The sequence below is a fragment of the Lygodium microphyllum genome, chromosome 2, assembly GCF_053477565.2.
Source record: "Lygodium microphyllum isolate KBCC chromosome 2, Lygodium_microphyllum_v1.1.10, whole genome shotgun sequence".
Taxonomy (NCBI): domain Eukaryota; kingdom Viridiplantae; phylum Streptophyta; class Polypodiopsida; order Schizaeales; family Lygodiaceae; genus Lygodium; species Lygodium microphyllum.
In genome coordinates, this window is record NC_141136.1 from 55,285,144 (window position 1) to 55,429,322 (window position 144,179).

The following is a 144,179-nucleotide window of genomic DNA, read 5'->3' on the forward strand; positions in this document are numbered from 1 at the left end:
ATTAGTGTGCCTGCATTTTCATCTCTAATTTTTAGCTTTACCAAACTATAACAAAAATGGAGCTGTAACGTGTTTCATTTGTGTGCATTTTTAAAATGTTGATGTCAATGCAAGCATTTCCAACATGTTTCTCTTCATTTTCAACTTGATTTAGAGACACATTATAGTGCAATTATCACGACACAAGTGGGTTTAGAGTTCTCTCATCATGTTCAATTGGATTTAGAGATGCATTTTAATGGAGTGCCATGAGGTAGCTTGAGGTGTTAAACCTCTAGTTAGTCCATTTTCAACATTTATGGCTACTAGTTGAACAATTATATGGCAAGTCAACCTCCATGGGTAACAATTGCCCAAATTGCAACATTTTTAAATATATAGATTGCCACATTACATGCATCATAGGTAGCAAGTGCCATCACCTCCATCATCTCATCACATACATCATCTTCTCATCTTGCCTCAATCAAGCACCCTCACTAACACACATGAAGTAAAGAGGCTAATTGGATCCAACCTTAAATCAATTTCAAATCAAGTGTTTATTTGTAATCTCATGTTTCTTGTCTCTCTCCTTTTTTTGTATTCATGCTTCTATTGGACACTCCTAGGTAGGAAAAAAAGGTAAGGGGGATGTGAAATGGACTACTTGCTAAAAATGCAAAATGGAAAGACTATCTGCAAGTTGTGATACTAAATGCTGTACATGAGCTATAGCTACAAACCACCTTCAAAACTATTGTTGCCAAATTGCAAGGTGATGGTCCTTCCAAATTGTGACAACAACGAGAAATGAAATGATATATTAATGTCTACAAAAGGCTAAAATGACCTATGAGACGATGCATTACAATTATATGTATGCATGATGCTACAATTGTCTAACAACAATAAATGAAAATACAATAAACTAGTGGTATTATTCTTTAGCAAAGTCAATGGTGAGCAAGCCAAATGAGATAAGCTCGGGTCAAAACAACATATCAATAGAGATGAATAACTTCAATTAAGGAGCTTTGCCCTACCACACAAGGAGCCACTTGCACATCAAAGAAAACTAAAAAAGCCTGTTAATAATGTCCTAAATATCATTATAGGCAACCCTTAAGTAAAGTTGTATTTGTAGCTGGAATTAAACATTTATGAATTGATCCATCCATGATCAAACTTGAGTAAAACATTTGTAGTTGGAATTAAACATTTATGAGTTCATCCATGATCAAAACTTGAGCCTACCATGTTCCTAGTTCCTATAGTGTGATTGCAACATCTCTTTTTTCACCTATTAGCTTCTCTTGATCAAGCCTAATGCAAAATATATATCGATAAAAATTAAGACAAGAACAAATGGATTGAAACTACATTTGTACTATTATATCATGGAGACAAGAACAAATGGATTGACATTGCACATTGTACTATTCTATCATGGAGCTTTTGACAAGATACTTGAAAGTTTCGTAGACATACAAATATTCATGCACCTTTAGCAACATCACAGAAGAGAGTATACCCATTACCTATGGTTGTGCATCTCATTTTAGTACAGAGCTGATGGGTAAATTGAACTGTGCAAGCAATCACTGCTTTAGGGCAAGAGTCAATGTCCTAACAGCAACTCATTTTGAGTGATCAAAGCTAAAAATCAAAGTTTGATAGGATAGTCACACAGTACCTCATAAGAGTGACTTCACCCCTTTTAGATCTTTGAAAAAGGGTTCAGTAAGTAGAGCTAGTGTGTATTAGGTGGACTGTTCTTGAATTAAGAACCAGGAAAAACATGCATGCATCACAAGAACGTAATCAAAGCTTCAAAAGATTCCCATCAAAATTTCCATCTATAGTGGCATTTTCACCTGTGAATTATCTATACAGTTTTTACAATTGAGTCTTCCCCTATCCATCTAAACATGTGAAACAGCTTACATATTCAGTAAATGCCTATTGCTCTCTGATCCAAATAAAGGCACTATAAAAACCCATCTACATTGAACGGTTAGAATTATCTGAACATCAAAAGTAAATGTACTCAATTTCACCTTACGGATTAGAATCCCGTGTGTGCACCTGCATGTGTGAGCAGCGAGTATGTTAGAGCATCATATTTTTATGTGAATATGCTGTGGCCTTTGAAGATGCCATGCAACTATGTGCATGTGATCATCTGCTCGTATATAGATTGGCCACCCTAGAACAAAGGGCCCACATTGGGAAACGACCTCACTATTGACATCCACTTTTGACACATCATCCATCATCTAAACTGCTGCTTAACAACATCCAACTTGCCAGAACAGAAGTGGTGATCAATCAATGATGTCATTCCAGTATATACAAGTAGCCAAGTGTGGAGCATCCTGATGACAATTTTCTATGAGGATTCTTGCCTTTTGGGAGATATGCAAAATCCATTACTGTTTTAAAAACCCAACTAGGCCGACTCGGGATGTCCACTGGGATTTAGTTCAGTCTCATCACCTGCTACTCCATGCAGCTTTCCCTGCTTACTCCTGGACTGAGATCCTCAAAAACTTACTACAATGATGCGACTCCTGGGAAATCTGTACATCACTTTAAACACAATTCAAAAAACAGGATCCTGAATCAAAAGTAAAGGCATTTCCCAGTTTCTTTTTAATTCCGATGTTAAATGAGAACTGGAAGTCCAGAATCTATTCTAAAGACAGCTTCTATCACTGTAAACATCTCACTTTACATTTAATCAATCAGTCATGCAATCATTGTGAAATAATTCAATATGCATCTTCGATATCAATGCTTGGGTTTTTACAAGTATGTGGAGCAGGATAATAGATCTGCAGGGAGCTTTTAGAAAACGCTTCTATCTTCACACAGACAGTAGGCCACAAAACCTGCCTAAATATCAGGTCCCGCTCATCATTCTTGCTAACTCACTGGTAACTCCTAAGTGATATCTCCACCGCACCCAAAAAAAAGAAAGGAAAATTATACATCATACAGACTAAAGCTCATCGTGTAAACTGATGTTATTTATTAGTACAGGTGACTTTGGTTGAAAATGTTCATCTGTGTCCACCTCTTCAATTTCCTGCAGCATTCCATTAAACATCAACTTCAAAATAGAATGACATTTTATAATAATTATTCCACAATGCTTACACATGGGAAACTATATTGAAAAAATGAAGCTTATCATAACCGTGATAAATACCTGAACAACATCCTCTCCACGAACCACCCTTCCAAAAACCAGCAGTTTGTCATCTAAATGAGGTATGGCAGTAGTCGTAATAAAAAGTTCAAAGCCATAGGAATCAGGATGAAATTTGGATGTTGCCAGCATGAATGGTTCATGTTTCAAACTGCAGATAAACCAGAGAAAATGAATGTGGAACTGTTGGATTAACATAAAACCAATAATCCTCAAAGATCCATTTCCTGATCCATGCAAAGGCAAGCAGCACCTGGTTTTTTGATTTACCTTGCCTCAAGTTCATTATTCAGATGACCACCTTGTGTCCAGTCTTCTCTAGTTCCTGCTTTTTCAGGATCGCCTCCTTGGATCATGAAGTGTTTGATCACTCTATGAAAAGACAACCCATTGTAGTACCCATCCTCACTGCACAATTCAACAACAATGCATTCTGAACAACACATTTTAACAATTAAGATTTGCACATATAGAAGAGAATACAGAACATATAATCAGCAAGCAATTGGAAAAAGAAAAGTAACCCATATCTGTACGCATGATTTTGCATTCACTTGCATGCAGCGAGCTAACAGAGGCAAATATCACATATCCATACAAGGTTGTTTCCATACATAGTACAGATTGATCCACATGGTACGATCTGTACAGTACTGTACTGTATGTATTCATACGATTTAGTACGAAAAACCATGGGACTTTTTTGCCACTCTCCCCCAAGCCTACAACTTTCTATCTTTCTTTCTTTTTTTCTTCTCTCTCTCTCCCCCCCAAGACTGACTCTCTCTCTCTCTCTCTCTCTCTCTCTCTCTCTCTCTCTCTCTCTTATTGTGAAGATAATTGAATTAAGTAGTAAATATTTTACATCAGACCATCAGGTCGGCGCTTAGAAATAACGGAAAATAACAGTCATGAAGGAAAGTCTACACAGACTCTAACACAGAAATATCACACTGAAAGCACAGCTGGTGTGGAGCGGACAGTTTCCAGCCAAGGAGTAGCACTATCAGGAAGAACCAGGTCAGCAGACACCATAGAGGTGATTTGTCACAACACTAAACCCCGGATTCAGACCACATGACCATGAATCCCAGATACTAAATCAAAAATGAAAGCATTCCCGAGTATGCTAAATATGCCACAAGGCTGTCCATCTGAGGAAATAGAAATGGCAGGAACAATCTTAACTCAAAGAGGTCATGGAGGTCATCTTCCCCAAAATCCACGAACGAGCTGAAATCCGGTGTCGAGTCAACGAGGACCAGATACGAAGCTGGATGAATTTGTCTTGCCACTTCTTTTTGCTTTCCCGAATGCGCCATACTTTATTTGCCTCATCTGTGACCCATCTCTTGGCCTCTACCATCTGATGATATATCCGATTGGCCAACCTTTTCTCGAAATCATCCGGAATCACAAACATCCAATTGCACCAAGGAGACGAGAGCTGTAATGTAGGCAAAGGATAGTAGCTTCTAATTCTGTCCAGTATGGCCGTCCAAATAACATAATACCCTCTAGGCACCCAAAAGTGCTGGCAAATACGCCGAAATGAATAAAGACAGGCCTGTCCAGGAATGAGACCATCCTGGTCTGACCGCCACCCCAACCCAGCCATGCGGTTAAACTTGTCTCTCTGCATATCTTTGTCTGGCCAATCCAACAACCTGGAAGAGGCCAGTACTTCGCCTAGGAGAGAATTCTCCTCCTTGCAAGAATCCGGGGGGCACCAAACCGAAAAACATTACATCGCCTGCCAAGATGCAATCATCATGCTGATCATAAAGCATTGTGCAACTTTAAGTCTCACATGGAGAGGCCAGTCTTGTGACTTCCAGTACATAAACCAATCATGAATACGAGATGCCATCCAATCCAACAAGGCACAAGGAGCCACCTCCACCCCAATAGGATAACCCAAGTGTCCAGTTATATTCCCCTCGGGAATCACAAAAACATTCCAACCCAAAGCCTGCAAATCATTTTCCGTACAAGAGAGCAAAGTGGATTTTTGAGCATTAATATGGAGTCCTAATGCCATAGCAAAAAGTTTCCACGCCACCATTTCCCAATTAACATTGGAGCAATCAGCCTTAAGAAACATAAAGGAATCATCTGCCAAAGATTGACCCACAAGTTGGGCCCCACTGGGAAGAGACAAACCAACAATCTCACCTTGATTGGCCATCTTATCCAACAAAGAAAGTATCGGGTGAGTAACTAATGCAAACAACAAAGGACTGAGAGGAAAGCCTTGATGGAGAGAGCGGGATAAGGTAATTTCATTAGTGATGCCTCCATTAAGTGCAATACAGGCCACTGCCCCTGAGCAATAGTATCCATAAGAGAAACATACGTGGCCCAAAACCCATGGTGAACATTAGCTGCCTCAAAAAAGACCAGCTTACTTGATCAAATGCCTTTTCAATATCAAGCAGAAGTATGACCACCTGCTGGCCTGAAGCTTTTGCAAAGTCAATCCCTAGTTGAACATTCAAAATGTTATGCATTATATTCTGACCCTTAATGAAACCGTATTGGCAAGGATGAACCAAATGCGGAAATACTTTTTGTAATCTGTTGGCAATGATTTTTGAAAAGATTTTGTATAAAGAGCCCATAACAGAAATGGGTCTCCATTGTTTCAAAGAAGTAGGAAAGGGAACCTTGGGCAATAACAGGATGACTGCAATCTTCCAGTTTGAAGGCATGACACCGGAATTCCAAACTTGCTGACACAGGCAAGTCAACGAGTCCTTAAGTTGCACAACATTGGTTGAAAACAATTGATTAGGAAGGCCATCCCAACCAGGGCTTTTTCTTTTAGGCAAATGGGACACTACCTCTTCCACTTCATCTTTTGAAATATCCGCCTCTATTAAGGCTACCCATTCTGGTTGAACCTCATTACTAACCAGATCACAAATGTATTTGCGAGCAAAGTGAGCAGTGTCTAACAGAATCTCTTGAGTATTCTTCAGACGCACAATATTTTCCCAGGCATATTTCTGATGTAATCAAGCAAAGAACTGGTGAGATTGACAATTGTTATCGTGCAAAGCCTCTGCTCTACACAGCAATTTAAATTTAGCATATTCCTATTCTTGTAAAGATTAAACTTGGCCTTTCAACCATTCAATGCCTGTCAACAAGTCATTTGTAGTATCTCCCAACTGACATAAAGACAACGAACGGGCCAACAAAGATTGCGCATGCAGCAATTCAGTGTATAAAATGGAAGCATGCTGAATACCAAACTATCTGGATAACATACGCACATTATCCCTAAAAACCAGCCATGCTTCCAATCCTTCTGATAGGACCCTGGAACAAAAGGAGTCAATTATTTGCTAAATACATTCCAGAAACTCATTTTGCAAGAGAAAGGATTGATTGAAACGAAGAGGCAAGCGAGCCAGGAGAGCCTTATAGGCATGAACAGATTGATGTGTCATTTTGTCACAAGGACGTGAAAATTTGATGCTTTGCTTATGCTTAATTGACATTTGATTAAAAGATTAATCAAATGTGCAATTAAAAGATGCGCATGTATTGCACATGTGAGGTGCAAGCTACTTTCTCACAATTGAAGACCGAAGGACCCTATGAAAAATATGGGTGTCAAAGGCAAAAGTTGTAACAAGTTGCACTTGTTAGATTCTAGGTGAATTTTGGTGTCAGTTTGCCCCTAGGACCATTAATTGGCCATTAAGTGACAGTGGTGACACTAGGGACTAGGCATTAATTAATGGATTAATGCTTGTCCAAGGGTCAATTAATGCATGGGACCACTTTGGGTTGCAAATGGCCTAACCAATTAACTTTTGGATGGGCAATGTCAATTTTCTGGGCATGGATTAAGGGTTGAATTAATTTTCAGAATTAATTTATTCTGAAAATTAATTAAATGGCTGAAAATTGCTGAAAATTGATTAAGAAAGCTGCCACTTGGCAAAACTTTCCCATGCAAGTGGAGGAAAGGTTAAATAGGTCTGAAGGGAGAGGGGAATCTCGTTTTTTCATTTTGGAGCTGTTGGGAAGAGGTGTTGGACTGTTGCTACCAACTTTTGGGGCCATCTCCCAGCCATTGGAGACCATTTTGGTGATGGAGATTGCATATTCTTGACCTTGGGAAGCTGGCAATTACTGCTGATGCACTTTCTCTTGAAGATCACAGTCTTTGATGCTCCTATTGTTGTTGGTGCATCCGTTTGGGGCCGGTACAGTAGGGCAGCAGCTGATTTTGGTCAGTTCTTCGTGACAAATCTCAAAATTTTCTCTCTCTATAGCATTCTCTCATCTCCTTCAGCCTATGCTCAGCCATTCTCAGCAATTCTCAGCCATTTAGAGGAGATTTCAGCCATTCTGGGTGGACTGATTTGTAATTTCTGCAGTAAACCCTAATTTACAGGCAGAAATTAGGGTTTAGAAGCCACCTTAGGATCCGTGCTAGAGATTGAAGGCTCAAGGGACTGAAATCAGCAGCTGATAATTGAAGATTATCAAGGGATTTCAAGAGCCAGCCCATCCCGAATTTATTTGGGGCAGCATTGGTTAGTAGGAGGAGATTGAAGAATCTCAAGTTGTACTCCTTCCAATTGAACGAAAGCTAAAGAAATACCGCAAGGGGCACCAATTTTGGGGCCAACAGGGTGTCTACTGTCCAAGAATGTTATGGTAAAGTGTGTATTTCATTTTATGTGCATTTATTTATTGCTGTAATTAACTCTTAAATCAGGTTATCACCACCCATTCCAAGAAGGAAGGCTGGTTTCACATTTCCAAGATCAAAGGATGGTGATTAGACAAGACATGCTTTCACTCTATCCACATATCAAGGATTGCAGGAGAAAAGAATCACTTTGACAAACATAGATCCTATCTAGTCTGGCCCATGTGTTTGGATGTTGAAGAGAACGATAAGTATATCCTGAGTGCGAGGGATGCAACCAAGACCACATGTCCTGTTTCAAAGACTCAGCTGCAAAAGCATCCCAAGCCTGACGCTGAGGACCATCCATAACCGAGTGTTGAGAAGTCGCCTAATCCATAGATGTACAAGCATTGCAATCACCCATTACAAAGCCTTGACGAGCCATAGCAAGGCAATGTAAGTCATCCCAAAGCTGACGACATTCACGAGAAGTAGAAGAAGCATACACACCCACTAGCCATAAAACTTCTCCCTCATATTGAATTTCCAAAATCATGAATCTACCTCGATAATCCTGAGAAATCAAAGATGGTTGCAATGAAGATTTGATGGCCAACATTACTCCAGATTTATGTGGAACAACCCACTATAGAAAACAAAGTAATCCTTATATACATAAGATGATCCTACCAAAGCATGTTGTTTATACTCCACGGCACATAGAATATCCCAATTGCCGGCTAACACAACTTTCCACAACCGATACTGTTTTCTACCCGAAGAGATACCTTTAACGTTCCATAACGCAATTCTCATGATGGAATACAAAAAAGAAAACTATTGAATCCCCACCTTCCCTTTCCCTTTAATATCAACTACTTTGGCTGCCTGAAATCTTTCCATCTCACTTCGAATCACATCAATCAAATCTTCCCTTTGCAAACTAGCAATCGAAGTATGAGAAGGAAACTGTTGTTGCTGGGCACGAAAAACATCTCGAGCAGGCATCATTCTCCCTCGCGAATCAAAGTGCAAAGCAGTATCAAAAACCCTTTTTTCATTACCACCAACTGCAGATCGAGGATTCATATAGAATCCCTTACCTCGACATTGAAATGTCTAGGTAATAGTCTGGGGAGTTGAGTGAACAGGAGTAGACCGAGGCTCCTGTCTAGCATTACAGTGAGCCACCGTAACCCACGAGTTATCCTGAGGAGACAAATTCTGACCCCTCGAGGGCGAAGCACGCTGATTTCAAACTTGAGAAGCAGCCTTCTTTCCATCTAGTTGTCCCTGCTGGACAATCTGCTCAGAAGTGGCTTCAGGCTGCTGAGCGTCCTGCTCAAGAAGATGGTCATGCATATCCAAATCACGATCCAAAGACGGTTGCATTACCTCCTGGCTTCTATCACATTTTGAAATGAAATGTCCCGATTCTACACACTTGAAACAGTGTCTAGCAAATGTGCCCCATTTGAGCTCATAGACCAAAGTTTGCAACCCTGGAACCTGAAAATGAACTTTAGTCGGGCGAGGTTTTTCTTGTATCCCAAAGCAAGCATGCCCTATTCCTGTTATGGGAGGCTAACCTAGGCTCCACCAACACCTCTCCAAGAGATCTCAACACAAAGGAAAGAAGTCGCCAAAGATGGGTAGGAAAATCAACCACCTCGACCCAAATTGGACATGCCTGCCTCAGTATCTCCTGAAATTCCGCCATAGGCCTCCAATGAACCATATGGACTGACTGGCCATCCATGAACAACGGGATACATTGCATAATATGAGCCCGCACTTCCGGGGAATGGAAGAGGACCTCAAAAAAACCCCTCGGGCCATCATAGATCTCTTTCACAAGGGATGCTTGGTCTTGCCTTAAAACATCATCCTGACACATATCTACCTTGACAAGCATCGATAGCAACCATGCTGGTCTAGAAACATGCTTGAGCATATCGATAGCAACAATCTGCTGTAGAACCATATTAGCACCCATAACAACGACCACATGTTCCCCTTGTGGTAAAGAACTCACTTTACCCTCATTAGCTTGAGCATATTCCGACATCAGATGATTGGCAGAGGCCAGCATAAACTGAAAAGACTCGTTAGTCTAAGAGCACGAGGCCTAAACATTTTGCTTAGGCAAATTCAGGGCACACAAGTCTGGTTCTTCGACCGATATCTTGTGATGTTTACCCATCTCGTCCCCTTTCATTAACTGCCCAAAATCCTCAGCTAAGGAATCACCGTCTGATTCTGCCAAGTCTTTGTCTTCCCCATTTCCAATATGCTGGTCTAGAAAGGCCATGCCAATACCATTAGATTCCTACAAATTTGCCATTCCCAAGGTTTATGCTGACTGCAAAAATTATCCAACTCTTGCTGTCTTTCACAAAACAAGACAGAACCTGTCTCCTTCAGTAGGCCATTGTACCCTAGGACCTCTGGACCACAGCCCCAATCTATACACTGTTGTTCAGTAAAACACGCCTTTAACAATCTCTGTCACTCACAGTCTGACTTATCCGGATTAGGGCAGGTCGTCACACTCTCGCTGTCAGGCGTAGAACAGAGAATGTCAGAATAGGTCATGTCAATGCTGATTACCAAGAGCTAGGACAGAATTCGCTCGTGCAAGCGAAAGACAGACGTCAGAAGGGACAGGAGACGAATCCACAGGCAGGACGAAATGAGACCCCGCATTGGTCAGAGCAAGGAAAACCAAATAGCACGACACGCTGCTGTTCGTGAAGGCAAGGCTCAAGCAAGGCAGAACAGACCCTACGCTGGTGATGGAAGGAGTTAGGCAGAATGCGAGGTAGGAAGACATGACATGTGATCAGGGGCAGCACATCTGCACGTCCTCTGGTCTACCTTTGCCCATCGCTCTCTCTTTTTTTTTCGTAAAAGGTAATTGTATTAATTATGAAAAAAAGGTACAAGTTTACATGATTACAAGATACAAGATGGCTCTAAGCCATCGTGTGTAAAGTCTCAGTACTAAACAGCAAAAGAGTTACAAAAGTCATGGCAAAGACGCAAAGGAAATTGCCATATGCCAGGAAGTAAGTCCTCCCGAGGGAGTAAGTCAGAGTGGCGAATGAGATCTATCTGCCAATGCAAGAGACCTTTAAGCCTCGCAATATGTCCCGGAACATTAGAGGCCGAATCAAAAAGAAAGGCATTCCGAGTGGCCCAATTGTGCCAGCAGCCCCAGTATCTAAGAAAGTGAAACAAGATCTTCATATGCGACTGTGCCAGTGTGGGGTATTTGGGCCGTACAAAAACCCAATCAAAAGGGCTTAGCGAGAAACCAACCACTGCTCGCCAAACCGCTGACAAGAGCGACCAGATATTCTTAGCGAGAGGGCAAGAAATAAATCAATGACGGGCCGATTCCACAGTAGTGGTGCAAAAGAAACAATTGCCATTAGAGATTCGACGCTTGGAAAGGGCTGAAGCAAGAGGAAGACCACCAATCATCACCCTCCAAAGAAAGACCTTGCATTTGAAAGGTGTCTTGTTCAACCAGCCCTCCATCACAATTGCCTTCCACCATGACTGAGATTTCCGCAATCCCCATACAGTATTAGCTTTAGCAACCAGCCATCGATGATCTTTAATCAGAAGATGATACACCTGGTTAGCTGAGGCCTTTTCCAAATTCAACCGGCCTGCAAGGTCCCAGTCCTGCCAAGGACGATCCAAAGCAAGGGCAAGAAAGGGTTGCCTGCTCTGGAGCACTAACAAAAGCTGTTCCCATAAATCACGGTATCCACGAGGGATTCTGAAAAAGCCTCCTGGCTGTAAGAAACAATATCAGTACATTGCGACTCGCAAGGGTGGCATCTACAACTGAAATCAAGCCCAAACATGCCATGCGGTTAAATTTTGGTCTGAGCTCATGTTTGCCTTCCCAAGAAAGTAATCGCGAGACTGCCAACAATTCCAGCTGAAACGAGTTAGTATGTAAGCAGTCCTCCGCTGGATGCCAACGTGCTTTCTGGAGAACCAATTTCTAGAAGCAGACCAAATGAGCAAGCAGGGAAGAGGAAGGACTAGAAAACTGAGAGTCTGTATTAAGAACATGCCACCAAGAGCTCCGAATTTGTGTATTACCATGCACAAGCCCATGATCCTCAAGAAAATAACGGGCTATAACGACCCATGGGTGATGATCCACGCACATGGCACGAAAAAGAGACCAACGAAGTGCCAGCATATGAGTTTTGGCATCCAAAATAGCTCCACCACCCATGCGTTTCAGGGTACATATATGCGACCAAGAAATCCATGAAATGCCCGCATGCAAAGAATCCTTCTTCCATAACATGAAACAAATGTGCTAAGTAAGAGCATTCAAAGTAGTAGTAGTCCAAGGCAGCAATGGCAAGAAATATGTAAGCATCGGCAACATGATTATCTAAGCCACTTTGAGGCGAACATGGAAGGGCCAAGCCTACGACTTCCAATACACAAACTTAGCTGCCAGTTTCTGAGAAATCCACTCTAGTAGTTGCTTTGGCCGAACATCAACACCCAAAGGGTATCCAAGATGCCTAACAATGGAACCACGGGGAACAACCTGTCCCTGCCAGCCCAATGACTATAAATCTGACTCCGTGCAACTGAGAATGGCTGATTTGAAAGCATTGATATGAAGACCAGAAGCATGACCAAAAAGCGTCCAAACATCTAATGCTTTGCGAAGATTGTCCTTGTCCGCATACAAAATCATAAAGCTGTCATCAGCCAAAGATTGACTAATGAAGTGTTGTCCCAAAGGAAGAGACAATCCATCCAACTGAGAAGAAGCTGCCATATAAGATAACATCGAAAGAACCGGATGAGTCGCAAGGGCAAAGAAGAGAGGACTCAAAGGACAACCCTGTCACACACAGCGTGCAAGGACAAATGGCTCGGTAACACCACCATTTAGCATAACTCGTGAAGAAGCCGCAGCACTAATGGTGTAGATCAAGCGGGACATCCGAGTACCAAAGCCCATAGTAGACATAAGTTCTGCAATAAAAGACCAGTCTAAATAATCAAAAGCCTTTTCCAGATCCAATTGAATCAATACCACTTCCTGATTAGAGTGCCTTGCATAGTCAATAGCCATTTGCACATTTAAGATATTATGCAGAATGTTTCGGCCCTTGATGAAACCATATTGAAGAGGATGCACAATGGCCGGAAGATGCTTGTGGAGTCGATTCGCCATCACTTTGGAAAAGATTTTATACATCGAACCCATCAAAAAAATTGGTCTCCAATGTTTCAACATTGACAGCGAAGGAACTTTTGGAAGCAGTTTGATAAGACCTCTCTCTCTCTCTTTTTTTTTCGTAAAAGGTAATTATATTAATTACGAAAAAAATACAAGATTACTGGATTACAAGATACATGATGACCCAAAGCCATCATGTGAAGAGGTTTTCTCTTTCTCTCTCTCTCTCTTTTTTCTGATTACAAGATACACGAGGGCCCTAGGCCAACGTGTGGGGAAGCCCCGTAGTAATGCACTGAAAAGGTTACACCAATCATGGCAACGACCCAGAGGCAATTGCCATATGCCACGGATGCAAATCCTCCCGAGGGAGCAAGTCGGAGTGTCGGATAATATCTAGCTGCCAATGCAAGAGCCCTTTAAGCCTGGCAATATGTCAGGGTACATTAGAGGCCAAATCAAAGAGAAAAGCATTGCGCGTGGTCCAAATGTGCCAGCATCCCCAATATCTGAAAAAGTGAAATAAGATCTTCTCATGCAACTGTGGCGGTGCGGGATACTTCGGGCGCACAAAAACCCAGTCGAAAGGAGTTAGCGAGGATCCCACCACCGCGCGCCAAATGTGCGACAAGAGTGACCAGATATTCTTGGCGAGCGGGTAGGAGAGAAAACGATGTCGGGCCGATTCCGCCGGTGTCGTACAGAAGAAACAATTGCCATTCGAGATGCGACGCTTGGCAAGGGCCGAGGCCAGAGGAAGACCACCAATCATCACCCGCCAAAGAAAAACCTTGCATTTGAAAGGTGTCTTATTTAGCCATCCCTCCATCAGCGTTTTCTGCCACCATGACAGCGATTTCCGCAGTCCCCAAACAGTGTTAGCTTTCTCGCCCAGCCATTGGTGATCTTGAACAAGAAGATGATACACCTGATTAGTAGAGGCTTTTTCCAGACTCAGGCGGCCTGCAAGGTCCCAGTCCTGCCAAGGGCGATCCACAGTCAAGGCAGGAAAGGGTTGCCGACCCTGAAGCATCGACGAAAGCTGCTCCCATAAATCACGGTATCCACGCGGGATCTTAAAGAGTCGCCGAGCAGTCCGGAATGATACGAGGACATTGCGAGTGGCAAGGGTAGCATCCGCAACCGACGTCACACCTAAACGGGCCATGCGATTAAATCTTGGTCTGAGTTGGTGTTTATCTTCCCATGAAAGGAGTCTCGATACTGCCAACAATTCCAGCTGAAAGGAGTTAGTCTGCAAGCGGTCCCCTATTGGGTGCCAACGGGCCTTTTGGAGCACCACTTTCCAAGAGCCGACCAAGTGCAGTAACAAAGAGGAAGAGGGACTGGAAACACGAGAGTCAGCATTAAGGACATGCCACCAGGAGGCCCGAAGCCGTGTGTTGCCATGGCGGAGGCCGCTGTCCTCAAGAAAATAACGGGCTATGATGGTCCATGGGTGATGATCCACACACATGGCACGAAAAAGGGACCAACGGAGAGCTAACATATGAGTGTGAGCATCCAAAATAGCACCTCCACCCATGCGCTTAGGGGTACATGCATGTGACCATGAAATCCACGAAATGCCTGCCTACAGTGAATCCTTCTTCCATAGCATGAAACGGATGGGATGAGTGAGGGCCTTCAAAGTAGTAGGCGTCCATGGCAACAAAGGCAGGAAATACGTTAGCATTGGAAGCATGATTGTCTGGGCCACTTTGAGGCGGACATGGAATGGCCACGCTTGCGACTTCCAATACATAAACTTCGCCGCCAATTTTTGTGAAATCCACTCCAGCAGGGCTTTTGGCCGTACATCCACCCCCAATGGGTATCCAAGATGCCTGACAATGGAGCCACGGGAAACCACCTGGCCTTGCCAGCCTAAGGACTGCAAATCAGGCTCCGTACAACTGAGAATGGCTGACTTAAGGGCATTGATGCGAAGCCCAGAGGCCTGACCAAAGAGTGTCCAAACATCTAATGCCCTTCGAATGTTGTCCCTGTCCGCCTGCAAAATCATAAAGGTGTCATCAGCCAAAGATTGGCTAATGAAGTGCTGACCCAATGGAAGAGACAGCCCGGCCAGCTGAGCAGAGGCTGCCATGGAGGATAACATTGAAAGGACCGGTGAGTCGCCAGGGCAAAGAAGAGAGGGCTCAAAGGACAACCCTGTCTGACCGAGCGTGCAAGGACAAATGGCTCTGTAACTCCACCATTAAGCATAACTCTGGAGGAAGCCTCAGCACTAATGGTGTAGATCAATCGGGACATTCGGGTACCAAAGCCCATAGCCGACATGAGGTCTGCAATGAAAGACCAGTCCACATAATCAAACGCCTTTTCCAAGTCCAATTGGATCAATACCACTTCCTGACCGGAGTGCCGCGCATAGTCAATAGCCATTTGCACATTTAGGATATTATGCAGAATGTTGCGGCCCTTAATGAAACCATATTGGAGAGGATGCACAATAGCTGGAAGGTGCTTGTGGAGCCGATTCGCCAGCACTTTGGAGTAGATTTTATACATGGAGCCCATCAAAGATATTGGTCTCCAGTGTTGCAACTTTGACGGCGAAGGGACCTTTGGAATTAGTTTGATAAGGCCTTCTTTCCATGAGGAGGGCATGACCCCCGTTTCCCACACCTGCTGAAACATGGCCACCAATGGCTTCACCAACTGCGTGGCCGAGGTCTGAAAGAATTCATTAGTGAGGCCATCCCAGCCAGGACTTTTATCATTCGGCAGGTGCAACAAAACGTCCATAACCTCTTCCTCGCAAATATCCGTCTCCAAAGCGGCTTGCATATCGACCGGAACCTGCTGGCGGACCAGATGATAGAAGGCCGAGCGGGCATGCATAACCTGGCTAGAAGGCGAGGAAGAGGAACCAAGAAGTTCCATAAAATAGTTTCTGCACATAGTGACAATGGTCTGCGGATCCGTGACCATGCGACCTTCCGAATCCTGGAGTCTGGTCATATTTTCGCGAGCCGGAGACGCATGCAAGGCGCGAAAGAACTTATGAGACTGCCAGGCGCTATCTTACATTGTGTCCGTCAAGTTGTGCAGCTTGGCCTGTTGATAAGATTTCAACTGAAATACTTGAATAAGATGGGCCAACCGCCTCTCCAGAGACAGCAGAAAATCATCATCAGGGGAATCCAGGAGCAAGGAACGGACCACAGCCAGTAAGTCTTCTGCTGCATGTCAACGTCGGCGGCAAAGGGAGGCATGATGGATCCCATACTAGCGAGCAACCCACTGCACATTAGAGAGCAGCCGTGCAAATGAAGGCCAGCCCTCAGAGGCGAAGTCCAATAAGAACCTCTCAATCAGCTGCTGCATATAGCCCTGGAAAATTGAATGCTTCAAATAAGAGGAGTTGAAACGTAAAGGGAGCCTATCCAGGAATTGCACAAAAGGTGCAATAGAGTGTGCCCGCATCTCAACCTGGAGGGGGAAATGATCCGACAACGCATATTGCCGCAAGACCTTCATTTCCAGCATCTCGGGAAGAAAATCATCGCCCTGCATGATATACATTCTATCCAGTCGCGACCAGGTAGTTGCATATTGTGCGGAATGAAAAGTAAACCCTGAAAAAGAAGGGTGAAGCCACGACCAAAGATCTTGCTTGAGCACGTGCAAAGCAAAGGAACTCCACACCCGGCTTTCCGGCGTATCCATTACCGAATGCCCTAAAGTGGACTGAGAAGAGTCAACACACATATTGAAATCTCCCATCAAGAACCCCCTTCGGCCGCGTGACATGGAGCCCTGCAAAGTGGACCAAAGATCCCGTCGGGATGCGGGATCATTCAGAGCATAGAGGCCCAACAGCCATAAAATCTCTCCTTCAAATAAGACTTCGATCACCAGAAAGCGGCCCTGCACATCATTTTAAACAAGGACAGGCTGATATTTCTCATGGACAATCATCAGCACGCCCGAATAGTGCGTAGCATGGGTCCCTGCATAAAACAGACGGAATCCATGACAATCCATCACTTTTCCTGCTTCACCGTGACTTTTGTGCTCAACTGCACACAATACATCCCACTGGTTCTCGTGCAAGACGGTCCACATGGCATGTTGCTTATGGCGAGAGCAAATGCCTCGCACATTCCACGTGGCTATCTTCATGTATCCTCAAAGAAGGAAGTCAGGAACGAGGCACCTGCTGCCTCGATTTCACCTTTTCCGCGAGAGCATCCAGGACACCCTCATCCAGAAAATCAGCCAATACTGCAAAAGAATTCTGGCGACCTGCTTTGGAGGTAGAAGGGAAATCCACTGCCTTGGGAGAGGGGCGGGGATAACGCCGATCCCAGGGTGTAATAACATTTCCTTTGGCATCGAACGCCAGCTTGGCAGGTGGGCCTCTGGGGCCGTCGGTATAGGCTCTCCTTGGAGACTGATTGCGGGGGCCCGACGGGGCCATAGGACGCGCCGCCTGCTGTGAAGTGGCCATTTCTTTCCGGCGCGTATACGTGCGCACGGAATCCTGGGAAGCGGGAGGCCCAGGATCCGCCAGGCCTGCATCCAACTTGTTACCTTTTTTAGGACGTGCCTCAATCCAGTCAGTGCGACGGGAATCCACACTCAGGACCTGTTGTTTGCCTTTATCCATGACATGAGGAGACTGAAGGGCTTCCTGGGGCATGGCATCAAGCACCATGTCGTCCTTGGGCAGCACAACCTGCGCATCCTCCGAAGACGATTGCTTTTCAGGGCATTCGGCCATGAAATGCCCCAATTTACCACATGAAAAGCAGTGGCCCGCAAAGTTGCCCCATTTTAAGCGAAAATACAAAGGATGCATGCCCGAACAATTGAGGCGAAGCCACGCGGGCCTTTTCCTGGCCGTGTCCCATAGCATGCATAAACGGTTGCGGTTCATCGCCCTGAGGCTTGGGGGAACCAGCACTGTTCCCACAACTGCCATTGCATCCTTCAACATGGGCCAATAGACCGCCGGACAGTTTTCCACCTCCACCCACACCGGGCATTCGCGTTGAAGCAGACGCTGGAAGTCGGCCATGGGGCACCATGGCACAACATGAACCAAGCGGCGATCAAAGAATAGCGGCAACTTGGACAGGAGCTCAGCGCGATGCGTTTCCGATTTCAGCAGGACCTCATAAAACCCGCGAGGTCCAAGGAAGATCTCCTCAACAGACTCCCCTTGCAATAGATGGTGCAGCCACTGGCGAATATGCGAAAGCACTGGGATCCTGCCAGTGAAGAAAAGTATAACTGCACGGTCATAGAACACCGAGAAGGATCGCAAGACTGATTTGGGGTCCACCGTGGCTTCCAGCACATCATCCGTTCCCGCAACAGAAAAAGATTCGGTATTATGCTGGACATAATCGCCGAGCAGAGTATTGGCGAAGTCCAGCAAATGCTCCCAGTCAATTTCCTGCGAATCCACAGGATCAGAGGCCACTTGCGCATAGGAGCGTTCCGGAGGACTCATTGGCTCATCAGGCGTATGCTTGGAGCGTTTGCCAGCAGGCGGCTGTTCAGAACTCGACGGCAACTCCTCCGTGCATGGCACCATATCTTCCGGCTCCTCTGCATCGGAATCAGGGCCAAGGGCTGCCACCGTCCGGTCAAGAAAATCCGAATCCAGGCCAGCCATACTGCTGTCTTCACACAGAGGGCGAGCTCTCTCTCTCTCTCTCTCTCTCTCGGCAGAGGTGCACGTCTGTCTGCCTCAGTCGTGGCCTGTCCAGAGATAGTGTAGGTGACGCAGAGGGCAGGGCGCAACCCTAATGATGCAGGTTTACCCACCAGCACCCACCGGCAACAGACCGAGTAGGGTGGGCAGACGGGGCAACAGCTAGGGCGTACTAGGTATCTGGATAGGTGGCGTAGCCTGTCGAGGCGACCTGATGTGCAGCAGGTGACCAGGGGCGACGCAACAACCTGGCGGACTCAGTCGGGCCCAGAGCCAGCCGTCGACAGCGCGCAACGAACCGACGAAGAGGCGGGCGGGATGCAGCAAACAGGCGACGGGCATAGATGCAAGCGTCAACGGAGAGGGGGGGCGTAGGTCCAGGAGTCCACGCGGCAGTGGAACAACGACGGCAAGGTTCGACGGCAGGGCTCAACGATAGCGCAGGAGCCAGAAACCCGTCGCTAGGTCACGGGGGCATTCCCTCTCTCTCTCTCTCTCTCTCTCTCTCTCTCTCTCTCTCTCTCTCTCTCTCTCTCTCTCTCTCTCTCTCTCTCTCATAATGAATTGTTATATTATATCATGTCACAAAGGAAGTATAGAAGCCAAGGCAAGGTCACTGAAGAGGTCGCCCGATGCCAAGAAACTAAATCATCTTTGACCAAGATATCAGCATGCTGAATATGACCAAGCTGCCACTGAAGAAGTCCCGTAAGATTCGTGCACAAAATGAGGGGCTTTTCAGTTTTTTAGCTCTCGCACGCATCATGAGGCGCATAACAACTGGTTACTGTCAGCAAGCGTCCCGAGGCAAATTTTGACAAGATTTCAGATTGTAAGGGATAATTCTCTCTCTCTCTCTCTCTGGCAAATTTTGACAAGATTTCAGATTGTAAGATTTCAGAGCCCAAGACCATGAGGGTTTAGTGGCTGAACACTTCACGCATGCCTGTGATATTCTGGCACCAACGCTGGCTCACATCTTTAATAGGGCAGTTTGTGAGGGATTTCCAACCTGTTGGTCAGACCATATTATTGTGCCGCTCTTTAAGAGTGGAGACCCCGCGCTACCTAGTAACTACCGAACTATCATGATTGGACACATGTTGGCCAAGATATATGGCTCTATCGTGGAACAAGCGTTGAGTGAATGGGCCGAGATGCATGGCCTGAGGTCAAAAGGCCAGGCTGGCTTCAGGAGGGGACATACAACTCTAGACCATATCTTTACGTTGAGGGCAATCATTGAAGAAGGCAAGGCATTCAAGAAAAAGATCTATTGCTGTTTTGTGGACTTTCGCAAGGCCTTTGACACAGTGCCACGTGCTAGACTCATGAAAAGAATGCAAAACATTGATGTGCCCGTAGAGATACAGTGGAGTATCTATGCCCTATATGAGACAGTGACAGGCAGAGTACGAACACCTGAGGGCATCTCAGATACAGTCAATAGCACCATTGGGGTGAAACAAGGCTGTCCACTTTCACCGACACTTTTTGGGCTGTATATAGATGAAATTTCAGAATATGTGGATAGGACAGGTGGGGCCGGAGCCAGCCTAGCTGGAGTGCTGATACCATTACTGCTTTATGCCGATGATATTGTACTTATATCTGACTCACCTGAGGGACTAAATAGACACTTGGATGCATTATCAGCTTTTTGCAGAGATGGAGATCTTAAGGTGAACCTTGGGAAAACTAAAGTTATGGTATTTAACACTTCAGCTGCTTGGGTGACAAGAGCTAAGCACCAGTTTACTTTTGACGGAGAGCCAGTGGAGATGGTTAGGCAGTATGTTTATTTGGGGGTCACATTGAAGGGACCACAGTTCTCTTGGAGAGAGACATCAGAGGCTCGTTTGGCAAAAGCATATGCAGCCTTAGGGGCATTGGAGAGGCAATGTGCTCACATACAATTTCATGAGCCGCGCACCAAACTGTGGCTTTTTGACACCTTGGTTACACCCACACTCCTATATGGGGCAGCTATTTGGGGTCCGAGTCTGTTTCACACGAGGAGACAGCCTTTGGGAGACCAGGATGGACCAGAGAAGGAATACTATGATGGATGGGAGCATATGGAAAGACCACTGGTCATGATGATCTCACGCATGATACGAGCGAAGAGCTCGACCCCACATGAGATTATCAGAGCTGAGTTGGGGGCATCACCCATGGTGGCTGAGGCCTTGGTTCAGGCAGTGACTTTCATACATAGACTATGGGAGCTCCCCCAAGATAGATACCCACGGCTAGCCCTGGCCTCTTCTAGACAACTAGCAGCAGACGGTGACAGACACTGTTGGTATGCTCAGATGAGCACATGGATGCGTCTACATGGTCTGCAGATTGACAGACTACCCCCCTTTGACTATAGCCTGGATTGCCCTACACTTGACCTAAGCCGATCAGAGCTAAACCATGTGATCAGAGCAGACATACTGAAGTTAGATACGGAGAAGACCTGGATCCGACCCCCCTCGCCCCATGGCACGAGGATGGCACACTACCAGACCCACTTCCTCCAGGTATCTGAGGATGGTTTCATCACCCGACCCAATTACATGGACACACAGCTGCCTCATGGACTACGCACAGCTATTGGTCAGATCCGCACCTCATCCCACTACCTGAGGATTGAGACAGGCAAATGGGAGGGTATACAGACAGAAGAATGCATATGCCCACTATGCGACAGAGAGCCAGAGACAGAGGAACACTACATCTGCCGATGCACTGTATATTACGACATACGAGGTAGATACCACTGTCTGTTTCGAGAGGGTTTTGGACCCCTGAGACGGATCATGCAGTATGAGGATCAGAGATGCTTGGGATTTTTCCTCTTGGAGCTCCAGAGGCGCAGAGCAACAATTCTACGGAGTAGGAGGCCCCCACAGCTCGGCTCACATAGACAGAGAGCAGTCACTGACTTTTTCATGGATACACGACAGAGTATGGCAGATACCACTACTACTGCCACACAGCCTACAGGAATACATCATCATTGGACCTCATCTTCTGTAGGTGTCCCTTTGGATAGAGCAGTGGCACTTAGCCGGTCTAGGCGCCCACGTCCACCCGGACGAAGGCCTAGACATCCACACCACAGACAAATTAAAGCCATCATTGAGCGCCACAGGAGACAGATGCCAAGACGCCTTAGCTATGCAGAGATACACTTCCCTAGAGAACAGACATATCATTGATGGAGAGTTTTCCTTTCTCTACTCTCACTTTCAGATCACTGACATGTTTCCCTTTATGGGACACTATTTCATTTCATTTCATTTCCTTTTCAGTCTTATAGGCATGTTCTTCATCTTTCTTCTCGTTCTAGATGAGAAACACACCATCATCATTGTATGTACTGTTTTGGTCTCATAGGCCACATTGGCCTTTTAGAGACGTTAATATACTCTCTCTCTCTCTCTCTCTCTCTCTCTCTCTCTCATAATGAATTGTTATATTATATCATGTCACAAAGGAAGTATAGAAGCCAAGGCAAGGTCACTGAAGAGGTCGCCCGATGCCAAGAAACTAAATCATCTTTGACCAAGATATCAGCATGCTGAATATGACCAAGCTGCCACTGAAGAAGTCCCGTAAGATTCGTGCACAAAATGAGGGGCTTTTCAGTTTTTTAGCTCTCGCACGCATCATGAGGCGCATAACAACTGGTTACTGTCAGCAAGCGTCCCGAGGCAAATTTTGACAAGATTTCAGATTGTAAGGGATAATTTCTTCATTTTCTTAAAAATTTTAAGAAGAAATTTGGGTCTTTTGGCCCAACACACTTCCAAGACAAGGAACAGATGTTACAACAGCATTATCATGTTGTGTATGTCAAATTTGGCAGTGAATTTTGGGGATCTTTTATAAAAATTGGAAAGTTTCAGCATTGAATTGTTGTACATTGTCTTTTTGGGCACACATCTCAAGGCGAGTATTGTATCATTGTAGATTGCAGGCTGAGTGCTAATTTGTGCACACAGCATTGTATCATTGTAGATTGCAGGCTGAGTGCTAATTTGTGCAATTTTGGGCACGTTTGTCAAGATTTCTAATAGTTTGATAGTTTGGTACTCTCAATCCAATCTTGTGTGGGGAATTTTGGTACTCAGTAGAGTACATTTTATACTTCAACGTGAGGCATTTGGCTGCAGATTTTTGTGTATCACAAGCAACATGGCATGTCAAGGGCATGATGACCAAAGTAGTATCCTAGGTGTCCTCACTCAAGAGACAAGCTAGATAGCACCAACTACCCTCTTTGGAGCTTTATGGTGCGTAATCTTCTTGTGGTGAAGGATTTGTGGGACTACCACTAGTGATTTGCAACGACCAAGAGGTCTTGCACCTCAAACACATCAACATAATGCTAGAGGACACGTTGCTTACTGCTGCACCCCCTCCTCCTCCTACAAATGATCAGTAGAGGTGGGACTTGAAGAATGCACATGCCTAATCTTTGATTGTCTTGTTAGTAAAGAGACATATTATTCCACATATTTGGCCTCGTAAGAACTCAAAAGCAACTTGGAAGGTGCTAGAACATATGGTTGCAACGCATAATGAAGCTAGGATATCTTATCTCCAAAGAGAGCTACCTAATGCAAATATGGATGAGGCTGACAATATGACTGATCACCTCACACATATACAAGATTTGCACGAACAGCTACTACTGAATGTCGATGAGGTCATTCAAGATGCAAAAATTGAGAATATTACACTAAACTCACTTCCTGAGTCATATCTTGGATTCCACACCTCATTGATGTTGTCTTTGAGAGGGGGCAACAGCTCGCCTTGCATTTGTGGAATTGAAAGGCCTCTTGTTACAAGACGAACAAACTCAAAAGAATGTTGCAATGCATTCAAATGATATAGCCATGCTCTCAAAGTACAAGGGCAAGGAAAAAGTAAGCAGAATATGAAAATTTTTTCAAAGAGAAAGAGGAAATGTCATTATTGCAAAAGGCCAGATCATTATATTGACTAATGCAAGAAGCAATTGGCCAAAGAAAACAAAAAATACTCTAGTTTGATTGACCAAGAGACATCAGCCAGCAAATCTTTTGATGGTGATGCTATAACCAATTTTGTGGAGGAGGATAATGTATTTTAAACATGCAATTTTCATTCTCAGATGGCTAATTCAGCATTTAATATTGTTGAAACGCAACATACGAGGCATTTTGACAATGGGCTGTCCAAGCATATCACTTTCAGGAAGTGTCTCTTTACATCTTTGCATTCAACACTTGCAAGGAAGTGTGTTACATGTGCGAATAGTAGCAATTATAATAGATGTGGCATTGGTTCACCCTTAATCACTGGTACAGATGGTTCAAATTTCATGCTTCTCAATGTTTTCTTTGTGCCATGCATCATAAAGAATCTTTTGACACTATATCTGCTTTCAATAAGTATGGCTTTCAAGTCATCTTTGAAAATGACAAATACATTGTCAAAGACAAAGAGATGGATTATACCCTCAAGTTATTCCGCACCCTATATAAGGGTCTCTTTTTTTTGGATATGTATGACAAACAATCTCATGATGCTTTGTCAATTAGTAAAAAGGCTTTTGGCACAAAATGGGCTTTTTAACTCAAAAGTAAGGTAAATGGCATTATTGATAGGTAGAACGCACATTTAGTAGCAAAAGGCTATGAACAAAAAAAGGGCATAGATTATGAGAAAACCTTTCCTTCTACATCTTGTATGAGTACAGCGAGATGTGTCATTACTATGGCTGCAAATTATGGATGGAAAATACATCAATTGGACATAAAGATAACATTTTTGAATGGAAATCTACATGAGGATGTTTATGTTTCAAAACCTCCAGATTTGTGGTGAAGGGGAAAGAGCACACGGTCTGAAAGTTACATGAGGCTCTTGATGGTCTCAAACAAGCTTCTCGTGCATGGTACTTTGAAATTGATGCTTATTTGGCCAGCAAAGGTTCAAAAATAGTCCAACAGAATGAAGGGGAGACTTACTGGTTATTATTCTTTATATGGATGATATGCTCCTCATTGAACCTAAACAATATAAAATTGCAAATTTCAAAAATGAATTGAAACGTGCATTCGCTATGTCAAATATGGATTGTTTACACCACTATTTGGGGATTCAATTCACCCAAAATCAATATGGCATCATCATGTCACAATCACAATATATGGACAAGTTTTTACATAGGCACACACCTATGAAACCAAGCCTAAAGCTATCTATGCATTATGTTAAAGAGATGTCTAATGTTGTAATTTACAACCAATCTATTGGTTGTGTTATTTATCTTTGCAACACATGACTTGACATTCAGAATGTAGTATCTCATGTGAGTAGGTTTATAAATAGCCCATGGACTGTACATTGGCAAGTTGTTAAGCAAACCTTTAGATATTTACAAGGTACTCAATCACATGCATAGATCGTTGGCTGCTTTATATTTATCATTCGAGAGTTCTATACCTATTCTTTTTGATAGTCAAAGTGTTACTGCAATGCCATGGAATCTTATGTTTCATGATTCCACAAAACACATTGAGGTTACATTACCATCATGTCAGAGAGAGATGCTGTGCAAGGAGATCAACTTGATGTATGTTCCCACACAAAAAAAAGTTGCTGGCATGTTCACCAAGCATTACCACTTGAGAAGTTTGAGGCTTTTCCAAAGTCCTTGAACTTATTATCCTTTGGTGATTGATCATCCTTTGTACTTTATCACATTGGCACTACAAGGGGATGTTAGAATTTGCTAATTTTGGGTAATGCCCAATGTTATTCGTGTAGTGTGATGCTTGCACTTGGGAGCACATAATCACACAAAATAGAAAAGACTTTTAGGGATCTAAGACAGCTTCCATTATTCTTCTACCACGATCATCACTTGCAATCAAAATGATTGACAAAGGGGGTGTCAAGAGAGACAAGCATCCATAAGCACCTCTTCACATCACCCTATTATAAAAGCATACCCTCACAGCCTTAAGGGTGCATTTCTATGTCATTAATACTTGGCACACCAATGATTTGAACCCAGACAAGGCACGAAATCTAATTGCCTTACTGTAGTGCAGAAAGGAAATATCTAGCCTACACATTACAGTGCATCATCCTAGAGTTTATAGGAGTAATAATGTCATGTACAAACTGATTTTGGGTCAACCATACAAACTCATTTTGACCTTCAAGAAGACAAGGCAGAGAACCAACCAAATATCATGTCAACCATGCATGATCATAGAGAATGAATAAAGAAACCATGTATCAATGAGCTCATCCACACAAAACTAAAACAGAGTGGACTGTTCATAGGCTAAGGATCATAAGTGGCCACTTGCCACCCAAACCATCATGTATTCTATACCTTGGAGTAATTTCTGTATAATAAATAGAACCCTGTTTGCTCTAAGATGATCAGCCTAAATTATTATGTAAATATTTGTCCAATCTCTATATGTAACACATATTAGTGATAAGCAATAAAACATAGTGGCAAAGCATGTTACTTCTTCCAAAGCTTACAATTAACCACTTTTTTCCTTGCATTTAGAAAACATCATGTTAGATTTACATCTTCAAACCCTTTCATCTTTAAGGATTAGCACATCAGGACATACCCAGATTGTGGTTAACCATTATGTTTCTCGCAACTCAAAAGTCTGGTCTGCTTAACTAAAAAAACTACCTGTACTTTGCAAACTGTTCCACAGTTCTCAAGGCACCTTGTATAGACAGTTGCACAGTTATAAGCCCCTTTGTGGTGTTCAGAACCTACATATAATTAAATTTTTGGTTTAAGACATGGCTCTATGCATAAAAAACTGTACAGATCTGCCCATAAAACATAAAGCATGAAAAAATATATAATACTTATCTTACCGCATAGCGAGGAGCCTTGTGAAGTTTATGTCCTCTTCCAAGTCCAAAGCTCTCTCTATCCTACAGAAAATAATTTACTATTTATTAGGATTGACCAGTTCTATGCCATCTCAAACCACCTTTCCTATTTCAAGAGCTGAAAAAGGAATTTTTTTTCACAATACAGCAGGTCATGAACAGCAATTATTGTTTAACTAAATTATCTTCAGGTGTTAACATCATAAATGCATCAAGTTTGTTTGGTGCAAATCTTCATACTCCACCATGTGTCCTGATTCCCCTTGATTTCGAAGCCCCAAACTGTAACCATCTAGTCCAAAAGGTTTTCCTAGCAAAGAGAATAAATGTCATGGAGACATGTATTCTGAATGCTTAGCTTTGGCATTATTAGGTTGTGCAAATGTAAAGTACAAGTCAATTAAGTCGTGATGATGGCCTAAGAACCTCAAGTGAGCAAGGGAAAACATTGACAAAAGTTTTATAAAGTTATGGTGGACAAGTACATTAGGTGCATGGTGTCACTTTTGGGTCTAGGCCATTAATTGGGACACTAAAATATCTAGTGGTGACATTGGGGACTAGGCATTAATTAATTAATTAATGCTAGTCCTAGGCCAATTAATGTTTGGAACAATTAAATGTTCCACGAAGGCTAGCACCCTAAATGTGAATGTGCACTAGCCATTCCTTGGGCAAGGATGACTAATTTTCCAAAATTAAATTCTATCAATCAATTAATTCAAAGCTGGGAATTGCATTTAGAAAGCTGCCAAGTGGCAAACTTATCCATGCAAGGCTGAAAGAGGGCTGCGGGGGCTAGTTGAGGGTAGTTCCAACCATTGTTCAAGCACAAAGAGGAAAGCTATTGCTGCATTTTCCATGCATTGGTGATGCACACAGCCATTGATTGTTGAGCTAAAAATCCTAAATGCATTCTAAACTTAAAAAGCTCTTAATAACAGCCCCAAAACTCAAAATTACCAAACTTAAATTAAAAACAAACCCTAATTTGGGAGGATCCATCCATCTATAAATAAACAAGCTGCCCACCACTCCTGACTCCGCCTAATCTCGTTTTTCCAGTTTGTTGGTGCCATCTCTCTGCTGTCCACACCCCGTTTGCGGAGGATATCTCAGTTCGAGTTGTTGCCCACTATGTCCATCATTAAGCACTTGCTGTCCAACCCCTTGCTGCTACTGGCGACTGTTTCCAGCCGGCTGTCATCACCAGAACAGCTGCATTTACTACTACAGATCATGTTCCAGCCTGCATTTATCCTCTCCTTTTTGTTGCCAGCTGCCAACATAATCCGCGATCCCTGCCTGTGCTGTACCAGCGCTGCCATGACTCAGCCAGAACTGCCACATCATTATCTGATCAATGTTTTGCTAACTCTGCCCCCAACTGCTCAATCAGGACTCGGACATCAATCCATCCTCTCCTGAACTGCATTTGCTGCTGGCTGGCATCTCCAAAGACTTTCCCACTCATACTCTCTACCTCATTCCTTTGAGACACCAGAGTTTGAGGTGTAGACCATCTCATGGGCTACATATTGATGCCCTTTGATCCATGATCCGAGCTCCCTAGGCATTTAAACTGTCATTAAATGCAGTTGTTGCCCCTAGTGTCCTAGTCACTAAGTAACACTAGCTAGTGTCCTAGGCACTTAGTGCCACTAGGATTAGGATTTCACTTAGGGTTCCTATGGCACTTGAGTCATTAGGGTTTTATTTTATTATACAAAGACACTTTTTGCCTCATTAGCACACAAGTGTGGCATTATTCATTTTGATCGCCTTCTACGTTGAATTCTCTCTCACTTATTAATGCATTGTCTTTCATCTTGTGATTGAGTTATTGTGCATCAATTAATTCATTCTCTATCAATTGATCGCGCAATTACTTCACACCTGGGCCAATAGTGGTATCATAATGAGGTTACCTTCATCGCTCTCGCCATTGCTCATGATCATTTTCCATGCAACCATTGCCATTGAGCACCACACTTCAATCGACTGCCACCCAAAGCCATTGCCATCACGCCAACCTCTAACAACTTCGATGAGTGGTGATAGATGGTTGGATGCCATTGTTTCGACCATTGTCACCACCACTTGATCTTTGCATGATACATCAAGTGTTGCTTGTCATCAAACGTCCTTGTCAATTGCCTACTTGCAAGCACAATCGCCACTTGTGGATTACAAGTCTACCCCCCTCCATTGTTGCCTTTGTGCCTATTTGTTGCTACCTTCATGCTTTGATAGAATGCCACGTTGTGCCACCCCCATTACAATGTGCTGAACTACTCCTAACAACCCAACAGACTGAATGAGTCTCTCACCTTCCTGCCACCACTAGCACTTGGTCACTACATCACTTCTACCACAAACCTGCACCTGAAGCCACACTCATCACACCAATTTGGACACAACACCTCTTCAATGGCTATACTATTCAATGCCACATAGTAACTAACAAGTTACTGCCTTCAACCAATCGAGTCCACGTCACCAATTGTGCCGCCCAATGCCTAGTCTTCATCACAAACGACAATTCACATCAAGCGCTCGACAGTTTTCAGAATTGATTTATAAAAAATTCAATTTATTTCTTTTATATTCGACCAAAGCACCTATTCACACATGCTGCCCTTTCCAAGAAAAAACTTGCCCAAATTAGGGGCTTCTTTCAAATTCTCTCAATTCATCCCTAATTCATGCTTAAACTTTGTGGTTTTCATCATTCATTAAAAATCTGGGGCCTTTCACCAAAATGGTCCAATTTTACCCAAACTTCACCAAAAAATTTAGAACTTTTCAAGAATTTGAAATTCTTCATCGACATTGAGGCTCAATTCAGTACTTGCGCAAGGTTTGGCATCTTTCAAGTAAACATTTCACAAAAAACGTCCAATTTCTAGATAAATTTGAGGCTTTTTGGCATTCAAGCTCAATTTCACCCCAATTTCTTCGATAATTTTGAGTCTTTTTGTAATTCATCAAATTTCTTCAAAATCGAGGCGCAATTCACCTTGAGGTGCATCATTCAACATTAGTTGGGCAATAATTTTATCCAATTTCTTCAAATTCTCTTCAATTTTCAGGTCAAATTTGGAGCTTCTGCCCAATTCCACCTCCGAAGCACTCGAAATTTGGGGCTTTTGCCTAATTCATTTTCTTTGGCCTTGACATGCTCAAAAATAATATTATTTGGCTGTTGGCCCTTTTTTCCCCCAACATTGAAGACAATTTATCTTATCTTGGCGATTTATTGGGCAAATTTTCATCATATTCTGCTGTTGTTCGCCATATTGAAGCACTTTCAGCCATTAATCTCTGATTTCAGCATATTGCTGATTCCCACCTTTATTGGGTAATATTTTACTTCTGAAATTTTTCTTTTGCATATTTTCCTCTCCTCAACAGGAAAATAACAATAAAAATTTATTGTTCTTCATATTATTTGACTTCATTGAGGTCGGCAGCATCTCTTCTATCAGTGATTTATTATTATTGGGGCATTTATTTTCTCTCTTCACTTGGAAATTATGGCATGACATCACTAAATGCCGTAAGCACATTGCATTGGATTAGAAAAAGAAGTCCGATCTCATTGTCACCAACAAGAAAGTCAATCTCGCGTAGCACAAGGAATATAATTTTTTCATCAAATGTCATTATAATCCTTCTCTACATGATGCTTGTTCTTACATCACTAATGCAGCTTCTACTTGGTGTTTCGATAGTGGTGCTTAGGTTCTAAGCACATCACTTCTTGTCGAAAATTATTCTAATCTATTTCTTATATACCTAAGGGGGGTAAAGTCATGTGCAAACAATGCCTCTTATGCAATTAAAGGCATTGGTACTGGCCACCTCAAGGACACCAAGGATTTAAGTCTTTTCCTCAAGACTATTTCTTCCCTTTGTTAGCTTTATTTATCCTCGTGTGTGAACACACATTATTGTGTGTAAAAGTGCATGTTTAGGTGTGAACACCTTTTACACCACTCACCATTAAACAAGGGTCAAAGGTGTAGGTGGATACCTCATCCTATATATTCAAGCCCTATCACTATAAATCTATCTTTCAATCTCTCTCTCTCTCTCTCTCTCTCTCTCTCTCTCTCTCTCTCTCTCTCTCTCTCTCTCTCTCTCTGTGTGTGTGTGTGTGTGTGGAGTTCCGTCTACCATAGCCTACTAGACACATGCGAACTCCATACCCAATAGTGGTATCACAACAATCCATCTAATTTGTCCCAAAGAAGTAGCAGCATGTGTGCACACCCCATGACTTCTTATTCATAATGCAGCAGCAACAACAACTGAAGAAGAACAAGAAGAAGAAGGAGAAGTCTGCCCAGACTTGAAGAAGAAAAACAAAAAGAAAATGCTTATGTTGCCACCTACGCTAACTGTCCCGCTTGTCTAAGGTCTTGTCTGCATGCCTCCCAAAAGCTTCAACTCTAGATGTGCTACGTGGTGATTGTCCATCCCTACCCATGACTGACACAAGTCACATGTTGGTTGGTGACTGTGTTGCCTGGACACCTAGCTCCTTCCAACCCTACTATGCACACATTTGAATTCACCTCACCCTCCTCAATAGACACATACATCCCCCTACATGCAGCCCATCAGACCTGTCCCCATCACAAGCACAGCCACATCATCAAGGTATCATCTCACTCTACCCATCATCCACCATACTCATGTGCAAAGATAAGGTTTACATTAAATGTTAATTATTTCAGTCTAAAACTTTAATTAGGGACTATTCACATGAAAATTGGGGTTTTTCGATTCCCATTGAGATCTCCCAAAATTTCATGACCAATATTTGGGTCTTTTTATCTTGGAGCCCTCTACCACTAAATTGAGGCCTTAGACAACATGTTGAAGACCACCTGAGCATGCACTTGTCGCATTGGTTTAAAAATCATCCACGAGGCGTTTAGTGCTTGCTAACGCCGTAGCAAGCAATCGACATAAATCACGATATCCTCAACATCAACATCAAGGGGGGATTTTTATCTTGATAAAATTTAATTAGAATTTTACCATTTTAAAAATCATAAAAATTAAAAATTAAAATATAAAAATGTGGTTGAAATTAGATATTGGCCATGCTCATACGTATGCTAAGATTTTTCGTCACATATTAAATAATTATGTGGGATCCTTTGCCCGAATTTTAATCCAAAATGAGTTGTATCTCTTTTTATTTTTTTTCATTCTGATTCACAAAGTAGCTATATTTCAAGGGGAATCATAACCACTTTCCGAGTGACCTTTGAGTTGATCTCAAAAGCTATACCCATGTATTTGACCTTTGGTCATGTTGCTAGTGCCTCTAAGCCATGCTAACTTCTGATCAACCTCTAAACCATACACACACATCTTGAAACCATGTCTTACTTCGGGTCCCTGAGCTTCTTAGGAGACCATGTCATCCTCACATTGCACATCTCTCTTACTTATATATATCTCCTTTTCTAGAATCACTGTACGAGATTAGACACTACCTCTTTGAGGTAAGTTCTTCCCTCTTTCCTTTCATATATTTCCTGTCACAGGTTCAATCACCCATAATCTGAAGGGAGGTTTGTTGGCTTATTTATCCTTGTGTGTGAGCACACATTATTATGTGTAAAAGTGTATTTAGGTGTAAACACCTTTTACAACACTTAGCATTAAATAGCAATCAAAGTTGTAGGTGGATACCTCAACCTATATATTCATACCCTATCACTTATACTTTCATCTTACTATCAATCTATCCTTCAGTTTGTATGTACTTGCAAGAGTTTATATATATATATATATATATATATATGCGCGAGCTCCATACCCAACACACTTATACATTGATCTATGGATTGTAATTGGGATAGTTATTTAGAAGACAATTTGACATATCTTCTTATGAAGGCTATTTCTCCATCAAACTTTCGAACTATTCAGTTATTTCAAACTATTCGTAGGTTGCTATATCCATTAGGATAAACATGTGCAACCATGACCACATATATCACTCTTTCTAGAATTTAGTTATTGTTCCTAAATTAGTATGCCCATTTCATGGAAAGGAGTTTGTAAACCATCTCATGGGCTATGCATTGATGCCCTTTGATCCATGATCTGGGCACCCTAGGCATTTAAACTATCATTAAGTGCAATTGTTGCCCCTAGTGTCCTAAGCATTAGTTGCTAGAAGTATAGCATAAGAACCCTATATAAGCAAGGGTGCGTGAGGGAAGGTAAGGTGTGAATGGACTAGAGGACATGGGAAACCCTAACCCTAGCTCACTTAAAGACTATATAAACATAGCTAAAGGTCACTCTCGGTAGATGAGAGAGTATATTAGTTGCACTTTGAAGCAACTTAATAAGCAATATCTTTTTCTTGTACTTGAGCTCTCTTTTCCCTCTTGTGTACACTCTTTCATGTTGCAACTCTAATATTTCAACATGGTATCAGAGCCATCTCTAATCCATTAGGCTTCCCTTAATCCTATCTCAATTGAGTGTACAAAAAGATTCATTCTTCATGTTATCCTCTCAACCTTCATAGCTAGTTCTAGACCTGCATAAGCTGAGAGGGATACACAATCACTGAGCACTTGTGCATTGTAGCTCCCTATCCGTCGCGCTACAACATCCACCATCGCACCCTCGCTTTCCCCCCCATTCCTTCCGCCCTGTCACCACTCTGGCGCGCTCCACCTCCCCCTCCCGCCAAGTAATCCCCCTGCTATCGGGCCCTCGTGCTGTCCCCCACCTCCCTCGCCTTGCGGTCGGTCCTTTCCTGAAGGCCCCCCCCGCACTGTTCCCATCTTGCACGTGCCATCCCGTGGCGTTCAACACCCCCCCTCCACCGCTAGAAATCACCACATCTGCCCCTTCTCGCCATCGCCCCCCCCACCTACCACACAACCTCTCCTCGTCTCCAAGCTGCATAAGCACAAGATCTTAGATCTGTGCAAAATCAGCTCAGAAATTTGGGGCTTTTCTCGAATCTGGGGATCTCAACACAGAATTGGACAATCTGACTCAGAAATTGCAAAGTCGATGCACATTTGCCCCGGAATATTGAGGCTTTTCACATTTTAGTGAAATTCTTTCAATTTCACTAAAATTAGTGCGCACAGGACTTGGAAAATTTGGGGATTTGTCCAGATTTCATGCGAGCAAGATGCAACAATGATATTTGTCTCAGAAATTGCAGGAATTTGTAACATTTTGTCTCCGACATTTGGGGCTTTTAATGTACATGCACAAATTGGGCTGAAATTTACCCAATTTCTTGACATTGAGGCACATTGGACCCCGTGCAATTTGGGGCTTCAGTGATTTGGTCAAAATTTGTGCAACATTTGGTCATTTCATGTATATGCAAGTTGAATTCCGTGCAATTTGGACATCAACACTTGGTGAAATTTGGCGGTTTTGCTGAAATTGCTTTATTTTGGCAAAATTGGACAGTCCTATGCATGACAGAGGAAATGCAGATGTGCGTTTGACGCTTTTAAGCACAAAATTTTCGGGCTTTTGACCATTGGTGTCAAATTTTATGCCCGTGGGTACATGTACAACAGAAATTGCAGCTGAAATTTTGGGTTTTCTCATGTAACGTGATGCACATGCCCTTGGAACAGCTGTAATCAGTTGGATAATGCTGTAGCACTTGTTTTGGCGCTTCTGAAAATTTAATTACAGATCTGAAATCTATACTTCTGCATGGTCATTTATTGCTGATTGGTACTTGTTTGTACCTTGGTCACTCGGGTGACAGTTTGGGCCTGCATTTACTGGTTTTTTGGTCACATTTGGGCTGAAAACCATGGCTGGCAGCAATGACAGTAGTAATTTGATGCATATAAAGAAGCTTGAAGGAGCACATAATTTTGCAATGTGGCAAAAACAGTACTACAATATCCTATTACAAAAGAAGCAGGCAAAGCCGATTAAAACTAAAGGGGCAAAGCCCGTGGAAATGGATCAGGATGATTGGGATGAGTTGAATGAGCTTGCACGCTCAACCATAGAGCTATCGATTTCCGATGCCTTGCTGTTCAACATTGAAGGTTTGGATTCTGCATATGCTATATGGACTAGATTGGAAGAACTGTATGCACAAATGAGTGCTGCAAGCAAAGTGTATTGGCTGAAAAAACTTATGGACTTGCGTATGAAAGAAGGTACAACAATGTCTACTCACTTGAGTGAGTTTAACTCCATTTTCAGCCAGCTAGTTGCCTTGAAGTTCATGATTGATGAGGAATTTAAGGCTACTTTCTTGTTTTGCACTCTACCAGAGAGTTGGGATACATTTAGGACTGCTATGAGCAATTCTAATGTGATCCTTTTGTATGTTGATGTAGAGAGTGTTCTACTTATGGAAGAGATGAATAGGGAGAACAATGCATCCAGTAAGTCTTCCAGTGCTTTGCATACTAGGGGCAGATCATAGCAAAAGCGCAAATATGATGGCAAGGGACGCAGTAAATCACATGGAAAAGATGTCGAATGCCATTATTGTGGCAAGAAGGGTCACTTTAAACGTGACTACTACAAATGGAAGAAAAAGAAAGAAAAAGGCAAGAAGACAGATAACTGCAAGGAAGAGAAGAAGGACAGTCAGCCTAAGAAAAGCAGTGTAAAAATTGAAGAGGTGAATGTAGTCACTCATGACAATGACAGTGGGAGTGATATACTCTTTGTCTCTTCACATTTTGGTGCACATACTCTACTTGCAAATATAGATGATGACATGCATACCTGGATTCTTAATTTAGGTGCTTCCTTTCATGTCACCCCTCATCTTGAGTGGTTTTCCACATATACAGGGGGTCGACATGGTGTTGTCCATCTTGGGACAACTATGCATGTGAGATTGCAGGTATTGGCAGTGTGCAATTACAGTTTCAGCATGGCTCTGTCTTTACACTTCAACATGTACGGCATGTATCTCAGCTCAAGAAGAGCTTGATTAGCACAGGGCAGCTAGATGATGATGGAAAATGGAAGATCTGTAAGGGATCTAGGGTTATTGCCAGAGGTTGCAAGAGTGATATGTTGTATCCACTTCATGTATCTAGTATGCGTGACCATGTTGTTGCCGTGACAGAGCAACCAAGTGTTTCTTTGTGGCATGGCCGGTTGGGACACATGAGTCAAACAGGAATGAAAGTGCTTTCTCCTTTGGGTTACTTGCCTTGTCTTTGTTATGCTGATTTTGAGCATTGTGATCATTGTATTTATGGCAAACATGCACAGACTTCTCACAAAAAGTCTCTTTCTTTGAAATCTTCTCCTCTAGAGTTAGTACATTCGGATGTATGTCAAATGCCAGAATTATCTTTAGGGGGGAAGAAATATTTTGTCACCTTTGTCGATGATGCTACACGGAAAGTATGGGTTTACCCTATTCGTAGCAAGGATGATGTGCTTGACAAGTTTAAAAAATTCTTGGCAGTGGCTGAAAATCAGACAGATAAGACACTTAAGTGTCTTCGCTCCGACAATGGTGGGGAATATGTGTCCAAAGTCTTTCAGGCATTTTGTGACAGCAAAGGGATAAAGAGAGAGCACACTGCCCCTCATAATCCACCCCAAAATGGAGTTGCAGAGCGTATGAATCGGACCACACAAGATAAGGTCCGTACGATACTGTCTCATGCTGCATTACACCATGGTTTTTGGGCAGAGGCTGTTATGACAGCCGCTCACTTGATTAATCGGTCACCAAACAGGTCTTTGTGGTGGGGGGGGGGGGTTCCCCAAGAAGCGTGGTCGGGCAAGGTACCTTCATATGCTCATCTGAAAGTTTTTGACTACAAGGCTTTTGTGCACATTCGTAAAAAAAAACGCAGCAAACTTGAGCCAAAGTCCTATAAATGCATTTTCCTAGGATATGGTGACCAGGGTGAAATGGGGTATAAATTGTGGGATCCCAAGAAAAGGAAAATAGTACACAACAATGACGTTATCTTCCGAGAAGATCGCATGCACAAACAACCCGAAAAGACTGTGGAGGTCCATAGGGTTGTATTCCAGGAAGAAATACCTTTTGGACAGCAAAATGTGCCCACTGTACAGCAACAAATACCTGCTGTAAATGAACCTGTAAATGCAGGAAATGATGCTGGAAATGATCAGCCAGCTATTGCCCATGAAAATGAACCATTACATGTGCAGGAACAGCTAGGACAGCAAGCTGTTAATGCTGATTTGCAGGCTGAAATGCCAGGACAGCATGCTGAAAATGGAAATTTGCAGGAACAACCAGCAAACAATGACCATTGGGTTAGGAGATCGTCTAGGGCTACTAGACAACCTCATAGATTTGTTCCTGGTGCAATTAATGTGGCTGAGTATGTCATGTTGACAGACTCTGGTGAACTGTCTTGCTTCATGGAAGCAATGGACAGACAGGACAGCAAGAAATGGTATAAAGCCATGCTGTCAGAGATGGAATCTCTTGAAAAAAATGGCACTTGGGACTTGGTGCAGTTGCCTGAAGGGCAAAAAACCCTTCCATGAAAATGGGTTTGCAAAATGAAGGTCACTTCTGGTTCCTCACCAAAGTACAAAGCAAGATTGGTTGCAAAGGGGTATAAGTAGGAGCATGGAATTGACTTTGATGAGATTTTCTCTCCTGTAGTCAAGATGACTACATTGAGAACCATTTTGGGCTTGGTTGTAGTTGAGGATATGGAGCTCATACAGATGGATGTAAAGATTGCGTTATTACATGGTGATCTGCATGAAGACATATATATGCAGCAGCCTGAAGGGTTTGTTGAACAAGGGAAAGAAAAAATTGTACGTAAACTCAAAAGAAGTTTGTATGGGCTGAAACAAGCACCAAGAGAAGGGTATCATAAGTTTGATACATTCATGCAGTCCCAAGGCTTTCATAGAAGTCAAGTGGATCACTGCTTGTACACCAAGAAGGCAACAGATGGCAGCTTGATTATCTTGGTTTTGTATGTTGATGACATGCTGATTGCTGGCAGGGATACTCATGCCTTGGATTCATTGAAGCAAAGTCTTCATGGTAGCTTTGACATGAAGGATCTAGATGATGCAAATCACATTCTTGGCATGCAAATACTCAGAGATAGATCTAAATGCTTACTCTATCTATCTCAGCAGGAGTATATCTCCAAAGTTTTGCAACGTTTCAATATGGAGGGGGGGAAAACAATTGGGATTCCATTGCCTCCATATGTGAAACTCGGTGCAGAGGACAGTCCTATATCTGATGATGAGGAGACTGAAATGGCCAAGATACCATATGCTTCAGCTGTTGGCATTTTGATGTATGCTGTGGTTGCTACACGTCCTGACATTGCTTTTGCAGTGGGAGTAGTTAGCAGATACATGGCAACCCCTGGCAAGAAGCACTGGGAGGGACTGAAAGGTATTATGAGATACCTCAAAGGCACAAAGGAGTTGTGCATCCACTTTGGAAAGCAGAAGGCATTTGTTGTTGGCTTTACGGATGCAAACTATGCTGGTCATGCGGACTGCAGGAAGTCCACTTCTGGGTATCTGTTTACTTTCACAAGAGGAGCAGTCTCTTGAATCTTTAGGCTACAAAAGTGTGTTGCATTGTCTACTACAGAGGTAGAGTATGTAGCTGCCACCACTGAAGCATGCAAGGAGCCTTTATGGCTTTCACGTCTGGTGGGAGAGCTTGGCATCACAGAGTTACCTGTTCTCCATTGTGATAGTCAGAGTGCTATCATGCTAGCACAGAACCCTGTCTTTCATGCAAAGACAAAGCACATACAAGTGAAGTACCACTTCATTAGAGATGTACTTGACAGCAAGAGCATTGACCTTGTCAAAGTGCATACAGATGATAATCCTGCAGACCTTCTCACGAAGGGTCTTCCAGCAGAGCGGTTTGCTCATTGCCGACAGATGATGGGAGTTGGATAGATATATTTATTTCAGCTTTGTACATACTTAGACTTAGCTGATTCTTTTCTCTTCTTAAGGCACATTGCCTTTAGGTGGGAGGTTGTTGGGAATAAAGGGCCATCGTACCTTTTATATGTGCACAGGTGTGAACACACCCTTAGCACATTGTACTTTCATACATATATCTATCTAAAACCTAAAGTGGTACTCTTGTCATCATACCGAAAAACGTGTTCACTCTCTACTCTGCTTACTCGCACTCTCTCTGTCTCTCTCACTACGCGTAAGGTCTGTCTACCTCGATCTCCATGCCTAACCTTGCCCTACAGAGCAGGAGGGCGAGCGATGAGCACCTCATAGCATCCCCCAACTCCTCCCACCTAGTAGGATCACATACCTCCACCTCCACCACCCACAGAGGCATCACAAGCTACCCCACCTAAGATTCCACTATCCCCCACACCCACCCGCTTCTGATGGATCCCCCCCCCCCCCCCGGACCCTATCCCACAGCCTCCCCCTTCCAGGGCCACCCGCCTCCCCCCTCCCCCCACATCCGCCTCCTATCTCCGATCACCCCACAATCCTTCGATCTGCCTCCTCCCCACCATCTCCCCCACCGATCAGTCCCCCTGATCCTCACCCAGTACATGTGATCCCCTCCCACATGGGGTGATGAGCCTCATACGCCTATATCTTCTCCTCAGCAACAGCCTAGTCTCCCCCCCCCCCCCCCACACACAACCACTAGCTCATCTAACCCAACCGCCCGATACACTTTCCCTTGATAGGCGCAGATGTTCCCAAAAGAGTTCTTCCGTAGTGGTCCGTGGTCCTACTCAAGAGTGGCGGAGTGCGGAGAGTTTCCACTGCCTCTAGCCCTATGGTCCGCCCGAGATTCACCACGGGGGAATGAAGTTCACCTTCCAGGTTTGCAACAAAGAACATTCGCATGCCCCATAGCTCTTCTTCTTCATTAGCAGTTTCCACACCGAATAGATGCCTATTCATTCAATCACACACTTCCCTATGAGTTTACATCTAGCATCCTGGAATGTAAATAGCCTCCACTACACTAGGGCATGTGGTTCCAAGAAGTTGATTGTTCAGCAGGAGTTGCAGTCTGCCCTTGCCAAACGGATCGACATCTTACTTCTGCAGGAGCACAAGCTCACCCCGCCTAGGCCCATCGGGTAGGGAAGGTACTTCCAGGCAGCTCACAAACCTACTAGGAGTACTCCATCGGTGCCCACAGAAGGAGTGGAGGCATATGCACCTCTATTGGCCCAAGGCTTACCGCCTCGGAGGAGAGAGCACTCCGGCGAGACCTAGCAGCCACGCAGAGACTACTCCAAGAGGTATGCACACGGGAAGCCCTTGCCGGTCTTGAGGACAAGCGCTAGGAGTTTTCCTTCCGTACCTCAATTGCCTTTTGGGTGCAGAAGGGGGACACGATGTACAGGGAGTTTTTTCTGGTGCATCAGCCTCGCACCTCAGGAGATCAAATTGGTAGCCTCCATGATCAATATGGGAGGATTTGCTCTAGCCCAGATGAGATGATGGAGATTACCACTGACTACTACAGACACCTTTTTCAACAGGAGGCAGTCTCAGCCAGGGGACAGCGTTGTAGATAGAAGATCTGGGACTCCATTCCTTTTCTCGTCACAGAGGAGATGGGACGCTCCCTCCTAGACCTCTTTACAGAGAAGGAAGTAGTGGCGGCTTTCCATGCACAGGATGGGCAGAAATGCCCGGGAAAGGATGGTCTTTCAAAGGCCTTCTTCACTATCTACTGGGAGGTGGTGAAGGACCCCCTACTACTAGCCTTTCATGAGATCTTCAGCTCAGAACGGATGTTAGGGAGTCTATCGGCAAGTCTGGTCAAACTCCTCCCCAAAGGAAGAGACCGGTTGGAGCTATCCCGATGGAGACCGATCACCTTGTTAGGAGTGGCCTATAAGGCACTGGCCAAGATGATCGGTAGGCGACTTCGCCCCATGCTTCCAAATATCATTCATGACACACAGACAGGTTTTGTCCAAGATAGACGCATCCTAAACAATGTTTTCACCTTCTTCGAGGCGACCAAGTGGGCCCAACACAGTGGTCACGGATTGGTTGTACTACTCCTAGGCTTTGAAAAGGCCTATGACAGGGTTGACTGGGACTTCTTAGAGGGCACCATGGTGAGTATAGGCTTTCCCAAAGCATGGATCTGCGAGGTTTCTACACTTTACAGATCGGCCACTAGGAGGGTTCTCATCGGTGGCAGGAGAAGGAAGGAGTTTCGGCTGGAGAGATCCGTCCAGCACGGCTGTCCTCTTGTCTCATATCTATTCTTACTCTTTGTAGAGGCGATGTCCTACTTCCTCTAATCTCATGTGAGCAAGCTACGTGGCCTTCGACTTCCAATGAGAGAGGAGACGGAACTGCTAGATTCAGAGTATGCAAATGATAGCGCACTTTATATAGAGGATGATGAGTTGATGTTGAAGAGAGTGAGACTAGCTCTAGGGGTGTTTTGCAGTGCAACTGGAGCAAAAATCAACTGGGGAAAGTTAGTTGGTTTTCTTACATACCCGGACTCTAGCACGGAGTGGGTCGTCCGCTTGGGATTCAAATGGCTGTGCAAGGGACAGACCGTCCAATACCTAAGGTTCCAGGTGAGACTCGACATTACTCTTGCCCAACAATTTCTTCCGATTCTCGATTCTATCAGGCAGAAGTTGATCTACAGGAGTACTGTCCGCCTTTCCTTAGCCAACCAAGCCCTGGTGGTCAACTAGGTCCTCCTAGCGACGGTTTGGTACATTGCCTCGTGTTGGTGCTTCTCCTCGTCTTGTGTGGTTCAGCCTCGCCGCCTATTCCAAAATTTTCTCTAGGCCGGCTCAGTTGGTTCCACGGATTCTCGGGTCAACGTAGCGTGGACCACCATCATCCGGCATTGGTCTAAGGGAGGGCTTGGGATCATATACCCAGAGTTCCAGAGCCTGGCCCTTTTGGGCAAGCTAGTAGTCTGTGTGCTCACACTAGGAGTGCAGACCTAGAAGGCCCTTTTGCAGAAGGGTCTCTAGGAGTGCAGACCGAGGCTTGGTGGTGATTGGAGGCCATCCTTGAGATGGATCTTCACGATTGCCCAAATCACACCACCCAGATCTTCCTTCCTCCACAGCCTACTTCGTGTGTGGCAAGGCCTCCACAAGGCCTTAATTAAGAGGCCCCCAAGATGCCAAGAGAAGATAGACCTGCCAACAGATGATCTAGAACCCCCAAGTCAGGATTGAGACAGGATACAGATTCGCGAGCGCCCCCACATCCAATGGGCTCGATGGGAGGCTGTGTTGGGATAAAGGCCTGTTTAACCTTCCAATATAGTACACCCACATTATTTAGTTGTACATGTGAATGCATCCTTATGTGCCATAAGTATAAATACATTTTATTATTTGTGTACCAACACATTTTTTCGGTACACTCAAATCTTATCGTACTTCACTCTCCCTGACTCTCTCTCACCAACCATCAAACTCTCACGCACGCTCACTCCTCGAACATCTACTGCACCCAATTGATCTCCAACAACTGGTATCAGAGCACAGAGTGCATGCTTCTCGAGATCTAACGAGATCAGCTGACGGAGCTAACGACCAGCAGACAACTGGAGTTCGTGGCGACCAACGTGTCAAGCAACAAGCGATAGGCGGCCTGCATCTAAGCATGCACGCGACTCAACGGGGCAGTGGTAGGCGAACAGTCTAGGCGGCAGTCAAGGGACCAAGTGGCAGAACTTCATAGCAGGGATGACAGGGGACCAGGCGGCAAGTACGCACGTGGCATCGGGCAGTGACGAGTCGCCAAGGTAGGTCACGCAATGACCAAGCGCCAGCGGAACCAGCACGTGGCTCACAGGCCAACGGACGGGGACCCACCAGTGTGCAAGTGACGATCGGGCGACAAGCGCACGTGGGAAACCAACAACGGGTCAACGGACCCCTGCCCACCCGGTCATTCTGCCATTTTTTTAAATCAAAACTTTATTTTCCTTTCAAATCTCTTTGGAAATTCCTTCTCATGACAGGGGTTCGTGCACTGGAGGCACAGTCCTGAAATCTGTGCGAATCTAGCCCGAAAATTTGGGGCTTTTCTTGGTTTTGATCTTGTCCATGCTTGCCAGTGACACTCAGGTCAAAAATTGCATGTGAAGTGTACAAGATAGAGGATCAGGAGGTGTTGCAGCGGGCATCAGGTTGTCAACGAGGAGCTGAAGTAAGAAGGGAGATTGACTTGGCGATCCCTCAAGAGTGGCTTGACCTCCTAATCCGAGAGCCAGGTAGTAGAATGAGGAGATCGTTGTCTTTCCTTGGAGGAGGATTTGTGTGGTTGGTCTCCAAGGGAAGACCTGGCGTCCGAACCCTTATGTGCTCTGGGAGGAGTTCCAAGAGTGGCGCCTCCGGATATGGGAGAGCAGGCCACTTGATGAGCTAGAGTGGGACCCCCGAGAGTGGTTATGGCCCGCCACTGCACTCGCCAAGAAGCCACTAAGGTTTTTCGAGTACACAACCAGGATTGGTAGACATATACTAATGCAACAAAACACGGATTGGGGACCTTCGCATAGCAGATACTAGGCCAAGCACAGCATCACGGATGCCTTCCGTCTTTGGGAAAGCTAGAGGCCGAGGAGGGTGTCGTATTTCCTTTGGCTTTTGGCACATGGAGGTTTGGCGGTTGGGAGTTGGCTGGCCCAAATGCAGTAGGATGGAGGGTGTAAGCACTTCCCACATCAACACTTGGAAACCCCAAAGCACTGCCTTTGGTCTTGCAAGGCGGCACAGCTCATATGGAGAGGAGCCTGCCGTATTCTCCGTCGTGTGGCACCCAACCTTGGATGCATCTCGTGGGGGGCCTTTTGCTAACAGGCAATCAGCCAGGGCTATCACCTTTTGTATGAGCCCGGAATGCAGGACACAATCTTTATCATTGAGGTTGAGTCTTGCGCAGTGGTCGGTTTGGAGACTTTACCTAGCTGCCAAGTGTTGGAGCCCACAGCAGACCGCTCAAACGTATGGGAGTTCGTAGGGAGTCTTACAGGATGGCACATCTGGAAGGCACGATGTAAGGAGGTTTTTGGCAAGGAGTATCTTTCACTACATGCGACTTTGGCAGAGCTTTGGACTTCCATCATCCACTCCCTCCGCAGTCGGTGGGACCAAGTACATGGCGAGTCTTGAGCTCGTCTTCAGGAGCTCCGTTTTCACTTTTTGCGCATTTGGGGTGGCTAGGACATGTTCTTCATGATGCACGCAAGTAGCCCTAGAAGGTGATATACCCCCCCTCCGTGGCTTCTTGCTCCCATCCCCCCCAAACCACCTTAAGAGACTTGTATACATTATGTATTTGTGATTTGCATCAGCTCCAGCTAGTCTATTGAGCATGAGCACCCCATTGTAATCAGCCTTCTGAGTAAAATATTTAGCCACTTTTTACTTGCAAAAAAAAGTTATGGACCTGCAGACCTTGGAGGAGTTGGTGTGGCCAAAGAAAAGCATTTCAACTCATGGTCTCTTCTAGAGACTTCTTTCCCATCTTAGGCACAACATCTCATCACTTCAAACCTTGACATTGGCCACGCACAAGGGCAACATTGTCACTTTTCTTAAAACGGTGCAGTTTCTGATAGCATCACATTTCATCAATTGATGCAACATGTAGAAGGCGCAATCCCATCAACTATCATGGGGCATTTGTGGCCCCTAAATTCCTTCTCTACTACTCACACTAAGTGAAACCCTAACTGTCAGTCTTCATGGCAGCCATAGCCAAAAAGCTTCAACCTCACTTCTTACAATCTTAATCATCTAGGTTAATACTAGCAATGATTCTAATCACTGGTTAAACTTCTCTTGAGTGCATTGTAGATTTGGAAGCTCCATCTCAGGACTAGACACAGTTAGTAGACATCATTAAGTCCATCAATAGACCAACATCTCACATCTTAAGTGAGGCATAAACTATGGAATGAGTGCTTGTAAGCACTAATGCTACATTTTCTCAATCATTGCTTGTGATGTTAATCAGAAATCTGAATGTTAAGTCTAAGATATGGACTCCATTTAGCATTTTAGTATGGTCATTAAGTGCTTATCTAACTAAGTGACACTATAAGGCTATATGTAAAACTATAAACACATAGACCATGTCACTACTCTCCAAATGTTATCTTGCTAATTTTCAAATTAGATTTTAAATCACTTTCAACCTGTTACTTATTTGATTTAAGCATCATATTATTTGCTTCCACTCTTATTGCCTACTTTGTAAAGGATTAGACATTGCCATTGCCTTGCGCAAGCAATAAGACCTTCCTATCATGGCCTATGTTGATGTAAAACCTCAAATCCACAAGTTTGATGGGAGAGATACCCATCCATGGCAAGTATTGGTGAAATATAAAATGATGGGGAGAGAGGGGTTACTGCTTCAAATTTCTCTTCAATCTCCAAGCATTCAACTCTATTTTGGTAAAATTTCCTTCAAAATTCATCAATTCTGCTTCAATCTTTATCAAAAATTTGGAGTTTTTGCTCGAATACACACCCAAGCAACCCGATATTTGGAGCTTTTGTCTTAAATCACCTCTATTGGTCTCAATGTATACAACAATATTACTTGGTACACTAGTCTCCATTTCTCCCAACATTGGAGAAAATTTTGTCGTTTTGGGTACTATTTTTGGGCAAATCTTCTAAAATGTTGCTGTTGTTCTCATAATTATAGCATCCTCAACCATTTATTTCTAACTTCAACATATTGCTAAACACAGCCTTATTCAAGTAATATTTTATTTCACAAAATTATTTTCAACATATTTTCCTTTCTCTTTAGCAAAAAAACAAGAGAAAAAATATTTTCATATTATTCAACTCCACCAAAGCAGCCAACAACACTTCTAGATGTAGTTCACCATTATTCTAGGATTTATTTTCCCTCTCTTCATTTGAAAATTATTTTTTTATTGCTATTTTGTACTCATGGCCTGCAATAATAATTATTTATTGGGCACGCCTAGGGGCAACGACAAGCTTAATGACACAAATTAGCCAATGTGGGCATGCATGATTTGGCATGCTCTTGTTACGAAGAATCTATGGTATGCTTGGCACCGAGTATCATGAGGACATATATTTTTGAAACCTCACTTAACATGTGGATTAATTTTTAATCACATGGTTAAGTAAATGTTGCACATAAGAGGTGTAACTGGGGTTAGAGTAAATTTACGAGCTCGAGACGCGAGAAAATCACACGATGTCCAAGGCAAAGGTTGCAATAAGTTATGCCACACAGGTGCTTGGTGGTATTTGGTGCCAGTTGTTGACAAAGGTCATTCATTTGGCCATAAGTGTTAAATGGTGACGCTAGGGAAGTGGCATTTAATGGTACCTAATGCCAATCTGATAGTCAAAAATCGCACTAAGACACTCGGGAATGGAAGTTGCCTAGCCAATTGAACTAGTGGCCACTTAGATTATTTTTCAGGGCACCAAAATAATTATAAGATTAATTTTCAGTATTTAAAGACTGAAAATTAATATTTAATTATGAATAATGCTGAAAAAACCATTTGGAAAGGCTACTACTTGTCAAAAACAGCCATGCAAGACTGAAAAATGCCATCACGTTGTGATACTCTTTGCAATTGCTTTTAAAGTTTCCATAAGATATTTGGTGAAGTTTCAAAACTATTCACCAATGGATGCAAAATGGATGGAAGAGGATGACTTGGCAGACCATCCTCAATTGTTGCAACTTTATCTCAATGCCTTTCAGTTAGAGCCGACTTTGGATCGGGCTTACTTAGGTTCAGCAAAGCAGGGGTCCGGAGCATTGCCTGATGCTTAAGGAGGAGGTAGCACTTCCACTCCACCAGTTTTGGACAACTCTCATATGTAGTGGATCTCGGATATATTCAGCATGCATCCAAGGTACTGTGTTGATAGTATGTCTACCATGAGATCACTACTCGGTGTACTAGTCACTGTGAGATACATGTATATGAGTATGGTTGTTACCACGGCTCTGAGACTATACTTATGCATGAGTTTTTTGGACCAGTTTGTCATGAGCTTTTGCCTCAATTTTGAGATCAATTTCTGATTAGTTTCAGCTTAGTTTTTGATCAGTTTGAGAACCGTTTATGATCACTTTGGGATCAGTTTCGCATCAGTTTTTGCATCAGTTTCTGATCAGTTTTTTTTACCATCAGCTTGTGATCAGATTGGAGTCACATTTGCAGCCATTTGTGATCAGTTCTCATATCAGTCCATGATCAGTTTATGATCAGGTCATGCTCAGTTTTTAAGGGTTTACAATTGATTCCATGGACAGCCGCATGTAACGAATGTCATGGACAGTTTCAGCCATGGTTTATGCTGAGAATATGCTTTACTGTGGTTTTGAAGTCAGAACGGTTGAAAAACATGAGTTATGGATGCATCCAATGGTTTCTAGCAACAGTTTTGGATTGTTTTTCAGTTTTCTATTATGTTTTGCTGGCTGGAAATTTTCAATAAGTTTTGCGCATATGCAATAGTTCGACAACAGTGGCCAATGTTGTGGTGACTGTCATGCCAAATTGAAATTCCAGTGCAATATACTTTTGCTTTGGCCCAATGCAGTTCAATCGAGGACGATTGCAAGGTTTTCAAGGGGGACGTCTATCCCGGGGACGTGAAATTTTGAGATGCTTTAATCTTGCTAAGCATTTGATTAAGTTATTAATCAAATGTGCAAGGTTGTTTAGCACGTGATACACATGGCAGTTATTTCACGGGAACGGGCCAAGAACCCCGAGGATGCAGTGGGTGTTAAAGCCAAAAGTCGGGTTAAGTTATGCCAACTGGGTTTTGGTGGTCAATTGGTGCCAGATTGGATCCTAGGACAATTGTTTGGCCATTAAGTGTTAATGGTGACACTAGGAACTAGCATTAATTAATTAATTACTGCTAGTCTAAGGGTCAACAGAGGTTGGGAACCACTCCAAGTTGCAAATGGCCTAGCCAATTTCATTATAGATGGGTCTGCTTAATTTTGGGCATGGTCAAAAGGGCTGAAATTAATTTTTAGAATTAATTAATTCTGAAAAATAAATTTAATAGCTGAAAATGCATTAGGAAGGCTGCCACTTGGCAAAACTTTTCCATGCAACTAGGGAGAAGGCTGTGGAGGGTGGTGGAAGCTGAATTGCTACCATTCTGAGCTTGGTGAAGGGAGAGGAGGTAATCAGATTTGTCTCTGAGAGGCGACGACGACTGATTGCGAGCCGCAACAGGACAGGGGGCAGCAGGTTTTCTCCTCCGCCTCAAGAGAGGAGGCGGTAGAAGAGGAGGGCTCGCCAACCGAGCCGATGTTTTACCCCCCTTTTGAAGCTGTTGGTGCCATCAGATTTGTCATCAGAGCTACGAATCAAAAGATACATTTCAGCTGATTTTCTCTCTCTCTACAGCATTCTCTCATCTCCTCCAGTCTATACTCAAGCATTCTCAGTAATTCTCAGCCATTGGTAGCAGAGTACAGCCAAATTTGGTGGACAACAGAGAGTTTACTGCTGTAAACCCTAAATTACAGCAGTAATTAGGGTTTAGCAGCCACCTTGGAACCCGTGACATCAATCAAAGGCATTGTACACTGAAATCAACATCGGAAATTCGTGGAATTGTGAGGATTTAAGATACCAGCCCATCTATTGTGAATTTGGGGCAACATTTGACCAATTGGGATTCCATTAAAGCAAGTCCTGGGTGAAAATCAAGGGGCAATTTGCCCGAATGCTTTGTTGATTATTGGAACAGCAAGGGGCTTTTGAATCAGCCAAGGAGATCGTGAAATCTCGGCTTGTAATTTATCCATTAGCAATTGAAATTAAAGAAATACTGAAAGGGACGCTAGTTTTGGGGCCAACAGGGTGTCCACTGTCCAAGTTTATGAAGGTAAAGTGAGCATTTCAATTTATGTTCATTTGCTGATTGCTGTAATTAAGTGCATAATCAGGTTAAACCACCCTATCCGAGAAGATAGGCTGGTTACACAAAGAGAAAGGAAGGACATTGCAAAAGAAGAGAACTCAAAAGAAGACTCGAAAATCGAATCCATATGCCAAGTCATGAGACAATACAAAGCTAATGTGAGTCACTAGCTGTGAAGGCACACTAGCATTGACTCCTCTCTCCAACAAGGACCTATGAATGACAAAGTGTGGGAAAGGAGCCTAAATAAATAGGCCAAAATAATGCCATAAATGGCAACAAGTCCGCTAGCATAGAATGCCAAAATAAAGCCAAGTAAAATGCCTAAATACATAGGATAATATCCTGGTGACCTAGCCTACTAGATCACATGCACATACTCAAATTGAACTAACATATCTGCTAACATGTTCATCATTCATTCCTCTTCAACTTGTCCAAGATACCTTCCCATACTAATCCATCCTCTTCCACCCCTTCACAAGGTATCTTCAACCAACCCAAGAGCTGCAATTACTATCAAAAGACAAGGCAAAACATCATTGTATGTCATAAGCACATTGCATTGGAGAAGGAGGAAGAGTCCCTGTCTTGCTCCCACCAGCGAGACTGCCGATCTCGCCAAGCACAGGGAATATACTTTCTTTATGGAGTGCTAGTATAATCCTTCTATTCATGATGCTTGTTTTTCTCTCATTAATGCGGCTTTTGGTATTTTGACCATGGTACTTCTAAGCACGTCACTTCTCCAGAATTATTCTCATCTATTTCTCATGGTACTTCTAAGCACGTCACTTCTCCAGAATTATTCTCATCTATTTCTCATGTACCTAAGGGAACATAGTCATATGTGCAAACAATGCCTCTAATGCAATTGAAGGCATGGTAATGTGCAAGTTACTACTATTTCTAGCACTTCCATGACATTGTAGGATGCCTTTGTGCCAAGCATTATGAAGAACATTCTTTCCATCTCCAATTGCTACTTGACTTTCCTATTCTTTTTTATGTCCCTCAGCGTGCAGTTCATAATGATCAAGTACCTTCTTCCGTTCTATTGATTGACACTCTCACATTAGGACTTTATTGGCTTTATCCTTATGGTGTCATGGGGATTAAGGAATTAAATCATTAAATGTCTCTAACTAAGGTTTGTAGAAAGTTTCAACACTCATGTTCAAAGGGTTCAGAATTTAAAATTGAGGTTGGCCAGTGACCAAAGTTTGGGCAAGGCCGTGTATTTTCCATTTAATTGAATTATTATCGGCTGATAATTCAGTTACATAGGCTGAGTTTTGCATGGGCAAGTTTGACATTTGGCATGCAGCCATATTTGGGAGCCATGCACAGCTGGAGAGGGCCATTCTAGGCAGTTTGGAGGGTGAAGAGATCAGTTCTGGAGACAAGGAGAGCAGGTCAGCACCAATCAGCAACAGGCAACCTGTTCGGTTGGACAATCTGGAGCAGGAATCAGTAGAGAAACCTTAACCAGCTGTATGCGACCTGATCTCAAGCTGTGTCGAGGGATGGCAACATCATTTGATGCTGTATTTAATGTTTGGGACAGCATTTAATGGGGTACTGGATGCTGGCAACCTGTTTTTAGGGAAATTTCTGGGCAGAAACTCAAATTTTTCTCTCTCCCTTGTTCTCTCTCCTCTATGCTTGACACTTGGCATGCAGCGATATTTGGGAGTCATGCACAGCTAGAGAGGGCCATTCTAGGCAGTTTGGAGGGTGGAGAGATCAGTTCTGGAGACAAGGAGAGAAGCTGAGCACCAATCAACAACAGGCAACCTGTTCGGTTGGACAATCTGGAGCAGGAAGCAGTAAGGAAACCTTAACCAGCTGTATACGACCTAATCTCAAGTTGTGTCAAGGGCTGGAAACATCATTTGATGCTGTATTTAATCTGGATGCTGGCGACCTGTTTTTAGGGAGATTTCTGGGCACAAACTCAAATTTTTCTCCCTTGTTCTCTCTCCTCTATGCTTGATGTGTGTGCAATCAAGTGAAGGGAATTGCTGATTCAAGCCTCAATTCTAGACTTGAAATGTTGTTGGGAATTTGCTGATCCCAGTCTAACCAAACAAGGATTACGGTTTGCATCGCTGTGTTGGGATGCATATATGCCTCAATGACCAGTGAAGGTTGCCAATGTAAATTAGATTAGTGGACAGCAGAATCCATGAGACATAGTGGTCTACAATGGGGCCAATTTGCATGCAGTTCTAGAAGACTCAACTTGCACTCCCTGAGCAGTCAAATAAAGGGGCGAATAGAGTAACCCATTACAGAGAACAACAATTGGTGCCAAATCGTGTGGAACTCAGCTTGATTTGGTAAGGATTCGAATACTTCAGTGGTAGAAAGTCAGACGTGTTCCTTGAGATCTCAGTTGAAGGAGGTCGGATGTATTCCTTGAGTTTTGGCGTGGACCTCCCATTTCTCAAAGCTTCAACCTATTCATTTGTAAACAATTTCTAAGATTAATGTGAAAAGAAGTACCACAAGGGGCACCAATGTTTTTTTGGCCAATCACTGTCAGCTTGCATTTCTCTTTATTGAGGGCAATTTAGCCCAAAGTGGTGAAGTGCTAAGTTTTCAGTCCCATATGTCTATTTCAGAAAGCTTAGGACTCCCGCATTTAATTCTTATTTATTTTATACAATTATTGCTTGCTGCAATCAGTGTAATTCAGGGGTCTACCACTCTTTCCCGAAAAGGAAGGCTGGTTTCAATAGCCCTAGGTTAATATCGTCTGGTATGCTATCTCTATTAATGATCATACCACTATAGGGCCTAGGATGCTTCTTGCTAGATCAATAGATATCTCTATTAATGATCATACAACTACAGGCTGCTTCTTGCTAGACCAATAGATAAGTCTTAAGCAGAGAGTGAAGCACCATCCTCCATGTGAACACTTAGTATAAAAATGATCGGCCCAATCTAGATGTTAAGGAACCCTATATATTAGGGCCTCCATGGTATCAAGAGCCAAGAGAAGTATACATCTACAATCATGAGGCATTTGCATGCTGCTGCCAACGAATCTAATAAAGGGAGGTACAAAACTCAAGTCAGATGTGGATAAAAAAGAAATGTCCAGCCTAGTATTGGCTAGGATAGAAGTGGCCAAACATCTATGGAATAATACAAATGTACCATAAGTAGAAAAGAACTCAGTACAAGTACAACACATTTTCATGGAAAGAAAGATCCCATGCTCATCATGTGTGATCTCTATGCAAAATGAAGCTACCCTAAGTCAACCATCTCAAAGCTGGTGTAAAGTTGATACATCACATCAATCAGCTTGGCAACATAGAAACCCATGAATATCAAAACATCCTCATAAAGAATACTGAAACATAAAACAGAATCAACCAGATACAAATGGAGGTTCACATCCAACTGGCTGCACATGAATCCTAGCAAATGAAGAATGAGTCGACCCTCTGATAACAGCTGCAACTAACATATTTCAGGCAATCAAGGACCTTAGATTAGTAGTAGGCACACTATTCATGTCAAGAAAAGTTGAATCTCTTGGGCTCCTTGAGTCTCACCCCCACACTCTAGATATCGAATTGGGTAAATAGGCCACCAATATCTATAAGCAAGAGGAAGGGCCAACCTAATGGTAATCATACATAATGTAGGAGCAAGGGTTTCTGTGCAAATAAATGCTCACCTGCTGAAATATCCCTTGGACACTAGATGAGCCTTCTACCAGCCTTCTACCAACCCAAACTACCATCTGAGTAGAACTTTGCCTTGGAGTTCCACTTTTAGTTCAATGACCTCTGAATGTGAGGTCTGTCCATCAAAACAAATATGTTCTCGTTTGTTCAACATATGCTCTTTCATATTATGTATTAGGAATACTTCCAAAAAGCTGTTCTGAATCTGCAGCATTTGGTTCATAAAACCTGCTTTCTTGGATAGGTTCTTATTTATTGAACACATGCTCTTTCATTTGGGCATCCATTGAATGTTGGATTCATGGAGACATAAGGGCTAGTCAAAGCTTATCAATCATTATATTGCTCTGCATTCCATATATAAGTACCTCAAACAAGTGCTGAGTTCATAGACTAGCACCAAATGCTTTCATCACATCAACTAATTCTCAATCTCATAAATGGTCATAACTATTAAAGATGTCTAAAATCCTACTTCAAAAATGCATACCCAACTGGCCCCCACCAATGTTCCATACATTCTCTAACCTATATTGTTCCTCAATTGTTGAATACTTCAACAACACTGTCACGAGGACGTGAAAATTTGATGCTTTGCTTATGTTTAATTGACATTTGATTAAAGGATTAATCAAATGTGCAGTTAAAAGATGCACATGTGAGGTGCAAGCTACTTTTTTTTACAGTTGAAGGCCCAAGGACCCTGTGAAAAAGATGGGTGTCAAATGACACTTGTTAGATTCTAGGTGAATTTTGGTGTCAATTTGTCCGTAGGACCATTAATTGGCCATTAAGTGTCAGTGGTGACACTAGGGACTAGGCATTAATTAATGGATTAATGCTTGTCCAAGGGTCAATTAATGCATGGGACCACTTTGGGTTGCAAATGGCCTAACCAATTAATTTTTGGATGGGCAAGGTCAATTTTCTGGGCATGGATTAAGGGCTGAATTAATTTTCAGAATTAACTAATTCTAAAACTTAATTAAATGGCTGGAAATTACTGGAAATGGATTAAGAAAGCTACCACTTGGCAAACCTTTCCCATGCAAGTGGGGGAAAGGCTAAATAGGGCTGAAGGGGGAGGGAAATCTCGTTTTTTCATTTTGGAGCTGTTGGAAAGAGGTGTTGGATTGTTACTACCAGCTTTTGGGACCATTTTCCAGCCATTGGAGACCATTTTGGTGATGGAGATTGCATATTCTTGACCTTGGGAAGCTGGCAATTGCTGCTGATGCACTTTTTCCTGAAGATCACAGTCTCTGATGCTCCTATTATTGTTGGTGCATCCGTTTGGGGCTGGTACAGCAGGGCAGCAGCAGATTTTGATCAGTTCTTCACGACAAATCTCAGAATTTTCTCTCTCTACAGCATTCTCTCATCTCCTTCAGCCTATGCTCAGCCATTCTCAGCAATTCTTAGCCATTCAGAGGAGATCTCAGCCATTTTTGGTGGGTTGATCTGTAATTTCTGCAGTAAACCCTAATTTACAGCAGAAATTAGGGTTTGGCAACCACCTTGGGATCCGTGCCAAAGATTGAAGGCTCAAGGTTCTGAAATCAACAGCTGATAATTGAAGATTATCAAGGGATTTCAGGAGCCAACCCATCCCGAATTGATTTGGGACAACATTTGGCCAGCCAAGGGTCAAATTGGAGAAGAACTAGATGAATCAAGGGGTAAATGACCCAAAAGGCTTGTTGGTCATTTATGACAGCAAGAGCAATTGGTTAACAAGAGGAGATTGAAGAATCTCAAGTTGTACTCCTTCCAATTGAATGAAGCTAAAGAAATACCGCAAGGGGCGCCAATTTTGGGGCCAACAAGGAGTCTACTGTCCAAGAATGTTATGGTAAAGTGTGTATCTCATTTTATGTGCATTTATTTATTGCTGTAATTAACTCTTAAATCAGGTTATCACCACCCTATCCAAGAAGAAAGGCTGGTTTCAAACACCTAATGGACCAAATTGATTAGCTTGAAAGAACCATGAAACACTAATGTGCCATGTCTGCTTGCAAGTAACTACTGCATGTACAACCACTCCCATGTTCAAGTAGAGTCTAGAACTACCGCAACACTTTCACTCCCATCTGGAATCCCCTTTCCTGCAAAGCATTGACTCAAAACTTTTCCTTGTTAAGCATCCTACACCTCCTTGCTGCTGCAAGTAAATCAACATGAAGGAAACTAGCCCATTTTACCTCCACTTTTATTACATCAAAGGCAAACAGGTAGAAGGATGCTTTTCCAACTATGTATATTTGAAATTAAAGTTTATAATATTCACTGTATATTACCTCAAATAAATCAAACCGGGAGCCATCATGGTCTTGATCTCTACAAAACCCCAAAAACCAGAAATAAAAGCTTTTGGTTAGTCCTTTACATGTCAATTAACAAATTGTTTGTCTCATTGTGCTCTTGTTGTGTGGTAGAAGAAGTTAATGCTAAAACTGTAATGAAGACATTCAACAAGACACAAGAATTGTACAGGTTTTAGTTGTCAGGTTTATTTTGTTGTTTCTCGTATTACCACTTCAATCTACCCTTTCGCTGCTTCATTTGTCACATCATCTGCCTCACTTACTTGAGAGATCACTCATTATATTGATTTGTAGTTGCATTTAGGTTCATATGTTTTTATCCAAGCTCTGAAAAACAATGACATCATCTCTTTAAGATTGACTGCTGACTTAGACCTCCATTTTATAACCTTGTTTTTTCTAGTTAGATAATAAGGCTATGTAGTAAAGTTTTAAGGTCTTTTATGACTGTGAAAGGCTTGTTCATAGAGAAAATTGACATTTAAATTAAATGTGTAGCGCTTTGTGAGTGCCTTGTCAGAGAAATGTGGAGCAACAGAAGGAAACTAATGAAGCTGTTGTATACACAAAGAACTAAACAAGAGAACAAGAACACATGAACTCAGAGATAATGAACTGGGGAAACAGAATCAATATACCAAAGCACAAGAATGTGTACAACCACATGCTGTACGGGTTGTAGGAAGCTAGCAGAGTGCTCCCAAACTCCCTCTCTCCATCAAGATCTACTGTGCACGTCTGAATGATAATAACTAGGAGCAAAGGTGGCCTATAAACAGACATAAATAAAAGAAAATAATGAACATGTCAACCAGCCATAAATGCCATCATAAATGCTGGTCGGCCAGGTTGAAAATATGCCGCCCACTCAAAATGCAATGCACCCAAATGACTTGCCCGTATGGCCTATGATATGTACTAAATTAACAAACCCACAAGTTTAATTTTGTCTCATTCGGATTTCCCATTGCCATATTATCACGACTTCAAAGCACCAATGCAAGAATGGCATTTACAATTACATAAATTGTTGAGCATTACATTCTGATTAGCTCTTTAAACCAGCCCCAAAACATGTAAATTACCAAAAGTGTCATTAAACGGGGAGCAGTTCTAGAGAGTTTCTATGTCCAATTACATTCTAATTAGCTCTTTAAAACAGCCCCAAAACATGTAAATTACAAAAGTGCCATTAAACGAGGAGTAGTTCTAGAGAGTTTCTATGTCCCACATGCAAAACCCTAATTTGGGAGGATCCCTTTGCAACTATAAATAGAGAGGCTACCCAGCATTCAGCCCTATTTTTGTGAGCAGGTTTGTCACTTTTCCCTGCAGATTCCAGCCATCAACTCCCTTTTACCAGCTGTCCAGCCCCTGCCAACTCCAACCTGTCACCTTGCAGCCCTAGGCAACCTGATTTCAGCCATCATCCTACTATCTGGAGACCCCCTCCTGCAGCATTTGCTGCTCCACTCCTGCCACCAGCAGAACATGCCATCATCAGCACCTGCCCTGCCTGCGTTTACACCTCCATGAGCCAGGCGATATGCTACCATCATCAAGTGACTGCTGCAGCATTTGCATTTTGCCGTCCAGCTGACCCACTGCATCATCTTACGCCTCATCTGCTATTGCGTGACTGATTTCAGCATTGGGCGATCTGTTTCCAACCTTCCTCCACACTCATATAGCTCTAACTCAGGCGACTGTTGCAGCGGTTGCATTTTGCCATCCAGCTGCCCCGCTGCATCATCTTACACCTCATCTGCTATTGCCTGACCGATTTCAGCATTGGGGGATCTGTTTCCAACCTTCCTCCACACTCCTATAGCTTTGACTAGTGATTACAACACTTAGGACCCATCTCCGATGAACATCTACTATCATTGCTCTACCCTTCAGCATTTTGTACACTCTTACATTCATTTACTAATTGATTCAATCACTTCAGAGTTCTCTATTGTGGAGCTCAGATGAGAGTCACAAAAGTTCCAGGAGTGAGCATTGAGTGTGACTGCTGGAGAGAGAGAGAGCAGAGTCAAGTACAATTCAATAAGAGTGTACCAACAATGTGTTGGTACACAAAGAGTAAAATGTATTTATACTTAGGGCACTTAAGGGTGCATTCACATGTATAATGTGCCAATACTATACACTCAGGGTTAAACCGGGCCTTTATCCCAACAATCTCCCACTTAAAAGTCCGATGTGAACCTCTAACTAACCAACTCCTACTAGTCGTATGCAATGCTCGTGTTGAGCTTTGCTTAGACTTTTAGTGAGAATATCTGCAGGGTTGTCTTGTGTTTTGATCTTGGTCAATGTGAGTTGACCATCTTCCAGAATCTGTCTGATGAAGTGATATCACACATCTTCCAGAATCTGTCTGATGAAGTGATATCGCACATCTATATATATCTTTGTGCGTGAATGATACATGGCATTCTTAGCCAGATACATAGGACTCTGGCTATCACATCCCAAAACTACAGTACCCATAGACATGCCGAGATCTTCTGCAAGTCGGCTCAACCATATAGCTTCCTTAGAAGCTTCAGTAGCTAATATGTATTCAGCTTCAGTGGTACTCAGTGCAACTATGTTCTGCAACCTGGAACACGAAGAAACAGCTCCGCTAGCAACTGTGAAGACATACCCGCTGGTGGACCTATGAGTGTCCAAGGCACCTGCCATGTATGCATTACAATAACCCTGCAAACTAAGTGCACCCTGCCCATAGCAAATACACTTTCTTTCTGTACCCTTAAGGTATCGAAGAATACACTTGACAGTCTCCCAATGTGTTTTGCCAACATTTGACATAAACCTGCTATGAACTCCCACTGCATGAGTAATGTCTGGACGAGTAGAAACCATAGCATACATAAGAGAGCCACAAGCTGATGCATAAGGGACTCCCTTCATAGCATTTGCTTCCACGTCATCTTTCGGACTATTGGCTTTGCTAAGCTTGAGATAAGGAGGTAAGGGTACCCCAAAAAGGCTTAGCTTCAGCCACGTTAAATCTATCCACTACCTTGTACTTTTCTTGAGATAAAAACAGCAATTTCTGCATTCTATCTCTACAAATCCTCATGCCCAAAATATGCTTTGCATTCCCCAAATATTTCATGGAAAAGGCTGATTTCAGCTAATTTTTGAGAGCATCCAAGCTAGTCTTTCTTTTCCCAACTAGCAACATATCATCCACATATAAAACAAGTATGATGGGGCTGCCATCTATATCCTTTTTCATGTACAAGCAATGATCTGCATGGCTGCGTGTAAGCTCATGAGATAGCATAAAGGTGTTAAACTTTTTGTACCACTGCCGTGGTGCTTGCTTCAGCCCATATAGGCTGCGTTTTAGTTTACACACCATTTGCTCTTTTCCAGGAACTACAAAGCCCTCGGACTGTTTCATGTAGATTTCCTCCTCAATGTCACCATGCAAGAAAGTTATTTTTACATCCATTTGATACAACTCTAAATCTAAAACAGCAGTGAGAGCAAAAAGCACACGTAGAGTGGACATCTTCACAACATGTGAAAAGACCTCTTGGAAGTCAATTCCTTCCTTTTGCGCATACCCTTTGGCAACTAGTCTTGCCTTGTACTTGGGCTTCGCATCAATTGTCTTTACTTTGTACACCCATTTGTTTGGAACTAGCTTCCTTCCCTTGGGCAATGACACAAGATCCTAAGTATCATTTGCATATAGAGATTTAATCTCTTCCTGCATAGCAAGCTCCCACTAACTGCTGAATTCACATGACTTGGCCTCTTTGTATGTAAGAGGCTCACCCTCATCTGTAAGCATCACATAATGCAAGGAGGGACCAAACCTATGTGGTTGCCTTCTTGTGCGTGTAGACCTACGTACCCAACGATCAACATTTGCAAGAATTGGATCTACATCTGGAGGTATATTATTTGCAGCATTTATTGGCTGCTATAAGCCATTTTCAGCATGATGTTTATGCTGTACAGCACCTTCATTTTCATTTCCAGCACCTGCATCTTCATAATCAACAAGCCTATCTTACTGTCCATGACCTCCTTGTGCTCCTATTTACTGTCCAGCATCATCTGGCTCAAAAATAACCGGCTGATCATCAGTTTCAGCCTATGGTACAGCACCATGAGGCTCATTTTCTGAAGTAATAGGTGGCTGCAAACTCTGAAACTTCACCTTTTTCAGATCTTCATTAGAGGCTAAAGTGCCTTTCAGCAATTTTGCCTCATTAAATACAGCATTACGACTGCAAATCCTTTTCTTGGACTGAGGTAACCACACTCTATAGCCAAACTCACCCTCATCATCATAGCCCATGAAAATGCCTTTGGTGGATTTTGGGTCAAGTTTGTTCCTCAGCTCATCCCTAACCTGCACAAAAGCATCACAGCCAAATATGCGTAAATGGTCATATGAGGCCAATTTGCCAAACCAAACCTCCTCATGGATGCCATTATTTAAGGACCTGTTTGGAGAGCGGTTGCAAATGTGAACTGCAATTTTGAGTGCCTCTCTCCAAAATTCATGAGGGAGATTAACAGTGGACAGCATGCACCGCACTCTTTCACATAAAGTCCTGTTATATGGTGCCTGCCCACTCCGTCGCCTACTTTACGCCCGTCGCCAGCCCGCGCACGCAGAACTTGCTAAGTTGCCCACACCTAGTCGTCGCTTGCTCGGTCCTTGTTGGTCGCGACTACTGGACCTGCCGCAACCCACGTGCGCAGTGCTGTCGCCTAGTCTCCACACCCTTGTCGCTAGCGCTCAGCGCTTCCTCACTGGTCACTCGCTGGACCTACCACAAGTTGCCTGCTTGTCGCCTGAGAGCCCGCAACTGTCTTTAGCACGACCTCTTCACGAGCTACCTGAACTGTCGGCTGCACTTGGTCTCAGGAAACGTGCAGAATCTTGTGCTCTGATACCAGTTGTTCGAGAGCTCAGCTAAGAGAGATGGAAGTTCAAGGAGAAGTGAGCGTGAGAGTGTGACGGCTTAAGAGAGTGTGAGCAGAGTACCAACAATTGTGCTGGTACACAGAATAAAATGTATTTATACTTAAGGCACGTAAAGGGTGCGTTCACATATACTATGTGCGTGTACTATATACACAGAGGTTACCGGGCCTTTATATCCCAACACTCCATTCCCATTGAATAGTCCATAGGGACAATACCTCTTGTTGTTGGCCCATCTCCCCATTCTATCATAGTTGTTGTTGGACATGTGGTACACTAACACCTCAGCATTCCATACTCAGACATGTGGCACACTGACACCTCAGCAACCCATATCTTTCACTACCCTTGAAGGATTAGTTGGGTGGTCCGTTGGTTCCTTACCCATCGCACTATTTGCATACATTCTAGAGTCCCCTCCTGCACCCCACCCTAGGCACACTTTGGGGATGGTAAGTTCTGCTAAAGCAAAGTTGGGTTCCAATTGCTTCAAATAGGCTTTTCCAAAAAAAGACTCCAAGTCTGAATTATTTAGGACTGAATGTGATTATCAACTGAAATCAGCTAGAGGACCAGCCAACCATCAAATTTGGAGCATTTCCACTCTTCTCGAAGTGGGCGAAGGCCAATTAATTGCCTAAATCAAGCGACAAATCAGATTAAAGACTTACCTGTCACTTTGGATGGCAAGGGGAGTTTGAATTGCAAAGGGGATTGGGAGAATCCCATTGTAAATCAACTTCTACTTCAATAAAGCTAAAGAAATACCAAAAGGGATGCCAGTTTTGGGGCCAACTTGGTATTTCCACTTTTGCAATAAATGCTTAGTATTGTAATTAAGTTGTGATCAAAAAATTACCACCCACCCATTGAAGGAAGGCTAGTTTCAATGCCCACATTGGATGCACACCGTTCCTTTCATGGTTTCATCTTCCTTGGTGATTTTCTCTTCTAACAGTATGGAGGCTTCCACTCCCAAGGCGGATCATGCAAAATCTCTCTTGATGCTATCATGGCAGTGACTTATACCTTGCTCTTCCAATCAGGGTACTTCATCCTCATCGTCATCTATCATAATGGTTCTCAACACCACACAAAGACCAACATTAGGTTCCTCTTCCTCCTTCAACATCGACATCCATGGTTGACAAGGGGTTCCTATCCCTTCTTGCTATTCTATAAGATTCAACACTTCTCTTAAACATCCGCCTCCCTTCCCTATTCTACCTTCCCTTTGCATCGCATAATCATCATCATATTTGTACACAATGGGCACTTGGGCAAGTTAAAAATTTCCCCACGAGGAACATTGTCCAAGTAGCACCCATTCCATGAGCATTCTCATCATGTAGCACACTACTTTAGGCATCTCATTATGCAAAGCACACCTGTGCAAATACTAAATTGTCTCTACCAAGAGTTCCTTACCACCACACCACCAAACTTTATCCCCCTTTCCCTCATCGTCGACATCCTCAAGTGGTTGGGATAGCTTGTTTGTTTTGTCATGTGTTGAATCTACCCATCCTTTTTGTTGTGCTAAGAAATGCACTTAGTCACTTAAACAGCCCCAAAACATGCTTATTTTCGCCTTATTTCAGCCAAAACCCTAAAATGGGGAGCCGATCGAGAGAGTTAAGTGGGAGAGGATCTAGAACCCTAATTTTCTATAAATTGGCACCCAACCCTCCACTCTTCCCTCAATCTCATTTTTGCAGATTTCAGGTGTTTCAGCTTGCTGCCCACACCCCGTTCGCGAAAGACATCTCACCCAAAGCTGTCCATTGCTGTCTCCATCAGTTGGCGCCTGATTTCCAGCCGTCTCCACGCAGTTTGGAGCTGATTTCAGTCAAGGGACTACTATTCCTCTTCAGACCTGCTGCTCTACAACCTAACACATCATCATAGTCTTGCTGCCTACGTTTTCAGTCTTTCTCTCTCTCTTGCAAGCCGTCCTGCCTTTTTAGTCTTTCTCTCACATGCTGCTGCCTGCGTTTTTAGTCTTTCTCTCTCCTCACTGCTGTCTACATTAGATCCAGCTTCTCACTGCTGCGTTTGCTGGTGTTCGACATCCAGAGGCTGCCTTCTTGTGATTCGGGATCCGTTCCGAGTACGACACACTTTCCAGCTCATTACCCCTGCCCTAATCCTTGAGATACGGGAGTTCGAGGTTCAGTATTCATTCACTACATAGTGTGTTTCCTGCATGAGCATCGTATTATTCAGTAGTTATATCACTTCATTTATTCATTGTATTCATTGTCTCTGAGTTACCCTAACCCTAACTGTGTTCTTTTGTCAGTCTGTGCTTTGTTGTACGGTATCTATTTATGTTTCTGTGTTAGGGTATTTCTTAACATGGTATCAAAGCCTGGTACTCTCTCAGAAACCTAGGCCTTTGATCTGAAAGCTCTTCACAAGAAGCAAAAACAATAGTAGGTTCAAATGACTTCGAACACATCAACACCGATTCAGTCTCCAAAACCAACTATGCCAAGAACCGAGTAAGAGTGGACCGATCAGCTTGTTCCACAAAGTTCCAACATGGTGGATGATACTTCTGATTACGTGGAAGAACAGCTAGGCAAGCTGACCTCTGAAGAATATAAACTGATCATAGCTTATAGACGAAAGAAGATTGAGGAGCTCTATCGAAGAATTCCCCTTCAAGAAAATCTCCTAAATGAAGGTATGCATGAATTTCTCTCATCAGATTTTGCGCATAAGTCTGATGATGTTGCACGGCCGTTGAGACCTCCATCAAGGATGGGGCCCCCTATTGGAAAACAAGACCAAGAGTATGTTCCTTTATTTCATCCACTCCGATGCAAGGTACGTTAGATTCATCTTTTATGCCTTCTTCTTTTACTTCTTCTGTTTTGCAATATTCTAGTAGAGATCATGTGGAAGAAAGTGTACAGTCAGTTGACTACGGAAAAGGTCCTCTTGAGAACCAATTCTTGTATGTTAACACACGTTGTGGGGATTATAAGAAAAAGCCAAGTACCTTTTATTCTACCCTTCCTTCTTTTACGTCTACTTCACAAAATTAGAATGAATTTGGTGTTCCTTTTTCTTCATTGCATGGTGCATCATCATCTTCACATTTTCACTTCCAATCATTAAATGATAAAAATGAACAAAATGCATATGCACCTCACACACCTCATTTTCAAAACCCACCCATCCCACCACATTCATCTGCTGCTTCTCTACTTCCATTCACACCATTCACTTTTCCATTTCAGACACCTTATGTCGCACCGCACATCACACCGGGGGTTATGGAAACATAGGCACATCCTTTAGTACCTCATCCTTACCTCTACCGAGTGGTGTTCCACCTACACTTTCGGGATCATTGCAGCCTGGGCATCCCCCCCAGTCTCTCTAGAGTGTAGATCAGTTGACTCCACAGTTTGCCTCCAAGGATTTCCCTAGTGGACCTTCTGGTCATACTGTTGTGCCCCAGCCTCACTTTGGACAGGGCTTCCATGTCCCATTGCCTTCACATACACCGGCACCTTATGGAAACATTCATGTTCCAATGTCTCCACCTCAATCGGCACTCATTGGACACTCACAACCTACTTCTACCTACCCATCTTTTCCCCCTCCTCCTTCTTCTTATCAGACACATCCACCTCCACCATCTTACCTTCACAACCTTATCCCCCACATCCATCTTACCCTACCTACTCGACACCTCATGGTTCTAGCTCCGTCTTCTGCCAAGCATACATTTAATGACAAGACTCGTTTTAACGGATCAAACTTTACTACCTGGTCGAACTTGATGAGACATGTCCTTGACTCCCAAAACCTAAGGGATCTTGTGCAGGGGTTGGAATCCCAACCTAATCCCGCACGTGTTCCATATGAGGTTGTCCGCTCATGGAAGGCTAGAAATGCCTCCGCTATTGTCGAGCTGATGCAGGGCTTAATGCTTGAGTTTCATTCTCAACTTCAACATTTTCACTTAGTATCAGAGCGATGGGCTCACTTGACTGACTGCTATGCAGCTCAAGATAGGACCCATTGTATTAATATTGACCATGAGCTTCAGCTTTTCAAAATCACTGACTAGGATGACTTGAAAGTCAAGTTGGCTGAGTTTCGGCGTCTCCTCGCTGAATTCTCCACTACGAGGACTCCTAAGTCCTCTGACGATCAGGTCACATTGTTCTTAAACAAACTCCCTAGGAAATACTTCAATTTTGTGGAAGGCATAATTTCAAAACCTACCATGCCTACATTCTATGAATTTGAGTGTCAGCTGTTGCGTTACGCACGGTTGTTCGATCAGTTTCATATGAATTCCTCTTCAGAGAGGGCTCTTGTTGCTCATTCTCAGAAAGGGCAACAAGGGAAGGGAAAACAAAACCAAAACTCTACTCAAAATCAAAATCAAAAGCAAAATCAATCTGGAAAATCACAAGGAACATCCCAATCTCTCAAACCTAGGTGGCAGAAAGTACCTAAAAAGAATAGGTATTGTCAACATTGTCAAAAGGCTGGCCATTTTGACGATGACTGTCCATCAAAGGCAAGAGGCACAACACCAAAACCTAAGTCTCAGACCCCCCCCTCAGTCGGGGAACCCCCTGCAAGGGAGGCAAGGTGATGGCAAGGGGCAGTTTAAAGGTCAGACTCACACTGCCACCGCACAACCATCTCAGTCAACAACGTTCTTAACTCCAGAGGGCATGTCTGACTGGTCCAGAGGCCCACATCGTCTCCATAAAGACATCAGATGCGAGTCTCGTCCATATCTGTGAGTTGCCTCCCGACGAGGTTACCGCAAAGGCCCACTCGATACAGCCAAGCACTTCAACTCCTGTTTGGATTGTGAACAATGGAGCTACACATCACATGACTCCTATCGAGGACATTTTCCATACCGGAGCCCCTGCACCCGGGCGGGTCCGCGTAGAAAACAACTCCTCGGTCAAGATTCAAGCACAATATTGCGTCAGTTTTGCCACTGATAAGGGTCTAGATCTGGCTACGTTGGACAATGTATATCATGTCCCTCAGCTTGGGGTGAACTTTTTATCTATTCAACAGCTTTGCCGGTTGGGGCGAGCGGTTTTCTTTACAGCAACCACAGTCGAGATACTTGACTCTCTGACTGGTTTAGTGATTACTCGCGGTGAGCCATAGCATAATGGCCTATACCACATGACACACTTTCTGACCGAGCCGACAGCCGAGGGCTCCGTGTTCCATAGCTTCCAGGCCTTAGCCATCTCTCCGGAGCCTACGAACAATGAGCGTCTTTGGTATTTTCACTTAGGGCATCTTGGTTATGACTCACTTTATGAGTTGTCATGCTGTGAGCTAGTTGAGGGCCCTCCACGCCTGAAGCTCGCTCGAGATATCTGTAAAGCTTGTCAGCTCGGAAAGCAGCACCGTACCCCATTTCCCAACAATCCTCTCATAGAGTTGAGGCGCCTCTTAGATTGATTCATGTTGATCTTTGTGGACCGACATCCACTGCTGCCTTGAATGGCGCACTATACTTCTTTTTTATAGTAGATGATCATTCTAGATACTTGTGGGTGTACTTCCTCAAGCATAAATCCGATGCTTTGATATACTTTTCTGCTTGGGTCCTGCTAGTTCATAACCAGACCGGTCGTTGTGTCGGTTGCATGAGGAGTGATAGCGGTGGTGAGTTTATCTCCCATGAGTTCTTCGAGTTTCTACAACAGCATGGCATTTCTCGCCAACTCACCTCTACCAACTCCCCTTCTCAGAATGGAGTTGTAGAGCATAGGAACCGAACAGTCATGGAGATGACACACTCTATGTTGTTCTTAGCAACGCTTTCTGAGCACCTTTGGGTCAAGGCTGTTAACACTTCGGTATACATCCTTAACCGGTGCCCGACTGCGGCTCTTCCTCAGAGGACCCCGTATGAGGCATTCTTTGGCTCTCGACCTGTTATTTCCCACTTCAGAGTCTTCGGGTATCGTGCATACACACACACGCTTGACGACAAGATAGAAAAGCTCACTCCTCGAGCTGATCTTATTTTTGTGGGATATTCCTCCGAGGCGAAAGCCTATCATTTGTTTAATCCTCGAACAAACAAGGTGATTGTTAGGCGAGATGATGTCTTTGACAAGAGAGATATTGTGCAATCTTCTGCACCCGATTCCGATCCGATTCCTTCTTCCATATCATCGGAGATCGTGCCTACTAAGCCTGGTCTACTTCCCGCTCCTGACCTTCCCGTAGATTCTTCAACTCCTAGGCCCCCTTTGTGTGACCCATTACCTCGCTGGTGCCAACAGACCTTGCGGGATTCGGGAATCCTACCACCAGATTCCACTATGGAGGGACCTAGAAGATCTACCAGACTTGCTCTTCAGGCATCATTTGCGTCGCTCTTTACAGCTGATTACATAGCACATTCAAAGCCGAATACATGACAGGAGGCTCTTCAGCACCCTCAATGGCAAGCGACCATGGAGAAGGAGCTCGAGAGTATTGACCAAAATGCGACTTGAGCATTGGAAGATCGTCCGAGCCACAAGAATGTCATCAAGACAAAGTGGATTTTTAGGACTAAGCTAAAAGCTGATGGGACTTTAGACAAGTGCAAGGGTTTCGACAAAAGCATAGCATTGATTATGAAGAGACCTTTGCCCCTAATGCACGGTTGACTTTCTTTCAGTTGCTACTCACGCTAGCTGCTCACCACGGTAGGCCGATACATCAGATGGATATCAAGAGTGCCTTCCTAGATGGTTTTCTTAAGGAGGAGGTCTATGTGGAGCAGCCACCAGGCTTTCCTTCTGGCAACCCAAGGAATAAGGTATTCTGCTTGCATAAAGCTCTTTATGGGCTGAAGCAAGCGCAGTGGTCTTGGTTCCATAGGATGGATGAGTTCTTACAGACTCATGGATACCATTCTACCCCTTATGACCCAAACTTATATGTTCGATCTACTGCGGAGGGGGTTAGCTATATCCTGCTATACATTGATGACTTATTCATCACAGGTTTAGATTCTGCTACCATGGCAGAAATTAAGGCTAAGCTTCAAGCTACATTTGAAATGACAGACCTTGGTTTGTTGTCCTATTTTTTGGGGATGGAGGTAGTTCATTCTAGGGGCTGTATTTTTGTGTCACAGCAAAAGTATGCACTTCAGCTCATGGACCAGTACACTATGGATCAAATACGGTCAGTGCCCACGTCTCTTAATCCTACTATCCACTTGTCAAAGGATACCCTAGGACAGCCCTTCGATGACCATACCTATCGCTCTATTGTAGGAAAACTTCTTTGGTTAATTCACACTAGGCCAGATTTAACTTACTCAGTCAGTATTTCACAGCACCTAGGATGTCACATTGGACTGCATATCTTCGTGTATTGCGTTATTTGCAGTGCACTTTTTCTTATGGCCTGACATATGGTTCCGGTTTATGTTTGCAGGGGTACAATGATTCTGATTGGGCAGGAGATCTTGACACCCGGCATTCCTATGGCGGCTACCTCTTTACCTTGGGCACGGCTCCCATTTCTTGGTCCAACCGTAAGCAGGAGACGGTGGCGGCTTCCACGGCCAAGGCTGAGTACCGGGCTCTCTTTGATGGCACCACCGAGGCCGTCTATCCAATAGTCTACTAGCGGCACTTCATTTACCATGTGACTCTCCCACAGTTGTCTACTGCGACAACCAAAGTGTCATTGCCCTTGCGGGCAATCTGATTATCACACCACAAACACGACATGTGGGAGTCCACTTTCACTTTTCCAGAGAGCAGATTGAGCTAGGCATTATTCGCCTAGAGTTTGTGCCTCGTCAAATAATTTTGTAGACATTTTGACCAAAGCGGTCAATCGGCCGTTTCTTCAATACCTGCTACCCAGGATCGGCTTGGGTACACCCTCCTCTACTTCTTCAGCTTGACGGGGAGAGGGTGCTTCCCTCTTGCTTTCCCTTCCAGTTTGATAGGGGGCAGCTTCTACTCTTGATAGTGACAGTGATGATGCTTACATTTTTTAGACATTACATTCATTTATTCTTTTGTATTGTATTATGGACATTTGTAACTTCATCCGCACTGTCAGGATGACATGATTGTAAAAGGATACTTGGACAAGTGAACAATTCCCCTGCGAGGACACTGTCCAAGTGGCACCGTTGCATAACATATTGCATGAGCATGTCAACTTACATCTCCCTTTGCATTACCCCATGCATTGGCATTCTGTTCATGTAAACATGCATCTATGCGCATTTATCCCTGTTCGGTCTTTTGGAGTGGTCAACTCTAGGATCCACCATATTCGTGGCATAACATATGGCACTTCTCCTAAAATGCAGTTTCCCTACCCTTTCTTGCTTGCTTTGCTTGTCTTGCTAAGCCCACCATCATCTTTTTTGCCTCTACATATATTCACCACATGATTGACACACACACACTCTTTTATCATCCTTAGGCACTCATCCTAGTCAACGTGAGGGATTGGCTTGCTAGTTTTGTGAATGACTTGGATTTAAAACTCTCTTTATCTTTTCCTATCCGTCACTTAATCGGCCGCTTCCCCTATATTCCTTATGTATTTTCAAAACACTTTTCCAAACCAAAACACAACCAACACAGTCCATTGTTGTATCCATCCGCCTTTGTAGAACTTGGTACGCCCTTGGGCAGCCAACATGCACCCTTGGTCCGATGCCTTGGCCTCTCTGGGGTGACCACTTGGACTCCCTTGGTAAGATAACCATCGCCTCTGTAGTCTTGGTAGGCCACTAGGCAGCCGACGCGTACCCTTTGTCCGATGCCCTGGCTACTTTGGGGTGGGACGCCTTCGAGTAAATCAAAATTTAGGCTCGCCTACTTTTGTAGCCCTATTTTGGGCTTGAGAGGGGGTGTTGTGCTAAGAAATGCACTTAGTCACTTAAACAACTCCAAAACATGCTTATTTTAGGCTTATTTTAGCCAAAAACCTAAAATGGGGAGTGTATCGAGAGAGTTAAGTGGAAGAGGATCTAGAACCCTAATTTTCTATAAATTCGCAGCCAACCCTCCACTCTTCCCTCAATCTCGTTTTTGCAAATTTCAGGTGTTTCAGCTTGCTGCCCACACCCCGCTCGCAGGGGACATCTCAGCTGAAGCTGTCCATTGCTGTCTCTATCAGTTGGCGCCTAATTTCCAGCCCTCTTCACACAGTTTGGAGCTGATTTCAGTCAGGCGATTGCTGTTCCTGTGCAAACCTGCTGCCGTACAGCCTGCCACGTCATCATAGTCCTGCTACCTAGGTTTTCAGTCTTTCTCTCTCCTACAGGCTGTCCTGCTTGCAAATTTAGTCTTTCTCTCACCTGCTGTCTACGTTTTTAGTCTTTCTCTCTCTTGCAAGCTGTCCTGCCTGCGTTTTTAGTCTTTCTCTCACCTGTTGCCTGCGTTTTTAGTCTTTCTCTCTCCTCACTACTGTCTGCATCAGATCCAGCTTCTCACTACTGTGTTTGCTGGTGTTCGATATCCGGAGGCTGCCTTGCTACAATTCCGGATCTGTTCGGAGTACGACACACTCTCCAGCTCATTACCCTTGCCCTGATCCTTGAGATACGGGAGTTCGACGTTCAATATTCATTCACTACATAGTGTGTTTACTGCATGAGCATCGCATTATTCAGTAGTTATATCACTTCATTTATTCACTATGTTCATTGTCTTTGAGTTACCCTAACCCTAACTGTGTTCTTTTATCAGTCTATGCTTTGTCGTACGGTTTCTGTTTATGTTTCTGTGTTAGGGTATTTCTTAACACTTTTTCCTTCTCCCCCGAGGACATAGTCAATTACTTGATAGGCTGCAAACCATAACTTATTTTTAAAAACCCCCCCAAAAAAAAGTTCAATGTGGTTTCATCTGCCTTTGCAAGTCCTAGTAGGCCACCAGGCAACTGACGAGCACCCTTTGTCCGATGCCTTGGCCTCTTTGGGGTGATCACTTGGGTTTCCCTATGTGCAGGTTTGTCATTCTTCAATGCAGATTCCAACCATTAGCTCTCTTCTATTGGCTGACCAGCCCCTGCCAAATCCAGCCCTTCACCTTCCAACCCTAGATAACCTGATTTCAGCCATCATCCTGCTATCTAGAGGCTCCCTCCTGCTACATTTGCTGCTCCACTGCTGCCACCAGCAGTCCACATTATCATTAGCACCTTCCATGCCTATCTTTACATGATCTCACCTCCTGTGCCGTCACCTAACTGATTTCAGCATTGGGTGATCGATTTCCAGCCTTCCTCCACACTCCTATAGCTCCAACTAGTGATTACAACGCTCAGGTTCCATCTCTGGCAAACATCTACTATCACCACTCTACCCTTGAGCATTCTATACACTCTTACATTCATTTTGTGCATTGATTCATTCACCTTGGAGTTCTCTTCTCTCTTTGTTTGTGTTTGTGTTTTTGCATTTTGAGTTTTGAGTTTGCATTTTGCATCTAGGGTTCACAATTATTGCATTCATGTCTGAGTTATTGTGTTTTAGTCATGTTCATGCATCCTGCACTTTCTCTGTGTAAACCCTAGTATATCTTTACACCCCAAATATCCATCATTTTTTATCCCTAATTTAAGTGTTTCCACTCATTGCTTGGAAGATGAGATGTAATAATCGAAGCTGGTAGGGGTACCCTAAGTATTCCACAAAAATAACTATTATTTTCTTTCATGTTTGACTTGATATTCCTTGCATGCTTGAGCTTGGAGGCAAGGCGGTAATGCGTGCTAGACTCCTCAAACTACCTCAATTAGAAGAGGTTCCTTGGCCATAGTATGGGAGGTGTCAATGGTGAAATCTCGCTCTAAGTAAGAAAGATGGGTTGAGTACTAACACAGGTCTCACCCACTCTTGCTCCAATGGGAGGAAGCTAGGAGTATCAATGTTGTGTGCACATAATTAGGCCTTAGATTGTTTAAACTATGTATGGATGAATTATATGAGAAAGAATGAGTGTGTTCCAATGAATACACACATAACTTGTACCATAGACTAAAAGCATTGTAATGCAAAAGCACTCCCTAGACACAAACTTACTAGATCCGATGATTGGTGCTACAAAGGTACTAATACCAACTGCACGAAGAGTTGGCAAGGCCATCACTAAGACAAGGCTCCTAGTAGTCAAGTTTTCAATTTGGAACAAAGAGAGCTGTCCTTGCCAAGAGGATACACTAAAAGGGGAAAATTTTTTCTTATGCAAAGATGTTAAGACTATATGATACGACTCACGAGGGACACTATGTATAGAGAGAGGCTCTAAAAGAGCCACATTTACAAAGAACCTTGCAAGACAAAGGAAATGGTCACAAAGTATGGGACACACCTCTTGGCCTTGGGATGTGCACATAGGCCAGTTATTTATAATGGCTTAGCAAGGTGATCAAATTCACATAGCCTCTCTCGAATGATAGAGGAGGCACTCGCACGGTCAACTACCTTAATAGGATTGCTTGTTCTGATACACGACAATCAAACCTTCATGACATCAAACAAACCAATCATAACATACATACATGCCCCTCTCAATGACATGTCAAAAAATGAGACAAGATCCAATCATGCATGCAAGCAACATTCAAGATACCTCTTTGCACTTGAGACAGCTAGTATATATAGCAATGCAGTATGATATCGTTTATAAAACAATGAACCCCACAACCTGTGAAGATATGCTTGGGTTTGCACGAAAAAAACACTCAATGTGTATGAAAACGATACAATGAACATAGACAAGAATGCAAAGGAACAAGACTGTAATGAATGGATGGATGGAGAGAGTGTGATACAGATGGAGCTCAAGGCACGCAACTTTCCAACAATCATTGTCTCTAGTGGGAGTGGACTGAGGGAGAGTGCTGGAAAGTGTCATCCTTCAAGGACAGATATTGAGCATAGCAAAACCAGCAACCATCATGAAAAAGAAATAGACTCGATCTGAAGGTGATGGAACACAGCAAGCAAGGGCCAATTGATGCAGTAAATCTAATGTGGAGAGAAAGGGACTGCAGGACAGCATGTTGGATCTCAAGACACAGCAATGCACATCCACAACAGCCTCTGGATGTGTGAGTGTGATAGTCAATGATGCAAAATTTGATGTTGAGCAATAGGACCAGCTATACAATGATACATGTGACTATGTCATGTGAATAATCTGTCCAAACTCCAAAGTCCAGAGAGTATTGTGCACTAGGTACTAGTCTCTAGACTTTAGTAACTACTGAGTAATAAGTATCACCATCAATGAACAAGTAGCAACTGCAATCTACAATGCTAAACTAACTCTTGAGGATCATGAGTCATAACTCATCTGGACTCCAAGGATCCGTGCACCATCTCCTCGTTCGACTCCGAAAACCTTGATTGAGAAGATGATAAAGCAACCTCAGTCTCAACCTCAACTTCAACCTCAAACTCTAGCTCTGACTCTGCTTGTGATGCACAATCACGTGTGGCCCTCACTCTAGTGGCTTTGCCCCTTCTCTGTGCATGAGTCTCGTGCACCGATCTCCGAGGTATCACGTGCCTTCTCTATATGAATCTTGTCAACATTCACCTGTAAAGGTAAAACGAGACAAAGATATAAGAGAAGATTCAACATATTCAATGTTCATACATATCACAATTTACAATCCAACTTCCAAGCAATGTGGAGTATCAAGGTTAAAAAGTTCATTATACATGATACTATTCATTACTAATTTACCAGTAAAGGCTCAAGGAACAAAGAGGTCCTCTCAAGAAGTTGGAGATTGCAATGGCAGAATACTAAACGCTCCAATTGGGCAATTGTAAGCTTGTTCCTATTTTTCGTGTGGAAATGGACCTATGTGCTCCAATTCCTCTCAGCAAGCCCTAAACTACAATCTTGCGAGAGAACACAAATAGTAATACATTTCTATTTAAATTTAAGAGATTGAGGTTAGGTAATTGGCAATTGCTAATAGAAAAGCCACAAAATCAACACATTTAAGTGAACAACAGATTATAAAACATGTTACCTAGGTTGCATAATGCATTAGATTATCAAGATTCAAAACATAAAAGTCATCAATCATATACCAAAGTAGGAGCACAATTGCTATGTTTCTCCCACCAAGAGACAAGCAAAAGTTGTCTCTCTCGAAGCCCAACTCTGGGTCGGCCAAAATGAAAAGAGTGATTGCGGAATGCTCGCAAATCATCTTCTACTCTCCTCATCATATCTACATCATCCCCTATTATGTACCTCATGTACTCCATGAAGCCCTCCTTCAACTCTTTGCTAGTGTACTGCTTCTCACTACACCAAAGGGAATGCAATATATATGCGACAATATAGATTGGTTTATGGAATCAATCCCATCGTACATTCCACACTGCACAAATCTCATCAACCCTTGAAAGCGAAGGATAATGAATCATAGAAAGAATAAGTTAGAAACTAAGAAGTTGGAACAATCATCAATGAGTCGTTAACACTAAATAATTGCATGTATAAAAGTTAAATAATAACTTACTTATCTTAGGGCAAAAAATTATTACAAAGCAAGGCTCCACCAATTTTATCCATATACTCATATAGAATACCCAAAGCCCAAAGTATTCCCCTCCATATTAGTGATGCGCAATATAGTGTAAATAAGAGTGAGACTTTTCATCAATGCCTCTACTTCAACCCACCAACTCTCATTTAAAATATTACACCTAAAAGCAAGAGCCTTTAGAGAGTCTCTCTCACTCCATGTGAGCCACTCCTGGACCCTGGCATATAATGGTCCATATCAAATTTAAATGAACTCGTATCAACTTTTCCAACACAATAAGCATATAAGCAAATCTAGTAGCAAAGAGTTTCAATAGCTCAAGTGTGCAATTGACTCGAAACATACTTGTGACGATGGTCTGTTCTTTACAAATTAACCCATGCTTGGTACCGTCTTGAAAATATCATCCACCCAAGATATTTTGCCCAACATCTTCAATAAGCAAATCAAGGCAATGGGATGTACATGGAGTCCATACTATGCTAGGAAACTCCTCCTTCAGCATACATCTCATAAACACACAATTGCTTCCATTATCTGTCACCACTTACATCACATTTTGACTCCTATGTCCATAATGGCATGTTGCATGTGCTCCCAAATGAAAGCTTTTGTGATGGTAAGACCTAAGGCAAAGACATTAATAGCCTTAATGAATGTAACGTACCCACCTATCGACTGTTTAAGCACATTTTAGCGGTCCATCGAGAAGCGAATCTAAGCATCGCCGCCTAACACTCCCATGGAATGTTTTAAAGTTTGTCGCCTAGGGTCTCCCGAGTTTACTTCGCAGTGAAACATTCGCAGCCATAAACCCACTAGGATCGACCTGAAATCTATGTTCCTAGGGATCAAGGTCTCCTGACAGCATTATAGCGTCGGGTTATGGACATCCTACTTTACACAGAGATACCCAAGCTGAAGTAAATCCATGCCGCGCTTGGTTCAAAGAGAATGGGAAACGAGAAGGATGCGCTGCTCAATCTCTTTGCCCGTAGGGTATAGTCCCATTCCGGTCACCTGAATCAGATTCTAACTTAACAATACCTAAAGGTCGAACAACGGTAAAACCTTGTGAGAAGCCTCCCAGTTCTCTGGCACCGCCCTGTCGTAGAAGGGACCCATCGAGAGTCTCCACCCACCCGCTTCCCTTAATAGCTTTAGTTTTCTAATTAGATCTTATCACATTTATATGTGACATTCAAAATCAGCTTTCTTAATTAGGTCTTTTAGGGAACAGGGTTCGTTTGCGTAATTTATGGCACAGATACGAATACAGAGCAAGCAATCCTTTGACAAACAAGTTCAACCAAATTCCTTAACTTATCTTCACATTAATCTTTATCTCCTGTCCATACAGGAGAAATTATATATTCCCTTCCATCCAACAGAAGTACCCGATCCAAATCACATGGCACCATAAATTCCATCCATTATCTAGAATAGGATCTTCCAATGCCCTAGACGTTGGGCTCACGGCAGTCTACAACTCCGTTCTGGACTAGGCAAGGGGTGTCCAGAGCTCCACTGATCCCAAGCGACCTAGGAATGAGACACACTTTCCGTGGTTGGCATTTTCACCACTTGACCTTCGGTCCGTGAATCGAGCAATGCCCTCTCGGATTGAAACGCATCGTGACTTGGAGATGATCCACCCGCGCAAATATCCTTCCTTAATTAATCTAATTAAAAATCAAGCACAATCAAGGCAATCAGCCCTAATATCATTTTCCAAGGAAGCATCCCTTTATCCCCATGGTAACTTGTCATCACAGACCCCTGCAATGCATTTACCACCAAACACAAGCACTTGGAATAATTATCCAAATCACATCCCAACAATCAGTTTAATGCAAAAACATTTAGGAAGTTGTTTGATTAATCAACAAAAACAATGGTATCCTTTTCCAAACATTGCAGGAATAGTCACGATAACCTTTCCATCGCGTATTTGCTCTTTCCCTTGGGATCTAAGAGATTCCATGCAAAATTTACTTAACACTTCAGCTAGGACACATGCCAAGGTCTCATACAACTATGCAAGAATGTAAATTCTATTGAGCACTTATATTGATCGATAACCTAACCTTCTTCTCAGCAAGTACGAAAGCATCAGTCTTTCCTTTGTCTCGGGTTTCTCTAAACCCTTGAGCTCTCTACTTGTCTTTGAAACACAGAGTTGTCTGTATCTAGCCTAATCCCCAAATTTGGATCAATAAACGTAGTGGTTATCGGGCAGATCCCAAGGCATCTTAGTCTTTAATCCTTATGATCAATGTTTGTACTAGTTAAGCACAACATCAAGATTCCCAATCTATCAGCATGAGCTATTAGCGAGAGCTTAGGCAAAGGTCTAGAGCTTCGAAAATGATTCTCTTCTAGAATAAGTTCCTTGCCATACAATCCATCAGACATGCGAGTTGCAACATATACCTTCGAAGTGATGAAAAATGCACCTACTATTGCAAGGACAGGAAGTTGACAATGCTTGAGTCTTATATATTTATAAATTCATCGTATAGCATCTAAATACAATTGACTTCTCTTGATACACGCATTTCAAGAATTCAATATTTCGAATACTTGCGATGCATTTATCCTTTTTAATGTCCTATTCTCGTATGGCATAATATAGGTCTAATGCATCTCATGCGAGAATCAAAGTAAGCATTTATCAATTTGGAAATACATTACTTACAACCAGTACCGTAGTTGGATAGGCAATGATGTCCTCGCTCGAGGCTTTCGTTGCGGGATTACTATCTGTGTGAGACATTTTCCGCTTGGGGATCATCCTCGGTCTTCGTTCCCTTTAAGCGCGAGTCGCATAAGACTTCCGCACCTTGTGCTCGATTAGTGGGGCCAATTGGGAAGAGAATTAAGCTACAGATAACCAAGCGGAACGAGGGGGAAAAGAAAAACACCACGTGTGATTACCCTCTAGGGAGGGGAAAAGAAGGAGAACCTTCTTGGAGGGGGGTTCTCTCTCTTTCTCTGTCACTTCCTTCCTCTCTCTCTCTCTTTTTTTTTTTTTTCGTAAAGGGTAATTGTATTAATTACGAAAAAAAATACAAGATTACTGGATTACAAGATACATGACGACAATACAAGTCATCATGTGAAAAGGTGCTAAGTACTACAAGTTACAATTTCATGGCAAGGATGCGGCGGAAATTGCCATATGCCAAGGACGAAAATCCTCTGTAGAGAGCAAATCAGAACGATGGAGAAGATCTAACTGCCAGTACAAGAGGCCCTTAAGCCTCACAATGTGCCGCTGAACATTATGGGCGGAGTCAAACAGAAAAGCATTCCGAATCGTCCAGTTATGCCAACAGCCCCAGTAGCGAAGAAAGTGATACATGAGCTTCATATGTGGCTGTGCGGGAGTAGGGTATTTGGGCCGGCCCAAAACCCAATCAAAGGGGCGCAGTGTGATGCCAACCACCCCTCGCCAAACGGCCGACAAAAGTAACCAGACTTTCTTAGCGACGGGGCAGGAAATAAATCGGTGGCGGGCGGATTCCATAGCAGTGGTGCAAAAGAAACAGGTGCCATTGGAGATTCGGCGCTTGGAAAGAGCCGAAGCAAGCGGAAGACCCCCAATTATCACTCGCCAAAGAAAGACTTTGTATTTAAAGGGTGTCTTGTTGACCCAGCCCTCCATCACAGTGACCCTCCACCACGAGCGGGATTTACGCAATCCCCATAAAGCATTCGCTTTAGTAACTAGCCATTGATTATCTTTAATCAGGAGATGATATACTTGATTAGCAGAAGCTTTGCTCAAAGGCAGCCGGCCTTGTAGGTCCCAATCTTGCCAGGGATGATCCAAAGCAAGAGTAGGAAAGGGTTGCCTGCTCTGGAGCACCGTCACGAGCTGTTCCCATAAAGGCCTATATCCACGAGGGATCCGGAAAATCCTCCTAGCAGTACGAAACGAGATAAGCACATTGCGCCTGGCAAGGGTGGCATCCGCAACTGAAGACAAGCCCAAACGTGCCATCCGGTTCAATTGCGGTCTAAGCTCGTGTTTACCTTCCCACGAAAGTAGACGTGAGACCGCCAGTAATTCCAATTGAAAAGAGTTAGTAGCCAGACGATCCTCCGTTGGGTGCCACTGAGCCTTTCGAAGGACGTGTTTCCAGGAACACACCAAATGAGTAAGCAGCGATGAAGAAAAACTGGAAAACCGTGAGTCCGCGTTAAGAACGTGCCACCAAGAACATCGGAGTCGGGTATTGCCATGCCGAAGCCCATGACCCTCGAGGAAAGAACGGGCAATAGCGACCCATGGATGATGATCATCCGAGCACATGGCGCGGAAAAGGGACCAACGGAGTGCCTGCATGTGAGTTTGGGCATCTAAAATAGCTCCGCCACCCATGCTTTTGGGGGTGCACGCATGTGACCACGAGATCCAGGAAATGCCTGCATGCAATGAGTCCTTCTTCCAGAGCATGAAGCGAATAGACTGAGTAAGAGCATTCAGAGTCGTAGGAGTCCAGGGCAACAATGGCAAGAAATATGTGATCATTGGCAACATAATTATCTGTGCTACTTTGAGGCGAACATGAAAAGGCCAGGCCTGAGACTTCCAGTACATAAACTTGGCCACTATCTTCTGAGAAATCCACTGCAGAAGCTGCTTTGGGGGAATATCAACACCCAATGGGTATCCAAGATGCCTGACAATGGAACCTCGAGGAACAACCAGACCCTGCCAGTCCAAGGACTGCAAATCCGACTCCGTGCAGCTTAGAATGGCTGATTTGAGCGGATTGATACGAAGGCCTGACGCCTGGCCAAAGAGACCCCAAACATCCAATGCTTTTCGAAGGTTATCCTTGTCCGCACGCAAAATCATAAAAGTATCATCCGCCAGGGATTGGCTAATGAAATGGTGTCCTGTAGGAAGCGACAGTCCGGCCAACTGGGAAGAGGCGGCCATATGTGATAACATGGAAAGAACTGGATGTGTCGCAAGGGCAAAGAATAAAGGGCTCAAAGGACACCCCTGTCTGACAGAACGGGCAAGGACAAATTGCTCAGTAACACCTCCATTCAGCATGACTCGCGAAGACGCCGCAGCACTAATGGTGTAGATCAAACGAGACATCCGAGCACCAAAGCCCATAGCGGACATAAGGTCAGCAACAAACGACCAGTCCAGATAGTCAAAAGCCTTTTCCAGGTCCAGTTGAATCAACACCACCTCCTGATTAGAGTGCCGGGCATAATCAATGGCCAATTGGGCATTCAAAACATTGTGTAAGATATTTCGGCCCTTGATGAAACCGTACTGAAGAGGGTGTACAAGGGCAGGGAGATGCTTATGGAGCCGATTCGCCATTACTTTGGAAAAGATTTTGTACATGGAACCCATCAAAGAAATGGGGCGCCAGTGTGTCAACTTAGATGGCGAGGGAACTTTTGGAAGCAGTTTAATAAGTCCTTGTTTCCATGAGGGAGGCATGATCCCTGTTTCCCACACCTGCTGAAACAGGGCCGGCAAAGGTTTTGCCAGTTGGGTAGCAAAAGCTTCAAAGAACTCATTGGTGAGACCATCCCAACCGGGACTTTTATCTTTGGGCAAGTGTAACAAGACATCCATAACCTCTGCTTCCCCAATATCTGACTCCAGAGTAGCTTGCATGTCCTGCGGTAGCTGATTGCGGACCAGGTCATAGAAGACCGAACGGGCCTGAGTGATTTGGGCTGAAGGAAGAGAAGCGGAACCGAGAAGGTCACGAAAATAGTTGCTGCACATATGCACAATAGTCTGTGGATCCAGGATAAGGTGGCCTTGTGCATCCTCGAGTCTGGTCAAATTCTCTCGCGCAGGAGAGGCATGGAGAGCTCGAAAGAACTTATGGGTCTGACATGCACCATCTTGCAAAGTCTCTGTTAGATGTTGCAATTTGGCCTGCTGATATGATTTTAATTGGAATTCTTTCAGAAGATCGGCCACCCGCAGGGCCAGTGTAAGCAAAAATGCATCATCCGGAGTATCCATCAGCAAGGAGCGAACCAAAAGCAGCAGGTCCTCTGCTGCCTGTCTACGGCGCCGACAAAGAGAGGCATGATAGATCCCATATTGCCGAGCAACCCGCTGCACATTAGAGAGCAATCAGTCAAATGACGCAGTGCCCTGAGAGGAAAAGTCCAAGGAGAATCTGTCAAGCAATTGCTGCATATAGCCCTGAAAAATTGTATGCTTTAAATAAGAGGAGTTGAAATGCAAAGGGAGTCTCTCCAGAAATTGCTTGAAGGGGGCAATGGGTTGTGCAAGCAACTCGAACTGCAGAGGGAAATGATCCGACAAGACATATTGCGGCAACACTTTTATTTCGAGCATCTCAGGCAGAAAATCATCATTATGCATGATATATATGCGGTCCAACCGCGACCATGTTGTGGGATACTGGGCCGAATGGAAAGTAAAGCCTGGAGAAGACGGGTGTAGCCAGGACCAAAGATCTTGCTTAAGAACAGCAAGAGCCAAGTCGTGCCACATACGACTTTCCGGTGCATCCATGACCGAGTGCTCCGATGTAGACTGGGAAGAATCCACACACATATTGAAATCCCCCATGAAGAAGCCGCGTCTGCCAAGTGACAAGGAGGTCTGCAAAGTCTGCCAAAGCTCCCGGCGAGATAGCGAATCATTCGGAGCATAGAGGCCAAGTAACCATAGGATTTCCCCTTCGAATAAAATTTCAATCACCAAAAAGCGGCCATGAACATCATTTTTAATAAGAACAGGCTGATATTTGGCATGGACAATCATGAGCACCCCCGAATAATGCCTGGCCTGTGTTCCTGCATAGAACAAACGAAAGCCATGGCAATCCACCACTTTACCGGCATCACTGTGACTCTTGTGCTCAACAGCACACAGGACATCCCACTGATTCTCATACAATGCAGTCCACATGGCATGTTGCTTGTGACGAGAACAAATTCCTCGCACGTTCCACGTGGCTATTTTCATGTGTATACAAAACACACTTAGGTACGAGGCACAGCTTGCCTCGATTTGACTTTGTCGGCGAGAATGTCGAGGACTCCCTCGTCCAAGAAATCTGCCAACACCGCAAAAGAGTTCTGAGGGCCAGATTTGGAAGTTGACGGCATATCCGCTTGCTTGGGGTTGGAACGTGGGTAACGACGGTCCCACGGAGTAACGACGTTGCCTCTGGTATCAAAAGCCAGCTGTGCAGGTGGACCCTTGAGACGATCCGAATACATTTTTCTGGCGGGCTGATGACGGGGAACTGAAGAAACCATAGCAGGAGCAGAACGCTCGGACGACATCATTTCCTTCCTGCGCATATATGTTCGCATGGAATCGTGTGAAGTAGTAGGCCCAGTATTGTCCATGCCTGCACCAATCCTGTTGCCTTTTTTGGCACGGACTTCAACCCAATCAGTAGCACGGGAATCCTGTCCCGAAACCTGTTGTTTACCTTTGGCCAGAACTTGGGGCGGGTGGGTAGGATCCAGCGACTGGGCATCGCACACCATATCTTCCATGGGCGGAGCAACATGAGCTGCATCCGAAACGTGTTGTTGCTCGGGGCATTCAGCCATAAAGTGCCCCAACTGTCCACAGGAAAAACAATGGCCAGCAAAATTGCCCCATTTCAAACGAAAGTGTAACGGATGCATTCCAGAGCAATTGAGTCGTAACCATGCAGGCCGTTTCCGTGCGGTATCCCATAACATGCACAAGCGGTTGCGATTCACCGCCCTGAGACTGGGAGGGACTAGAACCGTGCCCACAGCGGCCATAGCGTCCTTTAATAGCGGCCAATAAACAGCCGGACAATTTTCCACTTCTACCCACACAGGGCATTCACGTTGCAGGAGGCGCTGGAAGTCTGCCATCGGGCGCCATGGAACCACATGTACCAGCCGACGATCAAAAAACAAAGGCAGTTTAGACAGAAGCGCAGCACGGTGCATCTCTGTTTTCAAAAGGACCTCAAAGAAACCCCGGGATCCAACAAAAATCTCTTCAACACATTCCCCTTGTAGCAGACTCTGCAGCCATTGGCGAATACGGGAAAGCAGCGGGATGCGACCAGTGAAGAAGAGTATCACCGCGCGATCATAAAATACCGAAAAGGAGCGTAGGACAGTTTTTGGCTCGACGGTAGCTTCCAGAACATCGTCTGGAGCAGAGGCAGAGAAGGCTTCCTGGTTATGTTGAACATATTCACCAAGCAGAGTGTTGGCAAATTCCAACAGATGCTCCCAGTCCACCTCCTGAGAGTCCACCGGATCCGAAGCGACCTGCGCATAGGAACGATCCGGAGAAACGCCTATCTCTTCCGGGGTGTGCTTGGTACGTTTGCCCGCAGGCTGGATATCAGGACCCGGGGGCAATTCTTCAGTACACGGAACCATATCCTCAGGTTCCTCAGTATCCGAGTCCGGGCCAAGTGCTGCCACCGTTTGATCTAGGAAATCCAGATCCAAACCAGCCATCGTGAATGACGAACTGATCTCACAGAAGGCCTGACTGGCACTCTCTCTCTCGCTGTCTCTTGCTGAGTACAGAGCAGATGGCACGCGATCCCGGACGCTGCCTAACTGACGAAGGTCAGTTTTAGGGTTTTCACAGGCGCTGGGCGCCTGGCGTCAAGGGTAGGCTACTGTGAATAGGGCGGCAGAACTGAGGATGGCGGGATGATCGAGGGCGCAGGGCAGAGGGCTCGCCAGCAGAAGCCCTAAACGCAGAGGGCAGACGAGCAAGGCGCTGGTGCAGAGCCCGCCACTCAAGCGGGCGACAGCAGGGCGGGGACCGCTGACGAAGGGCCAGCCAGCAGCGGGGCGGGGGACTTAGTCACGTCCGACGGGACGTGAGAGACACGCGACTGGGCGCCAGGGAGCTGCGGCCGACGGATCGTCAGGGGCGGGCGACGGATCGTCAGGGACAGGCCTGCGGGCGGTGGGCAACGGACGACGACGCGGACGAAGGCGAGGCGGCGACTACAGGCGACGACGTGAACCCGGCAGGCTATGGCGGCGCGACAGGCGACGCGACCTCCCCCGACATTAATTCAACTCTCTCTCTCTCTCCCATCTCTCTCTCCTCTCTCTCTCTCTCTCTCTCTCTCTCTCTCTCTCTCTCTCTCTCTCTCTCTCTCTCTCTCTCTCTTCTTCTTCTTCTTCTCTATTTTTACTTCTCTCTCTCTCTCTCTCTCTCTCTCTCTCTCTCTCTCTCTCTCTCTCTCTCTCTCTCTCTCTCTCTCTCTCTCTCTCTCTCTCTCTCTCTCTCTCTCTCTGTGCGACAGCAAGGGGCAAAGAGATGGTATCCTCTCTTGTTTTTCTTTACGATGGGAGGGGGGTTTATATAGATGTTTGGGGGGTGTATTATTAGGGGGGGAAACCTAGAGTACTATTGGGGTCTCCCAACAACTACCCATAATTGGCCGTTATGCCCGAGGGCTCATTATCATCATCGTCTTGTTCTTCGTTGACTCCTCTTTCCGCCACGTCGTCAGCTTCTCCCACTCCTTCCTCGTCATCGTCGATATCCTCCTTCCCCTCACTGTCATCCTCTCACCCCGCCACGTCATTCACCCTCCCCCCCCCCCCCGGCCACCTGTCGGCGACAATAGGGAGAGAGGAAGAATTTAAAAAATTTAAAATATTTTGTTTTGTATTTTGGGGGGGGAGGATATTACAATGAAATGGTGCCTTTGCATGAAGACACCAAAACATTGTAAACATTCCTTCACCGCCTGACCATCCATCACATAATATAGTGCATCCATATTTCGCCCATGTCTCCTTGAAGGGCTCCAATTGAGTCTCTATGAATGTTTTTTTCTTTCGGAGCTCCCAATGTGCGTAATGCATCTACAGATGGGCCTTTCCACTCATATCCTATCCGACACAGTGGTGTGATTGTCTACTTTCATTGATGTATAGTGGCCACATTGAAAGGGATAGTACACTGAACAAATAAGCATATGAGTTCCCTAGTTGCCTCCACAATTATTTGCCTCTAAAGTCCCGCATGGACACTAACACCATGAAAGAAACCCCTTTGCCCACCACCACTAGAAGATGACAACGAGTTCCTTTTTAAACTTAGGCACACTACAAATATGAATACACATTATTCTTTATGGGCCACTTGCACCTCCAATTTGGCTAGCGCCACTAGGCCCATTAGCCTCTCTTTGCCTCACTTCAGCTTCATTAGCTTGATGTGTTGGAAGAGAGAATTCATCCTCTTCTAGCTCAATACCATACACTTCTAGCATCAAAGGTGGAGACTTAATGTTACTTTCACCGGCACATTTGCACAAGGCTCAATGTCTTCGTTGGGAAGGCACACCAAGTGGTCTTTCACGCGTGTTATGCTCTTCAATTTCTCCAATCCACAATAGTTGCACTGCCATAGAAAATGAAAAATTAAAATTTGAAAAGAGGATAAGTAATAAGAACTTAGAAGAAGATTGAAGAAGGAGGAGGAGGAGGAGGATGGAACTTGGAAGAAGAATAAAGAAAAAGAAGAAAGAAGGAGGAGGAGCATGAAACTTGGAAAAAGAATAAAGAAGAAGAAGGAAAGAAGAAACTTGGAAAGAGGGAAGAAAAAAAAGAAGGAAAGAAATGAGGAGCCTAGGACGAGGAGGAGGAGGCTGAAGAGCGAGCTGCAAGAGGTAGAGAGTCGGAGCACAAAAGACGAACATGACAAAGACCTGGCAAAAATGCGAAACAAAGCTCGTTTTCACTCTAGATAACCCACTAACTATTTTCCCACAAGACACCAAAGCGGTGTTTCCCCATTTCCATTTCGTGTCAAAACAACCGTTCCATTTAGGCAGCCTCGAAACACTCTTTCGGGGTATTATGAGACATGGGATGCACGCTATTTGGTTTTATCTTCCTAGGAGATTCACTCTTCCACCAACATGGAAGCTTCCCTTCCCGAGGCTGATCATGCAACATCTCTCTTAATGCTATCATGGTAGTGTCTTCTACTTTGCTTTTCCACTCGAGGTGCTTCATCCTCATCTTTATCTATCATCATGGTTCTCAATACCACACGAAGACCAACATATAACTCCTCTTCCTTCTTCTACGTCAACATCTAGGTTTGATAGAGGGTTCCTACCCTTTCATGGTATTCTACAGGATTCGACACTTGTCTTCAACATTCGCCTTTCCCCCTGTTATACCTTCTTCTTTGCATTGCATGATTTTATCATCTTTATGAAGGGTGCTCAGGCAAGTGAACAATTTTCCCACGAGGGCCACTATCCAATTGGCACCTACTATGTGCACATTCTCACCATATGGTATACTCCTATGCATCTCATTCTGCAAAGCACACCTGGGTGAATCTTGAGCTATCTCCACTAGCACTTTTTTCACTGCCACCTCAATCCTCATCACCCTTCATCACCATTTTCCTCATCATCGACACCCTCAAGTGGAGGGTTCCTACCCTTTCATGGTATTCTACAAGATTCAGCACTTGTCTTCAACATCAGCCTTCCTCCCCTATTGTACCTTCTTTGCATGGCATGATTTTAACATCTTTGTGAAGGGTGCTTGGACTCTAGCACAGAGTGGGGCGTCCACTTGGGATTTAGATGGGTGTGCAGAGGACAGACCATCCGTTACCTAGGGTTCGAGGTGGGACTTGACATCACTTCTGCCCAACAGATTCTTCCAGTCCTCGACTCTATTCGGAGGAAGTTGACCTACTGGTGTACTGCTCGCCTTTCCCTTGCGAGCCGAGCCCTAGTGGTTAACCAGGTGCTCCTAGCGACGGCTTGGTACATCGCCTCGTGTTGGTGCTTCTCCTCGTCCTGTGTAGTTCAGCTTCGCCGCCTAGTGCGGAATTTTCTCTGGGCGGGGTCAAACGGTTCCAAGGACTCTAGGGCCAATGTGGCGTGGGCAACCATCATTTGGCATTGGCCTAAGGGAGGGTTTGGGATCTTAGACCCAGAGTATCAGAGTCTAGCCCTTTTGGGCAAGCTAATAGTCTGCGGTCTCACACCAGGAGGGCATACTTGGAAGGTCTTATTGCGGGAGGGTCTACCGCCTAGTGTAGAATTTTCTCTGGGCAGGGTCAGACGGTTCCAGGGACTCCAGGGCCAACATGGCGTGGGCGACCATCATTTGGCATCAGTCTAAAGGAGAACTTGGGATCTTAGACCCAAAGTATCAGAGTCTAGCTCATTTGGGCAAGCTAGTAGTCCGCGGTCTCACACTAGGAGGGCAAACCTAGAAGGTCCTATTGCAGAAGGGCCTTCAAGAGTGTAGTCCGAGGCTTGGCGGTGATTAGAGGCCATCCTTGAGATGGATCTTCACAATGGCCCAGATCACGCCCCCTAGATCCTCCTTTCTATGCAGCCTACTTCGTGTGTGGCAAGGCCTCTGTAAGGCCCTAATTAAAAGCCCCCATGCTGCCAGGAGGAGATAGACCGCCAACCAGTGATCTGGAGCCCCCAAGTTAGAGATTAGGATGGGGTACAGATTGGCAAGTGCCAACACATCCATGGCTGGGTGTACAAGATGGTGGACCAAGAGGTGTTGCAGCGGACATCAAGTTGCCAGAGAGGAGTTCAATTGAGGAGAAGGGGGATTGACGCAGCAATACCTCAGGAGTGGCTTGACCCCCAATACGAGAGCCGGTAGAGCCCGATGAGGTATGGGCCGGTAGATTTTCACCACCAAGTATCCCCCTACAAGTGGCAAGTAGAGTGGGCGGCGCCCCACATGGGACTTTCTTCACCATGCAGGAGGGGGGGCGTCTCGTCCTTGATAGAGGGCAACAGGATAAAAGGATAGTTGTCCTTCCATGGAGGAGGATTTGGGTGGTTGGCCTTGAGGAGAAGACATGGCGGCTGGACCCTTATGTATTCTGGGAGGAGCTCTGAGAATGGCACCTCTGGATATGGGAGGGCAAGCCAGTTGATGAGCTCGAGTGGGACCCAAGAGAGTTGCTATGGCCGGCCACTGCGGTTGCCTAGAAGCCACTCTCTCCAAGGCCGATGGAACCAGGTGCAAGGCGAGTCTCGAGCTCATCAGGAGCTCTGTTTTTATTTCATGTACACTTGGGCGACCAAGACATGTCCTTCATGATGCAGGCAGGCAGCCCCAGATAGCGATACACCCCCCCCCCCCCCCCCTTCATGGCTTTTTGCCCCCATCCCTCCTAGACCACCCTGAGAGGCTTGTATACTTGATATATCTGTGACTCTGCATCAACTCCAGCTAGTCTGTTTAGCATGAGTGCTTCCTTGTATTTAGGGTTTTTTCTGAAGTAATATAATTAGCCACACTTTATTTGCAAAAAGTGAATAATTTTACCACGAGGGACACTATCCAATTGGCACCTACTACATGCACATTCTCACCATGTAGCACACTACTATGTATCTCATTATGCAAAGCACACCTGGATGGATCTTGAGCTCTCTCCACAAGCACTTCTTTCACTACCACCTCAATCCTTACCATTTTCCTCATCATCGACACCCTTATTAGCAAATATGTCGATTCATGGCTGAGTCTATACATGTCAGTGAACTAGGGCACCAAGATATTATCCTAATTATTTAGGAATTTTTCTTGGCATTTTATGATTATCATTTCAGCATTTTATATCGGCCAACCAGCATTAAATGCTAGCCAACCCAACATTATTTATGGCATTATTTCTACCTATTTATTCAACCTTCTCCTCCACATTATGATCATTCATCATTTGATTGGTTATTGTGGAGGGAGAGGAGCAAGTGCTAGTGCCTTTGCAGCCAGTGACTCAATTGGTTCTGTACTGTCTCATATCTAGGTATATGGATTCCATTTTCCGAGTATCTCTTAGCTTCTAAGTTCCTTGTGCAATGTTCTTGTCTTTTGCAATGTTTCTCATTCTCTTTCCTTTATCTCTTCTGTTCAGCAGTTTTCCACATGCTTCCATCGCTGCATCCACTTCTGACATGGTATCATATTGCAGGATCATTGTTCCTGCTGCTTTTTTGCACTGTTTCAGGTCTGAGTTTTGCCTTTTCATCTGCTGATTGGACCTATTCTGACTGCTGCAACTGAATTATAGCCTGAGCAACCATCTTCTAATCATTTTCGGCCTGTTCTGCTGCTATTTTCTTAGCGTTTTACAGTCTGCCATCTGCGTTTACAGATTTCTGGGGCTGTTTCAGGTCTGGGGACCTGTTACTGACCCTTCCAAATCTGTGTTTTGGTGTCTGCTGCCTGTGTTTTCCTGATCAGCACCTGCGTTTTGGCTGTTCGCTCCTGTGCAGGGCTGGGCAACAGTATTTTCAGGCTGGTTCTGGTTATTTTTGGTCTGTCTTCTAGCTTTAGAGAGGGTTCATGTGCATCCGGTTGTCATGTTCTCATCACTACACTCTAGTTACTATTGATCTTTTCTCTATGTGCTTTCTTTACCGCTTAGAACTCGTGCAAACCTTGTGAGTTTGTATTTTTGGCATACTTTTCTCCCTCAAGATCCCTTCTTCATCTTCTTTGTATCTCCCTCCTCATGGCTCCTCCAGCATCTCCTCCTGATGGTCAGCATGTCAACCTTATTTCTTCATCTACAAGTGTTATGTTGGAGACTTGCTGTGTTCAGCTTCAAGTTTCTGTGAGGTACTATCTCTTGGTACTTCAGATGTTCCAATTTCAAAGAGGGGTGCCATACCATGGAAGGAGAAGTCTTAGTGCTATTATTGTGGCAAGAAGGGATATCTCCAAAAGGACTGCACAACATTAGTAGCTTTACAACAAGAGCAAGCACAGACAGTGACGATGGGTGACGACTCTCTTGGCAAGTCTTCCTCTTCTCCAGGTCCCAGTTTAGGTTCCATCTATGTGGCCCCGGCGATGGCTATAGGGGCCTCCCTTCCAAGCTACTAGTACACGTGATGGGGTCATCCCTCACAACTCTCTAGTGCTAGAGAGAGAGTGTGAGAGGGTGGTGAGATGGGATAGGCCAACCTCATCTAAACAAGTATACAAGTGGTTCCCGAGAGGGGTTCCCCTAACGCATCAACCGAAATCTACCAGGTTCAAATCCTAGAGCTGGGATTGACATCCAAGTTCATAATGAGCTAGTTCTTTGACAAAGAGCAGGATTGGCTCCTAGTCTGATCTCACATGAGGGGACACTTTGGTGGTCTGGCCAGGGAATCCATGGTCACATATGCTTAAAGGCATTTTTTACAGCATGGTCTTGTATGCTACTGCAAGACATTGTTGATAGATATTGGGAGTTGCTATGATTCTTCTCTATTTTCAAGTACTGGTACAATTGACATCGACATCAAGTTCTCTCTGAGACACCTTGGTGGTGGCTTGCGAACCCACTACTTGGGTATCTATGGTTCTACTATAATGGTCCTTGTTGTATGTACTATGATGGGACATTATCATTGTCTATTGTGTTGTATTAGCAAATATGTCAGTTCATGGCTGAGTCTATTGTGTTGTATTAGCAAATATGTCAGTTCATGGCTAAGTCTGTGCATGTCAGTGGGCTAGGGCACCAAGATATTATCATGATTATTTAGGCATTTTTCCTAGCATTTTATGATGGTCATTTTAGCCTTTTATACTGGCCGAACAGCATTAAATGCTAGCCGACCTGACATTATTTATGGCATTATTTTTGCATGTTTATTCAAGCTTCTCCTCCACATTATGATCATTCATCACTTGATTGGTTCTTGTGGAGGGAGAGGAGCTAGTGCCAGTGCCTTCACAATCAGTGACTCACACTGGTTTCGTACTGTCTTGTATCTAGATATATGGATTCCATTTCCCGAGTATCTCTTTGCTTCTGAGTTCCTTGTGTAATGTTCTTTTCTTTTGCAGTGTTTCTTTTTCTCAATAACAACCCTCAAGTGGTTGGGTTAACTAGTTTTGTGATGTGTTAGATCTAACCATAACTTTTCGTTCTCCCCAAAAGGCATATTTACGTTATAGAACGCAAACCATTATCACTTCTTATCCAAATAAAAAAGTTCAATGTGGTTTATACCCCTTTGCAGGAGTTGGTAGGTCACTGGGCAACCAACAAGCACCCTTTGTATGATGCCATGTCCTCTCTAGGGTGATCACTTGGACTCCCTTGGTTGGTAGGCCATTGGGTAGCCGGCATGTGTCCTTCGTTCAATGCCCTAGCTACTTTGGGGTGGGATGCCTTAGAGTAAAAATGGGCTTGAGCTTCTCTTCCAATCCCTTCTTGGCTCCAATTTTGGGCCTAAGAGGGGGTGTTCAACTCAAAAAATTCATTACCCACTGCTGATTTGCTCTTTAAATAGCCCCAAAATAGTAAGTTACCAAAAGTTTCATCAAACATGAGTAATTTTAGAGAGTTACTATGTCCAATATGCAAAACCCTAATTTGGGAGGATCCTTCCACATCTGTAAGTAGACAAGCTGCCCACCATTCAGCCGTATCCTTGTCGTGCAAGTTTCAACCACTCATCCCTCTTCCACTAGCTATCCAACCCCCAGTGATTGATGCTACATGGTCTATAGCTGCCACTAGCTTACCACAGCTCCCGATGATCAACTTCCATCATCTACATTAGGTCATTTTTTGTGCTTTCAACACCTTTCGTTTTTGCGTTTTCAGCACTTTTCTTCATCAACCTCTACTCCAAGAAGTGGTTACTGCAGTAGGGGTCCATTTCTGATGGACAACACACATCGGCATCTCCCTCTATGAGAGTGCGCAATGAAAGAAGGAACACGAATACAGAGACAAAGGAACAGAGGGAGACTGCAAGAAAAGAAGAAAGAAATCTGCACTGAACAAGGAAAGAGTGTTGAATACAAAAGGATTGATCAATCCCTACACACAGCCCACAACGTCAGTGAGGGCACCAAATCATGCTAATGGTGATGGCAGCACCAGACATGGAGGAAGGTGACGAAGTCGAAGTGTGCACTTGCCAAGGAAGGAGGAAGATGAATGAATGATCTACCAACTGAGTGGGGAGGCTATAAATAGTCAAAGATCCCAAAATCCAGCCGACTTGAAATCTCGAGCCAGCATATGGCCAACCAACATTGAATGATGGTCAACCAACATTCAATACTGATAAAATGCCAAAAATTCTCGAAAACAATCTTGGAAGAGGTGCACAATGTCCGATCAGTGACGAATGCAAAAAATGCACACAAAATCCCGACTGAAGGAGAAAATGCACTGAAAGGTAATAAACCGAGTGCTCTAGAATGGACTACCTCCTCTGTCAAAACAAGTGACAGATAGGTCAGAGCTCCTAAAGTCCTCATCTGACTCAAACTAAGGGTCACAGGCAAGAGATGACAAGGCATGACAATCTTGACTGCTAACACCCCCTCTCAAATCCTAGATGTAGAAGAAGGCCAAGAAAGAACCAGATCCTCAACTGGCAAGAGGAATGCTAATGTCAATGTAGACTACGAATAAAGAAGCTCCTCATGATTTTAGAAAACCCTCTCTGAAACATTAGGGTCCAGGGAATCCACTTCCGTATCACTTAGATCCTCCCCCTCTAAAAGGATAGGGGGTACAAAGGAACCATTGAGGGATGGGAAGGAACCTATGGAATAAGTGAGGTGCATAAGCAAGAACGGATGTAGCTATAGACAATTGCCTCAAAGGACCCTACATAAGAGAAGGGGAATGTAGCCTGTAAAACCCGCTCTCCTACCAACCTATCACAATAATGACCCCTGTAGAAGAATCCTCAATACAAACGGCCTACTCAGTGAAGAAACTCGTTTACTTAAGCCTAGTAAGGCCATAAACTGAGAGAAGTGGAAAGCCCGAGTCTGGAACATAAAGGGCCTGAGAAAGGGAGCTTGAAGCACGGTTGGGAAACAAAGGCAAAGTGCCCAAAAGGGTATAGATCCTGCAACAAATCACCTCGTGGAGTCATATGACTAGAAGCTCCACTATCAACTAGCTAAGGTCTCTCAAAAGACAAAGGCAACCACTGAAGAAGGCTCCTCCAAGTCAACAATATAAAGGAACATTGACTCATGGGACCATTGTAATAGAGGTAGAAGGCTTAGATGTTTTAGCTCTATCCTTCGCTCCCAAACGAAGGTGAGGGTACTTCTTCCAACATTTCTCCTCTAGATGTGTCCTCTTTCCACAGTATAGGCATTTAGGCTTCTCTGAATCAGAGTCAGAGCCTAAAGAACTCTCCTATCGTGTAGCCTTGGACTTCCCTTTCTTCTTCTTCCCCTATCTCGAACCTACAACAAAAGCTTTGGTAGAGGTGGATCCACTAGCAACCTCTTTGGTACGCTCATCATGCTCCAAAACAACCAGGGCAAGCTCCTCCCATAGAAGCTTCTCATAGGTCTTCAATGTAAAAAGACTAGTGTAGAAGATATCAAACCAAGGAGATGGAAACTCAGTCAAGAGAATCATAAACATTCTCTCTAAAGAGATCATCCTGCCAAGGGACATGAGCCCATCTCTCATATCCTCCAACCTGTTAATATGATCCTTCATGGAAGGAGAATCATCAACAACGAGCATCTATAATTTCTTCTCAAGAGTAATCCGGTGGGCAAATGTCTTCTGATGGTACAAAGAAGCAAACTTTGTCCACACTTCTACTGCTTTCCGCAACCTATGCACATGCACTAGGACAAAATCTTGTAAGCTCATAAAGGGGAAAGATCGAACGAGCTAGGTGATCTTCGTTTAAATGACCTACGCGATAATCTCACAGCCTTTCAAAGGATTGCTGAGAAAGCTCCTCATCTGTATCATCAAAGCGACAAAACTAGTGGTAAGATATCTTCAAAATCCTGCAAGATACCCACAAGAAATTTGTGTTCTGGTAGTAGACAAGCCTGAAACAGAAAGAAATGGCTACAAGATCACAAGGAAGGCGATGTAGAGGGTCTACAATGGGGATAAATACTATCGCTTGCACAAAGAAGCTACCGCCTTCAAGAAGATGTTAGCAGTCATGTTTGTCATGCCTTGTCATCTCCTGCCTGTGAGCCTCAGTCTGAATCAGACGAGGACTTTAGGAGCTCTGACTTGTCTATCACTTGTTTTGACGGAGGAGGTAGCTCATTCTAGAGCACTCAGTTTATTGCATTTTAGTGCATTTTCTCCTCCAGTCGGGATTTTATGTGCATTTCCCGGGGCAGTTTCTGCATTCTTCAGCCTGCCTCACCTGCCGGACATTGTCCACCCTTTCCGGGATTTTTCAGGGCATTCCTGGCATTTTTACCAGCATTAAATGCTGGTCGGACATATTTATGGCCTCAAATTTCAGGTCGGCCAGTTTTTGGGAGCCATTTCCCACTTGGCAGTCAGTTGTATTATCATCTTCCCTCCTTTGGCAGGTGCACACTCCGACTCCGTCATCTTCCTCTGTCTTCGGTGCTGCCGTCATCATCAGCCTGATCTGGTGCCCTCACTGACGCTTCGGGCTGCGTGCAGGGACTGATCAGTCCACAGTTTTGTATTCAGCATTCATTACAGTCAGTGCAGATTTTCTTCCTTCATTTTCTGCTGTCTCTCTCTCCTCCTCTGTGTTCGTGTTCTTCTTCCGTTGCGCACTCTCACATGGTATCATCGCTTGACTGAGAGCACGGAGGACCTAACCTTGTGGAGAGATACCTCACCCCTCTTCTGCTGCTATCGCCTCATCTCCAACTGCCCAGGCGGCCCCCTCCAGGTGGCCATTCTTCTTGCGTTTGCTGCAGACGACTCCTCCCGAGGCTGCCATGTCATCAAACAACCCCTCCTGCTTGCGTTTACCATCAGGCGGCCCCTTCTTCAGCTGGGCAACACATCATCAGGCTGCATTTTGCAGATCTGGTGGTCGTTTCCACTCTTGGTGGCTCGTCTCTTGCTGGCGACCCACTCCCAGGCTGCGTTTTGGTGCTAGCGGCTTCTGTTCTGGTGATTTTCATCAGATACCCTTGCGTTTTGCAGCTCCAGATGTTTGTAGGCTATCACAGCCTGTGTTTTGGTGGTTGGTGACCAGACTGCTGGTCCTACTTCGGCTTCAGCACAGTTTTCTTTGGTGTTTGGTGTTTTGCAGATTGGAAGATGTCTTCTCTCAGTTTACGGGCTTTGATGACTCAGATGACGAGCTTTTGTCTCGACACTCATCTGAACGGAGGCGTGATTTTTATCACGATGTCGTCCGGAGTCTATTCCTCTTTCCCGTCCCCCTTCTATTCATGTATCTCGGCGATCCCCTTCCAGTGGGCCGAAGATGCAGCCTTTGGTACCCCCTGTACAGGTACCCGTACTTCCTCAGCTGCCCAAAGAGGACACCGATTGGATGGCTCCAACTTTTCTCTATGGTCCTGCAAGGTGGAGTGTATCTTGGACTCCTTCGATCTTTGGGAGCTTGTTTCTGTTCCTATTCCCCGGCCTAAGGTGGATCCCGCAGATGGGACATCTATGGATCGTGCAGCATTATGGGATCGGCTCAATTCTAGAGCCAGATCTTTCCTCTTTCTGAGTTTGCAGGATTCTGTCCTTGTTCATGTTCACAGGTTGAAGACTGCAGCAGATGTGTGGAGAAAGCTCGCGTCTCTCTATCAACAGAAGACGTTTGCCCACCGGATATCTCTTGAAAAGAAGTTGCGGATGCTCGCTATTGATGCTAGTTCTTCTATGAAGGACCACATCAATAGATTACAGGATATGAGGGATGAGCTTGCATCCCTCGATCGGACGATATCTTCTGAAGACATGGCTATGATTCTTTTGACTCAGCTGCCATCGCCTCGGTTTGATGTCTTCTACACCAACCTTCTTACATCGAGGGCCCGTGAGAAGCTTCTATGGGAGGAGCTATCCCCGCTTGTCTTGGAGCATGAGGAGCGACCCAGAGAGGTCAGTGCTAGTGGATCCGACTCCACTAGAGCCTTTGTTGCAGGTTCGAGAGGACAGAAGAAGAAGAAGAAGTCAAAGGCTAAGAAGAAGGACAGTTCTTCAGGCTCTGACTCAGATTCAAAGCGACCGAAGTGCCCACACTGTGGGAAAGGGACACATCCCGAGGAGAAATGCTGGAAGAAGTACCCTCACCTTCATCCGGGAGCGAAGGGTGGATCTACATCGGAGCCTTCTTCTACCTCTACACCAGCTGTTACCCATGAGTCAGTGTTCTTTCATATCCATGCTTTGGAGGAGGATCCTTCTTCCGTGGCTGCAGTGTCTTCTACGCAGCCTTGGTTAGTGGACAGTGGTGCTTCGAGTCATATGACTCCCCGAGGTGATTTGTTACAGGATCTCCATCCATCAGAGGGTTCAGTCACTGTTGGTGACATTTTATCTGTGCCTATTAGTGGTGTTGGCACATTGCCTTTGTTTACCGACCGACCTTCGAGCTTCTTTTCACAGGCCCTACATGTTCCGGATTTGGGCCTTCCCCTCCTCTCAGTTTATGGCCTTACGAGGCTTGGCACACGAGTGATCTTCACCGAGCATGCCGTTGTTATTGAGGATTCTCTTACAGGAGCTGTCTTATCTACAGGTTGGCAGGAGAGCGGGCTTTACAGGCTCCATTTCCCTTCTTTGATGCAGGGCCCTCCGAGGCAGTCTATTGCTACACCCATTCCCACTTGTGCACCTTCTATTCCACAGGTTCCTTCCCATCTCCCACCCTCTCCTCCGGTGGTTCCCTCGTACCTCCCATCCCTTTCAGAGGGGGACGATCTCGGTGATGCGACTGTGGATCCCCTGGCCCCTAGTGTTTTAGAGGGGGATTCCCAGGATCGTGAGGAGTTCCTTCAGCAGCAGTCTACATCGACGGACTTCATCGACCTTGGCATTCCTTTTGCCACCCCAAGATCCGTTTCTCCCTTGGCCTTCAGCCACATCCAAGATCTGAGAGGGGGTGTTAGCAGTCATGTTTGTCATGCCTTGTCATCTCCTGCCTGTGAGCCTCAATCTGAGTCGGACGAGGACTTTAGGAGCTCTGACTTGTCTATCACTTGTTTTGACGGAGGAGGTAGCTCATTCTAGAGCACTCAGTTTATTGCATTTTAGTGCATTTTCTCCTCCAATCGGGATTTTATGTGCATTTCCCGGGGCAGTTTCTGCATTCTTCAGCCTGCCTCACCTGCCGGACATTGTCCACCCTTTCCGGGATTTTTCTGAGCATTCCTGGCATTTTTACCAGCATTAAATGCTGGTCGGATCAGCATTAAATGCTGGTCGGACATATTTATGGCCTCAAATTTCAGGTCGGCCAGTTTTTGGGTTTTTTGGCTATTTATAGCCATTTCCCACTTGGTAGTCAGTTGTATTATCATCTTCCCTCCTTCTTTGGCAGGTGCACACTCCGACTCCGTCATCTTCCTCCGTCTTCGGTGCTGCCGTCATCATCAGCCTGATCTGGTGCCCTCACTGACGCTTCGGGCTGCGTGCAGGGACTGATCAGTCCATAGTTTTGTATTCAGCATTCATTACAGTCAGTGCAGATTTTCTTCCTTCATTTTCTGCTGTCTCTCTCTCCTCCTCTGTATTCGTGTTCTTCTTCCGTTGCGCACTCTCACAGAAGAAAGCTGTGCTTTCAGCAAAATGCTGATGTGGCAAGGCTAACAAATAGTCTGGGGTGGTCTCCTCTACAAGAATTCAGCTCTCTCTCTCTCTTACACAATGATACCATGTAAGTGCACAATGGGAGAAGTGACACAAACACAAAGACAAAGGAGTAGAGAGAGATTGCAAGAAAATAAGAAAGAAATCTACACTAAACAAGGAAAGAATGCTGAATACAGAAGGACCAATCAATCCCTACACGTAGCCCACAATGTCTGTGAGGACACCAGATCAAGCTAATAATGAGGGCAGCACCGAAAATGGAGGAAGATGACAAAGTTGGAGTGTGCACTTGACAAGGAAGGAGGAAGATGAATGAATGATCTACCAACTGAGTGGGAAGGCTATAAATAGTCAAATACCCCAAAATTCAGCTGACCTGAAATCTAGGGCCAAAATATAGCCAACCAGCGTTCAATGTTGGTAAAATGCCAAAAAATCTCAAAAAAAATCTTGGAAAAGGTGGACAATGTCCAATAGGTGAGGCAAACTGACAAATGCAAAAACTACCCAAGATGCACTGAAAGTCAATAAACTGAGTGCTCTAGAATAAGCTATCTCCTCCATCAAAACAAGTGACAAACAGGTCAAAGCTCCCAAAGTCCTTGTCTAACTTAGATTGAGGCTCACAGGTAGGGGATAACAGGGCATGACAATCATGATTGCTAACAACCTTAACCCACTCCCACAATAGCCATCAGCGCTGTTGGACAGCTTTGCAGCATTGATTTATTTCAAAGTTCTCTTTCTTCTTTGTTTGTGTTTGTGTTTTTGTGTTTTACGTTTGAATTTTGCACATCACTCTCTAAGTCTTTGTGTTTCAGTCAAGGTCATACATTCTGTGCTTCCTCGGTGCAAACTTAAGCATATCTTCACACCTTAGTGGTGGCTTGATCACCCACTGCTTGGATATCCATGGTTTTATTTGATGATCATTACTGATGTACTATAGTCCATGATGAGCCATTATCATTGCATATTTTATTGTACCATCACCAAGGATCTAAGAGGTATTAGCAAAGTGTACATTTCATGGTGTATATGTCTATGTCTATCGTGTTATGCTAGATGATTTAGTGGCTAGTCAACTAGTATTTTGGTGACCACAGAGAAATGATGGCCAGCAACAGTACCCCACTTGAGCCGAAACCAAAGAGGCTGCATGTCCGTACAATGGAGGCCCAACCAACTGGGTCACTTCCTGGCAGTGTCCCACAACATGCACAATCTATTCCTGTTGGCTGCTTTCAGGCTGGGGGGACCAACACATGGCCTTTGTCAAGCCATTGCATACTTGAGAATGGCCTACCAAACCACTCGCTAGCTGATTAGCCCTCTAATTGGCATTATTCTTTGCATATTTATAGGCAAGCCTTCACATATTCTCTTCAATCTCCGACACTCCCTCAATTTCCATGTTGTTCATTGCTTTGTCAGAGTGCAGTGATGCAGAAGCATAGGACCAAGACAAAGAGAGAAAACACAGAGAGAGAAGAGAGAGAGAGAGAGAGAGAAGAGACAGTGAAACGCAAAAAAATCTCCACTGTAGTATGCTATACTACTATATAGGAGTGCAAAAAATATACACGGGTGCAAAGAAAATATCTGCGTATGTCCTCCTCTACGATGTCACCCCACATGCACACCTCGAGGACAGCAAGGCCTAATCACAATCTAATCTCCACGAACTGCAGAGAGTACCTATGAGTGAATGAGAGTGTGCCACAAACTGACTATAAATAGCCAAGGAAAAATAGTGCCCAACACCAGGTCGGCTGCAGTAAATGCAGCCGACTGCATAAAATAATGCTAAAAAACTGTCCGACTGGTCAATCTGGTGCCACGTGGCATCTGCGGCAGCTAGCATGGCTCTTGCTTGGCTGACATGGCACCTACTTTGCTGACGTGGGACTCTGGCCACATTGTTTTGCACACTGCTATCCAAGAAATGACTCTCTAACACCCCCTCTCAGATCCTGGACAGGTCAAAAGACTGAGGGATCTGGCATGTCTCCAAAGAAGAGCCTGGGAAAGCGCCTTCGTGAACAAATCTGCAAGATTATCCTCTGCCTTGCAATACTCCACATCAATGGTCTCATCCACAAGCTTCTCCCGAATGAAGTGATACTAGATCTCAATGTGCTTCGTCCGGGCATGGAATACAGGATTCTGTACCAAGGCAATGCAACTCTCATTGTCACACCACAGAAGAGTAGGACGAGTCTAGGGGCAGCCAAGCTCCTCCAACAATCTCCGAAGCCACACAACCTCGCATGTGGTGGAAGATGCAGCCCGATACTCAGCCTCAATAGAAGAAAGGGCTACCGTGGGCTGCTTCTTGCTACTCCAAGAGATAACACCTGTACCCAAGGTAAAACAGTAGCCTGTAGTAGACCTCCGGTGGTCCACATCGCTAGCCCAATCCGAGTCGCTCCAACCTGCAAGAACAAGATCTTAAGCATTTGTACCGGCGGGATACAAAAGCCCTAAGTCATAGGTCCCCCTCAAATACCGAAGAATCCTCAGGGCAGCCTGCTAATGCACATGTTTGGGTTCACTCATGAACCTCGCCAAAAGACCCACAGCAAAACAAAGATCAACAAGAGTGTTGAGTAGCCAAATCAAGGATCCAATCAACTGATGGTAGCAAGAAGCATCCGTCAAGGGAGAACTGAGTGTGAAATGGCCTTCCAGTTCAGATCCATAGGAGTAGAAATGTTCCAACAAGTCTCCATCTCAAAAGTCACCAAGAGCTCCTAAATGTATCTCTGCTGAGAGATGAAAATCCCCCTCTGAGATTGATAAATCTCATGACCCAAGAAGAAACGAAGAAACCCCAAATCCATCATCTCGAAACGCGCAAGGAAAACTAAAAAGTCTCAATCAATGCCCAAAATAGATGAAAATTTAAATTTTGAATTGAGAAAAAATGTCATGAACTTTTGGAATAAATGGACTACTTGAAGGAAAAGTCTACTACTATGCTTAAGCATTTCAAGTCAGCAAAGCATGTAGTCTTTTCTTCTGCGAGTAACTCTTTTGAGAAGCATTAATGGTGAATATGGCTTCATGACAGGCACCCATCATGACACGCCAAGAAAAGACTGGCAAGTTGCCTTTCTCAAAAGAAGAACAAGCGAAATACGGCCTCTCGCTGGAGACGAGGACCTAAGCTATCTTGGTCTCTTGGACCTTCTATGCATGATCCCCTGTCAGAATCAAATCATCAACATACAACACACAACCAGCCTTGGAAGTGTGCACATAAAGCTGCGGATCGGCCTTGGAGCGCTGATATCCCAACTTTGATTGAAGAAACGAGTTAATCTTCTTGGTCCATGCACGCGGAGCCTGCTTGAGGCCATACAAGGCCTCCTTCAACCTATAAAATTTCCCATTCGAGGATCCAAAGCCAAGAGGCTGCTCTACATAGGTCTCCTCCTGCAAGTCACCATTGAGAAAGACCGACTTTACATCCAACTGATAGATAGGCCATCTCCTATGGCCAGCCAAGGCAAGAACAGCTCGAATAGTCGCCATACGAGCAATGGGAGCAAAAGTATCATGAAAGTCAATGCCTGGCATTGAGCAAAACCTTTAGCAACAAGGGGAGCCATGTGCTTGTCCAAAGAACCATTGCTAAGATACTTGGTCTTGAAGACCCACTTGATGCGAATCACCTTCTTGTGAGAGGGACGAGGCACAAGGGACCAAGTGCCATTCCTCTCAATACCCTCCTACTCGACTTCCATAGCCTTCCGTCAATGATCAGATTGCAAAGCCTCCTTCAAGAAAGTGGGCTCTCAATCCTGCATAACACAGGTCATCAAACAATAGTTAGAGCAAGCAAGCTCCGTAGAATGTGCATGATTCCTCTGTGACCTCCGCGGTCCATCTTGCGGTTCCTACTCCTCAGGGACCCCCTCGATCCCTGAATCTCGAAGTGTGTCATGGGCCCAACGAGGAGGCCAGACCTCTCCTCGTCGATCTCCATCTGCTGAAGACTCGGGGGAACCCCCTCGATCCCTGAATCTTGTAGTGTGTCATGGGCCCAACGAGGAGGCCGGACTCTCCCCATCGCTCTCCATCTGCTAAAGACTCGGGAACAGCCACCGACGGAAGCTCCACTAGGGTGGCCGGTGGAAGGGAGGACTCTGAATCAGAAGAAGAATCTCCATCAAAAGGCTCTGGCTCCAAAGAAACTGTCTCGGCAGCCCATCTCTCCCCTAGATCTCCAAGGACAAGGTGCTCCTCACCCCCCTCTGTGGCCGGAACTTCCACGGACCGCATATCTTGGCTCGTGTTGACATCCCGCTTGACGGGAGTCGTAGCCAACAAAAACCTGTCGTCGAGAAGCCGCCTTGAACTTGTCACGCTACGTCTTCGGGATGTGCACATTGTGAGAGTGCGCAACGGAAGAAGAACACGAACACGGAGGAGAGGAGAGAGAAGGCAGAGAATGAAGGAAGAAAATCTGCACTGACTGAAATGAATGCTGAATACACTGAAATGGACTGATCAGTCCCTGCACGCAGCCCAAAGCGTCAGTGAGGGCACCAGATCAGGCTGATGATGACGGCAGCACCGAAGACGGAGGAAGATGACGGAGTCGGAGTGTGCACCTGCCAAAGAAGGAGGGAAGTTGATAATACAACTGACTGCCAAGTGGGAAATGGCTATAAATAGCCAAAAAACCCAAAAACTGGCCGACCTGAAATTTGAGGCCATAAATATGTCCGACCAGCATTTAATGCTGATCTGACCAGCATTTAATGCTGGTAAAAATGCTAGGAATGCTCAGAAAAATCCCAGAAAGGGTGGACAATGTCCGGCAGGTGAGGCAAGCTGATGAATGCAGAAACTGCCCCGGGAAATGCACATCTGAGTGCTCTAGAATGAGCTACCTCCTCCGTCAAAACAAGTGATAGACAAGTCAGAGCTCCTAAAGTCCTCATCTGACTCAGATTGAGGCTCACAGGCAGGAGATGACAAGGCATGACAAACATGACTGCTAACACCCCCTCTCAGATCCTGGATGTGGCAGAAGGCCAAGGGAGAAACAGATCCTGGGGTGGCAAGAGGAATGCCAAGGTCGATGAAGTCCGTCGATGTAGACTGCTGCTGAAGGAGCTCCTCACGATCCTGGGAATCCCCCTCTAAAACACTAGGGGCCAGGGAATCCACAGCCGCATCACCGAGATCGTCCCCCTCTGAAAGGGATGGGGGGTACGAGGGAACCACCGGAGGAGAGGGTGGGGGATGGGAAGGAACCTGTGGAATAGAAGGTGCACAAGCGGGAATGGGTGTAGCAATAGACTGCCTCGGAGGACCCTCCATCAAAGAAGGGGAATGGAGCCTGTAAAGCCCGCTCTCCTGCCAACCTGTAGATAAGACAGCTCCTGTAAGAGAATCCTCAATAACAACGGCATGCTCGGTGAAGATCACTCGTGTGCCAAGCCTCGTAAGACCATAAACTGAGAGGAGAGGAAGGCCCAAATCCGGAACATGTAGGGCCTGTGAAAAGGAGCTCGAAGGTCGGTCGGTAAACAAAGGCAATGTGCCAACACCACTAATAGGCACCGATAAAATGTCACCAACAGTGACTGAACCCTCTGATGGACGGAGATCCTGTAACAAATCACCTCGGGGAGTCATATGACTCGAAGCACCACTGTCCACTAACCAAGGCTGCGCAGAAGACACTGCAGCCACGGAAGAAGGATCCTCCTCCAAAGCATGGATATGAAGGAACACTGACTCATGGGTAACAGCTGGTGTAGAGGTAGAAGAAGGCTCCGATGTAGATCCACCCTTCGCTCCCGGACGAAGGTGAGGGTACTTCTTCCAGCATTTCTCCTCGGGATGTGTCCCTTTCCCACAGTGTGGGCACTTTGGTCTCTCTGAATCTGAGTCAGAGCCTGAAGAACTGTCCTTCTTCTTAGCCTTTGACTTCTTCTTCTTCTTCTGTCCTCCCGAACCTGCAACAAAAGCTCTAGTGGAGTCGGATCCACTAGCACTGACCTCTCTGAGTCGCTCGTCATGCTCCAAGACAAGCGGGGATAGCTCCTCCCATAGAAGCTTCTCACGGGTCCTCGATGTAAGAAGGCTGGTATAGAAGACATCAAACCGAGGCGATGGCAGCTGAGTCAAAAGAATCATAGCCATGTCTGCAGAAGATATCGACCGACCGAGGGATGCAAGCTCATCCCTCATATCCTGTAATTTGTTGATGTGGTCCTTCATGGAAGGACTATCATCAATAGCGAGCATCCGCAACTTCTTTTCGAGAGATATCTGGTGGGCAAACGTCTTCTGTTGATAGAGAGACGCGAGCTTTCTCCACACGTCTGCTGCAGTCTTCAACCTGTGAACATGAAGAAGGACAGAATCCTGCAAACTCAGAAAGAGGAAAAATCTGGCTCTAGAATTAAGCCGATCCCATAAGGCTACACGATCCATAGATGCCCCATCTGCGGGATCCACCTTAGGCCGGGGAATAGGAACAGAAACAAGCTCCCAAAGATCGAAGGAGTCCAAGATACACTCCACCTTGCAGGACCATAGAGAAAAGTTGGAGCCATCCAACCGGTCCTCCTTGGGCAGCTGAGGAAGTACGGGTACCTGTACAGGGGGTACCAAAGGCTGCATCCCACTGGAAGGGGATTGCCGAGATACATGAATAGAAGGGGGACAGGAAAGAGGAATAGACTCCGGACGACGGTCCTCGTGATAGAAATCACGCCTCCGTTCAGATGAGTGTCGAGACACAAGCTCGTCATCTGAGTCATCAAAGCCTGTAAACTGATGAAAAGACATCTTCCAATCTGCAAAACACCAAACACCAAAGAAAACTTTGCCGATGCCGAATAATGACCAGCAGTCTGGTCACCAACCACCAAAACGCAGGCTGTGATAGCCTACAAACACCTGGAGCTGCAAAACGCAAGGGTATCTGATGAAGATCACCAAAACAGAAGCCGCCAGCACCAAAACGCAGCCTAGGAGTGGGTCGCCAGCAGGAGATGAGCCGCCAGGAGTGGAAACGATCACCAGATCAGGAAAACGCAGCCTGATGATGTGTCGCCCAGCTGAAGGAGGGGCCACCTGATGGTAAACGCAAGCAGGAGGGGTCGTTTGATGACGTGGCAGCCTTTGGAGAAGTCGTCTGCAGCAAACGCAAGAAGAATGGCCACCTAGAGGGGCCGCCTGGGCAGTTGGAGATGAGGGGACAGCAGCAGAAGAGGGGTGAGGTATCTCTCCACAAGGTTAGGTCCTCCGTGCTCTCAGTCAGGCGATGATACCATGTGAGAGTGCGCAACGGAAGAAGAACACGAACACGGAGGAGAGGAGAGAGAAGGCAGAGAATGAAGAAAGAAAATCTGCACTGACTGAAATGAATGCTGAATACACTGAAATGGACTGATCAGTCCCTGCACGCAGCCCAAAGCGTCAGTGAGGGCACCAGATCAGGCTGATGATGACGGCAGCACCGAAGACGGAGGAAGATGACGGAGTCGGAGTGTGCACCTGCCAAAGAAGGAGGGAAGTTGATAATACAACTAATTGCCAAGTGGGAAATGGCTATAAATAGCCAAAAAACCCAAAAACTGGCCGACCTGAAATTTGAGGCCATAAATATGTCCGACCAGCATTTAATGCTGATCTGACCAGCATTTAATGCTGGTAAAAATGCTAGGAATGCTCAGAAAAATCCCGGAAAGGGTGGACAATGTCCGGCAGGTGAGGCAAGCTGATGAATGCAGAAACTGCCCCGGGAAATGCACATCTGAGTGCTCTAGAATGAGCTACCTCCTCCGTCAAAACAAGTGATAGACAAGTCAAAGCTCCTAAAGTCCTCATCTGACTCAGACTGAGGCTCACAGGCAGGAGATGACAAGGCATGACAAACATGACTGCTAACACACATAGGCGTCACACCCAAAGATCTTGAAATAAGAGACATATGGCTTAGTCCCAAAGTAAGCCTCAAAACGTGTCATCCTACCAATGGCCGAAGTAGGAGATCGATTGAGAATGTGAACTGCGGTAACCATTGTCTCGGCCCACAAAACCTGAGGTGTCTATCGGTGCTCCATCATGGTAGGCGCCAACTCGATCACACTTCTGTTCTTCCGCTCCAAAATGCCATTCTCTTGAGTGTTGGTGTTAGCAAACTCCTGGTGAATGCCCCTATCTGCACAAAAACAAGCAAACTCATTAGACATAAATTCATCGCCCTTGTCTAAACACAAGGTCTTCAGTCGCTGGCCAGATCGGTTCTCCTCAAAGAGAAGCCAATCCTCGAAGTGGGAGAAAGCCTCCAACTTCAATGTCAAGAAATAGGCCCATGTCATCCTGCTATAGTCATCTACGATCAGTATGAAGTACAAGCTCCCCTTCAAGGACTCGGTCCTCATCAGGCCACAAAGATCCGTAGATACAAGCTCCATAGGTGAAGTAGACCGCCTCAAAGCTTTGTTGGGAATCGCATCCCGATACAGTTTTCCACGAATGCAAGAGACACACGGCTGATGGCTCACTACTATGTCCGGCAAACCTCAAACAAACGATCCTCAAGCCGCCTTTCGAAGGCACTCATAGTTCAAGTGGCCAAACCGAGCACGCCATATCTTGGACTGTGTCTGAGAAGTAAGAAGAAGAGATGTAAGAGCTGTAGAAGACTTAATTTGTAGATGTCATTCTTCTCATACCCTGTAGAGACCAAGAGAACAAATCTTATGGACCGAAAGCAAATGATACCCCAAGCCTGGTACATGCAACACCTCGGAAGTGTGGGTACCACCACGTCCATCTGGAATCAGCTACATCTCACCCCGTGCGGCAATAGACACAAAAGAGCTGGCTCCAATGAGAATCTGCCCATGGGAAGGTCGCAAATGGGCAACACCAACGGGAGGAGTAGTCATGTGCCGTGAGGCACCACTGTCCACGATCCACTCTCAAGCTTGGGGAGCTGTCATCGCAGCATCAAAAGTCTTCGGTGTAGAGTCCTCAATGACTACTAACTGTAGAAAAGCAGTTGATGAGGGTGCAACCACCGCTCCAAAATCCTTGGTGTCCTTCTTCTTGGTGTCCTTCTTGTCTTTGTCGAGGCAATCCTTCTTCCAATGACCGATCTTACCACAAATATGGCATGTCGATTCCTTCTCCTTATCCTTCTTAGATTTGTTGTCCTCCTTTTTCTTTTGGTCCTTCCCCTTCTTCTGAGAGGCTTGACCAACCAAAGCTCTGATTTGGAAGCATTCTGTCCCTTCAATTGTTCCCCTTGGTCCAAGACCATAGGAACCAACTATTCCCACTGAAGAGTCTATTCCTGCCTGTTGAGAAACCCTTCATCGGCAGTTTGCGTTTTTGCAACTCTGTGTTTTGCGTTTAGGATTTGCAGCCCCAAAAAGGGGGGCCATCCTAGACTAACTATGCCTATTTGTAGGCACTCTCTCATTCATTCCTCACGGCTGATTCATTCAGTCCGTCACCTCTTCTCTCTAGCCTCTCCACTACCGTCACACCCCTTCACGAGGACATTGCGGTTCATGGTTCGTGGCTGTCTTCATCATCTTCCTTGTGCTATAGTATCCTTGGTCCCTTGTATCACATTCATTCATCAGAGTTTCTTCTCTCATCTTCTCTTCTCCATATTTGCCGAGTTCACTCCATGTTCCTCCCCGCAAACCCTACTATCTCGCTGGTACGTCATCTTTTGACATGGTATCAGAGTTGGATCTGCTCACCTAGCGGCAAAGATCCTCCACTCCAGTGAAGGCAAAGACCGGTGGCAAGTTTGGCATCCACTTATCTTCTTCTTCCACTGCATCAAAATCTTGTTTTTGCAGATTTCAGGTGTTTTCAGCTTCCTTCCCACACCCCGTTTACAGAGGATATCTCAACCGAAGTTGTCCATTGTTGTCTCCATCAGTTGGCGCCTGATTTCCAGCCCTCTTCACGCAATTTGGAGCTAATTCCAGCTGGGCAACTGCTATTCCTGTGCAGACCTGCTGCCGTACATCATGCCACGTCATCACAGTCCTGTTGCCTGCGTTTTTAGTCTTTCTCTTGCAGGATGTCCTGTCTGCGTTTTTAGTCTCTCCTGCTACCTGTGTTATTAGTCTTTCTCTCTCTTGCAGGCTGTCCTACCTGCATTTTTAGTATTTCTCTCTCCTCACATGCGTTTTTCTACTGGTTGCAACCTCTTATTGCTGGTCATATCCTCCTCCCACTGGCAGCTCACTTCCAGCCCTTCCACTACCATCCCACCCCTTGAGGTGGACATTGCGGTTTGTGCTTCACACTGCCCTCACACCCCTTGAGGCGGACATTGTGGTTCGTGGTTTATGGTGGCTGACCTCTTCCTTCTTCAGCAAGGCACACTGGTATCCATGGCTTCTTTACCAACAGATGTCCAGACTAATGGGTGCTCCTACTGTGGCATCACCGAACACACCACCAATGCTTGCCAACTTCGACCTTCGCTCCCCACCCCTCGGAGTATATGCGTCTTCCACCAGGCAACCTTGTGCCACCTCTCCTTTCTGGGCCACAAAGACGTTTTGCACTGGCTATCAAAGGACTATGCTCAAGGCAATAAGAAGCATCCGATGCACACTAAGTTCTTTCCAGCACATGGAGGATCGATTGGCGCTACGTCCTCCTGGAGATCGTCGCAATGCCAGTGGCAATCTTCTCCCACCTATTTTCAGGTACAGTGGCTTCCACGACCTACGAATCTGGAGTCCACTCCATCAAGAGAGTGATTGTTTTATACCGTCTCCTCGTCAGTCTGCTCCTTCGAGAGACAGTGGCTGCTCAACTCCTTCCTCTTCTTCGGCTACCCAGTCTGCTCCACTGAGAGAGAGCGAATGTTGTCCACCTCTTGCTCATTCTGAGCCCCACCCTTCCCCACCCTCGACTACTCAGGTTTGAGAGGCCACCTTTGGGAGCTCTTCGGCACCCCAGATACCTTTTTCAGCCCAACCAGTGGCACTTCCTTCGTCATCAGACATTTCGGAGTCCGTGATCCATGAGTTTTTGGATTTCCTATCTACTTCAGAGGGGGATTCAGAGGGGGATGTTATTTTTTTGCCCTCAGAGGGGGCATCTACTTCTTCAACTTCAGCAAGAGCCCCTCCACCTCCCACCTCAGAGGGGGAACCTACTCCACATGAAGTTCTTCACCCATCCTCTACTTTCCTGGGATGGCTATCTTCGACCAATCATCTCTTCTACTAATACCCAGGATCTTCAAGTACCACCTAGATTGGAACCTCGAAGGTTCAGCCGCGACTTGGTGACGAGGCCTTCATATTCCTTCCAGCATGGATGCATGGAGCTAGTGGCTTCTCTCCGGAGGTTGTGTTTCTGATTCTCCAGTTTACTCTGTCTACTGGTCTTTACTACAGGTTCCCTTTCCGGTGGAAATCTTGGATTTTAGGGATCCTCTACGTCTTATTCCTCCTCTTCTCTTCTTGCCTTGGTCACTTGGTTAGCATGAAACCACCTCCTGAGATCAAGTACGGGCATATCCTTATGGTTCTCAACACTACACAAAGTCCGACATTCCTCCTATGCATTGCATGTTTTCATCATCTTTGTACTAGGATGCTTGGGCAAGTGAACAATTTCCCCACGAGGAACACTGTCCAAGTGGCACCTGCTGCATAGGCATTGCATCTCCACCTCACTTTTCTTGTTTCCCTTTTTGGGCCTGATAGGGGGTGTTAAGAAACCCTTCACCTGCAGTTTGCATTTTTACATTTCTGCATTTTGCATTTAGGGTTTGCGTTTAGGGTTTGCAGTCCCAAAAAGAGGCATCATCTTAGACTCACTGTGCCTATTTATAGGCCACTCTCTCATTGATTCCTTACGGCTGATTCATTCAGTCCGTCACCTCTTCTCTCCAGCCTCTCCACTACCCTCACAACCCTTCAAGAGAACATTGTGGTTCGTAGTTCATGGCTATCTTCATCATCTTCCTTGAGATACAACACCCTTGGTCCCTTGTATCACATTCACTCCATGATTCAGCTCTTCATCGTTCCATTCATCAAAGTTTCTTCTCTCTTCTTTTCTCTTCTCCATGTTTGCCAGGTTCACTCCGTGTTCCTCCCCGCAAACCCTACTCTCTCGCTGGTACGTCATCTTTTGACACCGCCCTAATGCAATAAGAGCGGAATAAAAGGTATTGAATCGTGGAGGTAACTGGGACAACAAAGTGATCGCCATGTCTTCGGAAGAAATAGGCTTCCCCACATTTTGAACCTGCATCTGAAGCTGTTGAAACTTGTTGATGTGTTCCCGAAGCGAAGAAGACTTATTCATGGACAAGGTTCGCATCTATACCTCCAAAGAAACCCTCTTCATCAGGGTCATCCGATTATACATCTAGTCGAGCTCTAGCCATATCTCTCGAGCCACCGTCAAGTGCTACATGAGAGCTATCACGACTATAGTGCAAGACAAAAAAAGAAAATAACGAATCTTGGCATTCAGTTTGTCCCAATGAGATTGGGCCTTGGTCAACTCTGCACGAGCATTGGAAGAGAGTTTGGACTCATCTCTTACTAATGGCCTGTTAATCTCCTCCATCACAAGCCCCGCCAAATCATAAGACTCCAGAATGGCTAACATCATCACCCGCCAAATGCGTTAATTGTCACCATCAAGCTTTTGATCTGATGGAAGAGCCGATAGGACATGCACCTTCCTGTCCATAATCGCTTGGAACTCCAAATCAATCTCTGTAGACATGTTAACTTGCAATGCCTGTACAAATGCAAAATCAGCCCCCTCTGTTTGTGTAAATGTAGCCTGTTAGGATTGTTTCCTCTGCTTCCCAAACCTTCTTCAGCCACCGGATGCGATGAAAAGGTAAAATCTGCAATGAAAGGCCTAAAACACAGCCTTTCTCCCCTTCGAACAACAATAACCTGCAGCAAATTCACCAGTTGGACTCCTTTCCCGCATGCCCACTCTCGCTTCAGCATTGTTCCGATGCGCAGCCCTCCCGCTCGCCCTCGAATGCTAAAACGCAGCCTTGTGTCGCGCTGAAATCTCCTCTTCAAGTAGGTTCTTCAATCAGTCAGTCCAATTTCACCGCCCTGATACCATGTCAGAGTGCAGCAATGCAAAAGCGTAGGACCAAGACTGAGAAAGAGTGAACACAAAGAGGAGAGAGAGAGAGAGAGGAGACTGAAACGCAGAAAATCTACAGTGTAGTATGCTGTATAGAAGTGCAAAAAATATACACGGGTGCAGAGAAAATATATGCGTATGTCCCCCTCTACGATGTCACCCCACGTGCACACCTCGAGGACAGCAAGGCCTGATCACAATCTGATCTCCACAAACTGCAGAGAGTACCTATGAGTGAATGAGAGTGTGCCACAAACTGACTATTAATAGCCAAGGAAAAATAGTGCCCAGCACCAGGTCGGCTGCAGTAAATGCAGCCAACTGCATTAAATAATGCTAAAAAACTGTCCAACTGATCAAAAACTGTCGGACTGATCAATTTTCTGCCATGTGGCATCTGCGGCAGCTGACGTGGCTCCTGCTCGGCTGACGTGGCACCTGCTCTCCTGACGTGGCACTCTGGCCGTACTGTTCTGCGCACTGCTGTCCAGGAAATGACTCTCTAACACGCTTGTCAGCCCGTTCCAACATCCTCACTAACACACACCAGCTGCGTGAAGGAGCTGATCAGGCCAGCCTGGTATTCAGTATAAATACTGTAGAACATAGTATTTTTTGATGCCAAATAGTAATTTTCTAAAGTATTGTACAACAAGTGTTAAATTTAAAAGAAATAAAAAATAAAAATATGTAAATTATAATTATTATTATTATTATATAATAGAGACCCAATATCTGTGTGTGTGCGCGCGCGCGCACACGCGTACCAACTCTCTCTCTCTCTCTCTCTCTCTCTCATATATATGCACGTGTGGGTTCATTTTCAGATCACTTCAGTTCTGTTCCTGCCAGCCTTGTATTCAGCATTCATTTTCAGATCAGATTTAGTTCCTTCATGCTCTGCATTCTTTCTCAACTCTCTCTTACCTTCTCTCGCCATGTTTGTGATTCTCTTCCACTCCACTCACACAGTCCTCCATCAATGATGACAGCTTGTAAATGGTTGAAACAATTGTAAAAGTCCTCCAAGTTGCAAAATGCAAGCTCTGAGTGCAGCAACTGACTGCAGGTCGCTGACGAAGGGAAGCCACAAGCAGAAGGCAGCAATTGCGGCAGGAAAACATAGGTGTAGGTCACCTTGGCCAGCACCAGCATAACCCAAACCAGTAACATCTCTGCCCAAAACAGCACAGTAAGCAGCAGGAGGTCCCTGTGATGGCTGGGGGCAAGCAAGAAGGGAGAGTGCTAGCGATGAGAAGTCAATAATGTGGCATAAAGTGTGGCAGCCCATGACTTTTCCTTTTCCAAAATTTTTGGAGCCATTATACCAGAAAAATGAGATTAAATTAGGCCTTCATTTTAGTTGCTACACACCGCCTCTCAAGCCCAAAAAGCTGCCCAAGGGAGGAGAACCCATAATTCCAAAGTCAACCATGAGTCCAAGCTGATGAGTTGATTGAGAAATCCTAGGGTAAGGGGCCAGTAAAGTTGCAGCCCCTCAGTAAAATTCCAATTTGGCAAGCACAGACCAAAGTAACATGAGAAAGTTAGTGAATTGGAAGGCATTCTGGGGAAGAGGGTTTGAAGCCCTGCCTACTTACTATCTATCTTTTTTTCTTGATCCTTCCATGCCTTTCTTCATAGGGCATATTTTTGCAGTCACAGATCCATTGTGAAGCTTCAATTGATGCCTTTGAAGCTCAAGGATCCTCAGAAGTCACTTTGCCACCCGCTTGTACTAGAGCTACACCCACTTTGGTAATCCAAATATTCAGTAATGGAGAAATCCCCTCCCTAAGTATAGTAAAGGCCTGCTTCAGTGATGAAGATATTCTAAACATTCAAAAAGAGGGTGCCAATCCACTCGTGGTGGACAATCACAAGTTTCAACTGCAAATGGTAATGATGCCATCTATAAAGCAATGCTTGATCCTAAGTCCATAGCACAATTCACAAGTGACATATTTCATTCAATGCATCATTAATAATGGCCAAGATTTTAATCGTCTACATTCTTGTGATTGCAGAAGCTAGTTCTACCATTATATCTATGGAAGGTAGATGTATGGTTCATTGGTTGATGGCTTCAAAAGACATCAACAAGAACACATGCAAAAACCAAAATTACATATCCCTCCACCACTTCTATCCTTTCACTCCATAAACACGAGCATATGTGTGTCCATCTATGCATACGTAATGCAACCACACATATTCACAACGCCCCTCCCCCTTTTCTTCCAGTGCAGAACCAAAGTACATGTGCATGTGTCTGCATTATGTATATGCACACAGACATCCAGTGGCAACAAAGAAGAAACAAAAGACACTCTTTACTGAAAGAAAACTTTCACAAGTCACCCAAACCAAACAACCAACGAACAACACTAAACAACAGAAGTACCCACTTAAAAAAGAGGGGGGGAACAAATAAGTACGAAAACTTAACACACACACACACAACAACTACTGCTGCAATGCAGCATTAGACAATGAGGGCTTGCTGAGGAACCTGAGTTAAAATCCAGCCACAACTAAATGGACAGAGAATAGAATGAATAGGGCAAGAAATGGCACAGGAGATCACCTTTTCGCGCGATGCCTGTGGACAACAACGCCAGAGAGGATGAGCAGGAAGAGGACGCAGTTGCAGGCAATGATGGTAGGGAGGCCAATGCGAGCTGGCCCTTTCTTCTTCTTACTCTGCTGGAGCAACGCCTGGGGTTTGATCCGCGCCATGTGAATCAAAAGGCATGTAAAATGGATCGGAAAAAACAGGTCCGCAGATTCAATGGAGGCTTTTTTTCTCTCTCCGACGCTGCTGAATATCTGTGTCTGACTACTGCTTCTTCTTCTTCTTCTTCTTATTCTACTGCTTCGATCCTTCCTTCCTTTGGGCAGAATCGAAAGCAAAATAATGTACGGTTCTTTCTGCCTCCCCTTGCAATGATGTTTATAGGGTGGCTTAAGACTCTCATTATTACTAGTATATTACTAGTATACTAGTATATTACTATGCCGTTAAGGTTACTTAAGCGCTAAAATAATATAATATACAAGCAAAGGTACTATAATATTTGTGGTGTGTAATATGTGTGTTTTAAGGTAGAGTGCTTTGTAACAAACTCTTTGTTAATATAAGGAGGTGCCTAAGATGGGAAAAGGCGCGCTCATTCTTCGTTCAATTCGCCTATAACAAGCATGTTACCATATAATACACTGCCATTCTCAAGAGTTTTTAGGCTGCCTAAGAGGCCTCTCACACATAAATCGATGGACTTGCACTTGAGGACATTTTGAAAGTGTCAAATTGATCCACACATCATTGAACTTGATGGATCCCACAGATTGATAAGATAGCGAATTTGATAGAAGAGAAAAGGGAGAAGGTTTGTCAAGAAGCTCCAATCGCAAGGCACCACATCATGTCGACTTTTTGTAGTGAACCATGTACCCTCATCTACTGTATTGACTTCACTTAGTCCCTTGGAGAAGGAGTTCGTCTCCTCAACACCCATCTATCTGCACCATCAGCTCAAATATATGGACTTATGTAGGTCAATTCGACCTACATGTGTCTTAGGCCTAAAGACAATCCATTCTAATTGTTATTGTTTGTTGATTTTTCTCAAGTAAAAGTGTAGAAACATGGATATTAACTTGTGAGGGAATTAAAAACATGATTGTAGGGCATTGCATACATACCAACATCACAATTTAAACATGAAAGTTCTCACATAACCTAATTCATAGTGTTAAATCTCCTACTTAGAATTTTGCTTTGCCTTTATTTTATTGATCAAGTTAGGAATTACTTTAGTTAGAAAGCCTTAAAGGCATCTCGGGATTGTCCTACCACACAAAACTACTCTCCTCCTCTCCCTCTCCCTCTTCCTCTCCCTCTCCCTCTCCCTCTCCCTCTCCCTCTCCCTCTCCCTCTCCCTCTCCCTCTCCCTCTCCCTCTCCCTCTCCCTCTCTCTCTCTCTCTCTCTCTCTCTCTCTCTCTCTCTCTCTCTCTCTCTCTCTCTCTCTCTCTCTCTCTCTCTTCTCTCCATGCACACACTCATATCATTTAATTCACTTTTCCAAGCTACATATTAAGCCCTTTATGTTCACATCACCTTGTTTTACTAGTTTCACCTTTATTCGAAGTAGTTGTTGAGATTTTTTGTAACAATAGTGTTTCTTGTTTACTTGTGCTTGTTTTTGGTTGTATAAAGCTTGTATGATGTTGGGTTTTTGCTTGCTTCAAAGTAGTTGACATGTTAGGTTTTGTATCCTTCTCTATGGGGGGTGTATTGATTGTTTCTAACAAGGTACTCTAGGTTGGTCCTTGCTTGGTCATATGTGGTTGATACATTGAGTTCCATAGGATTTGTCATTCATTAAATTTGAGTTCCATATTGCTGTATAATTTTTGTTCAATATTTGTGATTAGATAGCCTAGGTTTCTTCATATATATTTTCAATCATTGTCATACCATGATAACCATACACTACTCAAGAATTGTGTGATAGCATCACTATTTGTATCGAAAACATTAAAGCACATACCACACACACACACACACATTGTTGTATATTGCATATTTTGAGGAAGCCCTAGACCATATTTCAACGTTCCTACATAATGATGATTTATGATCTCGTTTTGTAGCAATTATCATTAAGATATGTTGATGGGGTGAAAGTATAATTGTAATGATGTAAATGTGGATGACATTAAGGACTAGATGATGTGAGAAGAGACATGAGAAGCAAGTGAAGCGATGATGGACCTTAAGACATGGGATGACATGTGCAAAGGTGGGTTGATGCATCAAATTTCAATGAGGAAGAGGAAGAGGAACTCTATAGAGGCCACATTAGAGGTGGATGAAGAAAAGGAGGAACAGGAAGAACAAGAGGAAATCACTTTGCAACCTCAATGTTGGCCTTGGCACTAGCTTTTTTATTGCTCACTCCCCTCATTATATAGCAAGTGCTTGTCGCACGCACGCACGCACGCACACGCACACGCACACTTGCACACACATATACACACATTGTTTCTCTCTTCACCTATGTTAAAACAGATGATATGCACCCCACACAAAGGCCATCCTAAGCAGTTCCATGACAATATGCTACAATGGTTAGATCCACAACACCATAAGATGATCCACAATCTAGATATCATTATATGAACCTACATGTATAGCATTGACTTAATTAAGCGGCCCTATATTGTGCAAACTTCCACATCTCATGAAGATGTGGTCCATCTTAGGAGGGAAGATTTCCTTTTGAGAGGCTAGAGTGGTTAGACCCGTGTTTTGATGCCTTTTGGGTCATCCAACCATTATTTGAGCCTCGTTTTCACTAGTTCTTACTAGACAACCAATGTTTGACATATAGGCATGATATATAGGTACATGTGACAGTAGTTGGACACATGTATGACACTTATTGTAGTGGAACTCAATTTATGTACATTTAATTGGGGTTTTTAATGTTTTATGGTCTAGGTTTTGACCGATTGATGCTCTATCCTATTCATATGCTTGGATATTGATTTCTTACATTACATACAATTGGATTTGTTGAGTTTGTAGCTATCATAATGTCAAAAAATGCACAAATTACACAAATTGTGGGTGAAATTTTGACAAAGGATAACTATAGTGTATGCTCCTATCGTATGGAAAATTTCGTGATGGGAAGAGGTCTTTGGGACCTTATTATAGGTGAAGATGCATGTCTAGAACTACCTGTTCAATGGGCTCACACATGGCTTCTCCTCATAGTGTAGGTAGACATTATTGCAAACCATCTTTTCATAATGGGCACATATAGTATTTGCAAACTATCTCCTCATAATGTAGATAGATTTATGTTTCGAGCATATTTTGGATACCTTTCGGTCTCCGTTCAGAGAAGGTTCATGTGCAAATCTAGTAAGGTTCGAGAACTTTGTGAACCTTATTATTTTACAAACGCATCGTAAGTGTTGGGTGTCGCAAGCAATATTTGTAGACTATTGAACATTATAGGTGTTGCTCAAGAAGGTATGGTTATGTACTAATATCAATACATGTGATAGTTTACTTGAATTAATAGGTTATTGATCATAGCATATTTTTGGGCTTTACTACCCATGCATTAAAAAGGTGAATACTTGCAAGGATGCTTGGAAAATCATTGAAAATATGTATGGCACATGATGGAGGCTAGGAAAATATAGCTAAAGCATAGGTTATGTGGTGCATGGAGAGAAAATGGAAGCATTAGTGATTATGTGGTAGAAATTAAACAAGTTGTAAAAGATCTTGCTTCAATAAATGCACCACTTGGCAAAGATGATTTAGTATCTATCATTCTCAATGGACTTGAAGTAGCATACAAGTCCCTTGATACCTCCATTTCTGTGAGGGGAGGATCTATGCCTGATTTTGAAGAGTTGACTTATTTGCTTTTTACGAAAGAGATTAAGTTAGGCCTCATGTATCAACCAATGGAAAGAATGCAAATCACGATAGTGTGTTTTATCATCAGCAAGGCCATGGTAGCTCTTTTAGAGCTAGAGGATCATCTTATGGCTGTGGAGGCACCTTTGCATGAGGTGGTAGTACCTTTGGACGTGGTGATGTTATGCCTAGAGGTAGGGAGAGATCCTAGTCTAGAGGCAGAGGACACTCTAGTCCACAAAGAGATAATGCATGTCTCAATATTACGGGCAGGTTGGTCACTTTGAGTGAGTGTGCTTTTATAAGAAAAATTCTATGTTTATGGGTCAAGAAATGTCCTAGTTTGGGCACTATGTAGATGGATATAGTGGTGATAGCTATAGTTCTAGAGGTGGTTCATCACCTAGAGGTCATCTCTTTGCCATGGAGCATGAACTTGGCAGTATGATGCACCCCCCTAGAGGATGACTAGTTTTTGGATTCAGGTGCTACAAATCACATGACTCACAATGTAAAATGCTTTGATAGAAAGCATCAAATGCAAATTGAAGAGTATGTGGCTACAAGAGATGACACGCAGCATAAGATAACCTCTCAAGTAAGTAAGACCATGAAGTAATCATCAACCTATATTATTGCCCTAGTAGTTGATTGCCAACAAAGACTATCCATTGTAAATTTTCACTTTCACACTTTTATCCTACTAAAAAAGCACATGACAAGTAATAACATTAAAAAACAAATAGCTCAACGAGCATCCCTACATTGCATTAGCATTCCCTTGCTTAATGAATGGTAAGTTGCTTCATGATAGCTTTATACAAGTAGGATCATGCCAAGCAAACTTGGCTTCCCTTTCTTCTTCATCCCTCGCATTATTGAGTTTGGAATGTTAGGATTCTCCATATTGTCGAAAGTAGCATCATGAGACAAGCAAACTTGGTTTCTATTTCTTCTTTGTCCCTCATGTTTTTAGGTTTGGAATGTTAGGATTCTTTCTATTGCCTAAAGCTATCATAAAGTAGCTACAAATCCTTTTCAAGGTTAGTTTTAACAAAGGGTAAAAAGTAAAAGTGATATGTATCTACTTTGCACAAATCAAGACCAATAATAGGAGGAAGATTTCGATGGGTTCCCAAGGCCTTTTTGCATGATCAAGACATAGATGGATTTGGTTGCCCAGGCTTTAGCAACCGTTTCCCAACTCTTGAGCTATTAGGGCATCCTGGATAGCTACCCAAATGTCTCTAAAGCGGCTACATAATCTCAAGTGAAATCTCTAGAAATGACAAAGAAACAAACTAAATCTATGATTCTTTATAGGCAAAAGGAATCTACAGTGCCAATCAACTCAATGTAGCACCCTATTATTTCAAAGCCTCAATGAAAGTAGGTACTTCTATTGCATGCATCAACCGTGAAAAATCGGTGCCATAACAACTGGAAGTTATTAACAAGGTTCCGATTGTGCAAGAGAAGGCACCACAATAGTCACCAACCATTGCCACCACACCAATCAATAACTTCAATAATAAAGAGAAGACCGACAAATAATCAATAACTACCCATAGTTCCCTCTGTTGTTCACATTTTGCAATAATAATTCCCTCTAGAAATGAAGGTTTACTAGAATAATCAATAACTACCCATAGTTCCCTCTGTTGTTCACATTTTGCAATAATAATTCCTCCTAGAAATGAAGGTTTACTAGAATATTAACTATCAATGGGACTCCATCATTAGTGTCCACTCACAAGAACCAACAATCAAAACCAAAGAATATGACAACCATCGATGAAAAGGCTAAACCAATCAAGAGTCCATCATTAACACCACTGAAGGTATCAAACTAATCACACTGACCACGTATGCATTATTAGACCTAGCTCACCTCCAAGTTTGTACCCATGATATAATAGACTATCAATCGTAGAACTTGTGTTGCTAGCATGATCATAGGCATTAGTGAAACTATTGTGATGTGCCTCAAACAATTGGATAATACTTTCACCCTATTTGCTCGTAGCTATGATCATATAGATTTAAGTCTGCTAGATAGAAAAATAATTGAATAAGCTAAAACCCTTCTATGTTCCTCGGAGGAGTATGAAATTGTATTCACCAAGAATATCACCATAGTAGAGGATTTGATAGCAATGCAAGTACTAATAGTGAAATTTTGCATGGTTGCTTGATCATATCATTCAAGCCTAGCTATTTGGACACCACTCAAGAAGATGTAGATGATTTGGACCGTCTAGTAAAATCAAATTCTCTATTTTTGCAAAACTGGTTTACTCAACAAGTACAATGCAAAATGATTGGCTTTCAAATTAAACATTGAACAATGATGAGCTATCAAGACAAACAAGTGTGATCACAACTATTGCTCCTACTTGTTTACGGTACTTGCTCTAGGTGATAACTTGTTATGGACATATCGAAGATGACATTATGTGCACCTCTTCTTAAATAGGATGTTGAGTGAGAAAGAGCTTCATGTGTCCAATAGATTAGGATTAGGTGACTTCCTAATGGATGCCCTAGTTTAGATTACCCATATTGGCATAAGTCCTATGACATGGATCACTACATGATGTTAGAGTACAATCCTCACTTCTTCCAATGGTGGCCACAAGGATTGTTTGTTGCTAATACATAAATCCTAGTTCTTTTGTATATAAATAAGTTATTCCTCTTTCTGTTTCATTGTATTATATTTACCTATTCAACAAAAAAACACACCACTTAAATTCATCATCAAATCACCTTCTTCATCTCCTAGTTCTGTTTCATTGTATTGTATTTACCTATTCAACCAAAAAACACACCACTTAAATTCATCATCAGATCACCTTCTCCATCCCCCATGCATTCCTTGTAATTGTAACATTTCTTGTGTGGGCAATACAAAGTACAAGTTAAAAAATACAATGCAAGTTTCAACGGTAAGAAGCTCAAGTTGTCATCAAATTTTCAAATTCTTTAAGTTAGAGTTGACTGCATGGCATTGTAAGTGCTCCACCAAGTGAATGTAGAATTAAAACAAGTCACAAAATTGATGACTCAAAGCTTGAAGGTGCCATTGAGAGTGGAATTTTTTTCTAAAAGATCCTAAGCACAATCAAGCACAAGACTAATCAAAAACCTTAATCAAGAGTCAAAGATATACAAGACCAACACTATGGAACTTCTCCAAGCAAGTTGTGATGTGAATGTCTACATCAAACAACTATTTATCTTTCTCAAAAGAAGTTGCATTATGCTCTAATAAGAATACAACTTTCATCAACACCAACAATTCTCCAATCCTTTGAGTTAGAATCGATTACATAACTCAGTGCTTCACCATGTGAATGCTGGATAAAACAAGTCTCAAAATTAATGATTTAAATCTTGAAGGTGACATCAAGGAAACATTTCCTAAAAGATCCTAAGCATCATCAAGTGCAAGTCCAATCAAAAGCCTTAACCAAGAGTCAAAGATATACAAGACCATCAACTATGATGCTCTAATTTCTCCAAGCAAGTTATGATGTGAATATCTACATCAAACAACTATTTATCTTCCTCAAAATAAGTTGCAATATACTCTAATAAGAATACAAGCCTTCACCAACACCAACAGTTCTCCTTTGATAACAATTGGATCAACAACAAGGCTTTGTCCTTTAATTGCCATGTCTCAATATTCATTGGTTGCAATTAAGTGCAGAGGCTGTGTTGAACTAGGTTTACTATCTTCAAACAACCTCATAAGCTCCTATGCTTTGAAATCACTTAGGGTGAGACTAAAACCTAAAAGTATGGCTTTGTATTTATCCCAAAAGAAAAGAAAATAAAAGAAAAGGAATGTGCAATGACAAGCACTACATCACACCTAGGGATCCTCAAGTTAGGAATGCCTAGTGACCTTGGTTAGGTGATTCCATCTCTAACCCCCTAACTCATATTTCCAACCTTCCCCACATTCAATTAGGGTCATCAAGGGCGGGACATTCTTAGGGTGTTTTGACTTACCTATGGTTAGACATGTCTCCCTCAGTCATTTACAATATCCCCCTCTTTCTCTTTTTCTTCATCTAGTAGCAATACAACTATCATTAATGTAAAGTGGAAAAGGCATATTAATAGAGAGCCACCAATTACTTAAGCGCTGTACTAGTTTTTGATCTAGTGAAGAACCCTCTTTTTCAAGATTTGTTGGGATAAACTCTAGTATGTCCATCCTACCTTTTAGTTCTCCTTATACTCCTCTCCAAAAGTTCCTCTTCCTTTAGCAATGAAAAAATTTTCCATCTTCATTTACCAATGTGCCTTACTTCATTGAATACATGGACAAGAAAGACCCATGGAGCTATTTTCTAACTATACAATAACCTATGTAAGCATGTGCACTCACGTTGTAATTACACCATAACCTATACATGGATTGGGTTCTAAAGTGTGGCAAAACTACAAGCTTGCTTGGAGTTTGATCCATCTCGCAATCCAGCAACATGCATCTTGTGCACACAAAAGAAGACTAGCACTCTCCTAGGAAGCGAATTCATGTGAGGTTTTACTTTGCAAGTATAGTAGTGTGTGGAGAACTGGCCCCTTACTTCTACTCCACATAAATATTCCACAATCTTCAACCCATTCAAGCTCCATCCAATATACAAGAATGTCAATACAATATACAAATATAATCCATACCATCTGCTACCAACGTTATCACCTAACCACACCTACCATGAGATGGGAAGCATCAACAAATAAGAACCACTTCTTCCAAACATCACATCTCAACTATCCCTCACATTCCACGTCCATGGTGCAAGTTGAAGCATGCTGCCTTTGATGCTAAGTGCCAAGGAATTGTAACTCATCTAAGATGGGAGTTAATGTTAACCCTTTTCAAGGTTGGCTATAATAAATTAAAACACAAAAGTGATGGAAGAAAAAGGTAAAAACCCGATAGACATGAAAGGGCCAAAACCATGCAAGGGGTAGAGTCAAAATAAAAAGCCAAATTGTGACTGCCCAGAAGTACATTGACCACATCCAAATGATAAAAATCAAAGCCAAGAATGGAAGTACATCTTAAAATGCAAAAAGCTAAAACTAGCATGCACCTATGCTCTAAGATATTTTAGTAAATAAAAATTAAAGCATAGGACTTCAAACATTTATTGGAATATCATTTTTGAGCACTAGGCTCACTCCCATGCAATTTGTAATTTAGAATAGTGCACACATAGAGGCATCATGTGTGTGAGTCAATATCGATAAGTAGACATGCCCAATGGGCCAAAAACCTAAAGATTTTAAGCAAGGAGTGATTAGGCATGATGCCTAAGAGTAAGACGTTTCTCACATCTAAAAAACCCAACCATATTTAAGGTGGGAAAAGTGAAAGGAAATCATTCTAGTGACTGCTGCAAACTAGATGTAGCTTATGTTTCTCTTACTTCCACCATTTCTATTTCTTCTTTTAAGAGTTAGGCTAGGTTGGCAAGATGTCAATATGAGGATATTTTATGTGATGAGAGACCAAAATGTGTTAGAGATTAAAAAGCACATGGTCCAATATGCATAGAGTTGTCTAAGTCTAACAAAGCATGGGTTTTGACCTACTTTTTTTTGTTTTATTGATTGTTAACCCATTTCAACGTTGGCTACAACAAAGAATAAAAGGCAAAAGCTATGGATGATAAAAGTGAAAATGAAATGGGTTTGTAAGGGCTAAAATCACAAGCAAAGGTCAAATTAGGATTGCCCAAAAGTACGTTCACTACAGTAGGTGATAAAAACCAAAGCTAAGAGTGAAAGTGCATCTCAAAATGCAAAAAGCTAAAAATAACACGAAGGTAGCATGTGCTCAAGACAATTTAAGGATTTCAATTTAAGGCTAGGACACTTAAACATTTGTTGTAAAATCATTTTTTTACATTGAGCTTACTTGTATGTAATTTATAATATAAAATAATGTGCAAGTTATGGCATCATGTATGTATGAATGAGTACATTTAATAAGAGATGTGTCTTACGGGACCAAAACCCTAGAGATTGTAAGCAATAGAGGGCTTGGGCATAACGCCCAAGAGTAAGAGGTCACCCACATGTACAAAAGCCCAACCATATTGTAGGTGGGAAAAAATGAAAGGAAAACATTTGAGAGGCTACAAACTAAACATAGCTTAACCTTCTTTTGCTTCCATCACCTTTGACACTCTTTTGAGAGCTCACAAATCGAAGAGAAGAGGGAACAATCATCTCTTAGCTAATCATGAGAAGGAGGCTATCTTCTTTCTAAGTGGTTGCTTTCTCTTTTGTCTCAATTTTTCTTTATATATCAAATATCTCGATGGGTTGTTTATGCATCTTATCCTCATTAAAGAGAGCATCATGGTTGCACACTATCTTCTTAGCTTTAGGATTCCAAAGATGGTACCACATCTCACCCGAATATCCATATCTAAGAAAGATGTACTTCTTGGACTTAGGATCAAGCATGTTCCACTTGTCCCTAGTAAACCTCATAGGTAAACATCCATAAGTGATCATAATAGGGTTTTTTGTCACATCACACCTTATTTGGAATCTTTCTATCCAATGGCTTGCTAGTTGACCAATTAGTAAAATGAATAATTGTCTTAATAGCTTTAGTCCAAAAAGCATAAGTGAGACCACCATTTGAGTAGCATACTACAAATCCTTTTTTGGATGTACATGTTAATTTTTTGAGCTACCCCATTTTGAGCTGGGCTTTTTGGAGTAATTAACTCTCTTTTGATGCTACTCACATCACAAAAGTTTTGAAATGTATGAGAAGTATAATCTCTAGTCTAGCATTATTGGTTCTTAGGCATGTTAGCTTCTTTCCTAACTAATTTTTCGCATAGGCTAAGAACTTTTAGAATTCATTGGGATGTCATTTTCCTTATGAACACGAAATACCCATAGTTTCATTGTGGTATCATCAATGAAGCTAACAACATAAAATCATCCACCCAAAGCACTGTAGACATAGGCCTTCATACATCACTATGTACCAATTCCAAAAATTCAAATCTTCTAATACCAATACCCTTTTTATGTAACATCTCAGTCTATTTACCATACATACACTGCTCACATATTAAGATCAGTGAAGTTAGAAGACAAAAGATACTACAAATGTCAAAGAACTTTTATTCTAGTGATAGATATATGGCACAACTAGCAATGCCAAAGTGAGATAGATGGAGATTCAATATCAATTACGATGTTGCCTTTTAGACTACATACAAAGAGTGTGTAAGGTTGTATATTTTGGCCCTTTAGTACCTACAAGAGACCCTTTGCATATCTTCCAAACATGATCACTAAAGATCACATGATAACCATAATCATCCAATTGTCTGATCATTATTAAACTTTTCTTCAAGTTTGGTACATAACATAGATTCTTGAGTACAAAAGATGAACCATTAGCTAGTGATAAGTGCACATCTCCCACTCCAACAATGTTGCAGGCAAAGTTATTATGTAAATAGACATATCCTTTTCTTTTGGCATCATATGTAGCAAATTGCTGCCTATGGGGAGTAACATGAAATGATACTTTTGAATCAAGAATCCAATTATGACACATGTCATCGTCAATAACAATCAAGAATGCATCCCTAAGTGTAGAGATATATGTAGCACATCACCTATAATGTAATGCTTTTCTTCTCGTGGAGGCCTCATACCTTCTTTCAAACTCCATATGCACCACCATCCATATCCCTCACATTGAAATACATTGACTTAGAAAGAGTAAGCATAATGGTAAAGCATGCAAGCTCATCCATCTCATCCCATATATCTTTGTCCATGTCCTCAGGCTTTACACTAGCCAACTTCATTGGCTTAATTTGCCTCTTTTTTACCAATACATCGTACATAGGCTCTTTCTAATGCAACAAGCTTGTCTCACCCAATTTCTCAAAGTTAAATAATGTTTTTTCAAAAGAAAAAGAAGAATCCATAAATAGTACAATATGTGCCAAGCACAAAGAAACAAAAATATTTTCAATTGCAAGCCGAATAGACAAATATGACCATAACTCGAGTTCCACCGCAACAACTAAACAATGGCTAACGCAACATAAAACAATCCAAATTTGATGCCAAAATTATGGCCTAATGCATGTGATTTTTTTTTGGCAAAATTTATGGAAAATTTTGGCTGCTTTTCACGCATAAAATAGCCCCTAAAATAGTTGTATAGAATGTAATATGTCCACCTATTGGTTATCCAGGCATGTTTTAGTAGTCCATTGAGAGACAAGAATCCAAGCGACGCTATCCGGCACTCCCATGGAATGTTACGGGGTTTGTCACAGCCTAGGGTTTCTCGAGCCCACCTCATAACAGAACGTTCGCCGGCCGAATCCACTAGGATTGACCTAAAATTTGGGTTCCTAGTGGTCAAGGTCTCCTGACAGCATTCTAGCGTCGGGTCTTGGACATCCTACTTTACCCAGAGATACCCAATCCGAAGCAGATCCATGCCACACTTGGCTCAAAGAGAATGGGAGATGAGAGGGATGCGCTGCTCAACCTCTCTACCCATAGACATAGTCCATTCTAGTCCCCTAAAATGGCATGAATAGGGGTTCTAACCTAACAACTACTAAGGGTCAGTTGTTGATAAAACCTTGTGAGAAGCTTCCCAGTTCTCTAGGACCACCCTGCCAAACCCATTAGGGATTCTGCCCACCGCTTCCCTCAATAGGCATTCTTTAGTTTTTTAATTAGGTCCTACCACATTTATGTGTGGCATCTAAAATCAGCTTCCTTAATGAAGTCTTTTAGGGAATAGGGTTCATTCGCGTAATTTATAACATAGACATGAATACAAGGCAAGCATTCTTTTTGACAAACAAGTTCAAACAAGTTCCTTAACTTATCTTCAAGTTAATCTTTGTCTCTTGCCCATACAGGAGAAATCATATGTCCCTTCTACCCTGCAGAACTAGCTGGTCCAAATTACATGGGACCACAAATTCCATCCTTTATCTAGAATAGGATTTTCCAACGCCACAGACGTTGGGGTCATGGAGGTCTTTCAACTCCATTCCAGACTTGCCAAGGGGTGTCCAGAGCTCCACTTGACCCGTAAGCTACCTAGGAGTGAAACATTATTCCCGTGGTTGGCCTTTCCACCACTCGACCTTCAGCCCGTGAATGGAGTAGTGCCCTTTTTGGGGGTTGAATTCATGGTGCGATTATGGAGGTGATCCACCTGTGCAACGAACCTTTCCTTAATTAATTCATTTAAGAATCAAGCACGGTCAAGGCAGTCAGTCCTAATATCATATTCCAAGAAAACATTCCTTTATTCCCATGGCTATTTGTCATTACAGACCCCTGCCATGAATTTACCATGAATCACAAGCACTTGGAATAATTATACAAATGACAATCCAACAATCAGTTGAATGTAAAAGCATTTAGGATGTTGTTTGATCAACCAACAAAATCAATTGTATTTCCAAACAATGCAAGAATAGATGCGATAACATTTTCATCCACATATTCGCTCTCCCCCTTGGGATTTAAGAGTGATACTATGCAAATTTTTTCTTAAAACTCCCTTCCTTTGGCTAAGGCATATGCTAAGGTCTCATACAACTATGCAAGCTGTAAGTTCTATTGATCACTTACATTGATCGACAACCCAATCTTCTTCCCAACAAGTATAAAGGTATCGGTCTTCCCTTAACTTAGGGTTTCCTGATCCTTGGGCTCTCCGCTTGCCTTTGAGGCATGGAGTTTTTGTTTGTATCTAGCCTATCCCCTAATTGGTTTGATGAAAGTGGTAATTATTAGACGTATCTCAAGGCATCTTAGTTTTAGTCCTTATGATCATTGTTTGTGCTGATTACACACGTCTTCAAGATCCCAATCTATTAAATATGAGCTATCCGTTTGTGATATTAGCAAGAGCTTGGGAAAAGGCCTAGAGTTTCTAAGATGAATTTCTTTTAGACTAGGTTGCTTACCATGCAATCCATCAGGTGTGCGAGCTGGGTATTCGGAGATGAATTATCCATACCCAATGTTGTATTCATATTAACTATGATGCCTTGGCTGATGGCTTTATTATTGGATGTGGGATTACCGTTGGTGTGTGTCACCCTTCGTTTTGGAGCCATACTTTCAGCTTATGAATCTCTCTCTCTCTCTCTCTCTCTCTCTCTCTCTCTCTCATCAGAGAGATAGCATGCCAAGGTGGCTCTCTTTATTGCAGGGGGGGGGGGGAGCTCGCAAAGAAGAGGAAAAGGGTAAATGCAAGTGGTCACCCTCTAAGGAGGGGAAAAGGAGAGACTATCACTAAAAATTTGGCATCTATTCGTTAAGGATTATAAGTGTAAGATTTGACAAGTATGGATGTTTCATTGAGGAGTTTAGAAATGAAAGACTTGGTAGAATTATTATTCGTGGTAAAAAGAAAGACATGTTATTTGCTTTGGATGCAGGAACTCCCATCGTTCAAAGTGCTATGGATGTTGAGATAGGGTATAAAGATGTAGAACTATGAGACAGAAGGATTGGACATGTCAATTTGCAAAGACTTAAACAAATGCAATCTAGAAAAGTGGTTTGCGGGCTTCCGCATTTTGGATGTGTAAATTATGATCATGCATGTGAGGCTTGTCAAATTAACAAGTAGTATTGAGTCCCATTTCCAAAGAGGGTACTACAGAGGCAATGTATGTTGTAGCCATTGAGTCTTGCAAGGAGGCTCTCAAGTTAGGATGTCTGGTGCTGCCTAATTGCCATTGTATTAATTACACTAACAATACATGTATACATGCATACCTGTATATTGTAAGTGGTGGATACCCATCACTGTCACTTCATTATTTATTATTTCAGTGACATTTAAATAAAGGGAACATTGGTCACACTTTGTGACTGCTGGAGTTTCCACATTGTGTGTGTGTGTGTGTGTCTTTCTCTTGCTCTTGCTCCTTTCACCATAGCTCTTGCTTCTGCTTTGTGCTTCCACTTCAGGACCCACCTCCCTTCAACCTACTATTGTGAAACTTGAGTTGTAATGAGTTCATTGATGATGGAGGGAGCCTTAGTAAAGATGAACTTGAATTCCTCCCACGAGCATGGTAGAGACTTCACATCGTTGGGGTATTTTCATTGAGGAGGACTAAGTCAAGTCATTTGTAGCTACATGTCAACAGAGTGAAGGTATTCTCCAACCATTGAATACATGTGACTACATCATCATTAGTATCCATAGCCATGTTGATAGCTAGTGTGAGAGTGATTTCCTCTCATAAAAAGAATGTATGCCTAAAATTGGAATTGGGCTTTAGGTGGCCGATTTCATTAAGAGATGTGGTGGCTTGATCCTCGCTTATAGTAGGTGTTGAGATAAGGGTATTGTTAGTTCTAATGGGTGTCTTCCAGTTAGTGGTTGCACTTGGGTTAGAGGATGAGAATGGGGCACAATTTTAGCAGTTATTGGCTTCTCTTCACAATCGGGGGTGGCTACTATACGTGGACTTGATAGTTTAATGAGTTGTGGCTCTTTGCAAGTTGTTTGTCATTGTTTGGAGAAGGTTTATTGTGGGATCAACTAATAGTGATTGTGGTTTGGGGCACAATTTCAGTAGTTATTGGCTTCTCTTCACAATCGGGGGTGGCTACTATACGTGGACTTGATAGTTTAATGAGTTGTGGCTTTTTGCAAGTTGTTTGTCATTGTTTGGAGCCTAGGTTTTTTGTGGGATCAACTAATAGTGATTGTGGTTCTTTCCTTTTGTAGGCCTATTGAGGCATGACACTTGGTGTTGATGGCCAAGAATGGGAAAACGTATAGTCTAATCTCGATCAAGATCAAACCCATGCTTGTAAGTTGACAAATTTTTTGCCACATATGTGGGTTCGGTCCCCCAAGGCCTCGTGTGGGAGCTTTCACTCAACCGCCAAGACCCACGGACCGCTTATTGTTTCAAGCGTTCCAAGCCGAGCACTAATGGCTACCTCTCACATAACTGACGCGCCATCCATATCTACGAGTATAGTGAGCTTACCTTGATGCCGTTCGAGTTACCTCCTCTCCCGCGCACTCCGGTAGCTCCACGATCCAAGTGCAAGCTTCAAGCAAGCTCCATCCTCAAGCTCCACCCTCCAAGCTCCATGTTCGCGAGCAAGAGAAGAGAAGAGAAGAGAAGAGAAGAAGAGAGGAGAAGATGGAGAGCTTCTCCTCCTCGGTCCCTCACTCTCACACACTCACTCCCTCACACTCTCACACTCCCTCTCTCAAGCACAAGCTCAAGCAAGCAAGAAGGAGAAGAAGAAGAAGAGGAGAGCCACTTTTTACCACACACAAGAATGAGCTTCTCATTCACTTTTCAACTTTATATACAAAACCCTAAATCCCTTTTGGGCGGTCATCCCCTTTTCCCCTTTTTACATGGCTGGCCGTAGCCTAGGCCCTTTTTCCCATTGTCCTTCTATTTTCCTAGCTTCCTTTCCACCGCCCATCTACATTTACAAATTGCACGGGTGAGAGCCCAACGCTCCTTGAATTAAACCATGATGCGCTTGTGCTCTTTTACAAAAGTTTTGACTTGCACTTTTCCTTGTGCGCCTTTCTCCCTTATTTAGGACTCTTCTCCTTGTGCGTCTTTGTCTTCCATTTCTCTTTGCCTTGGCCTCTGTCTTTGTCTTCTTATTTAGCTTTTCCGGATTTTTCACCTTCATTTGTTTGAGGGTTAACATTAACCCCCCTCCTAGAAGAGTGCCAGTCCCATGGCACTCATCGTCGTAGGTAGCAGGCTGTAGCATGCACCGAAGACGTGGGTGACAAGGAGGCCTGTGGTTTCCGTGGAGGAGTGTTGGTGGTGGTGTGGAGGAAGGTCCTGGGGGCCTGTTGGTGGCCAAGGTGGCTGGTGGAAGGTTGTTGGAGTTGGCAGTAGGGCTTGTCGTGTTTGTTGGGGATTCTGCACATGACGATTCTTTGCGGGCTTGTCGGATGGTAAGGGATAAGCATTCAGAGTTGAGTATTGATGAAGAGCGAATGACACTTTTGTTGGAGTCTTCAACACCTGCAATTTGAAAACCTCTCGTGTGGTCTCTCCCTAAGGGGTAGTGCTAGTCTTCTTATCGTGCACAAGACATATTTGATTAGTTTGGGAGACAGGTCGAACTCTAAGCAAGCTAAGAGTATTGTCCTGCACTTGAGGACCCAAACTGTGTATATACTTCGATGCAGATATTATGTAAGTGCCAGTGCATACTTAGATATTACGTAGTTAGAAGACCGTGGGCTAGTTTCTCGTAACAATGTGTGGATGAAGCAAAGTTGTGAGCGTGAGTTGCCTCTACAAAGGGATAAATAATTTAACTAGCGCGATTGTATGAGTATCATAGGTCAATTCAAAGGGGTTTGGCTAATTACAATCTTATAGGCTATTTGTTGGCGGCTAGGAAAGCTCATTGGGTAGTCTAGTTTATGCTCTCGAAGTTGGCACAATACTACTCCTAAGACCAAGTTTGTGGTGTCAATGTGCATATGGAAGATTATGGTCAAAGTTGGGGCTCATAGGATGGGTGCTATGGTGAGAGCCTCTTTCAATGTCTCAAAAGCACATTGACATTTTTTGGTCCATTAAAAAATGATCAATATTTTTTTATAGTGGTCAAGTGATCAGCATTTAGTTTAGCATAGACCATTGATAATACTCAGTGTGGCTGAGGAAGTATTGAATTCCCTTATAGTTCATCAATGGCAGCAATTCCACAATGACTTTGACTTTTGAAAAGTCTATTTTAATGCCGTTCTTTGATACTATGTGCCCTAGAATGCATCCATATTTTACCCATAATTGACACTTTTAAGGGATTTAAAGAGAGATCATACTACCTATATTATTCAAAGACTACTTGGATCCTCTTTAGACGTTCTGCACAATTGGTATGCATGCAGAGGTTATCCACAAACATTTCCAACCATTTTGGAGAGCATGTATTTGAAAAGTGTGGAAATTAGTTGCTAAAAAGGAGCAAGAGCATTGGTTAAATTGAAGGGCACTACAATGTATGTGAATATGCCCCATTTGGTGGCAAAATCTATTTTATGCCTATCATTTGGATGACTTACACTTAGTTGTAACCTGAAAGTCTATAAAGGAAGCTATTAGCTTCCTTTTTTTGTGACTCATTCCAATATGTGCTCGGCATAATGTAACGAATAATTGTCTCTTTTCATTGCTCCATTGAATTTTTTGTAATTTATGCACACTCTCATGTTTCCATTTTTTTTTTCAAAACATAATGATAATGGGAAAAATCTAGTCTCACAATGTGCATGATCCTGTAGATAAATCAAGCATTTAGGAACTTGTCAATTTCCTCTTTGATTGCATTACCATGTTTTGAACCATTATGCAAGGTCTTTGTTTGATTGGCACCATATCTGGCACCATGGGAATAATATGGGTGATGATGTTGGGGCCTATTCCCTTAAGGTCCTCGAGTGATTAGGCAACATATCCTTAAACTCTCATAAGAGATGCATAAGATTAGTCTCCTCATCCTTATTAAGATTGTTGGTAATGAAAATGGGTCTAGGGTTATCACCCTCAACAACTAAATCAGTTTCATTGACCTTGGCCAGCACCTTTGATAGGCTCACTGCTTCATCCTTCGTGTTTAGCCCCAAATAGCACCACTATCCAATCTTTTTTGAATTTAGTAAAGCACTTGGGAAGATCTTGAGATTTCTTTTGTTTCTCAATGTTGGTACATTTTGTAGTCTTTATTTGCTCCTCCTTCAGCCCTTTACACTACATGTGGACTAGAAGATCTCCCTTAGTGCATTGGGTCCTAGGAAATCAATGGATTTTTGGGTCACTATTTGAGCTAACTTCCAAATTGCACTCAAATCACAACATTCATTGGACAAGGGTATTTTCCCTAGTGGTCCTAGCTCAAAAGAAGTCTTGATTTCATAAATACTCATTGGATTCACTTGACAGAGTCCTGCTTGCACATTACCTAGTACTTTCAAGTAGTCTAGCCAAGTTCTATCACAATTGGGCTTGGTTACTCTGTCCATGAGCAACACCTTCTTTTCCTTAGATTTGGAGTCCATAATGATTTGTTCCATAGCATGTCTGCTAGTGTCATAGTCAATCGTTTCGAGTCTTATGGTTGAGGTTTTGTCCCTTGATTCACAATCAGTGTTTGCACTTTTTGTCTCTTCTGTGTTAGAAGACTTATCATCCATTATCGCGTTTTTTGCCAACTCGACATTCTTCTCAAGGACCTCCTAGTTGTAGATGAGGTTTAGATCATGCATTTTGATCCACTTCCATTGTCAAACTTCTAAGGGCTCTTCTTGATATGTCATGCAAGGAGCCATCTTGACACTTCTTGCCACTATGCATATTGAAATTGAAGCCATGTGTTGGTCTCTAGCATTTTTTTTTCTTACTCTTTGATATGAGTGAGTGTGGTGGCTACTCCATTATAATCCTCCTCACCATCTGAGAAGGGCAAGTCAATGGTAGTGAGGATATGTATCCAATCTCACTCGTCATTAGCACAGGGGATGTACTTCATGAGAGGACCATAGTTTGATGTTGACTTGGTGTTGTCCTTTAGCAAGCCATCAATGGCATCTAGGTCAATGGGCGAGGTCTTCCAAGTGTCCATCTCAATCCCAATAGCTTTTGTGCAATTCTCGAATAACATTAAGCCATTACCCTAATCATCAATTGCTTGTACACTTCACATCCAAGGTTGACAAATAGGATATAATCGTCGACTCCCTTCATGACAATAAAGTTCATTGAGAGTCTAATACCTACAATTCTAATAGGCCAATCCTTCAATATGCCAAATGGTTTGACCTTTGTACCATTGGCTAATGTGACATTAAATTAGGTAGTTTCCATAGGTGGGTTGTCCCAAGCTTGCAACATTGCGTGGCTGAGGTAACTAACCCTTTTGTAACCCTTTCTCCTATGTCCATTATTCCCTTTAGTGCCATCTTCTAATGCAACAATAGGAAGTATTATGTGCATCTCTATTCCTTTCCAAAATGCATTTACCGCAGGTTCCCAATTGTGGGATTTACTATTAGACTGGGTATGCGCGTGTCGGTGGTGTGCTCTTTTGTGGGTTTGGTATCTTCTTTGGCGACATTGGCCCTTTGATCCACTTTTTCAATACATTCGAGAGTAAAGTGCTTTGCTTCAATAACCACCCTAATGATAGGAATATTGGTATTGAGGTCAAAGTAGCTAATAAGATAGCATTTGGTTTTTGATTCACATATCCACATCAATATCTTGTTTCCAATGGTCATGCTATGGTTGATGTTGAGCTGTAGCTCTACTTGCCTCTAAAGGAGATGCATTAGGCATGTAGTTTTCCTTTAGTCCCATGTAGGTAGGAGAAGTTGGCAGACTCATTATTGACAAGTCATGCAAACCCTCTTTCACTATGGGTTCAAAATCTTGGAGGTGCACTTGAGTCTCTATTACCTAGCTTCTCACTTTATCGATTATGTCCAATTGTTGCTTGGGATCAAAACATTAACTCCTCCCTTCTTGTTCGTTTTTGGAGGAGCTGATGTCTCTCCTCTCATGTAAGGAACTTGTTTCTTTGTATCTAGAAAGCTATTGATCTTAAGGGTTTGTAAGAAAGTTACTAGGTTTAGGCACATTGAAATGCTAGCATGTTTCACTCAGGCCCTTGTTATGACATTTAAGGGAACCAATATAGCATCCTCATCAGGTGTTTTGATGCTAAAGAGTCCAAATGGAACTAATGGTACAATCACTGAGCTAGTGGAGGGTTTTTGTGTGAGGCAATCAATGTACAGATGTGTGATACCACATTCCGGACATCTGAAATCTGCATCCTCCTTATTGCTTGCTATTTTTTTGGGCATCTACATGATATATATCCACAGGTTAGAGATTCTTGTGGTGGGTTTCCCCCCATGGCTCAATCTCATGCCTTGCCAGCCATGACTAGAATGAGTAAAAAATCCATCAAGATTGAATATCCCTCTTCGTCATCATAAGTGATATAAGGATTTACACATGGTTCCTCTTTGAGTGATTCTTCAACAAAGTTCTTCAACAAAGTGTATTGGAGCATCACTCGGTGGTGGGCATATAGGTTCGGGTGGTCTTCTGGGTATTTGTGTCTAATTGATTTTAGCTTTAAGAGCTATGGGTCATTGGTCATTAGGTACAAGTAGAGTGACTGGAGCTCCTTGTTCATAACTAAATTGCCTATTCATGGGATAATATGGTTTTGGATGAGTCTAAGGATATGGTAGCCTTCTTGGTAATTAGCAATGCATAGCCTCATGATATGCAATGGTCATAGATCTGGATATTCTAATGGAAGATGGTTGCATCCATAGTGGATAATTGGATGTGCAGTCTTCTGGGTTGCTGTAGTGCATCTTGAATATTTGTGAGCTCTAACTTACGTCCTACCATTCCTTGTGTGATACCAATATTCTTTCCTTTGTCTTGCATGTCTATGATGAGTGGCTGATCATTACAAATTACGGTTATGATATTTCTCTCATTTAGTAGGTCATCCACTTGTTGCATAACAACTGTCCAATTTTTTGAATTTTGTGTCTCTTCAAAAGTCACAAGCTCATCTTATCACATAAACTAGAAACAACCAATGCATAACAATCTAATGCATAAGAGGCACTATGAGAACCCAAATGAGTACAAGTAGCCAAGGGTGCATCTAACTTACTATCACATGATGTTTGCACCAATCATTTTGAAATTGTTCGAGATTTCTTAATCTTTACTCTCTTGTTAAGAAGTGCATCATTGACAATCACTGCGAAAATATGTAGATTTGTGTCATCATGAGAAACCCATGTAGACTAAAAAACTACCTCATTTGAGACCACACATGATTGCATGCCATTGAAAAAGGCCAACAAAGTGTCATAGATATCTTATGAGTGCATATCTATATCCTTTATACATGAAAGTAAAGGTTGAATAGCATTTTCCACAAAGACATCATATTTGACCAAGATACACTTATCATGTGGATGTACAACTTATAATATTTGGAATCATTACTATACCAAAAAAAGAAAAAACATTTTATAGCCTTGTCATCCAGCTTCTTGCATTGTTGTACTAATACTAAAGCATAATCCAACCAATCAAAAAATTACAAGTGAGCCACATATGGTTTTTAACCATGGTATCATATAGAGTGATAGATTGCAAAGCCCTAGTGGGACAACTAATGAGTACATAGGTTACACATAAAACAACTTCAAGCCAAAAAGTATGTGACAAAGCTTGATTCTTAATCATGAATCATACCATCTCTGTGAGCGATTTATTTTGCCTCTCAACTATACCATTTTGATGTTTTGCATATGGCAATGTACATTAGTGTTTTATCCTAGGTTTACCCAACTATGCATGAATTCCTTAGACATAACTCTCCCCCTCGATTAGTTCGGAGGGTGCCCACTTTGCATTATGAAAACTATTTAGCCATGTTAACAAATTGCTTGAAGCATAGAAATACTTCAAGCATAATCCATATACCAATGTATTCTTGGAGTAGTAATAAATGGAAGTCATGAAGTATAAGTAGTTGCCAAAAGATACTATTTGCATTGGACAATAAAGATCACTACGTACAAGCCACAATTTGCGAACAATTCTCACTAAACCATCTTTTCAAAACAAGCAAGTTTCATTTTACTCATTGTATAACCTTTACAAATGTGTTTTCTAAGTGCCTTAAGAGTAGGCAATGAAGAGGGCATATCACATTTCTCTAGAGGCAACAAACTAGCAACATTTAGATGACCAAAATAGCATGTTAAAGTTTTGCATTTGAAACTATCTACAAATCTGCAATAAAACATGCCATGTCTTCCACATATTTTTCATAGTTCTTGAGCTTATATAGCCCATCATATAGTGAACTAGATATAATAGTTTTATCATCACAAGAGAGATCATGAAATGTACATCTATCATTAAACAAACTTCACAACAATCAAATCAATCTTGACAAGTCCAAAAACTAATATCAATTTCTTTCTTATCTCTTGTACATTTAAAGCATCCATAAATGTGAGCACTATCATTAACAATAGTCATCAAAACTTTTCCAACTCCTTTGATAGGACAAGAGGAGTTATTGGCACATCACAATATCACTTGTAGGGGCAAGCTCAAGAGAAGTGGATAGACTATATAGAGAAGTAATATACTTTGTGGCACCATTGTCAAAGTACCATATATTTGAATCCAAAACATACATGCAAGAATCATGTAAAAAAGGGTCATAATTGCATTGCATACTAAATGGCAATTTTGTATCTTGTACAACATTTATAAATTCTAACTTAGAAGAAGAGGCATATGCAATAGTAATATTAGTCTCTTTCTTCTTAGCCTCTTTTGCAACCAATCAACCAATTTAGGACAATCCTTTATGACATGATCTTTTGCCTTACAATATCTACAAAACCTCTAACTCTCTTGTTTCTTCTCACCCTTATTAGACTTCCTTGTTTGAGCAACATTCACAATTTTCTTCTTACTAGGCAAAAAATGAAACTTTATCTCTTTAATGGTGAGAGTATTGCATGCCTTATAGTGCTTGCTTTGTATTGTGGATATGGTGTAATGACATTAGTAATATTGTTGAGCTTTAATTTTATAAGCTTGGAAAGTGGAATTGCTCTTTGTGCTTTACTTTTGATTGTCATCTGCTCCTAGTCACACACACACACACACACACACACACACACACACACACACACACACACACACACACACACACACACACACACACACACACACACACACACACACACACACACACACACACACACACACACACACACACACACACACACACACACACACACACACACACACACACACACACACACACACACACACACACACACACACACACACACAGGCACACGCACACACACACACACACACACGCACGCACGCACACGCACACACACACACACACACGTGTGGAACTCTAAGCTACTTGTTGCTTGATTGAATTAAATATAATTCATTGGATTATTACTGGCACATGTGGTGAACACAATTGATAGTTTGACATGTGGTCCCCAACCGATGAATTCTCCCTTTTACAAAGACCAATTCCTTTAAAAAAAGTGAGAAAGAAAAATTCATTAAAAAAACAAAAGTGCTGATAAAAAAGGTTGTTTACTATATATCAATCCATACAATGTGTATTATGCCCAAGGAACTATTTTTGCCATCTTACATGAAGGTGAACTCATCAGTAAGCACCTTAGTGCATAAAAATAAACTTTGGTCTTATAAATTTTTTTAAAGGGCTGTATCTCAAAAACATTGCTGTTTACTCCAAATGCATGCTAATGTACTATGCAAACGAACATCTCACAAACATTATATAAACATATTTAAGGGGTATATCTTGCAAACATTATGTAAACATACAAAAGGCATATATCACACAATCATCATGCAAATGTATTGCGTCCAAGGAACTATTTATGGCCTCTTACATGATGGTGTACTCATTAGTAGGCACCTTGGTGCATTAAAAAAAAAATACTTGTTATTTTTTTAAAAACGCGTATACTTCACAAGCATTGTTGAAAATTCCTAGTGCACAACTTAGATACAAAGAAAATATCTAAATAAAAAGATAGGGCGAACACCCTAACAATGAAAGTAGGCTATGGCGTAGGGCACCATTTTTCATCATGTTCTACATGCTCCCGTACCCGTCGACATATTAAATAACCACCCTACTCTCATTGAGCCTCCCTCGTTTGCATTCACACCACAAGGCTCCCCTCTCTTTTACCACTCCACAACAAAGGAACGACAAACATTGCATGAATTGTTGTGAGTTACTTGCATGATCAATAATGCTTGGACTCTAATGCTAGCCTTTGCACACCATGCATAGCCTAGCATAGAGAAAATAGACATATTGTGGCTTCCCATCTGCTACTATTGCTCTCATCTTCATTCCTACCACGAATGAGTGAGACACACCCTATTCTCTCCTATTTGATGTGCTATTATAGTTGCTTTGCATGCATAAATTACTAATAGTTGGATTGTGATTAGACATGTAGCCATCACCCATGCTACCTTTGAATCATTTCTCCATAGCATAGCATCCTCCAAGCATTGTCACAAATCATGTGGTGGGGGGATTTGTTGGAGTTGTTGCGCAAAACACACACCACACACAAGAGAAAGCTTACTCAAGAACACAAGAAGAGAGATGGAGGCCAAAACGTTTGCTTGCTAGTTTCTTCTTCTTCTTCTTTCAAACACAATACAATGTACATAAAATATAGATAAGGTACAACATAATGAAAAGTGGCTTACCAAGTCAAATAGTGCATAATTGAGTATACTAATAAATTGGTACTATAATTATGCTAGTTGTAGGTAGGTGGAACAAACCAAATATAATAAGTGATAAGTCAGACAATGTGAGGATCATAATGACCACCAATGTGCTAAGTGTAGATGTGTGCGAACACATCTAACTAGGTGGTCCATCATCAATATTAGCATGCATTGAGCTTGCCATCTCAACAAGCATTCATAGCTACAACAATTTGGATGTATTGCCCACAGTCACTAGCCACTATTAAGACTGATGTGTAGCATGGATGTTGTTTTTTGCATTTCTAGGTTTATTAGTGCTTGAAATTAATCCCTAAGTTAATGAGGGATGACATCAATTACCCTCCTACCTTAGTCATATCTTGATGTTAAATACTCATCTAATGAAAGCAACTATAAATCTCTTCAATGCCATGCCATGTGGAGCCTATCATATGCCTTGCCCACCATTTATGGCTAGATTTGTCCCTAAACACGAACCTCCCAAATTGGTGCAATTATGTAACTAGCCCTACATCTAGGGATGAGCCAAGATGGACTTCTCACATTCATGTACACAACCTTGCATATGCAATTCATAGAACACGTGTTTCATTTACATGAATGGCTAGAATCTAACTTATATTGCCACTATAAACCTATGGGAAGCCTACATGAACATGCCTCATTATCGCTAGTGGGCCATGAGATACATTTGTTCTCATCATTATGCCACCTAATGCACTTGTCGAGAATCGATATAAATATCTTATTCATGAAGGGAACTTTGTAGTTTTCCATAAACCATTGTTTTATATCCAATCTTCAACAACCAAGCTTATAAAACTAACTCCCTACAACAACGACACGAACTTGTAATAGTTAGGTATTCTAGCAAGTTGATCCATAAGATTAGTGGATGTGGATGACAACTATGGTAGGTCATTGACACCTGCAAAATGCATCAATATAGCCTATTCTTATATGATATTGTTGTATGGATGTAGGTAACATATCTACCACCTACTCCTATTGTTGAAAACATGAGCTCTTTGAAGATACTTTGTAAATTTGGTTGCTTCTTAATGTACTCTCATTCAAACATGAAGATGACACCCTTGTGGTAGTGTTGAGTACACTTTTTCAATTCCTTTTCATATATTTTTAGCCTTCTACGAGCATATACATGTTAGGACATTGGGAATATGTGGTTAACTTGGAAATATTTTACAAACTTTTTTTCTTACAATGTTTTATGCAATGCTTTGTCTTAACACACTCAAATGGGAAGGTGCTATGGTAGCCTTACCTTGTAATAATGATTTTTTATTGATCGATCTTTTATACTTTGTAGTTGATAACTTGCCACTCGGATCTCATTTCTTTGGGATACACGGACCCCTTCCCACCTCCTTCCATTTTCATGTAAGGATTGCTATGTTGCATCAACTCATATGAGTTCCATCGGACCATAATTGACTTTGACTTTACAATTGCCAATGGCTGCCTATGAAAACTGTGACTCTAAAAAGCTAATGTTGCTTCAATTGGATACTTCACTATAGGATGAAGCTTTATCACATTGCCACTAACAATACTAATAATGCCATCAACAAGCTTAAGGCATTGGTGGAAAATCTGGATACAATGAGCAAGAAGGATGAACAAAATCTCAATCTTTGGATAGAGACCTTTAAAGGCATCATAAAAAATCTCTTCTCTCATGTAAACATCATATTCTAAGACGAAAACCCAAAACCAAAAAGGATGGTGGAGGTAGCAATACCATCACCAAACTTGAAAAAAAAAAGGCTCACTTGCATGCAACAGAATATTCAGATGTTGATGCTAAGTTCCTTAATATTGCATCGAAACCCGTGAAATGGGTGAAGGGGCAACAACGAGGCTCATATGTGGATGTGTTTATCCCAACCTACTCGTTGGAAATATATCTACAAGCATGTTCACACCATCCACACTCATATGGGGTATTCACATCAACAACCCAATTTGATTGAGATGTGGCTCCTTATACTTGGGGAAGAAGATCACTCGAAGGCAGGAAATGAATATTCTATCCTTGTGGAGGAAGGGATATCATCCTTATCATGTACCACCATACTTAATGGGCCCCTAAGCATGTCTCTTTTTGAGCACAATTGCTATAACTCACCCTATGGCATATGCGTATCCACAAAGTCCATTAAGCCAAATGACAATAAGCATGATGCCAATTTTATTTATGGCACGTTTAATTATTTGCAGCCCTTTGTGAAATGCTATTGTGACATTGCTGGGCACATATAGAGTGTAGGAAGAACAACTCTATTGTTTGGTTTGTCTATGCTCTATGGTTCATCATGCATAACCTTGATACTATCTTCCAAGCAAGAACTCTAAGAGGATCAATGATCATGTTCTCTAAATGGATATCAACTGAAGCACATGATGCCATTATGGTATATGTGGCCTTTGCTTACTTCAGGGAAATGGTTCTTAATGTAGCAAAAAATCAAACGATTAACCACAATACTCCAAAGTATTTTGGGCAACTTACGAGGGGATGGCATGTGCCTCATCGAAAGATGCTTTAGTAATAACAAAGGATTCAACACCAAGAACATTACCCACTCCCATCAAAACTCACAAGGGATGACTTGAGGGAGTCACTGTCTACAAGGCTAATACCTATCCAAAAATGTGGGCACTAGAACCATCTTGGTGTCAGGGTTGCACACGTCAAACACTTATAGTGGTTCTAATAGCCTTGAGTGGAAAGGTATCATTCTTGAAAATTGAGACTCCACTACAAAAGAACTTCTTTTTGACTAATGGCTACAGGTGATAGATACCCAATTGCATGGAATGAAAATTATTTTGGTCCCCAAATCTTCCCCAAAAATGATGCATATCACTTTTTGTAATGGATTACTAGATAAGGTCAAGCCAATGATTTGCTTCCAGGAATACTTCTTTTTGATACGATAGCTAGATGCTAACATTGTGGTTGATACTCATTTATTTGATTTGATAAAAAAGGGTCTTAATCATACTCTAGAAAATATATGCTTAATGAAGCACTCTTTACTATGATGGATGGATTCAATTGTTTACTTGAGTATTTGAGTGTAGACAACCAAATTCATACTAGAGGGTTTGAATAATCTATTTCACCTAAGTTTAGAAACTTTTTGGGGACATATAAGGCTGCCAACATATATGAACCACATTGCCAATCCATTTTATTGTTGGTGGAAAGACTCCATTTTTAATAAATAATTTATCTTTTCCCTTACAAAAAATAGATTTGATGAAGATGACTTTGAAGATGGCTAACTAATGCTTCAAATTGCATATATTCTCAATATACGGCATTATTTATGGATATCCTTAAATATTTAACGAGGTCTTTAAGGAAATATGTGCTAACTTCAATAAAAAAGTTGCTCTTATTTATGGATTTCAAATTCAATCAATTTGGGTCATTGAATCTAGGCAAGAAGTCTTCATCAACTTACCCAACCATATTTTTTGTATCTTCTCAATAGACATTAAAAAAAATTATTAGACCATGCCTCATGAGGTGGAGTTTGGCCTCATTACCACTATCTACAAAATCATTCATTACCACAAATAGATCCTTTAATTTACTCAAACAACAATGTTGATACCACAAATAGATCCTTTAATTTACTCAAACAACCATGTTGATACTGCCAGTGTGAGTATTCGGAAGCTTGTCAAGAAATTCACTGCAAATGGCATTGTCACTTCTCGGTTTTAGTACCTTATTTTAAGAGCATTACGAAAAGAATTCCCCTTGCTCAAACTAAATAAGTAAGAATTAGTTTCCATGCTTAGCTAAGTGATGAGTGCCTAGAGACCACACAATGGTATGGTTGGTCCCAATGGCCTCACCCACCCTGGCTGAGTCCTTAGGCACGGGAATAGTGGAGGATACCGCTTGGCACTTAATTCGATTAAATATAACTCATTGGATTATTACCGACACATGTGGTGAACACAATTGATAGTTCGACATGCATAATGCTCCTAATTGATGAATCTACCCACTTGTGGCCATTCTCCCTTCTACAAAGACAAATTCCCTGAAGAAACAGAAGTGCTAATGGAAAAACTTTCTTACTATATATCAATCTATACAATGTGTACGATGCCCAAGGAACTATTTTTCGCCATCTTAAATGAAGGTGAACTCATAAGTAAGCACCTTGATGCATAAAAATAAACATTGGTCTTATAAAATAATAAATTGAGGGGGTACATCTCACAGACATTGTTGTTTACTCAAAATGTATGCAAACGTAATATGCAAACGAACATCTCATCTCACAAACATTATGTAAATGCATTGTGACGAGGGAACTATTTATGCCCTCTTACATGATGTGGATAAAAACAAAAATATTTTGTGAATTTTGTAAATAAAAAAAAGGGGTATATGTCGTCTTCATTCCTACCATGAATGGGTGGGGAGCGGGGGACCCCATTCTCTGCTTATATTCGACCTACTACTATACCTGCATTGCATGCATGAACAGCTGATAGTTGGGTTGTGATTAGACACGCAACCGCCACCCACCCCACCTCCATAGCCTGCTGGCATCCTCCAAGCATTCACAGCTGCAATAATCTGGATGGATTGCCCACAGTCATGCTTGATTATTGCATCAATTACCCTCCTACCTTAATCATGTCTCGGCATTAAATAGTCGTCTAAGGAGAGCAGCTATCAACCTCCTGGCCGCCATGGCATGGGGAGCCTATCATATGCCTTCTTGCCCACCATCTATGCCTGCATCTCTCCCTAAGCCACGAACCTCGACCCAAATTGGCACGCGCCCTACATCCACGGATGAGCCGAGAGGGGGACGTGCCACACGCAGGTATACAACCTTGCATACGCAGTCCATAGCACGTATATTGCAGCTATATATAAAACCTGTGGGAAGCCCACATAAACACACACACACACACACACACACACACAAGCCCTATGAAAGGAATTACACTACCCATGACTTGGAGCTCTTTATAGTTATACATGCATCGAAGCTATTGTAAAACTATTTGCTAGAGGAAAAGTTTACCCTAGTTATAGACTAGAAAAGCTTGAAGTGGGTATTCACCCAACCTAGCCTTAGTATGAGGCAAAGGAGATGGATAGAGGTCCTTAAAGAGTTTCATTTTGAAATAAAATATCACCGAGAGAGGGATAATGTGGTGGTGGGAACGCTCTAACTTGTAAGGCATTTTTGGATGCCATAATCACCAAAGAACCCTCCAAAGAAGAAGCTTTATCACAATTGATGTCTCTACCCCATCAACCCTATCCTTGGAAGTAGTTTCAAACTCAAATCACTAAGGATAAAAAATATGTGCAATTCAAGCAAGCTATCCAAGGAATGGATGAAAATGTTAAGGTATAGCTTAAGTATAAGGATTCCATGTAGAAGGTAAATACTTACACTTTCACAATAGGCTATGCGTTCCACATGACTAGGAAATTAAGAAGAAAATCCTTTGGGAAGTATTGATACCCCCATTGCTAGATACTCGTGTTATGTGAAACCACTAAATGTAGTAAGAAGAAGTTACTTGTGTTATGGAGTAAAGGGTGATGTACTTAGATATGTCACTCAGTGCCTTACTTTTGCCAAAGGGTCAAGGTAGAAAGAGTCAAATTGTCAGAAATTTACAACCCCTTAATGTCCATCAAATATGTCACTCAGTGCCTTACTTTTGCTAAAGGGTCAAGGCAGAAAGAGTCAAATTGTCAGAAAATTTGCAATCCCTTGATGTCTATCAAATGACATGGGAATGTGTCAACACGGACTTTGTAGTGGGACTTTCCATTGTGCAAGGGGGTCTTAACTTTATCTTGGTCATAGTAGATATGCTCGCAAAAGTTGCCCACATCTTCCCAATGAAAACAACCTTCAAAGCTATAACTATTGCTAGGCTCTTTGTGAAGAAAACCTTCTAACTAACTTCATGTCCTACTCGAAAGGATAGTGAGTGACAAGGATGCTCTATTCACCTCAAGTTTTGGACTAGCCTCTCTCAAGCCATCAAGACTCAACTCTGATTTAGCCCAACATACCACCCTCAAAATGATAGCTAGACTAAAAAGGTAAATTGGGTGGTTGAAGCTAAGCTTAGAGCTTATTATACTTCTCTAAAATGATGGATTGAATATGTATCCTCTCACAAAGTTTGTATATAATGCATCTTAACATTGAAATATTTGAAATGACTCCCTTCGAAGTGCTTAACAACCAAGATTGCATATCCCCTCTTACTTGCTTGGATCCTACACTTACGATGGATGCATCCAAGAGAATGTTGGAAGACATGAAAGAGCAAGTAAAGGTAATTTGATATGACATTAAGGTCACCCAAGATCACCACTTTACATACATAGATCCAAAGAGGTCTGAGCAAATTTTCAAGGAAAGATACATGGTCTTCTTGTGTGTTTAGCCTGAGAAGAGTTCTCTATCACAAGGGAAACTCAAAAAGCTTAGCCCAAGATCTTGCATTTCCTACAAGATCATTAAGTGTCTAGGGAAACATGTCTACAAGTTGCAACTCCCACCTCATCTCAAAGTACAAAATATATTCCATGTTATATTATTAAAAGCCTATACATTAAACCCTAATTAATAGCTAAATTGTAATATCCAAGCAAGGAGTTCTTAAGATGTAACATGAGCAAATCCTTGATAACAAAGAGAAAGCCCTTCGATATAGAACGACCCAAGAACAATTTGTACAATGGAAGGACCTCCTAAAAGAGGAAGAACGTATTCTAAAAGGGAAGGACTCTCTTGAAGATGATGCTACTTAGATAGATGAGAGTACCCTCTATAGGCATCACCCCCATTTTCTCTCAAGATGAAGATATCTTGAATTCTTTGAGGGGGAAAGCATGTGATGTACCATTACGAAAATAATCAATTCACTTTAGCAACATAACATAACTAAGTCATTAATATTAAAATGTCTATACCTTGGCATGACTATATAATCGATGATCTATTACTAAACAAGCTATGCCATTAGTTGCTTTATTGATTATTCAAGTGACAAAGCCTAGTTATACCTTAAATGTCTATGGCTATAATAACCTTAAAAAAGCCAATATAAGCATGAAGGTGTTATGTAATCTTAGTAACATAGAACGACCAAAAAAAAAAAAGCACACTATAGCTAAACCTTTCGGAAAGGCTTAAAGAAGATGAATCATGGCTTCAATAGACCCTTGATTTGTAGCACATGGGCTAGAATAATAGTGGAGATCCTGTAAAAGAGGACCAAGATAATTTCCTAGTCCACTTCA

The 144,179-nt window shown here is 43.2% G+C and overlaps 1 protein-coding gene across 1 annotated transcript; it reads right to left on the reverse strand.

The window, feature by feature from the left end:
- Nucleotides 1-2,673: 2,673 nt before the first annotated feature.
- LOC148039758 (Cyclophilin-like peptidyl-prolyl cis-trans isomerase family protein) lies at nt 2,674-111,865 on the reverse strand. Its single transcript, XM_087693655.1, has 7 exons — nt 111,527-111,865; nt 54,653-54,692; nt 26,678-26,737; nt 26,484-26,569; nt 3,464-3,601; nt 3,194-3,344; nt 2,674-3,070 (listed from the first exon to the last, which is right to left on the reverse strand). The coding sequence occupies exons 1-7, from the start codon at nt 111,676-111,678 to the stop codon at nt 2,984-2,986; spliced, it is 714 nt and encodes a 237-aa protein (XP_087549781.1). The 5' UTR covers nt 111,679-111,865; the 3' UTR covers nt 2,674-2,983.
- Between the last annotated feature and the right edge of the window lie 32,314 nt (nt 111,866-144,179).

What these genes read in the sequence shown, in the direction of transcription:
- LOC148039758 (XM_087693655.1), bottom strand. Translation starts at nt 111,678, where the DNA reads ATGGCGCGGATCAAACCCCAGGCGTTGCTCCAGCAGAGTAAGAAGAAG. An exon ending in CACAGGCATCGCGCGAAAAG is followed by an intron (nt 54,693 to 111,526) that starts GTGATCTCCTGT and finishes GGGGTTTTGTAG; the next exon opens with AGATCAAGACCATGATGGCT. An exon ending in GTGGAGAGGATGTTGTTCAG is followed by an intron (nt 3,071 to 3,193) that starts GTATTTATCACG and finishes GGAATGCTGCAG; the next exon opens with GAAATTGAAGAGGTGGACAC.